Consider the following 144,179-nt stretch of genomic DNA (forward strand, 5'->3'; position numbering starts at 1 on the left):
AGTAAGGAAGCGCAGAAGTCTACTACATAAAAAGTGTGATATGGTTTATACATTATTTTTTTAATTGTGAAATGTTTTTGGGTACCTGCAAAATATTTTACTATTTTGAATCAGGACTATATTATATATTGGTCCTTTAAAATGGGTGTGGCTTAAAGAGCTACCAAGTTGCCTCGCTAACCATGAACTTGCAGCACAGAACATCCCCAAAGGAGAAGTGTGAAGTCTGAATCACATATACACTGATGCAACCACTGTCCACCATAATGCTAGCTGCACACCAACCTCTATCTGATGGGATAATGCTTCATTAATATTATCCAGTACACTAAAGATGAGGATAATACTTCATTATTAATATCCTATGGCTCCAGACAAAATATTTGTTCAAGGAATCAGCGGCTCCTAAAAGGGAAAAAACAGGTGCCAAATAATAATATACAAAATAATAAACATTGCAACACTCACCTCAGGTCATCTGATATTTAGGACAGGGGTTCTCAACTGGTTCTGACCCATGGACTACCGGCCCAGCTTGTGTCCGTTTGTGTCTATGCATGTGTGTGTGAGTGTGTGGGGTTCGCTATTTTCAACAAGTTAATGCTTATTGTTAAAGGTTACACTGTCACATTGTTCCCGCGATACTTGTGTTTTGTGATAGCGGGTCTGATAGTGTTCAGAGTACCGACGTGTCCGTGAGGGAAACAAGGTTCGACTAGTTCGTGGGTTCAAGTTCTCCGTCATCACGACGGATTTCCGTCATTTGAATTTGTTTGGGGGAAAAAATCCGTCAAATCATAATAATAAACCACACACGCGCGCGTGCTATCTGTTATGAGGCCGAAATATGATCAGGGTTGCAAACTTTTGAAGATCGCTTGGAGTGAGATTTGAACCGGGGGGTGGTGGGGAGCGTAAACGGAACTTGGTGTTTGGTGTGCGCGGCGTCAGGATGGGCCTTTAGCCTTAGTTAAACGCAGCTATGGATAAAGGTATTTGCCAAAAGGCTAGCTTTAGGATAGGATAACTGCGTATAGTACGTTATTTACGTACAGTATGTACGTATGTTCCGATTTACACCGAAAATCGATGTACGACGGATCGACGTCGTAACCTGGGGACCGCCTGTATTTCAGACATCAGAAGAGCTTCAGAGGTAGATACAAGATAAATTCAGTATTTTATCTTTATTCTGATAAAAGTTTAGTTTTTATCAGAAATATAAGAAAGTGGTTTTTTTGAGCCGGTACAGGTGGTCAGACGATCTGATTCATCATGGCCGCCTTATGGCGTAAAGCAGGGGTGCCCACAGTTTTCAGCTTGCGAGCTACTTATAAGATGACCAAGTCAGAAAGATCTACCGGGGTGGCGGCGAACGTAATTTGTTGAGCGGGGGGGGGGGTGGCGAACGTAATTTGTTGAGCGGGGGGGGTGGGGGGTGGCGAACGTTATTTGTTGAGTGGATTGCAGATTGGCTACCGTGAATGTCAATCAAAATACAACCGTCAGTGCAGATGTGCGATTCATCTACTACTATTTTATGTGACGCGATCTACGGTCGACCGGTCGATCGCGATCGACGTAATGAGCACCCCTGGCGTAAAGTGTAATACATGAGCAAAAGCACAAAATACATGTCCTAATAATCCAACACAAAATATTTAGTAAATATTTTATATATTAAAAATAACTATAATCATAATACTTGTAATTCTTTAAAACTTTATTTGCACAATTTCTTTGAGTTGTCTGGTATCCTATTTTACTAACAGTAATGAATAAATAATCAATCATGCCTGTTTTTAACATATTGTGTCTAACTGTGTTAAAATATTTTTTTTATTTCACCATAATGATTACCTAAATTATTTGTTAAGTAATTTAAAGATTAATTACTAAATATTCAAAATATGGTACACTTCCACCCCCCACCCCTACCGCTCAGAAAAATTTCAGCCTCAGGAATTTTTGCCACTATCACCCCTGTGATAGGCAGACACGTCCATGTGGTTTGGGCGATAATGTAGCCTATCGGCTAACTTTAAAATACAAATGCAGTTTTATCACCTGTTGCCACTGGCGAGTAAATTAATTACAATACTGGCAAACAAATGTTTGGTCGACCAATATTTTAGTCGCAGTCTGGAGCCCTGTATCCACTACATTAAAGATGAGGATAATACTTCAGTGTTAATATCCACTAGCAAACAATTAGTAGCAAATAGCACACACCAGCCAACTGGACACATTTTAGTAGCTTAGTAGCCTACTTACATAATCAAAGAGGGCAGTAACGTTTTCACATGTTAATACATTTTAATGTAATGTTTTATGCATCCAGTATGAGGATATGAGAATTTTTGCTAATCAGTAAATACAGGGGTTGGACAATGAAACTGAAAACCTGTCATTTTAGTGTGGGAGATTTCATGGGTAAATTGGACCAGTCTGGTGGCCAATCTTCATTAATTGCACATTGCACACAAGGTTCAATTAGCAGGGTAAGAGCAGTTCTGCTCAAAATATTGCAGTGCACACAACATTATGGGTGACATACCAGAGTTCAAAAGAGGATAAATTGTTGGTGCACGTCTTGCTGGTGCATCTGTGACCAAGATAGTAAGTGTTTGTGATGTATCAAGAGTCACGGTACCCAGGGTAATGTTAGCATACCACCAAGAAGGACGGACCACATCCAACAGGATTAACTGTGGACGCAAGAGGAAGCTGTCTGAAGGATGTTCGGGTGCTAACCCGGACTGTATCCAAAAAACATAAAACCACGGCTGCCCAAATCACAGCAGAATTAAATGTGCACCTCAACTCTCCTGTTTCCACCAAAACTGTCCATCAGGAGCTCCACAGGGTCAATATACACGTCCAGGGTGCTATAGCCAAACCTTTGGTCACTCGTGCCAATGCCAAACGTCGGTTTGGAGCAAGGAGCGCACATTTTGGGCTGTGTACAATGTGAAACATGTATTGTTCTCTGATGAGTCCACCTTTACTGTTTTCCCCACATCTGGGAGAGTTACGGTGTGGAGAAGGCCTAAAGAAGCGAACCACCCAGACTGTTGACCAGAGTGAATCACGGGGGTGGATCAGTGATGGTTTGGGCTGCCACATCATGACATTCCCTTGGCCCAATACTTGTGCTAGATGGACGCGTCACTGCCAAGAACTACCGAACCATTCTGGAGGACCATGTGCATCCAATGGTTCAAACATTGCATCCTGAAGGTGGTGTCGTGTATCAGGATGACAATGTACCAATACACACAGCAAGACTGGTGAAAGATTGGTTTGATGAACATGAAAGTTAAGTTGAACATCTCCCATGACCTGCACAGTCACCAGATCTAAATATTATTGAGCCACTTTGGGGTGTTTTGGGGGAGCGAGTCAGGAAACATTTTCCTCCACCAGCATCACGTAGTGACCTGGCCACTGTCCTGCAAGAAGAATGGCTTAAAATCTCTCTGACCACTGTGCAGGATGTGTCAAGATTCCCAAGACGAACTGATGCTGTATTGTCTGCGAAAGGAGGCCATACACTATACTAATACATTATTGTGGTCTAAAACCAGGTGTTTCAGTTTCATTGTCCAACCCCTGTATATCAGCAATGGTAAATATTTGAAGATACCATTTTGTGTCCAGGTGCCAGAATCAAGCCTTGGGACAAACTCATCAGCATCCAAACATTAACTACAAAGATGACACTTTATTTAATTTTTGTCAGAAGTCTTTCACAGAAACAGTAAAATGTCTTCATCGGGGAAACAGGTTCCACACACAGGCATGCGTGTCACTGCACAGTCACACTGACACCAACCCTGTCGGCTATCCGAAATGGTACGTCTGGTGAGACAATGGGTCCAGGAATACAAACGTGACATACAGTGTGTTGGGCGTGTCTCACCACTGGTTTACTACTTAATTACTGAACACAGAGAAGATATATGTAGCAGCTTTGTCTTTCTCGTTCCTCACGTTCAATCCCAGAACATCAGGGCTATGTAAGTGCATTGACGATGATGCAAGAGGCATGAAGGCTCCACCATCTTCACTGATATACCCTTCAGCTCTTAATAATAATATATCACTGATATACCCTTCAGCTCTTAATAATAATATATCACTGATATACCCTTCAGCTCTTAATAATAATATATCACTGATATACCCTTCAGCTCTTAAATGTCCATCCCATTATAATTAATTAAGTCAAAGACATTTTGTGTGTCATCTGAAAAATACACTAAGCTTAATATGAGGTTGTCACATGGATGAACTAATTAAGTTTTTTTTTACTTGTAGACATGGTGCATGCACATATAGGTAGTTGGGTAGTTGACAAGTGCACATTCTACAATGTGTTTATATAATTAATTATATATATATATATATATATATATATATATATATATATATATATATATATATATATATATATATAGTGTGAATTGTGTGTCTAGCGTATTGGAAGCAGGTTTCCTAATTGCACAGGCCCTTTGAGCCTTGTAACTTAACCTTCTGGAGCTGTATTACTATATGTGAGTATGTGGCACAGGGCAGCAACGATATGCTATAGTGTAACACTGAAATTGGTTTAATGTGGAGGGTCTTCCCTGATGTACGTTTATAGACCTTGCTGTACTGTGTTGCAGACGAGCACACCCATGGACTGATAACACCGAGTTTGCAATGATTGTATGGTGTAGTATTTACCACACAGCAAGTCATAATCATTTACAGCCTTAGAGAGAGTTCACAGGTCTAGACAGTAATCAGTCATGAAGTACAAAAGAATTAGATTATGTAACAAAATTATTTTAAAAAAATTATAATGAAGTGTTACAGTTGATAGGACTATATTATCTGGCCTGACAAAAGTTTGAACACTGGAACACTTGATCCCTTAATCAGAACTGTTTGTCCATATAATCAAATAAAATTTGTTAAAATATTGAAAATAATTGATTTTAAATACTTTAAAAATTCTGCTGTTCTTCCAACCCCCCTCCCCCCCCCCCCCCCCCCAAAAAAACAACAAAAAAGCATCCATCTATTTCACATTTCACAGCAGGACAAACAAATTATTGAAAAAGTAAAAAGCTGTTTTTACTATGACAGGTGTGCCCTTATTTATCTATAGTAAAAAGTAAAAATAAAAAAAAATCAATATGTAATATGTACATTTCATTTACCTAGGAGAGGGAATACAGAGACTCTGCATAAGTCTCATATAGTACTGGGTGTCCCAACACAGAGAAAAAGGGGAGAAAGGTGTTTACCAGCGATCATACTACCATGCGCTCCCCCCTTTTCTCTCTCTCTCTCTCTCTCTCTCACACACACACACAGAAAGAGGAAAAAAGTGTTTTCCAGTAACACAGAAAGAACACACTATTCACACCCCATCTTTTCTCTCTTTCTCTCTCTCTCGCTCTCTCTTTCACACACACACACACACACACACACACACACACACACACACACACACACACACACACACACAGGATCATGGTTCCCCAGTTGTTTGTTTTGCACACAGACAGCAGTCAGGGTGTATCAGTGCTGTGACTAACACTGAAAGGACCCAGCTATAAACACAGCTTGTATCTTTCACACTCCTCTTAAACTGATCTATATATACTCCCTTATCAGTTTACCTTATCTGGTGCAGAATCTAGACCTATGGGACATCAAGCCCATCACAGATCTATATATAGCTAATCACAGTATGTTATTCATCTCCCTAGGAATCTTTATTGGGAGCCCATTGACCAAAGGAGCCCCTTTCAGCATCAGCGTGGCAATAACCACACTTCATCTTTACGTCACGCTGTCTCACACAGAACGAGGAGTCACCCTCTCTGTGCAATTCTCAGATACACTGCACACTCTTTGTTTGATTTAGACAGCAATGGGATTGGTACAGAGAGCTGTGTGTGATGGCGGGCATCTGACCCAGATTAAAAAATCCCTTCCCACTATTCTCACATGAACTTGTAGCAGTTTTGGTGTGCACTCTAGTAATATCTAGTCCCTCTAAGCTAGGTAGGCTGTGCCAGAGCGTTGCCAGGCTTAACTGTTTGACCCTTGGGAAGAGAGCATTTCCCTAAATAAAGGACTTTGGTTAAGGGGTTTCAAATCTATGTCCATCAACAATACACATGGAGAGTAGCAGGTGTTAGTAAAACTGAAACGTTTGAAATCCAGGGTCCCGCAAAGGAAGGTTTTGTTGAGGTGTGGCAGGTTCCAGAGCCTTGCACTGCAGTGTAAGTAGAAGACAAACGTACACACACACATACACACACACACACACACACTCATAGGCCATAGGGGCCTAGCAAAGGTTTTCCTTTATTTACCCTGAATTTCAGCTGGAAGAAACACACCTGAAGCAACTGGGGTCTGTCTCACCTGAACTAACCTGTATTTTCAATGAGATAATGATATTTAGGACTATCCAAAAACTCATCCAAACAAAAATTCTTCCAAATGCACAACCACAGAACAAGATAGTCCAAATATCACTTTAGGCCAGGGATGATGAATTCCCGAAAACTGAATCGAAACGTCTCAAGCATTTGCTTGCTCAGCATACCTTAATAAGGGAATCACTGAAACAAATCTGTATTTTGTCTAATACTACGTCATCACTGCAACCAACCATTGATCGGTGTATTTATTCATTTTTTTGCAATGCTGCCGTTTCGATTAAAGCAACTCACAAGGTCAAACATCACACATGCAGACATGTCAAGAGTCCTCACTCATTTCAGTCACACTGCAGTGCTTGGGGTCATTGCCACCAAAGGTAGAATCGTTAGTCCCATCAGAGCCTTCACGCCAGGACCCCTTGTCCTTCATCCTCATTTCAGTCTCCTCGTTGTCTTCCTCAGTCCCCCTTTACCACAACTGTCTTCCAGTGTATGTGGGAGGAGCGGAGGGGACCTACAGAGAAATGAGAAGTGTGAACATCATTACACCCCACAGCTCTCTTGCTCAGTTCATGGCAATGGATCGTCTCTGCAGCACTGCTGAGGAAAAACACTGGCGCAAATTCATTGTAAATTCAAAGCCTGTTGTAAATGGAGCATTCGGTAGTGACAGAACACGCCTGGAACCACACAACACTCAGACTGGGATCTGCAGGCCTCATTTCGGACTGGTGAGTGAACTTCCTCGCTTCATAATTTCGTACTGGGGACAGTGGGATATGCAGTGCCAGCCGTGGAGTTTAGATGCCGGTACTTGTCATTCTGGGTAGCACTGTTGTGTTTTCATATGAAATGTATCTGCAGTAGGGATGGGGAGATTCACAGATTCACATCGGTGATTCGGCACACATGTCTGCGATTCGACTGCACCGGTAGATTCAACGTGCATCGGGTTTAATTTGCGGGAGAATTTACGGTGCATCTCTTCTAGCCTTTTTGTATTGGCAAATACCATGGTTAAATCGGGTGTTTTGTTTTCCAGTATCTATTCCTTATTCTAACGTATTTACAGAGGCAACATATTTTTAATTTTTATTGATTTGTTTTTTTTTTCGAGGCAACATAAATGCACCATCGTGTCCTCAGGTACTGATGCAAACACGCAGACGTACACAACAAAGATGGAGGGAAACGAGAGCATTAGCAAATACAAAGATATTTAATGCACCAAAAAATACACACAAATCAAATGTGTGGCAATATTTCGGGTTTTTTAAGCGAGGTGGTCAACTTGACAAGACGCACGCAATCTGCCAACAATGCCGTGGGGCTATCAAATACGTTAGTAGCACAACGAACCTGGCGACACACATGAAAAGACGGCACGGTGTGGACATCTCTGCGGCCGCTACACCCTCGTAAGTCTAGCAGACAGTAGTGTTGCAGATCATCACTATGTTAATACAGTACTTTAAAAAACTGTTCATCTTATGTTTTAAATGTTTTGTACAAATATAGATGGAGAAAATAACTGAATGATTCACTTGAATAAATTAATGATCTGTCTGAATATACTGAATTATGCATTTTTTATATTATGTATTGGTTTTGCTCCATTGAAAACAACCAGGGGTGAGTTTCCCGAAGTACTTCTTAACCTCATACGTTTCATACGAGGTTACGAAGCGCTATGAACGTTTCGGGAAACCCACCCCAATTGTTAGAGAGTAAAGTAGAATTGTGCTATTGAGTTAAGAAAACTGATGGGTTAGGCCAATACATCCTCAAACTTCAACTAACTGTATCGAATGATCATTTATCAAACCGAATCTTCATATAATAAGTCATATCGTTATCAAATCATTTTGAATCGCATCATATCGTGAACAGGAGTGATTTGTATCGCATCGTATTGACAAGGGGTTTCAGAGTATCGCAGTTATATCGTTTCGGTGACAGTGTATCGAGATGTGTATCGAATCTACCTTAGTGGTGAAGATATACATCCTTAATCTGCAGTGCTTCAGCATAAACTCTGAATGTGAAGTGGCGTCCCTGCATCACGTTGACAGGTGGGAGAACCCCGGAACTCAACCGCCTCAGAACTTGACATATTCGGAGTTTGACGCAAAATTTAGTTGCCATTTTTATTCCATGGGTTTTAAACCATTTTGAGGCTGTGCTCCAAGCTTTTGCTGTATTTTTGTACTGTTTTAGACAAGTTTTAGACTAGTCCCAAGAAAGACATAGCACAAAAACAGAAGAGGAAAACGGTAAGAACAACAATAGAGTTGAAAAAGGTGATCACAGAGAAGTATTGGAATTCAACTTGAAGTTTGAGAATGGATTAATCTGTTTTCAGTTATTTCTGAAAATTGATTCGGAATTAGCGTCGAGTTCCGGGGTTCTACTGTAATCAGGCTTGTGCTTAAGTACACAGACCTTTAGTACAGAGATCTAATCACAGTGCAGCTTTGAGCTAATGTGGGTGTTTCTAATCTGTTCAACCAGCACACACTGCAGACGCATGCAGTCTTCACCAGGTAGCTCAGTGTCTCGTTGAGCTGAAATGCTACTGTGGCTTTAGTTGAATGCAATCTGACTGTCTCCAAACGTTGCTCTGCACCGTTGACAGGCTTTAGTTATATTTATGTGGCCCCTTGGAAGGAATCACTAAAGCGAGAGGAGAAATTTAAAGTCCAGTAGAGAGATTATGACAGTTTACATACATCACAGCTCTCTCCACACATTGAAGTCACTGAACTATACTAACATACTAACATGCCCAGAGCCACACTTTTGAGTCAGACATTTCACTGTAAAGCAGTCTCTGTGTAAGTCTTGTTTTAAATTAACTTCTTTCTTCTTGATTTGATGAGTTTGGGTAAGGATCAGTGTTAAGGAACAGTTACTCATATTCTAGCAGTGGAATTGTCAAGGAGATATCCAAGGAGATACCCAAGGTGACACACTCACCGCTCCTCCGTTTAGTATCATGGTCATCTCAGTGGGCTGGTAGACGTTACTGCGGAAAGGGGCGCTTGGTCTGGTTCCTGTGCTGCCATTATGATGACCCCCACTTCTCAGCCCTAAAGGTCAGAAGACATGTTAGCTCCTTTGGTCTCCCCAGAACAAGCACAAATGATTAGAATGATCTACTTTTAGGTTGTTTTTTAAATGTTTATTATTATTATTATTCCAGTGACATATACCTGCTGCATTTTCATCAAATCCATACCCCTGATTCTCTACAAACTGCCTGTGTGACAGGGGGATGTCTTCATCGAAGCTGGTCTCTCTCATGCGCGTCGAGTTCTGTGATGTGTCGAAGTAGTCTGGTGCGGACGGCTGAACTGGGGGTCGTAGGCAGACATGGGTCTCAGGTGCAGCGTGACAGAGTAGCAGTACCCAGCCCTGTGCCACCAGGGCCACGGCCAGCACAGGGTCGTCCCAGTCTGGAGCTTTTCCCAGCTTCTCGTTTCCATAGACGTAGAATCCGATCCACGCGGCCCAGAGCAGAAAGGACAGCAGGCAGGAGACCAGAAGCCACACGGCGTTACAGCGCCACGGCTGGGTTTTGCCGCACACTGCCAGTACTGCTGCCACCAGGGCGGCGATCAAGAGCACTAGCACGTAGGTGCAGGCCAAGGCGAAGTCCAGCGGCTCATACTGGCAGGCCTGGTGACCCTGTCGTAGCACTGTTAAGAGCAACCACTCGGCTGCCACTATACCCTGGACCGCGGCCAACCCCAGCACCAGCCCAGAGAGGGCACATCCGCTCGGGCTCCGTCTCTCCCTACCCAGCCGCCGCAGACGGACACCCTGCACCAGCAGGCAGGAGAAGCACAGGGAGAACAGCGCCCCCCAGAGGGCACGGCGGACCACGCACAGGCTCTGGTTCTGCTCAATGAGGTAGGCAAAACTCAGGCCGAAGAGACCCACGATGCCCACGAGCAGCAAGAGGACGGGGCCCACGCCGCTGCGCTTCTCCGCCTCGGTCACGGAGCGCAGGCGACACAGCAGCACCAGAGCCAGAAGAATGGCGGCCAGGGCACCGGCAGCCGCCAGGCCCTCCACCACCACGCCCCACACGGCCTCCAGGTCACACAGCAGGGTGTAGGGACGGCTCAGCCCGAATCCACAGCCCCACGGCGCCGCCGGCTCTTTGTCCTGAGCAAAACCCGATTCCAAGACAGGGAGGAGGAAGACCAGCACAGGGAAGAATGCCATCTGATAGAAAGAAAGGAAAGACACTAAATAAACGGGTGCAAAAACTAAAAACAATCACCAATCCAACACACGGGATGCTCTGTAATCTCAATCTCAACAGCCATTGATAAAATCTTAAGGCAAAGTGATCATGGCAGAAAGACATGTACAGATTACAGAAGCTAACCGATGACATTTACACTCGATCCTGTGCCAGGCACGGCATGAGTTCTTTATGCTCACTGATATATATCTGCTGGATTTGTGGTCTCTTAGAGTAACTGGAATTAAGGCAATGTATCTCTCACATATAATGTGTGTGCTGTCAGGCAGGGAAATCTAAATCTCTTCAATGCATAGTAAAGCAGAGACTATGACAAAGTGCTCCTAACTCTCTTAAGGAGCCCAGACCTCAGGTGGAATGCACCTCACGCACATTTTACATAATAAAACGTAATAAATACATAATAAAACACAAAATAAAACTGCACCAATAAAAAGGTTCTAACAAAATATACAGCACTTAAAACCTGAAAATGTCTTTGTGTTTGTAGGTGCATGCAGTAGGATATATATCTGTGATTTATATGTTTTAATATAGATTCTTCCTCAAACCACACACACAAAACACATGCACTCTCTCACACAGATAAAATGATGCAGGACACAGATAAACAAATGAGTTTCGCATATACATCGAGACATCAAGTGCTTAGTATATTAGCATGTTAATTCGATAATAGGTATTTAGAGGTTAATGTTTTATCCTGCAGTGATACAAATAAAGTTAGATTTGTACATGGGGGAGAGCATTGGAGACGAAGCACAGGATATAAATATCTGTAGTTGGAGTGAAGCATGAAATTGGAAATTGCTAGTGAATGTTGGTAAAACTACAGGTCCCACAGTGTACTGCATTAACTATGCTGAACTATGCACCCCGAAAGCAAAAGTATAGTTCATTTTATAGAATGAACTTTTCCATATGAGAATGATATTACATTTTGAACGAAAAAGTTCAAATCCATAGAATTGGGTGAGAACTTTGGTTTTGATTGTGATTTCTAGTCTGATTTCTATCTGCTTTGCTATGATTAAGCAGATAAATATGACACCCTATGAGAACATGAAAGTGAGTTTATGAGAGCAGGGGAGAGAGATGACTCACAGCAGGATTGCATGGTTACTGACTTAGAAACGGTTCTGAGCAAAGTGATAAACTTGGCGGCAACTAAGGTGACAGGAGAAGGAAAGAGGTTGCAGGTGTGGATGGAAAAATATCAGTGAGAGGACTGAGGCTCCATCAAGGCCAGGAGGTCCAGTACACGAGCCCTGCGTTGAACAACACGCAAACTTTCCAGTTCAAACCAGGCGACTGAAGCCCAACAGCAGTTCACGGGACATCACAGAACTCCAGTACAAGAAGATTAAATGGACGTTAGTTAGAGGAATAGTGGAGAGCAACAGCTGGTGAAAGAAAAGGAATCTGGGCGGAGGGTAAAGGTGAGATGGACAAGGCGAAGCAGACAAGAGAGGTTTGGAGTGTTAGTGATGATGTGGAAGGTACGGTGGCCTGTAGGAAAGGAAGAGCTGAGAGTCAGATGAAAAGCTCAGGTAGTTATTTAGGCATCTCTATTCCTAAAGAGCAGGGGGCATCTCTATTCCTAAAGAGCAGGGGGCATCTCTATTCCTAAAGAGCAGGGGGCATCTCTATTCCTAAAGAGCAGGGGGCATCTCTATTCCTAAAGAGCAGGGGGTATCTCTATTCCTAAAGAGCAGGGGGCATCTCTATTCCTAAAGAGCAGGGGGCATCTCTATTCCTAAAGAGCAGGGGGCATCTCTATTCCTAAAGAGCAGGGGGCATCTCTATTCCTAAAGAGAAGGATTCTGTGGGTATAGAGCAGCTTTGACCTGTAAGTCTTCTTAAAGATTTTCTTTAGTGTGATTGTGTGGAGTCAGGCTGCATATTTCAAAAGGAATAACACACATATCAGTACAACAGGCAGGGACTTCTGCAGGTTTTTTGGAGCAAAGCATTATGATTTGACATCAGATTATGCAAGCAGAGAAAGACGGTAGAGGTACATGTGGTTTTCCTACATTTAGCTTATGCCTTTAGTTCATGACTTGAGCTGGAATCTGGTATACAGCACTAGTTGACTGTGCTATTTCATTGATAGCATTAATGGTTTTAACTGAGGTGTTAATTTGGGCTCTAAATGGGCTGTAGTTGGGGCCCTACCTGGATCCCAACATTTAGGGCATACATGGTTGACACAACAATGTCTTCTGTTAATTGTGAAAGGAAACGTGGAAAAATCTGATATCTTCTATTCTGAAGAAGTCAGTTAAGTTTATAGATAGATGTTATGGTTCAGCATTAAATGATAAACAGCAAGTTGTGGGTCTGAAGACAGAACTGGCAAAGACTATTAATAGCACTGAGAAATCATGTTTACCAAGTAAATTGAAATGATGGTACCACCGGTTTGGCTTGCTGCTTCGTATTACATGGCCACTGATGGTTTTTGAGGCCACGATTTCCAAAGTAGATGTTGGAGAACATTTAATAGAAGACTATAAGAAAGGGGCTGGAGTGCCGTGGTGTTTAGGCAGTGTGGCATGGCGAGGTGGTTTGGAGCTACCTGTGACTAGTTTGGTTGAGTAATTACAATTTGCTAAGCTGAGCTGCAAGGTTATTTTGTTATGGTCTAAGGGTGCGCGGATAAACGTGGTGGTGCCAGTCACAGAAGCAGGCAGAAGACAGGTGGCGGTGCGGTTAGCCAAGAGCTTGTTACAGCTCAGGGACATGACTGGCCAATTGCAACACAGAAAAGCAGGCCTTGGGTCAGCAGAGTCATGGGAAGCGTTTAGTAAGACCTCATTGCCAGAGAGAAGGCGAACAGGCCAATGGCTAGATTTATTTGCGAACAGGAAGAGGAAGCATGGTAGACAATGGCAGTGTCACAAGGAAAACAAAGATAGTGGCTTCACTGGGACGATCTAGAGAAGTGCTGAGAGCTTGTAGCAATTGGACAGTGGGTAGGTGAGACATCGGATGCTTAGGATATTAGTAGGGGTGACCTGCAATAGTCGCTGATTGTCACGTAGGGCTACGCCCCCTCTCCTAGCTGTCACTCCAGTCTCCCTGTTCCTCATGTCTGAGTAGTTTCCTTGCCTGTTAGTCCCGCCCTGTCATTATTGTTATCACCTGTCCCTAGTTTAGTTCTGTGTATAATAGTCCCGGTGTCTCCCATGTCCGTATCGGTCTTTTTGTTCCAACCTGTTCGTTGCCTTTGCGCCTGTTCGTAAGTTCGCTCTTTTGTGTTTCCCGTATTCCGTGAGTTTTGCCTGTTCTTCCCTAGTTTACCTGCCTTGTCGTTTCCCTTGTTCGTATCATGCCTTTGTACATTTCGTGTATGGACCGCCCCCCCGATACGACCTGCGCCTGTTATTACCACTCTGCTTTTGGAATTCCCTGTAATAAATCTCGCTCTCCTCAGCGTTTGTGTCCGCCTCCCTGTTCTGCCTCGCGCAGATCGTTACACTGATTCGACTATAGTCGACTATACCCCCTAGTCGACTATGAACGTCATAGTTGAATGTACCATTCTAACTGCATGGGGGTGCCCAAGGATGCAGCTAAGCATTAGTTGTTACATGAAATGTCTTTGTTTTCGTTATATATAGCCTTTTGTCAAATAAAATCATCCTAATTTCTGTTAATAAATATTTTAAAATAATGTTTGCGCATTAATAGGCATCTTCCTTACTTCACATTAATAAATCACACCCTGCTGTTGCACAATCCAAACGAGCGGAGCTGAACACGCTACAGAATACGCGCAGCATCTGCCGAGATAATGACTACTAAAAAACTTTGCACGACAACAACCAACATGGCATACCATTTAAAACGCGTAAGACGGAAAAAAAAGTCTGCCGTTTCAGTCGTGTCGTCTCGTCGCGGTGCGTCTCGGCAAGTAGGCCTATAAACATTTTTTGTTGTTGTTTGCTTTTAAACCCCATTACTTAAACCTTTCCTTGTATTTTTTTGCTGTTGTGTGGCAATTTTTTTTATATTTTCAGGTAGGCATATTTTATTTAATTAAAATATTTTTGACATTTTGCACAGTGCCTGTCTGACAGTTCGATATGCGCAATGCGCACTGACGGTTAACGTTCTCTAACGTTTCATAAAAAAATAAATAAGTAAATAAATAAAAGCTGAATAAAGCCAACCTACCGTGTTTATTCAATTATCTGAGTGTTTTAGGTTTTTACTTTGAAGAGGAAAAAAGTGCTGAATGAGAACGGAATCCCGTTTAAGGTGATCTAAAAATTAAAATAATAAACCCGATTCGACTATTAGTCGACTAAAGGGAAAAGCTGACGAATCAGATTCGACTATGAAAATCCTTAGTTGAATACACCCCTAGATATTAGCATGTTTATTTGATAATATGGTTTTGAAGATGAACATTTTGTCTTAGCAGTGATACGAATGACGCAGTGAGGTTTATCTATGAGGGTCAGTTTATCGGACAGCAAACTCAGACTATAAATATTGGTAGAAGGGGTGAAGCGCCAGACTGAAAATTGCTAGCAGATGCAGGTAAAAAACTACAGGTACCACAGGGCATTGCATTACACTACGCTGAGGTTAGACATGGTGCTGTACTCTGAAAGTAAATGGATTTATTGTATAGTAAATGGATTTATTGTATAGAGTAAAAAATTCTATTTGAGGATGCAGTAGATGAAGGTTTGGAAAGGAAGAAGATGAAGTTCACAGATTTGGCAGCTCAGGTGAGAGAACAGGGGTGGCAGGAACATATGAGACCTGTACGAGGTTGGTGTTAGGTTGGTGTTAGGTTGGTGTTAGGTTGGTGTTAGGTTGGTGTTAGGTTGGTGTTAGGTTGGTGTTAGGTTGGTGTTAGGTTGGTGTTAGGTTGGTGTTAGGTTGGTGTTAGGTTGGTGTTAGGTTGGTGTTAGGTTGGTGTTAGGTTGGTGTTAGGTTGGTGTTAGGGGATGTGTAGCTGCCTGTTAAATATTTGCTTGTGGAGTTTGTTTTAAGATGCTGTAAAGAAATAACAGAAAGAGTATTCAGAAGTATCTGAAAGGTGATTATGGATGCGGAGAGCACAAACTCTCTTAGCTGAAGCACACGGGGAAGCGTGCAGGTGTGTGGGCTGACGTGTCACGTCTGTGTAATGTGGTAGATCTAGATTAAACTGGTGGCACTGAGGATGCGTTAATGGTGCCAGTGGGGATGGGGATGGTAGTCACCAGTAAGGATAGTTGGGTTTCTGTTTAAAGAGTTGTGGCTTGAAGGGGAGTGTGGCTAACACACCAGAACTCACTGCTGAGTCTTGGAGAGGTGTTCCACGCAAAGGGAGGTGGCTACATGATCACTCCTGTGAACAGATTATGATGTTGTTGCTTCTGATATGAAATGAGTGGGTTGGGCCCTGTGTGAAGCACTGATGTTTCGGCCTGGGATATTTGACATCCTGTGTATAATTACAAATACCAATGCTTTTTTCTGTCAGTGCCTCAACCTGGACATTAGTCTTTCCACTGTCATTACTGTCAGTGTGTGTGTATGTATGTGTGTGATCATGAAACGCCTAACACTAAAATATCACTGTGTGGTTGGATGATTCGTATCCAGGCTTTACTGAAACAAACAAACAATACATCTTGTAGCCCAGAGATCAATTTACTTGACATGAAAATAATATAGTTCAAGTCTAACAACATTCATCTGAAGATGACTTCTGATTTTCCCAAAATACATCTCTGCAGATTACAACTCTGATTCCCCTGCATTACGATGGTTAATGAAAAAGCACCACTCCTTAGGGTCATGTCATATATATAGCATGAAGAGCATATACCACAAAGTACTATAAAGAAAACAAAGAAAAGTTTATTTGTTTTTACAAACAAATTATAGACGGAATAACAGAATGAATGAGGCATTTGCAAACCTGTTAAAGCACAGATTCAGGTTCAGTGGATGGATTAGACACCGCTGTCTCTCATTGGTCACTTAATTAGTCATAGATGTCTTCTAGGTGCTTTGTAGAGGCACACAGTAACACTCTGTAGCCCATCTGTTGGCATGTACAATTCATCAGCCCCCCTTTAGGCCATCACTGGTCTATTCACGCTCACACTCCAGCCTTCAACACTACTCTGCTTCTGACCACTGGAACACTATTGACCGGATATTGCTTGAGCCATTCTCAACACAGCATTAACACTGACGTGATAGTGGCACAGAAGTGGGCGTTGAGCTGGAAAGTTGAGCTGGAAAGACAGAGCAATGTTGCACGGGTTGTCACTACGGGGTTGAGAGTGGGACACCACTCCAAAATATCTAGTCAAACAGGACACACCCCTGTGGTCAGAGGATAGAGGATAGCTCTTCATAACACATTTTACATGTCAACAAATGTGCTATAAACTCAACTGTACTCCTACAATGGGTTTATAATTAGTGGAGTTTTTTAATAAAGTTGCAGGCGAGGGTATATTTATGTAGTTCACGAATGACACCTGACACCTTTACTTCCTCAAAAAGGAATGGCTTGTTCTAACAGTGCTGTGGGATTATGGGTAAGGGTTCAAAATTAGACATGGCCTTTAAGCTAAAGCTGAGCCACACTGCTTTTGACTTCACTCTGTGATCCGGTTTCAAACACAGGCTATTCTATATGCATGACAGGCAACACGCCAAATATTCAAGGGGCCATCGTATAGATGGAGAGGTGATGGAGACAGACCTTCGTCTGTCAGGTGATGACTGATAGGTGAGTCTGGTCTCTTGGTTTAGAATACTACATCATGGTGTGAAGCAAGGGTCATAACTGCAAGGCCCTTCAGCAGTCATTTATACAGAAATCCATGCAGCAACACTAATGAAGTCTGTTCTTTTAGCAGAAGGAAATTCTCATTCATGCCACATTCACCCTATAGGTAAGTTTCCTTAATCCAATTTGCTGCCCAAAGCCAATTTGTCTGTTTGCTCATTCCCAATATATGTTAAATTTGTCCTACGTCTCACATTAGACTGAACTGATCATGTATCTGAACTGATCATGTATCTGAACTGATCTGCATGTACAGAGGAACAGCTCAGATGCAGCATAAACAATTGACCAAAGGGACCATGTTAACGAGGCCGCCTTAAACCCAACAAACCCGAGAGTTTAAGGATGGTTCTCTGTGGAGTCATGGTGGCTACTTCACCTCAATGAGGACGAAACATTTCTATATGTGTCTGTTATAGTTCATCTCTGCTAGAGTGAAGCTGTCAAGCTGGGCTGTCATATGAATCACATGTAATCTGATGTGACCATTCACACAGCGGTCACATGCATGAATCAGTTTTGTATTGGACTACAGTACCACATATGAAAATGTCCCAAAATGGAATAGAAATGTCAGATGTAAGGTGTTTTTGTTGTTGTTTATTGCACTGCCATATAAAAACAAATGTAAGACAGGTCTTCACTTTAGAGTTCAGGGCAGGTGCTCAGATATGCTACTATTGATACTACAGAGATCACGTGGGACCTTCTTCATCTGGAAAGTTGGTAATCCAGTAGTTTACCTTTCAGGTATTTGTAGACCAATATTAGTGTAATCGACTTGCTAAGCCCACTCCCTCATTATGTTTGGTTTTACTGGATATGCCTTCATGAAATTTGGGGCTGATTAGTTCCAGCTGAATACATTTTGGTACCATCATTTTAATAGAGTTGTTGTGCCCTACAATGATTAATGTATGATTTGCTTAGTGTAATATACCAGAGCTATACAGCTGTTTCATAAGTGCTTTAAATGTATGTGTTACCTGAACATGCATATGCAAACTTCTTTATTTCTTTACCTAAGACAGAAAAGGTCCATTGTGACTTTATTAATACAATATAAATAGATTACCTGCACAGACTGATACCTTACAATCCACAGCCCACTCCAAAGATCCTTTCCTCAGATTGCAGAGAAATAACTAAAGGTTCTATTACTAAATTATTACCCCTATTCCTGTGTACTATGAATCCAACTTCACATTTCATGTTGCATTTTTTGTACGCCTTCTATGGCAACAGTGTTACGAGCTGCATGTCACAAGGTTGCATTAAAAGCCTCAGTCAGTAATTTTACTGTGTGAGTCACCCAAAGAGGGGGTGACTGGGGGCATTACTTTCACACACCACTCTAGTGCCCTGCTCCCATAATGTTGTGCTCTGGCAGAGGCCATGATTGCCATGGTAACGTTAGAAAAGAGCGGAGGAGATGGGGCCCCGGGGTGTGTGTGTGTGTGTGGGGGGGGGGGGGGGGGGTGGTGTCGGGTGGGGGGTGTGGGGTGTGGGTGTCGGGTGGGGGTGTGGGGCTTGCTCATGTTCTGTACATCAGCAGCTCTCTCCCATACCCATAACCCCCTTTCCCTCTTAAATGGGGTCTTTTGGGCACAAAGAAATGCTGCAAAACAACTATCACACAAGCTTTAAACTGTGCCATGCTAAATTAAATAGATTCAGAAGCACTACAGGGGATCAATAAGCTCTACCTCTTCTTCAACACCTGCCAGTCTCATTCATTCACTTCTTACACGCTTTCACTCACAGTGGCACAAAGTACTGCAGTAGAGTCCCATTAAGGTTGGGTGTTGGAGTGGTTCTGGAAACCGAGAGTAATAAGAGGAAGGCTCCATTTTGCTTGATGAGGGGTGACAGTGCAAGACACTCTTCCCGTGTCTCTCACCCCCACTGTTATTCTAGCACTCCTTTTAGAATAATTGCGCATTCCCCTTTTCTGCCTGTGTTCCTCCTTGCCTTGCTGAGACGCTGGTCACACTGGCACACTGGATGATGTCTTCTCCCTCTCTCCCCTTGCCCATTCACACACCTTACGCTCCACCCCAACCCCCCCACTATCTCACTGTTTCTCACATGTTTCTCAACTCTTTCTCTCTTATCTAACAGCCAAAGATCCAGCGCTGGCCAGTTTGTCAAGGCCAGAGCAGAGACCTGCTCCCTTAAGGAAGGGTGCGAGTTAGAGGAGCTTTATTCATCTCTCCTCTTCCTCTTTCTCCATCCTACACGGCCAGCATACAGTTTTATGGAGTAAATTATTTTCCTTTAAGTTGGATAATATCTAACATCATGCATAATAGCTATGATGTTAGACCAACTACTGCTACAGGCCTGTGTACTAAACAGCATGTGTATGTTCCTGTGCTAAATTCAGTGACATATTAAACTAATCAGCTGTCTTTGAAATCCAAATACCTTTTCATTCTTTTCCATTCATAAAATAAATGTAAATAAATGTATTGTTAGTAGTATTATTTTTCACTTTAAAGAATGTCTCTTTACCCAATATTTTTGTAATACATATGCTGCACCTTCCAACGCTAGTAACCCTTAAAATCACAAAACCCACACTTCACACTGCAAATTGGAATATTATGCCACACTGCAGAAGTACGTATGAAGTGTGGTGTATATAGACAAGGGAATGTAGCCATCTGAAAAAAAAAAACGATCAAGATAGGCATTATGGTCTACCAAACAACAGAGTTATTCAGAACTGTCTTTTTTTAACTGTTTTTTGTCTACTCTCACAGTTAGAGGCATTTATATGAAAAATCTATAAGACTGCCACATACAATCTATCTTCAGCAGCTTTGACTGAAATGGGGGTCAGAGAGAGACTGAGCAGGACAAATAACGACTCCCACGTGGCCATTTAAGCTCTGGTCTGGTAGTGCAGCTATTCTCTCTGCATCTCAAGGAATCTCTGCTCCTAGTAATTAGAGCTCATTAACATGTGACTAGTCTCAAACTGTGATCATATGCTAAGCGCCTTGGCAATTAGCAGCCAGAATTCTCTTCCATAGCTATGAATTTGATCTAGAGTACACATAGAAGAGGAATCTCTTCAAAATGACATACAGTATTAGGAAATATTATAGTGTTTCAGTTTCATGGAATTATTCATAAAGCACTTTGTATTACTGTTAATGTAAAAATCCAAAATCAAATGCAAAATGCCAAATCACTATGACTCATATTTATCTATTATATATATCTTCTTCTAATGGTAATGTCTGAGTATATCAATATGATACAATTAATGTAGCTCCATCTTACCCAAAGAGATGTGTAATTTACCACAAATTATGTGTTGCTTCCTGTGTAAACATATATTGGTGTTGAATCTTATGCTTGAAATCCAGTGCCTGTCGACACCTAACTCTAAATTAGACCACATGTCCCTTTATCTCACACCTTTTCTCCTACGTCTGTTCATATTAATCTGTATCAGTTTAAATAAATAATTTTCTATAAAGTTATAAAATCTTTTGCAGTCTATAAAATTTTCTACAAAAACATAATTTGGTTAAACGTCCTCACAAAAATGGCTAAACAGTTAAGTTACACACGATCATTTATTTAGCATGGGCAAGTGTGTTAACAGCGTTTCAAATGGGATCTTGACTACGGATTGTGCACTTGTTAAAGTAATAGAGTGGTAGAGTGAAAAGTAAAGTGGTAGAGTTGTGTTCTATGCCTGGAGGGGTGCATTATATGCCTGAATAGAAGATAAAGGTGTGTTTTGTAGAGATGAATAAATGAATGAATCAGTCACTGGAATGTTGCTTCCAGATTTGACAGCCGACAGAACAAACCAAACTTTACACATGCAAATATTTTAGCCTAATACCCACATACGTCCACATACGTCCACATACACACATACGTCCACATACGTCCACATACCCACATACGTCCACATACCCACATACGTCCACATACGTCCACATACGTCCACATACCCACATACGTCCACATACCCACATACGTCCACATACGTCCACATACCCACATACGTCCACATACGCCCACATACCCACATACGTCCACATACCCACATACGTCCACATACGTCCACATACCCACATACGTCCACATACCCACATACGTCCACATACGTCCACATACCCACATACATCCACATACCCACATACGTCCACATACGTCCACATACCCACATACGTCCACATACGCCCACATACCCACATACGCCCACATACCCACATACGTCCACATACGTCCACATACGTCCACATACGTCCACATACCCACATACGTCCACATACGTCCACATACCCACATACGTCCACATACGTCCACATACCCACATACGTCCACATACGTCCACATACCCACATACGTCCACATACGTCCACATACCCACATACGTCCACATATGTCCACATACCCACATACGTCCACATACCCACATACTATGTAATGATCACCCTTGACTTCAAAGGGATCATCTATATGATGTAAATGTATTAAAATCATAACCGTAACCCCTGACGTGGCCCCAGGGCCAAGACTGCTGGATGGACGCGCGTGCTACATTCTCAATTCTCACGGCCTGACAGGATTTAATAACATATTTAACAATATATTTCAACATTTTAAATCACAATTAAAAATTCACACAGTTAAGCTGTTATAGGGTGAGTAGTCGTCCGGTTTTAGGCCGGACATTCTGGGTTTTGAGTTCCTTGTCCTCCATCCGGCACCTGAACGGAACCCTATCTGTCATTTTTCTGGAGTGAACTGATAGTTGTTTGGCATTGATCATTATGCCACTGGATCACATACAAGTCAAAGCAAATTCCTCTCATCGCTTCAACACATCGCCTCGTTGCTAACCTAAAGAAAGTCCACGCTGTAAATGCTCAGATACGATGTTTGCAACGTGGTAAAAACACCAAAAATATAAAATCATAACCCCACTCTCCAGGTAACAGTGGTCAGACATCTTTTCCCTTCGAAGAAAGACGAAAGCTTAATTTCATGGCTTCTGTAATACACTAAACACAGCACACACTTTAATACTGTAAGTAAATGCTGTTTGTTGAGTAAAACACAGATTTATATTAGAGAATCCGTCAAATCGGTCAATTCTGTTATGTAGCTAACATGGACAGATGATGGTTGTAGTGTGTAGTGTGATGTCCCTGTCCCCCGTATGTCCTCCTACTGGGGGTGTGAGTGTCTCCTTTAGGGGTTAGTGGCCACCCAGTCACGATTCATCAACTGTATTCTCTATATGCATACTGTTGACTAATAAAGGTCAATGTATGTAAGTTGCTTGCACGTTTTGCCTGGATATGATTTAACTATAGCCATATCTCAGCAGTCCGACATTTTGCCTTCGGAAAATTGCTATTATGGAAATCGTACAAGACCTTTTTGTTAGAGAATATTCAAATAAATAGGTTAACAAGCAAGTAAAGGCAGTTAGATTAAACAATACAGTACATTTTGCCTAAGAAAATCAAATTAATGCATGCATTAACAAATCAGCAAGCCACACTAATATACAGGAAAATGATCAAACCTTGTAGAATAAACCTGCACACGACTGCGGTGTTCACGTCTCACGCGTTTTTGAGGGTCGATGTAGAAATGTCACATTTCGGTTTATTCCCTCGGTGAGTTTGGCGATCCGGTCCACACGTCGCAGCAGCCCGAATAATATCAGATCCGAATAAATGACACTGGTTTAGATGTTGGACCTCGACGGAGATTTACCGTTTTAACGTAGTTTAAGAAGTCCGGTGAGATTCTTATTCGTAGTGGTAGAAAAATGTTTTACTCGATGTTTTCCCCAAAATCCTTTGTTCAGTGATGCATTCTTTCAACAACACCGTCTTGACAAAAAATAATGAGGAAATACATCAAGAATTCCAAATAAGTGGAAAAATCTGTGATTTATTCCGTTTGGGTGACTGGAACCGTGTCGCACACACCGCATTATTCGTGCACGATAACAAGGTGCTCCGTGTTAACACGGTTTGGGATCAGACCTGACAGCAAAGAAATCTTCTTTTCTTCTTTTTTTCTGGATAAACACTCGCTGACTTGGGGGTACAGAGGTCAATATTTGACCACAACGTTTCCAAAGATACTGTAAGATACTCAGTTGTGTCTATTGTCCTCTTGACGAGATGAGATTGATTCGTACTGAACCGCTCTGTCTTCTACATTAGCAACAGGACCACGTCAACCAGCTCGTGGCATTGTCCTGTAACACCACTTATACTGTAAACACCGACGAGGACGTTACTCTAATGTTACTCTAATGTTACTCTAATGTAGCCCGACGCTTTGTTGTTACTCTCATGCTTTCATCTGGTTCAGCACGCGCGTCCTCAGCTGTTCGTTTCGATCAGCCCGGAGAGGCGCGCGCTGAGTGACAGTGGCCCCGCCCCGAGTTTAGTGCATCTGAATACTTGTGTTTTGTAAACGTTTTCATAACTTTGTGTAGCTCAGTGTGCGGAGCCCACATGGAAGCTCTTATAAATACTAGGGTTAGCTTAATTTGACTTAATTAGTAAATCATTTGATTAATTATGTATACAGGCTTTAATTACAGTCACAATCCCATGATCAATCCAGTGTTTTATATGATGAGTATTATTGATGTTGTTATTGTTACTAATGTTATTGGACTAATGCTTATTCTAGTGGACCCCCTAAATTAGTTTGAGACTCCCCTCTACTTCTTAGGATCTACGTTTGATTTAGATTCTACAGTCTGTCACATTAAAAAAAAGATGAATCCATCGGTGAAAGATGACAATACTATATCCTTGACAATACTACGCACCATGTAACATTAACAAAAATTTGCATAACTTATCTCTGCCAGCTACCCACCCCTCAAATGAAGATTTTTCGAGAGTGTGACAGTGTAGAGATTTGCAGGGGGTTTGGGGAGTAGGCAAGATCTGATCCCCAGGTAGACAGACACAGACTGACTGGGGAGACGGCTGGCTAGAAGGGGCATTTAGAATGTGATTTTACAGGGTGGGATTGTACAGTGTAATCCACCCAAACTCTTCCAATATGACTCAATTCAGTGGTTAGAAGAGAAGAGGTCTTCTACCCTTCTTCCTGAACCTATGGAATGTTTAATGAAGTATGACTCGATGACCAAACAATCAATCAACATATTGGTGCATCAATAAATTGATAAATAACATCCTACATAACCTACTTGTTCCAGCTTTTCCCTGTATATTGACATACTGTTAGCATACTGCAGTTGAACAGTTCCAGCACTGTGTCAGATAACATTTCATGTTCTTCACGGTGTTCTGCATTAGAGCTGCAGTAATGTCTTAGATCCTTCTGTGTCCAGTCCTGTCTTTGCTTACAGAACAGTGAGTCTAACACCCAGATGCCTGTGGAAAGGTTTTCTACCGCACTGTCCTCACTGTGTCTGATCATGCTTAGCGGTGGAATTCGCAGTGCTAAATCAAAGCATGGCAGGCAGGGTTTCCCCCACATGCAGGCTGTATTTATAGCAGCAATGACTCTTCGTTGTATAATACCTCATAGCACTGTACACAGTGTACACTGTATCACATATGATATCAGCTAAATTTAGTCATTTTTTATTTGGACAAGCACAAATCAAAAACAAAATATGCTGACTACATGTTTTATGTCCAGAACTTTGTCACATCATCTGAAATACCTGTCATATACAAATACACACCTACAAATGTTGAGCTAGTCGAACACATCACATCTCACCTTTTAAAACGTTTATTAATTACCTGTGTTCCACAGAGATCTCACTTGCGTTCACTTTATTGTCAGTATTTTCTTATGAGCTCAGCTATTGTGAGCCCCCCCCCCCCCCCAACGCACGCTGTGTGCATCCATGAAGGTGAACTACATCAAAATGCAGCGTGGAAATGGTCTTATTTTAAGACAGCTATGTTGTTTGTGTGTGTGTGTGTGTGTGTGTGTGTGTGTGTGTGGGTGGTTGGGGGTTGTGGTTATGACTTTTCTAAGGCACATCAACTAATATGTATCGCCTTACAGGCATTCACCCCATTGTCCTCCATCTCTTCTTCTTCGTGTCTGCGGGGCCCTTAAGGCTCAGTCCTGTCCTGTCTTACTCCATCGCCTGCTGATCCTGGCATAGATCTTGGAGACCTGTTCACTACCTTCTGAACATGGCCTCTAGCATGTATGCATCTCTAGCATCTTCTTCCACGCACACACACACACACACACACACACACACACACACACACACACACACACACACACACACACACACACACACACACACACACACACACCAACAACCAAACTATTCTAGACAAATAACTTGAAATAGCCAAGCCAAATAAGTTAACCCTAACTCCTCCTACATTTTCTCAGATAAAAATGTTTGCAGCTCACTCTGAGGTTAGAATGGAATTTGTTAAAAGAGAATGTCATTAATTTCACCTATCATATACTTTTATGTTATGTTTATGTAAACAATAGAATTTTGTCATTTCTAAAATGAGGCTCTCACTTCATAACCTAACAGGAAGGAATAACTATTCCAGGATACAGGTGGAGACTGAATTGGAGAATAAAAGATCTAAATTTAAACAGTAACACCCAAATCTATAAACATGACTGGAATTGAAAATTGAGCATTATTTAAACTTACATTTATTTTGGATTATGAAAACAATGGAGCATTATTTACATTTATATGTATAATAATAAAGCATGAAATGTTTTAAATGTTTTTGAGGTATCTGATCTCCCTTAAGTACTGACTATAGTTACATAATTACATCACCATCACCTGTTCTGTATTTAGTCTTTCTCTCTTCTGATCTGCTGAGCTGAAATGTAGTAATTATAGAAGCCGGTGTAGAGGAGACCTTCACATTCCTCTTTGTTGAAAACATCTGCTGCTAGTGACCGTGAACTTTTCTGTTTTTGACTTCAAATGCAGCACTTTTGAATTAATGAAATGATTTGTAATCAGTTGTGTTTTGTTTAATGTTAATGTTACAACTTAATGTCTCAGCTTAGTAAAGTTTTTATTTATTTTTTACTTTTTCCATAAATGCAGCATTTGAAGGTTTCATTTCCAGCAATGCTGTCATATTTCTGTTTTGTGTATTTGTGTTGCTCCATCATGTGAGGTTGGTTTCATCTTTTGTTTACTTCCCAGTTGCTCTTCTGTAGTGAGACTGTGGGCATCCATATTTCTGAATGTTGGACTGCGTGTCAAATCCAGAAGGAACAGTGACACTGCTTCTTCCTGTCCCGGTCTGACCAATGACGACAGAGTGTTATTCAGAGGGGATGTGAGGTGATCACTCAGTATTGTATTGTGTTTGTTTCCGGATGGGGAGACGGTGGTGGTGTTGGGAGGTGCAGTTCAACCTTTCTGTAGGTTTCCAAGGCCTTTGGCTAATACATATCACAACTACATCTGGAGAACATAAACACAACACACTTAGCTGTGTTGATCTGTGTATGGTCTTCATACACATATGAAAACATATGCAGAGAGAGAGAGAGAGAGAGAGAGAGAAAAGAAAGAGATAAAGGCAGAGACAAAGTGGCTCTAGGTTGCAGAAAAACTAGAGCACCAGAACAATGATTCAAATGTCCACAGCCTGCACAATTACCCAACAGAGTGGAAACTCACATCGTGCACTAATCTACGGAGGGCTTCACTCCACCCTCACACTGGGTCGGCCCTGTTATAGAGTGCAGTGAAGATTGCACTGGGTACGCTGGTGAAGTAGAGGTAAAAGATGCTTTAGGGAATGTATGATTGCAGCACAGAAAACACATACATATAATACACATGTAGTATTGTAACTTGTAAAATGCTTTCTCGTGTCTATCTATAAAATGGCTAAAGGAGATTTTTCTGAGGAGATTAGATGTAAGATGATCCACTTGCGAATACACAAGACAATGGGAAAGTCAAAGCAAATAAGTGACAAAAGACAAACCAGGACAAAGGTTACTTCCAGAGGTTTGTAGACTAGTTAGGACACAAACATGATTGGAGCTTTGTGAATTTGTTTTGCCAACTTCAATGTATTTAAAGTAGATTAAACTGAAATAGAGGTCATGTATTGTGTCAAACACATACAGTACCAAAACACATAACTTGTTTTATTTGTAGTCTTCCATTTCGAGGGACAAATGACATAAATTAACACAATCCTCAGTGATTGATGCCATTTTGTTTTGAACCACATTAATCCACTACACTGTTGCAGAGGGGGTTGGAGACATTAATGTGGGTCTGAGCAATGATAATGCTTCTGTACACTTTTGTATTTATCAGACAACTGAGCCAGTTTCACCGACACCCATACACCCCCTGGTGCTTCCTTTTCTCTGTTAGTGGTTAATGTTTTTCTCATTTGTTATAAGATTCCAGACATTTAGCTTACGTTTTAGCATACCGTAACCTGGCCTTTCAGTTCTTGATGCATTTTCTGAATAACTGACAGTTTTGCTTGGTCAGGCGATCTTCCATTTTTACTAAGATCACTGGTGATATCGGCTTGTTTTTGGGGTGTTGACATTTCATGTTGAGAGACACCATCAAGCGGATTCAGATACAACTGCTTCTACAGTCTGATTTACATCATGTGTTTTGCCTTCCTTTTTATTCAGGAACTGTCTAGACAATATAACCGGTAATGTAAGAAACCAGCCAACAAACCAGAGATGTATGGTCTCCTGAAGAGGGAGGACTGTGTGTAAAAATTTTGGATTCACATAAAGTTCACCAGTACAGATACAAACTGAAAGTTAAAACTGATGTTTTACACTCTAAACTCATGGTCATTGATTTATTTCATATCCAGTACACTGGTGAAAATGACCCTCGGTGTTCAATAGCCAGTGGTGGCTTAACACTCTCAAAGCAGCTATTGAGAAACCCACTAGAACTTATTCATGGTAGCTGCACTTCCCGTAGTGCTACGGCACATTAAGTCTCCTCATGTCTCCTCCACATATATCAAGCCCTGGGAGGCTCGTCTCCAGGCAGGCGGGTAAACAGAGGTGGCAGGGCCAAGCTCCCCGGCCAGGCGAAGGAAGGAAGAGGAACTATGGAGATTCATCTCTATTGGGCACCACAAAAAAAGGATCGGAGAGATTATTGGAGACCAGGAGAGGTCTCCTAGGAGGATACCATGGGAACAGAAATGCAAGGGCCAAACAGCTAGAGCGCTGACCATCGGACAATGTGTGAACAGGTCTGGACGCTGACTTTGCTTTTGTTTTTGTTTTTTTATCTTTCATGTCAGTTACTGTGGCCCAACCTCAACTGTGTGGCAGTTACCAAAGAAACCAGAAAATAGGGAACTACAGTCAGGAGCCTTAAAGTTTAGAAATACACCTTTAGGCTCTGAGGATCATGCTGTAAATATCTGTTATGTAATTAAGGAGTCATAAACCCATTTTGGGGCCATCACAGCATGCTATGATAATTTGCACTTAAAATCCACTTTGCAAATGGTGACCACAGGTTAATACCTTGTAAAGTTAATAACTTTACAAATGTTGCAAGATGAATGTCAGTTTTGAGCATTACCCTTACTAATGTAAGCATATATGGTTTTTCATTCCTTTGCCAAACAAAGAAATCTAAGTAATATTTATACGTGTGAATGCATGGGGAGCACACACAGTTATTACACATTTCCAGGTGATTGTTTTTATTGGTTAGTTTCAGTCAAGTGTGCAATCATAATATAATATATTAATGTGCCAAAAGGACACTGTCAGACTGCAGTTCAATAATATATTATAATTTGAGCTGTACAGTACAGCACTCATGCATGTCTATCTGAAGTGGGTCACTGGTCCTAGGATAACAGTGATCAACACATGTATTGTATTAGGAGCCCCATACAATCCTGTTACAAGTCTTTTAGAATGCATAAATGTGTCTCAGAATGGGACTGTCCTGCACAGAGTTGATACTATCCTGCACAGATGTGTTGGAATTATTGTGGAAAAAGGAAAACACATAGTGGTAATATCTGGTATAATGGATCATTTAAAAGGTTATGATGGTAAAAGCCATGCTGTTATTCTAGTAAATCTATTACATTTGAATGCCTACCAATATTAGAGATTATTATGAAGGAAAGGGCGCCACCTTATGGAGAAATCTCTAAAGCACACATATCAAAACAAAACATTATACTGAAGGTGGATTTAAGACAATCTGATGTGCTTGAATACACTTGGATTAAAACACTGATTAAAATGGGGAAAAAACAGTACATAGTAGGTCACTGGAAAACAGAAAACAGAATATGCCAGTTTGGTTATGACAAATGAGCAAACAATGAGGTTACCATTTAACCTCTTGTAGAGTCCATGAGAGGCTTCAGCCAGGGAAGGAACCGAGAGACCTTCTGGAGGACGTAGCCGTTCTTGCAGTCCATACCTTCATAGTGGCTCACCACGCCCGTGAGGAAGAACACCTCTCGGTATAAGGTGAGAACAGGACTGCCAGAGCTAAAGACGCAGTCTGCCTTGACTCGTGGCTGGGTGCACGCCATCTTGTTTGTAACCTTGACATCAGAACATTGTTTCATGTAGATACACACTAATTGCCAACCATGGAAAAAACGGTGTATAGCTACTTCATGGTCCTGACGTATTGCTACATGATCTAGATCTACTGACCTGGCCAGAGTGGTGTTCCACACACGTGGACAGGCTGCTGTAGGAGAGGTGATTCAGCAGAAGGTTCCCCTGGAACTCAGCTGTGTCTTTCCAGCCGGTAACGACGGCCGTGTACTTTCCCGACATCAGCACGCTGTCTGCGAAGTCTCGTTCAGGCAGACAGACTGGCAACACAGTCTTCTTGAAGATGATCTTGTCTCTCAGCTCCACCACAGCGAGGTCATTGTCTGGTTTACCTTCCACATAAAGCGGATGCACGTGGACCTGCTTCACGTAGAGGGTCTGTTCTCCAGACTCGTACGATGGGAACCTCTTGCCTGCAGGTGCAATAGAATGTCAACAACATTCCATTTGGAAGAGAGGCTAACAACACGAAAAATTTAAAATCACGTATCTAAATTTAGGTGCTGAGGGAAAACAAACAGGCATTCTGAAACTGTTAAGTGTTACGAAATAAGAAAACGGACAGCTAGGAGCAGCTCTGACCTGCACTGATTTTCCTTTTCAAAACATGTGCAGTAAACGTAAACACTCACCCACTGCCACCTGAAAGTCACTGTGCTTGTTGGCACACTGCGCGGTGGTCAGAACCAGGTTGTGTCTAAGGATGACGCCACTGCAAAAGCCCTTGGAGCTGGTACCACGGAGCAAGGCCTTAAAAAGCGACAGTTAAGTAATGACACAGAGGTGGCAGCGTGGTACCGTATTGGTACCGTATTTTCGTACGGGACATGGACGGGTGTGCGGAGAACTCTACCTGCCACGGACACTCTTCAGCGTTGCAGTTCAGTCCTTGGTAGTCCGACTGTGTGTTGCTGGACTGTCTCTTGTCCCACTGGCTCAGACTGCTCACTTTCCCACAAGGGTGTTGCACTGGGAACATTTTAAACACAACGCACCTTTTATGCTCAAAACGTAGTGAAGTTGTCCACGTGAAGTTGTCGCCCTTGGCTTGCTCACTGGGGGCTAGGACTCGGCACTTGTAAAGCTGCTTTGTGACAACAACTGTTGTAAAAAGCGCTATATAAATAAAATTTGATTTATTGATTGACATAGAAAAAAAAATACACTGACTTTCCACTGAAGAATTATTGCTACGTGCTTTGCTCCTTTTTTTTAAACAATATCTCAACAATATCATTTTAACAATGAACAACTAAAGCCACACCAAATGGACATTTAGCATGACTCAGCTATTAAGCTAAAACCTTTTTTTTTTTCTTCATGTGGCAGTATCTTGTGGAATATCATCTTAAATAATAAAACATTAAAAACACGTGCAATACGTAGAATAAACACATGACATATACCAGTAAGCAAAAGCGGCTCTCACCAGCAGGAACACACTTCACGTTCTCCTGCAACTTCCAGCCGTCTGCACATGAGCACTGATAGGAGTGGTAGCCTGGCTTACAGAACTGGGTGCAGTTGGACTTGTCTATGACACACACTGTCCGATCTGAGTGAGAGACACGCCACAGAGAAGCAGGTCAAACAAACGATATTCACAAAAGCTGCTCACAAGAGGAATAGAGGCTCTCAAGGGCACAAAAAGAAATGTTGTAGTTTTTATGGGTCTGAGATGAGTCCACGGTTCCTCTGCCCCATACCTGTCTCACAGTGGACTCCTGAAAACCCCGACTTGCAAATGCAGTCATAACCACCAACGCTGTCCGAGCACATGCCTCCATTTTGACAGGGCTGGTCAACGCATTGATCTCCATCTACAAAATGGTTGGAGACACAAGAGAAAATAAACCTTCCGTTCTGGACTAGTGAGGATGAAGAAACTGAGCAAACATGTGGTTGGTTGTACAAGTCAGAAGAATCCTTCTGTGTTTTTTTCAACTTACATCTAACACAGTCAAATGACACTATGTACAACACTGTCTACTTACCAATGTACACGGACCAGAAGATATCCTTAAGGAAAAGGAAAACAGAGTGTATATATAATTGCATATCATTATATATATATATAGCATACCAACTCTTCAGTTCATCCCCAGAAGTATTTTAAAACAGCCTGCATCAAACATTCTGCTGATTTCTAATGGAATCAGGAAGGTGCGATCGATCAGAGACTCACAGTGCGGTAAGTGTCCTGAAACACCTCGCGCGCTTCCTCGTAACTGCACACCTCCTGAATACACTCTCTCTCCAGGCTGGGAGGGAGGCCGGCCTCTTCGTTTCCTTCGTTAGCTCTCTTTGGACGGCTAATGACCTGACTCGCCTCCTTCGGGTGGAGGAACACCGGGCCTGCAGGGTGGGGAGCAGGGTGGGGTTAATTCTTCACCACATCTACATCTGAAGCATCTCATTGGCTGATGCACAGTCACCTGTCTTTGATCAGTGCAGTTCTTCCTTAGCTTTCACACACACACACACACACACACACACACACACACACACACACACACACACACACACACACACACACACACACACACACACACACACAGCAGCCTGTGCTGAAATGTTACTGCAACACACTGTGGTAGTGGTGGGACAGACGCTTTAGGAACGACCCCAAAATAAACTCCAGTTTCATAGAGCATTAACCAGCATACCTGAGTAACCAAAACAACTGTACTGTAGAACATAACTTTAATACCCTCTTATAATTACTGTTGTACTGGACTGTGGGATCTACAGTCATAAAACCTTAAAAAAAGCTCTAACAGAAAGTATATGAACAAGAGAACAGCGCAGAAGCTCACAGTCAGTGTTTAAAGCTGTTACATCTCAGGGCCCCAGATCAATGGAAACTCCCCCCTTAATCCCAGATGAACATGCTCTACCTCTCCTGGTGTCCAGGTCAGCAGTCACACAGCCCAGCAGGAGGGCGGGCAGAAACGCTGCACGCAGACACACCATTGCAGTGAAGGCCTCTGGTTCTGAGGGCACCATGGGTATGGATCAGTGACTCTGGTATGGATACTCTTGTTACTCAGGTTCAAAGTTCATCCCCAGAAGCTGTTTATCATGAAGTAAGCACCCTTTGACACTGCCAATATTGATCCTTCCCTTAAACTGCGCTCGAGCCCATTTTGGAACATGTGATATCGAAAAAGGAAAATGTTGATGCATAATTCACATTCTGTTCATTTTACAGTCACCCAGCACAAAAGAACTGCGCATTTATGCAACCGTATATGGATGTTTATGTGGGTATCACAAGCGCCTTTGTTACACTGCCCCCTTGTGGACGGCTGCCCGTGCAATAACGGCGTAAATAAACAATAATCGGGTTAAAAAGAAGCGTGGCATAAAAAACAAAAACAAAACTAATCAAAACACGTATGAATACCACAATAATATTTTATACAAATATATATTATATGTATATATGTATACCTTGGTTGGTTGTTGGTTTTAGCCTAAAGCCATACATCAGCCTACAGTAGCTACAATGTTGGCTACTACGTATGTTACTCTTATTTTCATGCACTTTAAAAATTCTCCAACTTATCTGTTCGCTATTCAACTACCAACAAGCCCATGATGCTGTTTACACCAGTGACAACCTTATGGTTCCGCTACAACGCCTTAATCTAGTCTGTAAAATATTAAATGACATGTTGGCTTACCGTGGTAGGGAGCAGGTGCCTTATGACAGGTTCCTTTAAACAATTATGAATTTTAAATAATCAGTTTAGACGGTTCTGGTTCCCAGTACAATGAATCACCCGTAGAAAGGTCATCTATTTATCAAACACCCATTCCAAGCCGTGAATATCGTTTACCTCTCTAGACATCGCGTTGTCCTCCTAGTGAATGTAATACTTCTTATAACCGCACGAGGGCGCACGAGCTTGTGCAGACGGTCACTCTATCGCCAGGTGATGTTTGGATAAAATCCATTAGTTTCGTCGAGAAGCCTCTCCGTTCGTGTTTTAAAAGTCCTATCATGATTTTCTGTGTGATATTTATGACCTACCTATAGGATTTTAAAAAACCAACACCATATACTGGAAACAGCTGAAGGTTGTTCTTGAAAAGGAAGGAAAAAAAATGCATCTTCTTAATCTGATCAATAATGCTTAAATAATGTCGAAATAATGAAAAATACCATAACAATTCTATTGATGATATGATGCTTGTTTAATATACTTAAATATTATGATTATTTATCCTTCAAGACATCTCAACCCTAAATTGTAGTTATTTTGTTAGAATATATGTTATGGAGTTTAAATGAGCTATATTATATGCATCTGTCTTATGCATTGGTCTTGAATCTTTTTTCAAATTATTTATGTAAGCAAAATCAGAAAAAAATATTATTTAATATGACATCAATATCACATCAATCTCACCTGGTGAACAGTTTCATCAAAGCCCACTCATATCTATACAAAATCCTGTGCAGTGTGTGTTTAGTGTAACGACACCTCTAATCAATGGAGAACTAAATGGAAGGAAAGCCAGACAATAAAGAAGCAGTGTTCAAACTGGATGCAGATCTTGTCCCCAAAGTCATGGCCAAAAGTTTTGAGAATTATACAAATATTAATTTTTACAAAGTCTACTGCTTCAGTTTTTATAATGGCAATTTGCATATACTTCAGAATGTTATAAAGAGTGATCAGCTTAACAGCAATTAATTGCAAAGTCAATATTTGCCTAGAAAATGAACTTTATCCCCCAAAACAAATTTCAACTTCATTGCAGCCCTGCCTTAAAAGGACCAGCTAACATCAGTGCAGCAGTGCAGAGCTTGCACAGGAATGGCAGCAGGCAGGTGTGAGTGCATCTGCACGCACTGTGAGGCGGAGACTCTTGGAGCAAGGCCTGGTCTAAAGGAGGTCAGCAAAGAAGCCACTTCTCTCCAGAAAAAACATCAGGGACAGACTGATATTCTGCAAAAGGTACAGGGAGTGGACTGCTGAGGACTGGGGTAAAGTCATTTTCTCTGATGAATCCCCTTTCCGATAGTTTGGGACATCTGGAAAACAGCTTGTTCGGAGAAGACGAGGTGAGCGCTACCACCAGTCTTGTCTCATGCCAACTGTAAAGCATCCTGAAACCATTCAAGTGTGGGGTTGCTTCTCAGCCAAGGGAATCGGCTCTCTCACAGTCTTGCCTAAAAACACAGCCATGAATAAAGAATGGTACCAGAATGTCCTCCGACAGCAACTTCTCCCAACCATCCAAGAGCAGTTTGGTGATCAACAATGCCTTTTCCAGCATGATGGAGCATCTTGCCATAAAGCAAAGGTGAAAACTAAGGGCGTACTCACACTAGGCTCTGTGATCCGGGCCCGGGCACGGTTCCCTGCCGAAGCACGGTTCGTTTGGCTAGTGTGATCGCTCCAACCGTGCCCGAGCCCGGATCAGTTAACCGTGCCCGGGCCCGCTTGAAGAGGTGGGCCAGGGCACGATTCATGTGGACTCGGGCTCGGTTGGCTTCTAGTGTGAGCGCTATCCGTGCCCGGGCCCGCTTGGTGCCTCGTGTGATTGGTTCATTTCGCTGGAACTCAAACATGACATCAGTGATGCGACGCTCACGTTAAACAGTCATAGCGGCAAAGCGATTAGCAGACAATCGTTGTGTTAAATTATCGATAAATCTGTGATTGCACCGTGTTTCTGCACTCCCAAAACGACTCCAAAAATACAATAAAAAGAGAATCGTGAACTCCATAGTGTTGTGTGAGCGCGCTTTTTTTCCAAATAAAGCGGCGTTGTGGTGACGTAAGCGTGCTCGGGCCGGGTTGATGAAGCCAGTGTGAGTGCAGGCCAGAGGGGGAGTGGGGAGGGGGGATAACCGGGCCCCAGCACGGAACCAGCAAACCGTGCCTAGTGTGAGTACAGGGAACAAAACAGAGATTTTGGGTCCATGGCCTGGAAACTCCCCAGATCTAAATCCCATTGAGAACTTGTGGTCAATCATCAAGAGACGGGTGGACAAACAAAAACCTACACATTCTGACAAAATGCAAGCATTGATTGTGCAAGAATGGACCGCTATCAGTCAGGATTTGGTCCAGAAGTTGATTGAGAGCATGCCACGGAGAATTGCAGAGGTCCTGAAGAAGGGTCAACACTGCAAATATTGACTTGCTGCATTAACTCATTCTAACTGTCAATAAAAGCTTTTATTACTCATAATATGATTACAATTATATTTCTGTATGTGATAAAAACATCTGACAAACACACATAAAAAACAGAGGGCAGCAGATCATGTGAAAATATAATATTTGTGTCATTCTCAAAACTTTTGGCCATGACTGTAAATACATGAACACAGTAGTTCCTTCCAGAGAGTTTTTCCAGTCTCTTTAACTTTTTGAGCTGTCTTATTTACCTTTTAGCTCATTTCTATACTTTTTGAGCTGTTCCACCTTTTTTTATTTGGTTTTTCTTACCATATCAGTCATCCCTCTACAAAAGATTAATACTGTGCTATAGTTTATGATGTAAAATAGACAGCCCAGCATGTGCACTCAGTTAGTGCTGATTAGCCCAAAGGATCTTGGGAAGTGGAGTTCTCAGGGCTAAGAACATTTGCTATACTAGTATGCAGAGGTGTCAATTCCAGGTTCAGAAAGATTTTGCTCAGGCTTCCTGGATTGTGTTGATTCCACTAATTTTTACCTGGATTGCACTAATTAGCAAATCTAGCAAGCTTGAGCAAAATCCTGGTGAGGACTTCTACTTTCTGAACCTGGAATTGACATCTCTGCTAGTATGCCACCTAGACCCCCTGCTGGTTGCTGGCAGCACAGGTTGGGTCTATACAGCCATTTCACCAACAGTTATAGTATAGTTTAATAGTATAATAGTTTAATAATTTTGTTCTTCCTTAAATATTTACATTTATTAATGATCACATTATGCACAGTATGCTCACAAAGCCACACTACAGTGTTCCAGATCCAGAAACATACCAAAATGGCCACTGCTAGGTAAAGCTCCTGCACTGTAAGGTAGTATCTAAGAGAGGGTCAGAGTCAAATTCTTCAGTTTGTCTTTTATACCATGAACAGGGTTAAACTACAGTGAGCCATGAAAGAATTGATCTGAGATATAAACAAGCTAGCACTTCTAACATCTATGGCCTGTCAGGATCCATTATAACTGCTCAGGACTAAATACATCAGGGTAACTGGAAAGGTGGGTGAGGTCATTGTAGGGGTCAGAGTTTTGGGTCAGTTCTATTATTTCAGGATCAATTCAAGAGGTCAATTCAATTCACCAGGCAAAATACATTACTTATTTAAAAAATCTGCCTTAAATCAGCAAATGTCAAGCGCCAGCTAAGTAAAACCTATGTACCATTTACAATTGTGATATCTCTTTATCTGGATAAAATGGTTACACAGCAGAGAATGTGAAATGAAATGGAGCTGTGCTCACCCTCAGAAAAGAAAGAGGACAAGTACATTATTTCTTCACACCACCCCATTTATTAGACATTTATTCATTCGAAGCACCCAGTCAGTACAGTGTGGAAGTATTCTGTCAAATCCTATTGTGGCAAGGCATTCTGGGATGTAACAGACTTTCACTGGGTTTCATTGGAGCTTCGTGTACTACATTGCCCGTGTTACTAATGTTACAACATGGTGAACGTTTGCAAATGGAGGCAATAGTTTGGGCCTCTCTGTCAGACTTTACTCAAAGTTGCAACAGTACAATGCAGTTTGTACATCAATAGCAGGGTAGTCACAATTATTGGCCAACAACAATTTTGATATGTTTCTTAAATTGATTAAACACCACCACCGATGCATATATTTAACTTGTATTGTTACCTGTAGGCCCTAGGGGACTTCCTGTTTGTCTGACAGGGCACAAGTATGATGTATGAGAGAGAAAGAGGTGCATGCTGGGTAGAGGTTGGTTCAGAGTAAGTTGCTGCCACGTGTGGGGAGTTGACCCTGCTGTAGGGGTCCTGTTCATTCTTTCATCACCCGATCTGTCAGATTGCCAGCCGGCCACAGACATTCTCAGCTGGATAGACGGCTTTGAATCTGTGGCCATTTGGAGTTTTATTCGTATGTGTGAAAGGGAAGTAGATGTGCACAATTTGTTTGAATTCTACAAACAGTGACTGCAGTTAACAGAGATGCAGTTAATAGAAATTTGGACTACACAGATGTCAGATCTTTTGGGTGTGAACACTGGGTTGGACCATGCCATGGCTGTCAGTAATGTAGTTTCAGTATGAAGATGTCCAGCTTCTGAGTAGGTTTGGATAAACTCTTAATATTTCTGCATGAAGTGAAATCACAATTTTCAGTCATGATCTGAATTTAAACTTTTTAGTAAAAATTTACAGAGTATAAATGTATTTTGGCCAGGGTGTTATATTAGTAGAATAAGTAAACTCGACAAGGAGGTAAATCTCTATGAGCAGAGCTGGTGTGGACTTATGTTAAATCAGTGGTTCTCAAAGTGGGGGGCGCGCCCCCTAGGTGGGGCACGGAGCTATTGCAGGGGGGGGGGGGGGGCGGAGCTTGAAAGTAAAACGTGCACATGTGTCAATTTAGGGATGCACCGATTCCGATATTAATATCTGAAAAAATTCTAGATCGGGTATCGGGGACAATGTGACCGATCCATAAAAACAGATCTATTCAGTCTAATTCTATGCTTGTAACGCTTTTCGGAGTTAGTTCAACCTTAAATATCCACTCTGTCCCGGATAGAAGTGAACTTGGACAGTTAACAGGCGAAAAAAAAAGATGAAACACGAAGCACACAGAGGAGAGGTGAATCACTGACTCGTACTCGCACTGGTGGTATTCCACTTAGTCCGTTTATTTGCTGGTTGTCCAAAATAAACCTGGGCTCCAGCAATACTTCACTGTTCATACATGAACTGGTGAGTTGTCCAAAGCTCATTGAATGCGTTACTTACAGAAATAAATTAAATAGCAGTGGTCTGACTCGGTTTACGGCAGAAAGCTAAAAAAACAATATTCCATACGCGCGCTCAACTCGCTCCCTTAAAGAGACAGTACACATATTTCTGGCCGTTACATGCTTTGTGCTCTGCGTGATGTCTGCGCTTGCAAACTAGCCGCATATGTATTGCTGTTTCTCTTATTTCATCTCCTTATTTATTTTAAATTATATTTAGAATTCTTGAACCATTTAAAAGGTTTCTTGCAGTTTATTTTTTTCATGTTTGACCAAAGTTGTGAACCTATTGTTTTTATAAGTTTCAGGTTCTTTGGTATTATTTATTTTACATTCAATGTTATATTCATAATTGCACTGACTGAACAAATGCAAGTTGTGTTGTTTTTACATGTTTTATGTGTGTTTAAGTGTGCTATACTGGTGCAGAGTTTTCAATAAACTTGTAATTCAGTATGTCTGTGTTTTAAAAAAAAATGCTTTAAGTCGATTCAGCACAGTTTTACTCTATCAGATCGGTATCGGCAGAGGCGGTCTTTGCATAGAGGCGTGGCTAGGCAACTGCCTTGGGCCCCTCCCACTGCAGCTCACTGTAAAGGTCCCCTGATTAGCAGACTTATTTCTCGAATATTAATGTTGATGGGCCCCATAGCAAAATTCGCCTTGAGCCCCCAAATTGCTAAGTCTGCCACTGGGTATCGGATCAGTATCGGCCGATACGAAGCCTCAGATATCTGAATCGGTATCGGAAGTGAAAAACGTGAATCGGTGCATCCCTAGTCAATATGGAGGGGGAGGGGGGGGGCGCAAAAATATTCTCATCTACTATACTAAAGGGGGGCACGGCAGAAAAAGTTTGGGAACCACTGTGTTAAATAATGAATCAAGTAGTCACTACTGATTCATTAATTTCAATTAATTTAATTAGTTAAATAAGCACTTCTCATGCAAACATTTCAAGAGTTTAGGTAAATTAGTATCATTACACTGATCTTTCTTATTTAAGAAATTTTTATAAGGCAAAATAATTCCACATGCCATATTCCATAGCTACATTGACATAAATAGATGAAATTACATGAACAATCATCTTCATTAAAAATAATAAAAGGATCTTTAATATAGAAAAAATGTCCCATACCGGAGAAAATGATGTTCACAGATATATAATTGGTACACATATCAAATGTCTTCAACATTAAAGAGCTCATATGACGTCTTTAGCAGTGATAGTTTATATACAATGTTATATGTTTGAAAGTCAAAACATACAAAGAGAGTAACATAAACTACATCACCTGTCAGCTACATCATCATTTGAAGGGATGGAGATGGAGAATTTGGAGCCAGTGTGCATGGCCAACTTCCCTGCTTGCCTCCATATGAAATCTAAAGCACTACGTTGGTGGAGGCAAACCTGTGGCATTATTCATCTGCACCGTCATTTCTATCTCATTCCTCTTGTCTGCTGGCAAGGTTGGCCACACACAGCAGTTTTATGATGGCTTGCGTAATCATTTGTTAAAGGCTAGTGGAAAACCTTTCATGTGATTATAGATTACAGATTATTGATTCGTCTACCAGAGTGAAGAGACTGATATTGACTATACGCATCATGGCTGAGTGTCTATTGGTGGAAATCATACTGTGTGTGCACACTGTGATTGTAGATGTCCAGACTGTCTCACAATTATTGGGGGGACGGGTTAGAGCTCCAGAGTGGCAGCTGTCCTTTACTCAACATAATCAGACTGGAAAACCTGCTGCTGCCTTTCAAGACTAAAGTATACTGACATATAACGACAGACGGAAAATTTATAATAAAACCTCTAGTTTCAGCTCTTAAGTAAGCGGTCTAGGTCATCCAAGAAGAAACACGTCAAAAGAGGCATACCATCAAGTTCAAAATATTTCATATTGACAGTATCTCCACCATAAACATATTCTACACTTTCTTTTGTATAAATACCTACATTTGTTTCTAGTTTGCTCGGATCACCTGCTAAAACAGAAGGGAAAAAGTCGTTGCTCAAAAGTAAGTCATAGTCATTCGGGTATCGTGGTTCAAGCACCTTTGGCTAATAATTTGTAGCGTTTAAATTTCATTAGTGTGGATGTATATGATTTAGGTGATTTAGTCAGTCTTAGCGATGGAGTAAGAGTAATAAAACCTGGACATACGTTTTTAAACTTTACAAAAAACAGCAAAAGCCTTGGCTAAGACTGCAAATTTATAACACATTATAATCACCTCATACAGGCAGCTGGCTACAGTGAGAGAGACTGGCTATGTGTTTCCTTGCACACAATAATGTTTGCTGTGACAGTTTGTAACACACCTAGCTAGGTATGGTGTGCTTTGTTTAGCACAGGAAGCTCCCTAATCTCAAAGTGTATCCTGGGGACTTTTAACCCGGCCCATTACTCAGTCTAGGAATTTGCCTGCACTACACCTCCAGATCACTTTCAGCACTTCTAAAACTATCACGACTTCTACTGTTTCAGTTTACCGTCCTCATAATTGATTGTTTCTTAAAATACTTTTAAACTTAAAAATAGTTCTTTATAGTTCTTTAAAATATTACACTGATATTTTAGAACAAAGACAGTGTCATCGACATTTGATTGGTCCTCAAAGACACATGTATTCATAAATACATGGAAAAAAGCAATAAAGAAAATGATATATTTGTATATATCCTTACATTCAAAGTTCATGGGAAATGGCTTTAAAATGACACAATGTGTGTATAAGAGTTGTTTAAGTCTAATACAGCAATCATTGTGTCATGGTGGTTAAGGATCTATGCACTCTGGTCATTCTTTGTCATGTACAGTGAGTAAAGGTTCTGTGTGCAAATAAGTCTTTTTCAATTATACTTATAATTATGATCATAAGATTTGTTTGTCAAATCTGACATTCTTAAATGAGCACATTGAACATGGCCATTTCAGTTTCATAACAAAGCTGTTGCAGAAAGAAGCAGTTAAACACACATGCCAAAGAGTCATTACAGTTGACTAAATTCACTGGTGGGTGTTCACTAGACTGCCAGTCTATTATATTGACAGGCAGCAGAAGAAATATTACAATGTAACTTTGGTTGGCTGCCTTTGCTTACTGATGATGTCAGAATTAACTGCCATCAGGTACATACCTGATATATACCGGAAACCTTGTCTTAAAAATTAAGTTAATCTTATAGCCCTAAATAAGTTTTTTTGTTTCTTTATATATTTAACCATAACCTAAACAGTCATTTAATAGCACATTCATATGTAAGACAACAAATACACACAAAATGTTGCGCATTTCATATTTGATACTTGGGTAATATCCATCAACAAGTTATTATATATTTGTTGTTTTTTGGAAAGAAAGAAAAGAATAGAAACGTGTTCACCTCAGACCACTGAACTCTTCAGTCCTGCGAGGTCTATGAGTTCACCTCAGAGACGGAGACAGGCACAACACACTTTGCCTTCAAGGTTGCAAAGGCTGTGATGTATATGTGTACGTAGAAAAGAGATTCTACATGCACATAATACCTGAGGCTCACCTCTAAACTTCATTTTTTGCAAAAGCCATAGAATTATGGTACGTGGCACCAGATCACATACTTTTAAAATGGAAAACAATTAAAATACCAAGTGGTTGTTGCACCAATACATCAAAAAGTGTCAGTGTGTTTGTTTCAAATCACGAGGCCTCTACATAAGTATAAATACATTCATTTTGCATTAATACTGGCAATAAAAATCAATATCTAACAAAAGGCCTTGTATCTGTGATGGAGAATTATTTAAAATACTGAATAATGAATATCCATATTGGCTAGAATACCAATCTGAAACATCTTTAAGAACTCTTAAAACAAAGTTCTATTCTAAAGGTTCAGTTCTAAAGGTTCAGTTCTAAAGGTTGTTTTTCAGATGAATCACATATAACACATCAAAGAGAATAGTGCTTGAACACCAAGTCCATCAGTCAGTGTGTCTTCTGATTCAGTTTCACATCGGGACATTCAACAGTTTACTAAATTTTTTGAAGCTGAATCCTTTTTTTTGCATTAATATCCTGCTGGCATGTTTACTGTAAGTGACAGCTTCATCAAAAGTTATTAAACCCATTTTTGAGTTCAACAATTAAAAGTGCTGTGGATCAAACCTCAACCCTCTCTCAATAGCCATTTTAAAGCCATCTTTTCTAAACCAGTCATACTTTAGGCCTGTTTGACATGCTCCTTTGCTGACTTGAGCTGTTTGGACAAACCGTTAAGTGCAGCTTTTTCAGTAGCTACCGTCTGTGCTCAGGATGATATGCAGACTGGTTTGCCATTCTTATCGTACTGGTACACAAGCATCTTTATGCAGTGGGAGTTGGCTGGGGAGATCCAGGGGCTACTGGTAATGGAGAAGTTGTGGCTGGCGTAGAAGGGAGGCGGCTGCTTCTTACAGCGGAAAAAGGACTTGAGCACGGTGGCCGCCATGACCCGGAAGCGCTTGCTGATGAAGCAGTACAGGAAGAAGTTGACGCCGGTGTTGAGCAGCGCCAGCATGTTGGCCACGTCGGTGACGAGGTGGAGCGCCCGGGCGGGTCCGGGCTGGGTCGGCTGCGCCGTGTACAGGTGGTAGAGGATCATGACGGTGCGGGGGGCCCAGAGCACGGCGAAGACGGAGGTGATGACCAGCAGGATGGCGGTGGTCTTCCCCGTGGAGTAACCGCGCAGACGGAAGCAGCTGCGTCTGCGACGGAGCTTGCGCACGATGACGGTGTTGAGCGAGAAGAAGACGGAGCAGGGCAGGAGGTAGACCGTGGCGCAGTGGGCCCACACCAGGACGTGCTGCCCCGCGTTACCCCCGCCCCCTCCGCTCGCCCCGGGGAGGCCGTGCCACAGGTCGGGCCACCAGTAGTACGGGGCGCTGGAGAGCAGGCAGCCCGTGTAGACGGCCAGGATGACGCGGCGGGTGCGAGCGGGGTAGGAGACGCTGTGGTAGCGCAGAGGGTGACACACCGCGATGTAGCGGTCTACCGTCAGGGGAACCGTGATCCAGATGGAGGTGTGGATGGAGGAGAACTCCAGTACTTGCACCGTCTTGTTCAGGGAGGGTGGCAGAGGCGTCCCGAGGATGAAGTCCTCCAGGAGGAAGTCCACAAACACGATCAGCAGGAGGACCAGGATGTCGGCCACCGCCAGAGCCAGGAGATAGTTGTAGGACGACTTCTGACGGCGTAGCACCAACTGGGACAGGATGATGACGGTGAGGATGTTTGCTGGGGAGGACGAAAGAAAGAAATAAACACAGGAGGATCATGGGAGAATGTTGACGTGAGCGGCAGCAGAAATGAAAGGGCTGAGAGGAAGAGAGAGATTGAGAATAAGTCACCATTATTCTGAGAAAAGGGTGGAGTTGATTATGACTAACTGAATGTAAAGTTACTGAATAACTAGTAGTGTTTTTAACCACTGGACAACTACAGTTTGGTGAAAAAAACACTGGACAAAGGTTGTCCATTGAATACATTTAAACTTCATATCACAGGAAACCCAATACCCAGAAGCACACATACATGAGTAGGTGCCCCTATCATAATAAATATCCATTGAGGAATATTAGAATGAATAGCATTATTGCATTATAGAGGTTATCAGAAGGGTTTCTATGCAAAAACATATGAGTACATTGAAGTGACAAATGCAGTTTTGCTTGTCTTTAATTGAACACTTACAGTTTTAGCTACAAGTAAAGAAACCTCCACAAATCTTTCAGTAGAATTAATGCAACATAATGTAAAGGTAAAAAGTAAGTCTGCAGAAAGGAAGCGACCAGACTTCCACAGAGGGACGGTGTGTGAAGTTATGCACCATATGTTGTTAACATGTAACAAAACAAACGGTTTGTGATTTCTGACCGTTTCTGGTTCACCTTCCGGCAGGAGGTGCAGAGGCCCTTCCATCCCACCGCCTGTGGGCTTCACGCCTCCCCACCTCCCTCCACCTCCCTCCACCTGTGCTCCTGCCCCTGGCTTTCTCCCACTTGTTATTTCGAATACACGTGAACACACAGCGGCGACTGGGGAACAATGGGCTGCTCGCAAGGATGGTTACCGCAATCTCCCGGAGCTGTGTCAGTGTGGCCCAGAAAATCAGACAGAGCGTGACCCTCCCTCACCCCCCCTCACCCCTCCCACTGTCAGCTCAGACCTGCACAGCTCGGAAGACCACATGTGTAGGAGACAGAAACAACAATCAGAGTGAGCCGTACTGGGGGAAAGAGAGCACGGGCTAAATGGGACCAGCATTATTTCAGCTAAGCTACCTGCCACTGGCACAGTGGGGAATTTTGTACCCAGATGGTATGATTACTAACAGAAAAAAAACCCTTCTGCTTCAGGCAAAGTTGAGTTTTCTCTTGCTTCATAAAATATTCTATCAAACTTGCATCAAGATAGATTGTAAAAAAAAAATCATTAGGGTTAATTTTTTATTATTGTCAGTTCTCCTGCCCACAAATCTTCAAATCAATGTTTTTTTATTTAATGAATTACTCATCGAAACATATTTGTAAATCATAATCAATGTGTCATGAAATATATGTCAGCTTCAAGTCATGATAATATACCTAAATATATATAAATAATATATGTGTCTCTCACATATGTGTCGCAGCCCCTCAGGAATATTCACCACTTTTGTAATAATCTCCATGTTCGGTATTATCAAACTGAACGTCGGTAAACTGAACAGAAATGCCCAAAAAACATCAAAGCAGTTCGCATGAGTCTGTGTTTGTCTACAATTCTGAACTGAATCGAGGTGACGTCCCTCTGTTCCCTGGTCAACTCATTGGATAATAGATATGAAATTAGATTAAATATGACAGCAGGGAGTCTGGAGCGTTACACTTCACAGCACCAGTGTGTCAGCTGATCAGAAATTACAAAGCACGCTCCAGATAAAGACTCACAGTGCCAGCCATGCCAAACACACACGTTTATATAAGCAGACATTCAAATGCACACAGAATGAAGTGCAGAGAGGAATATACAGAGATGACACTGTATATCCTGTCGGACACAATCATAAACGAAACAGGGATGTGCTTTGTACGGTGTTTGTAATGGGCTGTGTTCTTTCTCATATCATTCAGTGGCAAAAACACACAAATAAAGCTCAGAAATGATACAGAATACTCTGCCCTCCAGAGATTCTCATTCAGTCTGTGTGCATCTGTCACAAACACCTTGTGTTTGTGGAATAACACAGGGTGTTTGCTACAGGGTCTCTAAGAGACTAAGAGACAGCACCAAAGGTGCAGAAGTGCATGAATGCTAAAGTATATGTTAACACGTAACAGAATCACACAGCAGTTTTTCACAGAAACAAAAAAAGGTTCTATGAACCAAATAGCTTTTTCATGGACGAATTTCTACTTTGCTGGTTTTATGTTGCAGATTTGGTAAATGTTCTATGAAAAACTCCACATACAATCTCCCATAAAACAGAGCTTACTCACTCTGCTCATTTAGAAAAACGCTAGTGCGAAAAATGGTTAACTGAGTTCATTCCAATTACCACAATAATGTCTAAGGTGTAAAAACGAAACAGCACTTTGTTCACACACCAATTAGGACTTAGGGATGAGTAATAGGGCCACAGTGATTATATGAAGATCTGGAAGAGGAAGATCTAAGCACCAGTGATCTCAGCAGAGAGGTCAGACAGGAAGAGGAAGACAGCTGGTGGTAATAAGGGTGCTGTGATTCGCCATGACAACTCACCAAGGATAGCTAGGCAACAAGAACAACCAAATGTGCGACTGTTCACTGAGCCACCAGGATTTCAGCCAATCAGGGAAGTATTGTACTTTATACATGGTATTATATATTCTTGTGAACCGGACGTTGAGTTTGAGTCCACAACTAAACAGAGGCAAATGGTGGCTATTCTGAGAGCAAGTCACCACACTGATAAGCATGATAACAGCTAACAGTACAATCTGCTTACAGAAGAGAACTTTTGGAGACCGGGGCAAATTTTAAAGAATCATTCAAATTAGTACTGAAACCACTGATGCAAAAATGCAAGAACGGAGCAAGTCATCCATGTTAGTTAGAAAGGAACTTGTGAATGTGAAGGATTAGTGCTTGAAATATGTATGTATGGCTAGTGATGTAGAGTCCTGCACCAACGGACCCGTGCAGGACTCTAGAGTGATGTATTTCAGCACTATATACTTCTTTACACCCTATGTGTTACATTTATAGAGCTTTGGTAATGCTTTACTGTGTAAAGTGTTTCTAACACATCTGTATAGAGAATATTTCAAATTGAGGCTGGAGAGAATCTTCATGAGTACATCTTCAAGGTCAATGCAGAAGGAGGAGGAGAAGTCAGTACGTTACTAGACAGCACGTTACTAGACAGCATGCAGGGTGTGTCACGATGTACCACCACCAGTAATCACCGTATGCTCCACTACATTTTGGTCCTTTGTCATCTGTAATTTACACATCAGTTTACAGTATATATGCTACGGTCAAAAAATGAAACAAAATCTAGTCTCTATCCAATCTCCCACTCAATGTTTTTCACCAAGGATCGCTCTGTCTGACCAGGTGAGCTTGCCTAGTGCTTGGGTACCTTTTTGCAAATTCCAATCAGGTTCTAACATTTTAGTGAGAAATGGCTTCTGTCTGCCTTTAACAAGACCTGGATGGCAGATGGCAGCATTGACGGTGGTCCTTCAGTAAGGGTTTCCCATCTCCACAGTGGAACTGTGGATGGGGCCACTGAGTTCATGTTCATCTGTCAGACCAAGGTCCTTTGTCTCCATATACTCAATTGACCTCATTGGACAGATCTAGAAAGACAGTTGATTGTTCCCAACTTCTTTGACTGAATAATCATGCAGACAGCTGTGTTCCTGGGCACGTTCACCGCCACAGTGATATTGGTGTATCTTTCACCAGACCCCCGCCGCAGGTCTGTGGAACTGAGAGGCTGACCTTAGTGAGGTTGACCTTAGTCTCACTCTTGAGGCTTAATCTTCACCCTGACATACACCATCAACTGCAAGACCTTAAATAGTAAAAATGTAAATGTGCCATAATTGTCAATTGTGATTTTTTCACCGTTATTGAAATTTGTTCTCCACTTTTTACCCATCTGTGCAGTTAGAACACACACACACACACACACACACACACACACACACACACACACACACACACACACACACACACACACACACACACACACACACACACACACACTAGTGATTACTAGGGGGCTGTGGATCACACGTGCCCAGAGCGGTGGGCACCCCTAGCCCGGCACCCGGGGAGCAGTTGGGGTTAGGTGCCTTGCTCAAGGACATGTGTGTGCATGTACTAATTATGTCCAGTCATATCATTTAGGTACAGGTGGACTCCATTGATGTTGGAGGACTCTTTCAACTCCACTGGTAGAAGTTGGATACACAAGAGCTCATTTGCAAGTGTCATTATTAAGGGTATGAATACTTATGTAAATGTGATATTTTCAAAAAACATTTTTTTTTACAAACTAAAATCATTGTGGAGTACTGTAAGACTGAACATAAAAAAATCCATTGCAAGATTCATGTAAAACATACTAAAGCATTTGAAAAGTTTTTTGAATTTTGGATTTATATTCTGATTCTGATGTTCTAATATAAATAATAATCATCCAGTTTTATTGTAGAATATTTAACCTCTCTATGCGGAGATCCCTACCTAGTGAGACGCTGATATACACTGTGCTCCTGCCTTTGAATGTGTAATGTAACATTCTAACCATGTGTATCAAAGTGTGTCTCTAAGCCTCAGCTGTTGAGAGCCCCTGGCTACATCAGAATGACAATGCATTACAATGTATTAACAATGCATTACAATGTATTAACAATGCATTACAATGCATTACAATGTATTAACAATGCATTACAATGCATTACAATGCATTAACAATGCATGTTGCCTGATTCTTTACTTTCCCTTCTCTTTGTCCTACACATTTATACTTCTATCTTTCTTAGGTTTTGTTTTTCCTTGATTTACTCTTCACGACTCTCCTCTCCGCTCAGCTTCTGTATCAAATCTGTCCTTCCACCCCTTCTTTATCTATCTTTCTTTCCTGCAAGCTCCATCTGTTTCTCTGGGCTCTCTCTCTCTCTCTTTTCACACCCCATCACTTTTCTTTTGTAATACTCTTGTTCACATCTTTATTTCCTTTCCCTCTTTCCTTTTGTCCTCTACTCCGCACACTCCTCGAGCAGACGGGGCTATTTCAGAGAGAGCGTGTTTTCTAGCTTTCTCCCTCTCTCAACATTATTCCAGCCCTGATTCCCTGCTGTGACTTTGCTTATTTAGACCAACCAAAGTGGCCCACAATAGGGCTGCAGTTTGCCTGGTGTCTGGCAGGCCTCTCCTGCATGGCCCGTTCATTTTAATTGACTCATCTTTGCCAGTGCCTGAAAATGAGAGCCACCCATTTCTATCACGTTGCTTTGCTTTCGTGAGCTCGTGTTTCTGTGTCCGCATGTTATGCAGGATCACAGGTGTGCATGCATATGAATTATGAATTTAGATTCCAAATGAGAGAATCAGGTGTATAGAGGTAAAAAAAATAATTTCAATGGGTTTTGTGACTGTGTGTGTTGGGGGTGGCGTAAACTGTGTACATAAACTGAGAAAAGGTTGGTTGCATAACCTAATACAACAGACTCCCATGAGGCATAAAAATACTGCACGCATTTAGAAAGACATTAGAGTCAGCTGGCGGCTGAACTGAGCAATGAAGCAGATTATTACTAAGGACGTTTTCTCAAGAAAGACAGAAAAGCCTAACATCATGCAGGTAGTCATTATACAGGTCAAACCTGAAATCTCAGCATTCACATATCAACCACTGTTCTATTATATATGTTCACCGCTCATTCGTGTTCTTTAATGTTTAATAAGAATATTGCCAGCAGCATCAGTGATTGCTTTACCCTGCAGCCACTGTAATATTTCACATAGTACTAATTGATTCTAGAACAAAGTGGAGTATATTTGTGGGTGTTTCTGCATTTTCCGATAACAGTTTCAAGGGAACATTGTGTAAAATGCTAGTATTGTTTGTACAACAAAAACTTGAGCTTTGTATTAAGCAACCAACGTTTAAATAGAAAAAGAAAGAAAATACATATAAAACCATCTGGATTTGCTGATCTATCTAAGGACTGTGTGGGTTTGGTCCTAATATTCTAATAAGCACACTTGATTGGCACGCGTCTGTGCAAGAATCCCATCCTGCTGCATCAGTCAAGTAGAACTAGAACAGGAGTGAGTGGGTCACTAGGGGCTGTTCGTCTTCACGTGTGTGAACCCAGAACTAGAACAGGAGTGAGTGGGTCACTAGGGGCTGTTCGTCTTCACGTGTGTGAACCCAGAACTAGAACAGGAGTGAGTGGGTCACTAGGGGCTGTTCGTCTTCACGTGTGTGAACCCAGAACTAGAACAGGAGTGAGTGGGTCACTAGGGGCTGTTCGTCTTCACGTGTGTGAACCCAGAACTAGAACAGGAGTGAGTGGGTCACTAGGGGCTGTTCGTCTTCACGTGTGTGAACCCAGAACTAGAACAGGAGTGAGTGGGTCACTAGGGGCTGTTCGTCTTCACGTGTGTGAACCCAGAACTAGAACAGGAGTGAGTGGGGCACTAGGGGCTGTTCGTCTTCACGTGTGTGAACCCAGAACTAGAACAGGAGTGAGTGGGTCACTAGGGGCTGTTCGTCTTCACGTGTGTGAACCCAGAACTAGAAGAGGAGTGAGTGGGGCACTAGGGGCTGTTCGTCTTCACGTGTGTGAACCCAGAACTAGAACAGGAGTGAGTGGGTCACTAGGGGCTGTTCGTCTTCACGTGTGTGAACCCAGAACTAGAACAGGAGTGAGTGGGTCACTAGGGGCTGTTCGTCTTCACGTGTGAACCCAGAACTAGAACAGGAGTGAGTGGGTCACTAGGGGCTGTTCGTCTTCACGTGTGTGAACCCAGAACTAGAACAGGAGTGAGTGGGTCACTAGGGGCTGTTCGTCTTCACGTGTGTGAACCCAGAACTAGAACAGGAGTGAGTGGGTCACTAGGGGCTGTTCGTCTTCACGTGTGTGAACCCAGAACTAGAACAGGAGTGAGTGGGTCACTAGGGGCTGTTCGTCTTCACGTGTGTGAACCCAGAACTAGAACAGGAGTGAGTGGGTCACTAGGGGCTGTTCGTCTTCACGTGTGTGAACCCAGAACTAGAACAGGAGTGAGTGGGTCACTAGGGGCTGTTCGTCTTCACGTGTGTGAACCCAGAACTAGAAGAGGAGTGAGTGGGGCACTAGGGGCTGTTCGTCTTCACGTGTGTGAACCCAGAACTAGAAGAGGAGTGAGTGGGTCACTAGGGGCTGTTCGTCTTCACGTGTGTGAACCCAGAACTAGAACAGGAGTGAGTGGGTCACTAGGGGCTGTTCGTCTTCACGTGTGTGAACCCAGAACTAGAACAGGAGTGAGTGGGTCACTAGGGGCTGTTCGTCTTCACGTGTGTGAACCCAGAACTAGAACAGGAGTGAGTGGGTCACTAGGGGCTGTTCGTCTTCACGTGTGTGAACCCAGAACTAGAACAGGAGTGAGTGGGTCACTAGGGGCTGTTCGTCTTCACGTGTGTGAACCCAGAACTAGAACAGGAGTGAGTGGGGCACTAGGGGCTGTTCGTCTTCACGTGTGTGAACCCAGAACTAGAAGAGGAGTGAGTGGGTCACTAGGGGCTGTTCGTCTTCACGTGTGAACCCAGCACTAGAACAGGAGTGAGTGGGTCACTAGGGGCTGTTCGTCTTCACGTGTGTGAACCCAGAACTAGAACAGGAGTGAGTGGGTCACTAGGGGCTGTTCGTCTTCACGTGTGAACCCAGAACTAGAACAGGAGTGAGTGGGTCACTAGGGGCTGTTCGTCTTCACGTGTGTGAACCCAGAACTAGAACAGGAGTGAGTGGGGCACTAGGGGCTGTTCGTCTTCACGTGTGTGAACCCAGAACTAGAACAGGAGTGAGTGGGTCACTAGGGGCTGTTCGTCTTCACGTGTGTGAACCCAGAACTAGAACAGGAGTGAGTGGGTCACTAGGGGCTGTTCGTCTTCACGTGTGTGAACCCAGAACTAGAACAGGAGTGAGTGGGTCACTAGGGGCTGTTCGTCTTCACGTGTGTGAACCCAGAACTAGAACAGGAGTGAGTGGGTCACTAGGGGCTGTTCGTCTTCACGTGTGTGAACCCAGAACTAGAACAGGAGTGAGTGGGTCACTAGGGGCTGTTCGTCTTCACGTGTGTGAACCCAGAACTAGAACAGGAGTGAGTGGGTCACTAGGGGCTGTTCGTCTTCACGTGTGAACCCAGAACTAGAACAGGAGTGAGTGGGTCACTAGGGGCTGTTCGTCTTCACGTGTGTGAACCCAGAACTAGAACAGGAGTGAGTGGGTCACTAGGGGCTGTTCGTCTTCACGTGTGTGAACCCAGAACTAGAACAGGAGTGAGTGGGTCACTAGGGGCTGTTCGTCTTCACGTGTGTGAACCCAGAACTAGAACAGGAGTGAGTGGGTCACTAGGGGCTGTTCGTCTTCACGTGTGTGAACCCAGAACTAGAACAGGAGTGAGTGGGTCACTAGGGGCTGTTCGTCTTCACGTGTGTGAACCCAGAACTAGAACAGGAGTGAGTGGGTCACTAGGGGCTGTTCGTCTTCACGTTTGTGAACCCAGAACTAGAACAGGAGTGAGTGGGGCACTAGGGGCTGTTCGTCTTCACGTGTGTGAACCCAGAACTAGAAGAGGAGTGAGTGGGTCACTAGGGGCTGTTCGTCTTCACGTGTGTGAACCCAGCACTAGAACAGGAGTGAGTGGGGCACTAGGGGCTGTTCGTCTTCACGTGTGAACCCAGAACTAGAACAGGAGTGAGTGGGGCACTAGGGGCTGTTCGTCTTCACGTGTGAACCCAGAACTAGAACAGGAGTGAGTGGGTCACCAGGGGCTGTTCGTCTTCACGTGTGTGAACCCTGCAGTGCTGAGTTGGGGACTTGCTGGTTTGCTTTCACCTGCTCAGACATGAAAAGGCAACTCAAGAGAGAAAGCAGTTTTGATAAGTAACATCTGACTTGGGACTGCCGAGGATGGAGATTTATCTCAGAGGAACACCACACCACCGACCCATGACCCATGATATAGCATACGAGCTTGAATAGTCTGCTTCATTCACTGGACATAAACTGAATTTTAGCAAAAGTGAATGCAAGAGTGAATGTTTCTCACTTCTTAGCAAAGGAAATAAGGCCAGTTGTCCATGTCCTTAAACAGGTTTTCAATATTTGATATTAATATTGTAGACTCCCTTTCCAATGCTTCATATAAAGAATTTTGATAACTCAGATCAGATCTGTGATATCTGATCTCAATAGATGGTCCTATCTGCCTCTACCAATGGCAGTAAAAACTTTGAATACGAATATACTTCTGAGATTTTTTAATATTTACCAAATGTCTCCCACTCTTCTTGTCCAACATATCAGTAGATAAGGCCACATTACATCTACAGTATATAGAAAGGAAATCCCCAAAGAGTTTTGAAAGTGACCTACTCTTGTGCTTATGCAATAATGTGTGTGACAGAATTGATTTGTACACAGCCAGATAAAAGGTAAATGTCCTAATACTGCAGACACCTGCTATCACTGTGCAATATATCAATTTTAACACATGTTCTGGATATGTTGTAAATTAGCAAATGTTTGGTCCAATTTGCACCCTTATTTCATTTAGCCATTTTTTGTGTGGAACTAGATTGTCTCCAAATGACATGAGAAATCTGAATGTGAAAATTTTAATTCATATCTAACAGCTCCTATGTGAATATTCTTATCTGGGAGTTTACACAGTGCAGAAGGTTTTCACATGCTTAAATAAAAACAAACTACCTGTCCATCATTCCTTTGAGAAATCCTTTCAGTCTGGAAACTTTTGAGAACCTTAAAGACTTCTTCAAGTTGAGTTGCAAAAACCATCAAGTACTACAAGGATTTTTTTCAACAACCCAGACCCCTCCAGGCTGTGTAAAAGCTGTTTGACAAATAAGTAGAGTGCCGACCCAAATGCCTTGACCTTCACGCTCACCTTAAATTGAAGAAAAATCATCCACATAGTGCTCTGGATCGGTGGGAACGTATTTGAGAGTGTGGGAACAGCATCCTGAATTCACAACTATTTGCATAATTAAACTGTGTGAAAAGGTATGAGTAGTTAAGACTAAAGTTGGGCATCACTTTTGTATTTTCTTTATTTGTGTGTAGGCCTATTATTTTATGCCTGCAGAAATCACATGTACTGAATTGTACAAATCTCACTGAAATAATAAAAGTTCAATAAGCAGATTATAAATGAATAAATGATAAATATTTGTGTGAGCCAATAGTGACAGTTTTATGATTATGTAATATTTATCTACATCTACATAATGTTGGAGTTTTTGTAGAAATGTTTGGATTATCCAAAGCACCTAACAATAAAATGTGCTGTATTAAAGATGATAATCTAACATAATTTTCAAAGTTGAACTCAAATTTTCAAACTCACCTTTGAACTTTCAGAGTACTGAATCAGTGGGACTACAATACAGAAACACATCTCAGGCTAGATAGCTATAGTTTCTAGTTAGCCATAGATTCTAGTTAGCCATAGATTCTAGTTAGCTATAGTTTAATCATAGCTTCCAGCATTTTGCAAAGCACATTTGTAGGACCAAAATTCTACTATGCAAACATGATTGTTGTAAATATTGTTAACTTGTACTAGTTATGCTCTCTTAGCCTGGGGCAAGTGCAGTCAAATTAGTTTAGGCTGGATTATGTCTCTCCTGTTTAATTATTTATTTACTTGGTTAATTTATTTTTAATTGCCTGGAAGATCTATTTTCAAAATCCAACACAGAAGGGTAATGAGTCTCTCATGAATAAACTACACTGGATCATGTGTAATCACCTTAATAATGTTGATCAAAAACATGACTGTGTTGTGCCATTGAAATAATAAGTAGATTTCACACTGTTAAAATAAACATTTGTAGTGGAACCAAAATCCACATTCACATTTTCAAAACACGTACTGTGTCTCCTACCTCACCCTGGCAATATGTTAATCAGAAACACATAGTGTAGCTCAACACTGAACCTCTTCAAACTACAACTGATTGCAGCTGATCTCAGCAGGTATATCTCATTTTTGCAGTTTGTCTTTGTTTTGTTGATAGGCCTTCTGTTCTTTTAATAACTGCTGATGGAATTTGGGTCTTTTTTTCTTTGATTGCTTCAGAAATTACTAATCTTCTGTTAACAATTACACAAAGAAAGAGTTGTCAACTGCGAGAACACTTTGCAAAAATGATTTTTACAAGTGTTTAAATGTCATCCCAGACAGCTGCCCAGAACCTTACAACTCTTCTCTTACAACAAATCATCTAATCTTTTACATGAGATTACAACATCTGAGGTCTCTCTTAATAAATTTAATGAATGCATATTTGAATGATGGGAAAAGGTATATTTCACTTGTGCAACAAATGTGAGAAAAGCTAAACAGTTTAAGAACTTGTAAATTGATCAGTCACACAAAAATGATGTCTAGTTATTTCTCAGGAGATTTGAATGGAATGGGTGAGAAAAAGCCCTTAATCTCAAGAGTTTTGGGCTCAGAGCTACAGTATGTACTGATGCGGGATCAAAGCTGCATTAGACTTTTACCATGCAGAGGGTTCAAGATTTAATGATAACGATAAAATTTACATTTTGTAGACTACTAGTAATTAAATGAAATATTAAGCAAACCAGCTTAACATTTAAGACTGCCATTGTGCCAGTTGTCCACTCACACAGCAGATACATAAACACAAAACACATGAATGCATGAACACAGGATGAACACAGGACGCATGAACACAGAACACATGAGCACAGGCCACAGAACACAGGACACAGAACACAGGTATCAAGAGCAGCTTCAGGGGCTGGTGTGGGTGGATTCTCTTGTTTCCTTCTGATCTGCAGGTTGGCTCTGTAAAAGCTGTACATCAGAGTGGAGACCAGCATACAGCAAGAATGTCAAGGAAAGCCCAAGGGGAAGCTGCGAATAAAACCCCATTGACAGCCCCTTACGTGACCCGTGGCCCCCGGCTCTGTGTGCTGACTAATGAGCTGATGGAGCGGAGGGTGGTGGGAGATTCTGAAGGTATTCCTGGTCTCAGGGGCACGTGGTGGTGGAGGTGTTTGGTACCGACCCCATCCCTAAAGCATGTCCTTTCTGATTTCCTGTGGGACAGCTGATACTGTCACTTGCTAGAAGAAGGAAATCCCCCGGACGACGGCGAGCACACCGGATCAGTCAGAACCACAGCCGGAACCATCTTTCATCGAGGATTTCGCAGAACCAAGACCTGTTCAAAGCTGACGAGCGGTGATCTACTGTCCCTGCTCCTGTGTGTTCTGTCTCTTGGCTCCCCCGTCCTGTGCCACAGAGCCTCTGATCGTCTGCTAAAGGCTGTGTCTGTCTTCTGCATGGCTGGCCCTGCCAGCTGCCCGTATCTAAGCCAGGGTGCACTTCCTGCACTGCACAGTATGGGCTCGCGTGTAGGGGTTGTGTTATGGCTGGACTGGAACTCTGCTGTTGTGGGACTATTTCAGGCATCACTTGTTCCTTGCCTCTCACAACTGATCCCAGCCACCACGCACACACCTGCTGTTGCATCGGCGTGAGAGTCTTCTGGAAACTGCGAAGTGGAAGGAGCAGAGAGGCAGAGCTGCTTCTGCGCCACCCATAAATTGATTTTTCTTCCTGATTGCAGAGAAACCAGAATAGCAGGGAATTTAAAATGTACCCTTAAAGACAGTGTTTGTGAACTTTACCCTTAGAAAGAATGATCGTTTATTTTGATCTTGGCCATTTTTTTGTTGTATTATGTTTTTCAAAATGCACACACTGTAACTATTCTAACATATAAATAGCTAACAGGTCATGAAAATTAAAAGTTTTTTCATGGGTCTTCAAAACTGCAGTCACATCCTGTTATCATTCTTTCAAGGAGCTGCTCTTATTTTCCTACTAGAAAATGAGAGAGAAAAAACAGAAAGTTTCTATTCTCTCCATCTGGAGGAAATTGGATTGGAGCTGCATATCTGAGGGTGACCTCGTAATGATCATAACCAAGGATTTGGTGCATGAAAGAGGAGAGGAATTCAATGGAAAAAGGAGAGATGGAAGAGGTGATGGAGGGGGGTGATGGAGGGGGGTGATGGAGGGGGGTGATGGAGGGGTCTGTGGGGTTAGGAGGGGTTGGTGGGGAATGCGAATGTGTGAGGTGGGGGTGAGGTAGGAAGGGTTGGTGGGATGTGAAGGTGAGGGAGGGGGCATGTAGGAGGGGTTGGTGGGGTGGGGGGGGCCATGTAGGAGGGGTTGGTGGGGTGGGGGGGCCATGTAGGAGGGGTTGGTGGTGTGGGGGGGCCATGTAGGAGGGGTTGGTGGGGTGGGGGGGGCCATGTAGGAGGGGTTGGTGGTGTGGGGGGGCCATGTAGGAGGGGTTGGTGGGGTGGGGGGGCCATGTAGGAGGGGTTGGTGGGGTGGGGGGGCCATGTAGGAGGGGTTGGTGGTGTGGGGGGGCCATGTAGGAGGGGTTGGTGGGGTGGGGGGGGCCATGTAGGAGGGGTTGGTGGTGTGGGGGGGCCATGTAGGAGGGGTTGGTGGGGTGGGGGGGCCATGTAGGAGGGGTTGGTGGGGTGGGGGGGCCATGTAGGAGGGGTTGGTGGGGTCTGGGTGTTTAGAATTTCAAAGGTAACTTTAAAGGTCACAGCCTCTTGTGCTGTGATTGGCATTATTTCTCCTTAGTCTTCACAGAGAGACAGAAACTCTGACTCAGAAACACAACTCATGCACATGGATCGACTCTAACATGGCGGAAATGAAGAAGTACAGAGTGTAAATGTTATCGATTCATTTTGGTTGAGAGGGAGATCATTCTATGTCCAAGCCGACTTATTCAAAATAAAAAAACTAATGAAAGTCATACACACACACACACACACACACACACACACAAACAGATACATGCGCACACATGTGAACAGTAAGCCTTGGTTGGGGGACATCAGATCAATGAACTAAATGAAAAATCAATGAGCCCATCTCTTCATTAAGTGGTGTGTGACACCCGGGTAGCATTGGGCTGTAGAAAGGGGCATTAATGTGGATGTGTGACCTTCTATCAGGGCCAGTCACTGAGGAGCCCCTCCTTGAATACTCCTCTCTCTCTAGCCTTGACATAACGTCCACCATCCATACAGCCGATGAAATCAGATTCTTCCAGCTACATTTGGAGACATTTATCTATATGTTTTTATCGGCCATAGCCACATTATAGCTAGTACAAAAAAGGGTCTGCCTCTAAGCAATGCTTTTACAAAGTGAATGCAGTAAACCATTGATGAAACAGATCAAAATATTTATCACCTAATTGTGATTCTTTCAGTTATTATCAAATTACATCTTTCAGTGGTTTGCTTCATACTTCACGTGCTCTACTACATACAGAAAAAAGCACAATATATATTTTATATATCTTTATATATCTTTTAGCCCTGTAACTGTAATTAGTGGACAGGCTTTTGTGTGACTTGAATCACACGGATGCTATCAGATGTAAATGTAATGTCTGCCTCCTGCTTTCTCACTCTCCCTCTGAACCTCCACAGCCAAACACAACATGGCCGTGTGATGTGCTAGCCTATTACGAGTGAACGATTAATTAAAAAGGTGGCAATTCGTTTTAGCTGTGTCGCCTGCTTCCTCTCTCTGAGCTCAGAGGTGTCACTTCACTGAAGCTATTATTAATCCCGCTCTGCGTTTCCTCATCTTTCTCCTTTTACCATCTCCTCCACACACAGACCATGAGATGATACATCCTTATATGGGCATTGTGGCATGATGATAATTATGTAATATTTATATTTACATGTACCTTAGCTTAGCTTTCAATAGCCAGGCAAAATTGTGCCAGTATTCTCAGAAAGCATCGGCACAATGTTAATATCCAAAACAGTTGTCAAGTAATTGATAATCTAAGATGAAACAAAGTGCCCGGCTACCAAAATATTCAAATATGCAAATGATTAACCAGGACAGCTGGGTATTTTGTATGGGCCAAATGAATCGAGAGTACACGCATTTAAATATTCTTCAAAGCAAGAGCGAGGCATTGCAGGTCAACAAAGTAACAGCCATGGCACTGAAGTGTTAAAGGATAGGATTAAGGGCTTTGCAATATCTTGCCTCGCTTTAATTCAGAAACACTAATCAGAATGCAGGAGCTACCACACTTCCTTTACTCAATTCATAACCAAAACTCTGCACCCTATATTGCTGTCAATGCAATTTTGAAAAAATATGTTTTTGGAAAAGGAGGTGTAGAACCATATGTGTGTTCACTGCGTCCTGTACAGGATTATATTTGTTTATCTATTGTCTGTCTATGTCTATACAGATATAATCATTAATACATTTGTGATTGAACTACTATGTATCAATATGAAAAGCAATACTTAGTACAGAAACAGTTTTGAAAGACTCTGTCTCTAGTGCAGGTATACGGTACAATGTTAAAGCAGCCAGACACACAGTCCCGCTGGGGTTCTTCACATAAGATTGATGTGACACATATGCAGGATTTCTCCAAAGTACACACACAAAATATACGACGTGCTTAATAATGCAATAATGTGTAATTACTCTACCATACAATCTATTAAATAAAAAATGCTATATATCTAAAATATATCTAACATCTAATTTATGCTAATGCAGACAGGTGTCTGATGCATTGATAATCACAACCATTTGTCTCTCACACTGAATTGACAATTAGGATGCAATCTAAGTGCCAGATTGTACTTCACTACACAGCATGCTGGCTCAGTTAACATTTTTTTCCTGTTCATTTTTTAAGATCAATTTGACATTTAAACCTTGAAACCAACGTCCACAAAAAACTACTATTATATGGAGCGTAGCAAACATGTCACAGAAGACAGAAGAGGTCAAGAACTGAGACAAACTGACAATTACTGTACTGTAGAGGGACGATACTGTAGAAACACAATACTGTACGGGGACATTTCTGTACTGCAGAGAGGAGCTATTATGCATAAGTGATGGTGATGGATTTATGGCCATATCACAAAGAACACGAAGACGTGTGAATTAGGTAGCTCGGTTCCTGCCTCAAGGGCATGTCTTCTGACCTGTCCCTCCTGACCTGTCCCTCCTGATCTGTCCCTCCTGACTTGTCCCTCCTGATCTGTCCCTCCTGATCTGTCCCTCCTGACCTGTCCCTCCTGACCTGTCCCTCCTGACTTGTCCCTCCTGATCTGTCCCTCCTGATCTGTCCCTCCTGACCTGTCCCTCCTGACCTGTCCCTCCTGATCTGTCCCTCCTGATCTGTCCCTCCACGAGCGGTTGTCCCTCTCTCCTCTTCCCCTAGTCCAGACTATGCCGTACTGAGTATGAGTGATACTGAATGTTCAAATAAATCTCTTTGTAGGTGACACATAAAGAAATGGTCCGTCACTGACTGACAGAACCTGAGTAAAAGTTTCTGCCAGAGGTCGGTCACTCACACTCAAAGCTATTTGTCGGCTTCATAAATAATACCTATAGGTAGGGGTCAATCTCAGCAACACAACCACACATTGAAGTTATTACACTATTGATGAAAGGAAAACTCCAACCACCAATGCTCTTCAAAAAGACAAATGTGCTGTAATCATACACAAACAGATGCATAATACATATTACAAGGTCACCATAAATGATCAACAGTGGATCTACAATCAGTAACAGTCTTAGCAAAGCAACATGCAGTGCACACACAAACACACACACATCTCCATATGTGTCCAGAAGCAATCAAGCACAAACACAGACACCAGCACTCCCCAGTGGGAATCTTACCGGGCAGGCCGAGACAGAGCAAGGTGCTGTAGTAGATAATGGGCAGGGGTCCTAGAGGGCAGCCCCGGGGGCTGTCGGGCTGCGGCAGCTCCGGGCTCCAGGCGCTGGCGTTGGGGGAGAGTGCGGGGAAGATGTGGCTGTGCTCCATGGCCTCACCGCCTTCCTCCAGCAGCTGAGAGTAGAAGCATGCGCACACAATGGCCGGGCTGCAGGACACGAGGAGAGAGGTTTCTGCCCTTGGCTGCCAGTCGACATGAAGGTGTGTGAGGGAAGACAGGAACGGTGAGAGAGCGCGGGTGAGTGTGTGTGTGTGTGTGTGTGTGTTTGAAGGAGAGACAGACTGATGCACGGATACAAATGATGGTGGTGATATGTATGAGTGTTGGGGGGAATGGGAGAGAAAGAGAGAGAGAGAGAGAGAGAGAGAGAGAGAGAGAGAGAGAGAGAGAGAGAGAGAGGAGAGAATGTGTGTAGGATGTGTGTGTGTACGAGGGAAGCTGAGAGGGTGTGTGAGGAGAGGTGGATGTAAAGGTAAAGAGTGGAGGAGGAAAAAGGCTGGATGTGTGTGAGCGAGTGAAAATGGCAAGATGGATAAAAGAGAGAGAAAGAGAGAGAGAGGGAGGAAAGGGGGAGGGGAGGGAGAGAGGGAGGAGAGAGAAAAGAGAGAGAGGGAAGAGGGAGAGAGATAGAGAAAGAGAAAGGGAGAGAGAGGAGAGAGAGAGAGAGAGAGAGAGAGAGAGAGAGAGAGAGAGAGAGAGAGAGAGAGAGAGAACAAGGAATAGAGGGAGAGAAGCCAGAGTGCTTGTGAGATATGAGTGCAACTAGGTGAAGAGGCAGGGCAAAAAGAGAGGGAGGGAGTGAAATAAATGAGCTTGTGAGACAGCAAGTGAGTACTGACACTAGCATGAGGTGAGTCAGTGGGATTGAAGAGCACAGCCTCACTGACATCTAGACGGCTTCATCAGCAAAGCATTCAGCATGTGCACACATGGAATAGTGTGTTTGATGCTGAAGGATTTATTTTAATGCAAAGCCAACAAATGGTTGTAAATTGCTTGCATATAACGCTTCTTAATTACACCTTTATAATTAAAAGATGAGATTCCATTTGATGTTTTTAATGTGGTCTCTATGTAGGGATACTCTAGGTAAATACTTCATTTTATATAAGTTCTGTAGCTCCTTAGTATCAAGGAAAACGCACGCCTCGTTCATTTGGCTGAAAATAATGATGCCGGCATGTTTTAGATGGATTACCCTACTGTAACCACAACATGAGAGACCAAAACTATAAAGTGGAATGGTAATTACCCATGAAGACTCAAATATTCATCACACACAGCAGTGGTGATGAAAGAACACCAATGAGGAGAAAGCAGTGAGACAGCAGGAATGAATCTAAAGAAAGTGAAAAAAAAATCCTCAGTGTTAATTATCTTGAAAGATGATTTTGAATATAATTGTAAACTGCTCGTTTGATGAATACTGTAGAGTCCGACTATGTAAATGTACATGTCTGTGGTTACATGGTTAGCCAAAGGAGAAATTAGTTGAACCCAGCACAGCATGTATCACAAAGCAACAAATACCAAGTTCTTCTGAGTTCTTTTATCATTATGAAATGAGAGAGAGAGAGAGAGAGAGAGAGAGAGAGAGAGAGAGAGAGAGAGAGAGAGAGAGAGAGAGAGAGAGAGAGAGAGAGAGAGAGCATACCTCAACAGACCAGCAAATCGTCGTACAAAGCTTAATAAACAACAATTATAAATGTGAAAACCTTTTGGTGCCTGTGTAGCTATATTAGTGTAACTACTGTTTTCTGTGATGTTACATACTACTTACTACTACAGTCAACAGCAAAATGTATGTATATTTTGTAACCAGGCCTATCAAACACTTTTTAATAATGACACTAGATCAAATACATAGCCACTAAGCTGTAAACATATACCAAGCAGGCAGGGTACAGTCTCTCCAGTTTAATTCCAAATCAAGGTGGCTAGCCCTTCCAAAAAAGTACACGGTCCATTTTCTTGTTTTGTTTTGTTTGTTTCTTATATTAATTTTAATTGCTTAATAATATTGCTCAAATTATTTTAGGTTAATGTTTCAGTACATTTGGAAGTGACTGTAAGACATCATGATAATTATGACGAGTACGAGTGGAAATACACTAATTAGGATTTGAGTATGCAAAATGTGGAATGGGTATTGCGATCTTATCCCACAATAACACAGACTGCTATTGACTTATGGAAGCGTTCCAGTCATTTAGAGGGAACCAGTGCAGTCAGCAGCGTAGCGGCTATGCGCATACACTTCACGTCGAGAGAGGACAGTTGTGCCCGTGGGCGAGACGCTCACCCTTTACTGCCCTGGGCACAACGGCAGCGCTCGCTAAAGCTGTGCGGCACCAGCTTGGGCACTGCTAGGTGGCAAAATTACACATTTCCATTGTAAAACAGTTCTATAAAATAGAGTTTAACACAGTGGAGGGTTTTATTAATCAGACTGCTGCACGGTGCTGTAGTGTTGTGGATTGTAAAGGTAAGACTGATATAATCAAGCACAGATTTGTATGTAGGACAAAGGTGACTGCATGATGTTTTGGACTGTCTTTCTGCTTCCTGCTCACTGAGACACGTCTTGCATTTCCTCTTGTCTCCTCCCAATGTGCTACATTGCAAGAAGATAGATGTAGCTTGCACAAACTGGTAGCTGCTAAAAAAACCAAACAGGTCTGTCAAACAGTATGAGGGTTGTGTCATTAAAATGATCTGGCCAAAAATGTAAGTTAATAAGAGAGTTGCTTACGTAAGAGAACCAGAGACATTCAGTGTTGAGAGGCTGTTGGCATGACTTCACTTCTTCATTTTATAAATAGTTGAATGTTATAATGCGTATTTAAGCTTAAATGTTGAATTATTAGAGCGTAGTTGCCCTGCTGTCTGTTTAACAGACAGACCTGCTTGTGTCCCTTCACTGCTCAGCCATTTGTGGGAGGCTGTTAGGTCAGGGGGACATAATTGGACAGTTAGCACTCTTCTCAACGAGGGCTCAGCTGTCCTATTGCATAAGCAGTACTTCAGAAAGACATGAAGGCTGACTTCACGTCTTGAAGAATGGCTGGCCACAGCGCAGGATGGGGGCTAACATACCACAGCGGGAATATGCAAAACGAAGGTAAAACAAACAAACAAACAAAAACAGTAAATTAAAAAAATCAGACCCGTGTGGCTTTGTCTACTGCAGTTACTGTCACGTGCTTCCCCCTGTCAGTCATGTCTTTTGTTTTGTTCTCTGTGTGTTTGAGTGTCTTTTATTTTGAAATTCCTAGTTGTCTCTGTTTTCACACCCCTGCCTAGTTCTCCACCCCTCGTTATTGCTTTCAGGTGTGTCTTGTTGGGTTCCTTGTTTAGTTAGTGTATTTAAGTCCTGTGTTTGGTCTCTAGTGTTGTTGGTTATTGTAAGTCGTAAGTACTGGTTTTTGTTGATGCTGTTTTGTAATTCATGCTCCTTCTGTCGTTGATGTTTAGACTTTCATGTCACCTCTGTTCTTTGTGTTGAGTTCTGTCGTTTACATGTTAGTTATTTTATTAAAACTCCTTAAATCTGCATCTGTGTCCTACTGCTCAGCTAAATCGTTACAGTTACAGTGCACTTATGGCGCATTTCCACTAGGGCCTGCTTGGCGCGGTACGGTTCGATACGGATCGATTCGCAACAGAACGGTACGGTCGCGTTATGTTTCCATTACAATGGTGGACCAACACAATGTGGGTGGAGTCGCTGTTGGCGCGCGGGTTGTAGTGTCGTGACATCATTTGTATGCCACCACAACACCGGTCGATGCCCCTTAACACATACCATTATAGTATCTTATTTATCTTTATTATTGTATGTGGTTGCTCTAATTATTGATAATAATTTGGTATTACTCAAACAGGCTGAACACACCCTGCATAAAAAGCATCAGTCATACAATCAAATGAAATCAAACATTATTATGAAATATAGATATTTAAAGTACAACATATGTAAATAATATAGTTATAGTTAAAAAAGTGCAAAAAGCAAATTACCTAAAAATAACGTATAGCTTTATATGAAATAAATATTTATAGTACTACAAGCAACATTTTGTGTGCTTTTACTGGCGTCTGTCTCGCATGGTGTTCACAAGTTCGCCAAGCACCCCGAGGAAAGCCCGGTTGAAGGAAACATTTTCCGCCAACTCCGCTCGCCTCGTCAGTGGAAGGGGAATCTTGAACGTAAAAAATAACAAATATTAAACACAAGCATTCCCGTGAAAGCAACAACAATATAGCGTAACTGCACAAAATGTGTAGCACGTCATCGCTGCTCGTGCTTTGTTTATGGCTACAGCTAACTAGCAACTAGCAAGGCTAAGAGCTAGCTATTGTACAGTAGTGACTGTGGTGGTAACATTAACTACAAACACAGCTCTAAATTCCTGCGTTTACAATAGATGCGTTCATATTACGTTCATATTACATCTTTTACGAGCCTAGTAGTAAAACTGAAATCACAATACACTCACCATTCTCCGTGGCCTCCAGCACCGACATTGCCGTGTCTGTCCAGCAGGTTTTCTCTTCCGTTACTGGCTGGCCGGTGACCGTATATGACATCCATTTGCTGGAACCATTTCCAGTCTTTGCGGTTTGCTCCGCTGCGTCCGTTATGGTCCTTCACCGCCCGGTAATCGCGTTAAGCTTTTTTAGCTTGGACCGACCGGCACTGCTGAACGGACCGCTGGTAGCCATGAGTGGCCATTAGCGCGCAAACCTCGCTAAAAACCTTTACATTTCTAGTGGCCCCATCCAGTTCGCCCTGGATTTTTTGATTGCTGATTATTAACAGAAAGGTTTGTACCTCGGCGTTTGACCAGGGAACAGACTTCGCTCCTTGGGTTTTAAAAATGGCTGAGGAGTCCATAGCGGAGGAGTCGCTCTCCTGACGCAACCTGTGACGACACTCCCTGGCCAATCAGTGTCATGCTGTTCCTCCACGTCACAGAACTGTACCGCTTCGGAATGGTTAGAACCTCGAGCGAGTCGGTACGAAAATAGTACCCAAAGGGGCCGGCTCACAGGGTACTGGTACTAATGGAAACACTCACAAACCATCGCGAATCGAACCGTACCGCGCCAAGCAGGCCCTAGTGGAAATGCGCCATTAGTGCATCGTAGACGATCACATTTAATAGCCCCGCCTCCCATAAAAATTCTATTTACATTAAACACAAAAGATAATATTACGTGTCTCCACAAAGACATGTTACCAGCCATAACTAGTTACGAAATAGTAACAGTGAAATAAAGAAACAGCACAACTCGATGGCTAGTTAACAATATGCATGCACGTAAGAATCGCACGTGGGTGGATGTCCCTGCCTCTTCCTGCCATTGTGCAGAAGGCTGCAGTGAACGGACGTGTTTTGTACCCTGTCATTGAAAATAAACATCCGACAAAGACTCTGAACTTGCATTGGTGTCTGTGATGAGTAAGGCACTGCTGCCTACGAATATTTTAAATTCGATTTTAAAAGCAACTTGTTAAAAAAAAAACAACCGGATACTCGAATGTGAAAAGTTGGGGGGAAAAGAAGCAGCACTACCGTGTCTGTCTCACGAGATCTCGCGTGGCCAGTCCACTGAATGCATTGTTGACGGACAGGAGACACACGCCGTCACTTTCGATAATTAAAAATTATAAATAGGTCACGTTGAGGCGAGCGAGTAATAACAGCTGTATGCAAACCATTGACTGAGCTTACAACTTGGCGAGAGTCATTTGCACTCCATGCAGTTTTGGTCAGTAGACAGCAAAATTGTGGAACTTCACGATTAAGTTGTATTCAAGCTATGTAAGGTACTATTCCAGCCCTATGTGATTTACATTTTTTTAACAAAAGTATAGGCTACTATACTGACTTAGATATTGAAGGCTAGAGACTACAAATCTCCAGTGGTTTGATTATTACATACAAAATCATATTAAAGTTAAAAGATGTGGTTATGTTGAAACAAATATACCCATATATGTTTTGCAGTGTTGTTATATACATAATGGGTAAGAAATTTGAATGGCTTGAACTCATGTGCTTTATTAGAGAGAATAAATGAACTATATTTCTGATAAATTTTGGCAGCTCTAACAAGCACTACATCTTAAGCTGACAACATAGCAATAGGTGAGACATAGACTGAGATGGAGTCACCTGTCCTAGCTACACCTACATACCTGTCTTGGCAGCGGCCCCTGTTGGTGGCCAACATACCGTCCCGTCCTCTGGACATGGCAGACATCCTGCTTGCTCCACAGGAAAGTAGAACTGATCTCTGCTCCTCTCTCAGCCACAGGAAGGGTGTAGGCACCGCCTGGCCCTGTTCTAATCTCTATCGTTCCTTGCAGCACTAGGCAGTGCTGTCATCCTCTACCACGGCACGCACAAGGTCTGGAGGAGACCTGAGACAGCACACTGTCCCGTCCCTGTGGGTGCCAGCCCAGGATTGCTCTGCCTCCGTGACCTCACCCGCCCAGGCACCCAGTCCTAGGACAGGGTCACAGGGGGAAGGTGAGCATCACATGATAGGAAGACCCAGGCAGAAGGGCGGTCCATTTGTCTGATGGGGTCAGTGGAAAGTAATCACAAGTATTAATAAAATCTGTTCCTGTGGCACTACCTCTGTAGACTCTCTGCTTCCTCTGTAGGCCGTCCACCATGTTTGAAATGTACTCTGAAGGTTGCAACTGAGATCTAATACACTTCCCACTTTAGGGTGGTTGCTATATCCATTTATTAGGAGAGCCAGATGCATCTGATTTGGGGAGGGTCTTAGATTAAGGGTCTCCTGGAGCACCATCACCAGAGCCATTCATTCCTGGACTTGTGAGCATCAGTAAGGTTGTTTAAGTTCTAAATTTTCATTTTGTTATGCATGACATAATCTCCGACATTTCATTCACACTGGTCTCCAAGGGTTTACTGGCAGAAATGCAAATACAAATATGTATGACAAACTGTCTGCCATTTTCCCAAAACACCAATGAACCGAACAAAATAGAATAGCTATCAACCAGCCATAATTTCCATACTTCTCATCTTGAGCTGCAAACCAATGCAGACCTCATAACTATCTACACCTCCTTCTTTAAACATTGAATTGCTTAACTAAATTACTTGCACTGTGTTTGTGCACACCAGACTCCACACAATAGAGCACTTAAATCGTACATTCTGCTGATGATGACTTGGAACACACTTTACACACTCGTGAAGTGGCCAATCTGCAGCACACACACCTCTGTGTTCAGTGTGAGAGGTGGCCTTTGTCACACACACACACTCAGAAAAAAATGCCACTAAGACATTAGTCTTCTTGCCTCTCTTGTTATTTATTGCTATAATGTCCCGCTCTACGTCTGTCATCTCTTTTCATCTTCTTTCTCAGTATCTCCTTCACAGACACAAATCAGAAGCTGTCCAATCACAGTCTAGACAGACAGCCCCATCCATCTTTACTAATAGCATAGTACAGCAGAAAAGACCAGGAACTGAGCACACCAGCACATCTTCTCCACAAACACACTCAAGGCACTGCACACATTCTGTAGAACTTATTCTGAGGGGTTTTAATCTGTAGCAATCATACTACAAAAATATTAACCAAGGACATACCACCATAGCAGTGTACAAAGACGTACATTGATGATGGGAAATTGATGATGAGCATTGCATTTAATGTAGTTGGTAACTCATTAAGGCACAGGAGATAAATGCTATATTAGGGACGTTTTTGTGTTCTAAGACCAGCATGCAAAGTTTTTTTTGTGGACCAGAAATGGACATTATTATGCTACACAAAACATAGTAAATCTGATCAAATCAAATAGCTTTTATTTTCACATCACAAGATACATGGGGGTGAAAAACTTAAGTGTAAGGGTCATAGTGTAGTTAACACACAACACAGTATACTTAATATACAAGAAATATGCAAAAGAAATATACAAGGGTGTGAAATATGTGAAACGCTATGCACAAAATACTGTAGACGTGACAGTGGAAACTCTACAATAGATGGTACTATCCTTTCACTCAACTGCAACAAAGTGGCTTTGAAATTGTTACGATTTTCCTATTTCCAAGAGTAGCTCATATATATGGTTCTGTTGTTCCATGGAGCCTCTCCACCCTGACCCAGAGATTGCTCGCTGTTTTGGAAGAACTCCAAATGACAGCCAGTAGGGTGCTGGTGAATGTGTTGGCAAACTGTTGTCATCTCTGGAGGTTGATTGAGAGAGTTTGTCATTTGTTCAAAGGACAAAAGAGATGTCATCCAGAGTGCCCCTTTTTTAACACCATGGTCTGCTATTTGCCCAGACGGTTTGCTGTCTGTTTTCAGGCACTGGGCAAAACAAAATTAACACAACCACCCAAATGCTGACCCTGCAGCAGATGACTGTCATACTTAATAACTAGCTGCATAGGTTAGTATAGATTCTATTTTGAATATGTGTCCTAAATGATAGCGTGGGGTTTGAGGAATGGAACATATAGGACTGCAGTGACTTGGTCAGCATCAGGAGTTTGACTAGTCTGATTGTAAACATCAAGGGGTCTGAAATAGACAACTCTGTCTCAACAAATCAGTACTTCTGTTTTCAGAATGAAGAAAAAATAGATTATTGGTCATGCACGCTAATATATTTTCAACACAATATTTCATTTTGTTGAATCTGGTTCTAGACTAATCATCAGCATAAAGTAATTCTGTGAGATTCTTGCAGAGGTGGGGACTCGAGTCACATGACTTGGACTCGAGTCAGACTCGAGTCATTAATATTAAGACTTTTGACTTGACTTGAAAAAATATTCAGAGACTTAGACTTGACTTGGACTTTTACACCAATAACTTGGGACTTGAATTGGACTTGAACCTGTTTACTTGCAAAGACTTGATTTTTTTAACCCCAAATCAAAATTTTAAAACGCATATTAATATTTATAAAGTGCGCCCCATTAATTTCATTTCCGTCCTTCTGACGCAGACCGGTGTTACACCAGATTCTGTGACCGTCGAGTTTTGTGACCACAGGGGGCGCTATTTCACAGTTTCTGTTCAGAGACACAAACGCTTTACGAATGCTACGTAAACTACGCTGATACACTTTCTTTACTCGTTTTGTTGGTGTCCACGAGCCAAAATATGACATGTTTATATTTACATTTTATCGTCTCTTAATTACGTAAACAAGATTTACCATTCCCTCACCATTGCAGCCAACAAAGAAATCATGAATGGGATGTACAGGTGAGCCTTTTTAACTGGGGTCACCAATTCTGACGGCAGCCATCAGAATATGTGACCCCACTGAATCTCCAGGTAACAATAGTACACCGTGAGCCCACAATAACAGAAAACAATGAAAAAATAACCCTAACCTTTTATTAGTCTATATTTAAACATTTTATCCAAATGTTTAGAATAAGCATTCGTAATGACAGCATCTTGCTTACGATGAAGCTTGCTATTTTCGTGTAAAATAATGTAACGAAACATTCTTCTTTAAGTACATTTATGTAATTAGGAGAAGATAAAATGTAAATGATCTGTCATTTTTTGGCTGGCGGACACCAACAAAACGAGTAAAGAAATGCATCAGCGTAGCATTCGTAAAAAGTGTTGGTGCCTGTAAAAAAAAAAGACTCGAAAGGACTTGAAATTCCAAGTTTCAGACTTGGGACTTGACTTGACGGTTGCCTGTCTTGACTCGAGACTTGACTTGAGTTGACTGTCTTTGCTTGAGACTTGACTCGGGACTTGAGGATAAAGACTTGGACTTACTTGAGACTTGCAAAACACTGACTTGGTCCCACCTCTGGATTCTTGGAATGTATGTTATTCTGATTTTGAGTCATGTGGGCTGAATTTAAAGGTGCAAAATGACGATGTCAAGGACAAAGACTTGCAGGACAGGATGGTGTGCTCTATTAGGTTCTCTGCTTTCCTTAAACCTGGAGACACGAAATATATGTAATATATGGCATTAGACAATTGAAAAATGCAATATAATTTTGAGGTAAAAAATTATATATGAGTTATATGAGGTAATGTTATATGAGGTAATGACCAAATTCTGTGTCCAGACGAGACGGAAATAAACCTCCTTTGTTTCATTACAGGCCTGCAGACCTGATGAACAAAACAATGTTCAAAAGTTTTTTGCGTTTTTACTGTGCCAGGTTCAGCACATTCAAGCAATTTTACTCAACAAGATGGAGATCATAGTGTTGTAGGCAATAATGTTTTGGCAATGTAGTACTGTTTGTGTGCAATATCTAAAAAGGGCTGCTTTGGTATGCAGCTCAGGCACTGGTGTTATAGGCTACTAGGTTTAGAAGATTAGTGCTGTCCTCCAGTTCAGATGCACCAAAATCTCAATTCCTGTCTTCCAGTGTGCAATTATTGCACACTGTTGTTTATTTATTATTACTGTTTTACATTTGTAATGTACTTCTTGTGCAAAGCCAAAGTACTGAGATCATCCAGAAGACCCACCAGAGAATTCAGAATTTGACTGCAATGTCCCCGCTAAACAATGGTTGAGACATGTCTGAACATGTCCCCGCTGTCCATGTATAGGTGATAGAAATAGAATAAGTCTTGGCTTGTTTATTTAGATACTGTCTAATTACCCAGACACTAGTGGGAGGAGGTGGGGTGGTGGCTGAATTAGACTGTGTCATAAAGATTCTGAACTCATGGGAACTGGTGTATGTCTCGCCTATATTCCATTTCACACCCTCCAGTAATGTTTTATTTAATGGGCCTAGATTTAATCTTCTCATCTCTTGCCTGTTCTTCAGGAACGTATTTGAGACAATTGGAAGGCGGAGTAGAGCATGTGAACTCTTTCACCCCTCTCTCCAAATCAAACAACTGATTTACCCAGCATGCCAAACAAACACAACCATCATTAATGCCTGCAATCCATTATTAATACAGCTTGTCACTCTACGCTTAGTTGATAGATAGAGTAGGCAAAGGACAAGATCCCTACCACTGGCCCCCTAGCTCTCATTCACTCATCACCTTAGCTGTCATTCACTCATCACCCTAGCTCTCATTCACTCATCACTACAGCTCTCACTCACTCATCACTACAGCTCTCACTCACTCATCTCATTCACTCATCACCCTAGCTCTCATTCACTCATCACCCTAGTTCTCATTCACTCATCACTACAGCTCTCACTCACTCATCACTACAGCTCTCACTCACTCATCACCCCTAGCTCTCATTCACTCATCACCCTAGCTCTCATTCACTCATCACCCTAGCTCTCATTCACTCATCACCCTAGCTCTCATTCACTCATCACTACAGCTCTCACTCACTCATCACCCCTAGCTCTCATTCACTCATCATCCTAGCTCTCATTCACTCATCACCCCTAGCTCTCATTCACTCATCACCCTAGCTCTCATTCACTCATCACCCTAGCTCTCACTCACTCATCACCCCTAGCTCTCATTCACTCATCACCCTAGCTCTCATTCACTCATCACCCCTAGCTCTCATTCACTCATCACTACAGCTCTCACTCACTCATCACCCCTAGCTCTCATTCACTCATCACCCTAGCTCTCATTCACTCATCACCCTAGCTCTCATTCACTCATCACTACAGCTCTCACTCACTCATCACCCCTAGCTCTCATTCACTCATCACCCCTAGCTCTCATTCACTCATCACACTAGCTCTCATTCACTCATCACCCTAGCTCTCATTCACTCATCACCCCTAGCTCTCATTCACTCATCACCCTAGCTCTCATTCACTCATCACACTAGCTCTCATTCACTCATCACCCTAGCTCTCATTTACTCATCACACTAGCTCTCATTCACTCATCACCCTAGCTCTCATTCACTCATTACCCTAGCTCTCATTCACTCATCACCCTAGCTCTCATTCACTCATCACCCTAGCTCTCATTCACTCATCACCCCTAGCTCTCATTCACTCATCACTACAGCTCTCATTCACTCATCACTACAGCTCTCACTCACTCATCACCCCTAGCTCTCATTCACTCATCACCCCTAGCTCTCATTCACTCATCACCCTAGCTCTCATTCACTCATCACCCCTAGCTCTCATTCACTCATCACCCTAGCTCTCATTCACTCATCACCCCAAGCTCTCATTCACTCATCACCCTAGCTCTCATTCACTCATCACCCTAGCTCTCATTCACTCATCACTACAGCTCTCACTCACTCATCACCCCTAGCTCTCATTCACTCATCACTACAGCTTTCATCCACTCATCACCCTAGCTCTCATTCACTCATCACCCTAGCTTTCATTCACTCATCCCCCAGCTTTCATTCACTCATCACCCTAGCTTTCATTCACTCATCACTACAGCTCTCACTCACTCATCACCCCTAGCTCTCATTCACTCATCACCCTAGCTCTCATTCACTCATCACCCTAGCTCTCATTTATTCATCACACTAGCTCTCATTCACTCATCACACTAGTTCTTACTCACTCATCACTACAGCTCTCATTCACTCATCCCCCAGCTTCCATTCACTCATCACCCTTGGGGACCAACAATATACATGTTAAGGTCACATTTGGTACTGTATTACACATGCAGGTTTTGAGGAAACCATAATTATGTATGTTAGTTGATGCTCCTACATTCTTGCCTGCACCCATAAGGGAAGTGTGGTATGTCCTCTGTACTGCGTTAGAATCCCTATCCTGAAAGGATTATGATGGGGTAGCACCATGCAAAAGACTCTTACTATGCTGAACATTAAAGTATTTATAGCTAAATTTGTCTGCATGGTTTTACTCCTCCATGAGAAAAGTAGATGGTGAAGGTTTTCTTTCCCTCTTTTCATAGTCTCTCTATCTCAAGTGTCAGATATGTCTGAGGGAACACAGGAACCAGAGCATTGATGTTGCACCCAATAGTCAAATGTCTGAATTCGTGAGTGAGAAATTTATTAATAAAAAGTGAGTCTATGATATTACTGTAAATTCCTTAAAATTTTTGGTTTTGAAGCTTTGAATGTTCATGCCTTCAAAACTGAAATTTCATTTTAACTTTATGTTGGAACTTCAAACTTCATGTTGTAAGATAAGTTAAACCTTCTCAAAAGGAAAATAAAGATATGCTTTTCTTGTCACGGTGAGGCGGCCCCCTACCGGCCGTCTCTGTCCACAGCGGCTGTTGTTGTTATTGTCTGGTGACGTCATGTGCGTCCCTCAGGTGGGCGGAGCCCGTGATCCGTCTCACCTGAGGGTCGTTTGTTTGCCTATATATGTCTTGTCTTTGTACCAGTTGACCGCTGGTCATTATATCCTTAATTTGGAGATAGTGCACGGGTTTTAGGTTTGCACACTTTCTATTAAACCATCATTTTTCCCTGAGACTTGGCGTGATCGCTTCCTTTTCGTTGCTCACCCCCGCCCGTCACATTTCTAAAACATTGGTCTGGTCATTTGAAACCTCCTGACTTCAAAACAAATATTTTCTATGCCTCATTTTTACATTTACTAGCAAAATATTAGCATTTCTAATGAGGTTAGCCATGTCACAATACTGATCACATGACAGTGCTGTACAGTAAGAAAAGTGCTCTAAGACCGGGTTCTGTGTGTGTGTGTGTGTGTGTGTGTGTGTGTGTGTGTGTGTGTGTGTGTGTGTGTGTTCTCTATAGCCTCAGGGCTATGTGAGAGCATGAGAAAAGACCTGCCACTCTCCCCTGTTTACAGTAATCAATGTGTGTCACAGAGTAATATTTTATTAAACATTATATGGCCTCCTTCCCTGACCCTACATTAGTTCACTTACCGTTAGGAAATGATTGAAGCAGAAAAGCTAAATACCATCTTCACCTCTCCTGAAGATCAAACATTTGCAAAGCATGCAATTGAAATTATATATATATAAAGAAAACAGTATATGATGGATAACCATTACAGCCTGGCGTTTACATCGTAGGAAAGATACTGAAAATTACATTACAATTAATACATTTTCATCATGAGATTAACATTTATGGCATTTGGCAGACACCCTTATCCAGAGCGACTTACATTTTTATCTCATTTTTATACAAGTGAGCAATTGAGGTTTAAGGGCCTTGCTCAGGGGCACCTCAGTCATGGTCTCAGGTCTGGGAATCGAACCCACGATTAATTTTATTCAAAGCAGTTGTTACCCCATGATTTCAACTTAATGCACAGAGAGAGATGTCTATATATTGTTTTTACATATTTTATGTAACAATCTGCGAAATGATTTCCTACAGTTTGGGTCCTGCCATTCTCTTGCTTTAAACAAGTCAATAATAGAAACAGCAATAAATAAAGAGTCAGTAAATGTATTTGTTAATTATCAATCACCTGTTTCACATTATTGTCACGTAGGGCTACGCCCCCCTCTCCTAGCTGTCGCTCCGGTTTCCCTGTTCCTCATGTCTGTGTTGTTTCCTGCTCCTTGATCCCGCCCAGCTTGTCTGTCTCCATGGTTTCCCCTCATCTGCCACGCCCGTGTTGTCATTGTCTTCACCTGTGTCTAGTCCAGTTCAGTGTATTTATAGTCCCTGTGTCTCCCATGTCATTGTCAGATATTTTGTTCATTCCTGTTCATTGTGATTGATGCCGTTCGTGAGTTTGCTCTTTGTGTTTTCTGTCATCCGTGTGTTTTGCTTGTCCTTCATTATTTAGCCTGCCTTGTTGTTTCGGTGCTGTTAGTATGCCTGATATGACCCCTGCTAGCTATTATGACTCTGCTTATGGAATTCCGTTTAATAAATCTCGCTCTCCTCAGCGTTTGTGTCCGCCTCCGTGCTCTGCATCACGCAGTTCGTTACAATTATCAAAGAGATTATGTTAGTTTTGTTTTTTTTTACCAGTGAAATAATGAGTACATCACTGGTCATTTGTAATTTATTTGTTATTTTGTCTATTTAGATTTGTCATGTTGTACAATTCACACCTGATTTATTGTTAAGCAGTTGATAAATCAATGATTCATTATTGATTAACAAATTGATTAATTGATTACTGAGTGGCACAGATGGGTCTCCATAGCTTTCTCTCACTATTTGCTAATTCCTTGACAGCAGGTCTACAGGAGCAGCAGCTGTTCTCAGCTAGCTTACTTCATTTGTGCACATGCCGAAAACCGGCCGTTCCTTTAAGTATCCTACTTCAACTCTTATTATGTACACAGTGATTTTACTTAGATGCACTTTTACGGCAGTAAATACATACCTAATGTTTTTGTTTGTTTACAGCATGAGGCTTGAGTCGTATAGGAAGTAATTTGTACAAGATGAGTCTAGATTGCCCAAGATTAACCAAAACCTATTCAAGCTACACACAAGAGAACATGTCAGTATGACTGCATATCCTGTGCCCTTTTCCCATTATAGTATTAGGCGCGTGGGTTATAAGAGAACATGTTCCAGTGTATCCAACACCTACTATAAATCATCAAAGAGGAGCTGAGATGCATTATGAGTTCTCACTGCTATTGTACTCAAATACATAGAGAAGTAGAAATTGCTTAAAGAATCAAAATCTCCCCATCAGGTAATATTATTTTCTTCTTTTATTGTCATCAAAAATTCCAACTCCATCAAAACAACAACAATAAAGTCATTTAAAAGTAAAAGTAAACATATGTTTATGGTAAATAAGATAAAAGTATTCCATGGGAACTTAAACTTCCATGCATTTATAGCCAGCATGACCCAGATTTATTTAAGCTCTGACTACTGCCTTCTGGCATCACTGGAGTTGGGTAGGTTATGAAGAAAATCAATAAAAAATGTACTTCCACCAGCACTTCATCTTCAACAAGATCTACTGCAGAGCAGAGCATTAAATCTGAATATTTCCACAAAGTGCCGTAGCTTCGGTGAGCTCTCACTAATGCCAAAACATTCTGCACCTGTCTGGGAAGTGAGCAGCCAATCTGACAGGAGTTGGTTGGCCATACTGCACAAAGGGCCTCATGGCTTACTTTTTTGTACTAGATTATAGATACAATTTAAATAGGTAATCAGTCATTTATAATGCTCAGCATTTTTTAAATAACACTCCCAACCAGAGGTGTGTAATCCAGGTTCAGAAAGTAAAAGTCCTCACCAGGATTTTACTCAAGCTTGCTAGATTTTCTAATTAGTGCAGTCCAGGTAAAATTAATGGAATCAACACAATCCAGGAAGCCTGAGCAAAATCCTGGTGAGGACTTTTACTTTCTGAACCTGGATTACACACCTCTGCTCCCAACCCTCTAGTTTTACAATATGTCATCACCCTAGTTAGGAATACAAACGATTATTTATCTATGGTTAAATGACATTAGAGAAACAAAACTAAATTACACAAAACAAAAATAAAAATGAAACACCATCAGCAAAAAAAAAAAAGATATCAGAAAATTAGCATTCATACATTGGTCCGAGTGATTCACTTTCAATCAGCCCTTTATCCTCCTGAAAGTTTGCCAGGGCAGATCAATAGAGCTCAGAGTGATGAATTAGAAAACAATAGTGCTTCAGTGTTAATGATGCGCAACTTGTTCAACTCTTATAGCTCCTGTTGGATTATGTTTGCTTTTGTAACTTTTCAGTTGATAATAACTAGAACAAGAGAGTGAGGGCGGTAGAGAGACGACGTTTTAATCTAAAGGCATTGAAAGTTAATTAACTGCTGGTGGATGGAGGATTCTTTTTCTTTTGACTTCATTAATTCCTCTGTGACATCCAGGCTGTATGAGAAGGCTGTGTGTTTAAATCTTAAAAACGACTTGAACTTCAAAGTTAGACTCCGAGAGCACTGAACCCGTTGAACCTTTCTCTAAAAAATGGGCACCACAGCAAAAGTGGCAAATATTGATGATTTTGATTAATTATTTCTGTGGAAACACATTTGTTCCTTTTGTTATTTTGGTTTAGTTCCATCTGTTTTTTGTTTATCTTTTATCGTGGGTAATTTTGTTAGGGTTGTGCATACACATTTGGTTACACGCCTGTTCTCAACAGGTCAGTGTAGCACACATATGTACAGAGCAGTTCATAATAATTTGGACATTAGGACAAAACTTGCTTTTGATTATGAAAGTAAAGTGAATGCTGCAGATTGTTTCTTCATTACAAATGTAGTTCTTTATGTGTGTGTGTGTAAGTGGATATGTGTGTATTATATACTCCCCTAACAACACTTCAGGATAATCACTTGACACTTTAACACATGGCAGTCTACAGTTTACCTGCTTACCATCTATTGACTGGCGATAGATGGCTTGCAGTAGATGGTATTTAGATTTTTTTGTTGATAGAGTTTGCCTATCTCAGTTTAGATAGAGAGATAGATTGATTATATGACAACTAATGTATGTGAAAGCATTAATTCAGGGTTCCTGGCACTGCATTTTAGAGATCTTTATTTTTCCTTCAGTTCTCCCCAGAAACATTTTATTTTGGGGGGGGGCAAGTTTCTGTGCATTTCTGATCATCACCCCCCGCCAACCCCCCTTAGTGGTCAGTGAGACACATTACATGTTGAGTACATTATACATAAATGTTGAATATATTACATGTACACATTCAATATATTACACGTACACGTTGAATATATTACACGTACACGTTGAATATATTACACGTACACGTTGAGTATATTACACGTACACATTCAATATATTACACGTACACGTTGAATATATTACACGTACACGTTGAGTATATTACATGTACACATTCAATATATTACACGTACACGTTGAATATATTACATGTACACGTTGAGTACATTACATGTACACATTCAATATATTACACGTACACATTGAATATATTACACGTACACGTTGAGTATATTACATGTACACATTCAATATATTACACGTACACGTTGAATATATTACACGTACACGTTGAGTATATTACACGTACACATTCAATATATTACACGTACACGTTGAATATATTACACGTACATGTTGAGTATATTACACGTACACGTTGAATATATTACATGTACACGTTGAGTATATTACACGTACACGTTGAGTATATTACATGTACTTCCCCCATTTGAGCCAGTCACACAACCCACAGATACCCTGGACATGAGACACTATCAAGTGGGCCCCCGCCTGTTCCACATGGGGCTGGATGCCCTCAAAAACATCCCCATCCCTGCACCGTACCCCCATCTGGCAAACAGTGTTGCCATAGTTACATTGAAACAGTAATCCGACTACTGACTACTGACTACTTCTTTAAAAAGTAACTCAGTTAAGTTACTGACTACTTGCTTTTAAAAGTAACTAAGTTAGATTACTTTTAGTTACTTTCAGCAGAGGCTGATCCCCCGCCCCTATAACAGGAAAATGACTACCAGTTCTGCCAATACTCACTTTATTGACATGTATTTTAACCGGAACATCAAAAATGACACTGGCATTTGTAAACTTTTTCTTGAAATAGGCTTACATGTTTTTAAAATAAATAAATAAGACAGTCTTTCTGTTCAACTCCGCCCACTTACAGGGTTGCCAACTCTCACGCATTGAGACACACGCATTTGACTGTCTTCACACGCTTACACGCCACACTTCCGATATCTCACGCCGAAAAAAAATCTAGTTTATTTACCTCTGATCCACATCTATGATTCAATAACTTACTAGTTCGATCTGGCGCCAACCACCGGTGATCGATCGATCGCGATATAATACTGAATTTAGTCCATTTTACACCCCGCCCGGTAACAATTTACGTTCGCCGCCAAGCCCCGGTTTTTTTTCAGGTTTGACGTTGTGTTTTTGAAAGTAGACAGCACTCTGTCGCCAGGACAGAGTGTACAACGGACCTTAATGTTGTCTTCCTTAGCCGAAATAAAATAAAAATAATGCCTGTATTTCCAGCTGCTAAAGGCGAACCTCTCCTTCCATCTGACTTTGGCGCCGCAGAGCAGAGATGACGTAACCGCGTAAGAAACGTGTAGCCAAAAAATAAGAATGAATAAATATAACCTACGTTCCCCCGAAATGCAGAAATAGTAACGCACGATGTTTTAGATAAGTAACTTTAATCTGACTACTAGTTTTTAAATAGTAGTTGCGTTATACTACTCGTGACTGAAAAAACTAGTCCGACTACAGTAACGCGTTACCGGCATCACTGCTGGCAAATGTCTCCTACACAGTCCTGCACAGCTCTCTGCACATGCCATCAACCTTAGAGAGGGAGCTGTCCCTGTCCCCGTGTCCCCGTGGTGGTGCAGGATATATCAGCTGTCCCAGGAGGAAGAGTGAGTGATCCTTCCAGGAGGCCCTATCCCGGGGTTACATCTACCCCTCCTCCTCCTCGCCTGTCTCAGCCATCGTCGTCTTCATTTAGAAGGATGGTGGGCTAAGGCCATATGTGGGTTATAGAGGGCTGAGCGCACTGGTAATTTTGCACAGTGCATATAACCTCATTAGAATCAAAGAGGGCAACTGCCTTAAGCACAGCCTCTGGATATTATGAGTGCCTGGTTCTCCTATATCACCTAGACACAGCACCCTTTATATTCCAAGCGTACGTTAATGAGGTCATAAGGGAGTTCCTGGGCAGATCCATCGCTTACATCAATGGCACTCTTGTCCACTCGCTCGCCTACGACCGACATGTGGCAAGTCCTCAGTGGTTTCCTACGCAATAGTTGATACTGCAGGACAGGAAGTTACATCATCAGTGAGGACATGTGCACATACACTTTTGCAAGGTGGAAGCAGTGACTGGATGTGGCCCAAACCCTGGATGTGCCGTGAAGTACAGTGGTTCCTGGAGTTCACCAGTTTCTATCAGCAAGTCATGAGGTTCTTCAGCACCCAGATTTGCAGATTTGTGTGTGTGTGTGTGTGGGGGGGGGGGGGGGTGTTGGAGAAGTGTCTTTTACTTGTGAAAGCTAATGCCAGCTGAACATACTTTGGAGTAGGTGACCGTGAGCTGCTGGCCATGATGCTGGCATTCGAAGAATGAAGCCATTAGCTTCAGCAAGTTCACAGTGATCACTGACCTCTAAACCACTGACCACTGATCTCTAGCCAGACTTTGGTGGTTGGTGTTCTTCTCCCGGTTTGATTTTCAGATCACCTACATGCTGAGATGGAAGAACACAAAGGCAGACACACTCTCCCCTCTGTACAGTGACAAGACCCAGCAGCCAAGCTCCAGTCTGCTGGGACCTGGACCGAGACATTGTGACAGCCAACCCCAATATGCACTGCCCACTGAAACAGCTTTAGGTCCCTCCATGATGGGGAGACGTCCTTATCCAGAGCAACTTACATTTTTATCTCATTTTTATACAAGTGAGCAATTGAGGGTTAAGGGCCTTGCTCAGGGGCACCTCCGTCATGGCCTCAGGTCTGGGAATCAAACCCACGACCCTCTGGTCACAAGACCAGTTCCCTAACCACCAGGCCATGACTGCCCCATCTGACTGCCCACATCTTCCAACAGGTCAGGCTGCCAGAGGACATTGTGTCTGACCGGGAAGAGGGTCCAGTTCACATCACAGATATGACGTGAACTGTTGGGAAATGTCAGCACAACAAACTTCAATGCACAGCTTTATCACGCCAGCCTGCTGTCTGGATGTGGTAACAGAGCAGTGAGCACTTTGGGGAAGAGACACACCACAAAACCGTGATCTGCCATTGCTGCATACAAACAAATGGTTGTTGAGCCCAGAGAGAAGGTGTGGGTAGCTACAAGAGATGGCTGGATGGGGCGAAAAGGCTAGCTGCCCCCAAGCACAGCGATCATTACACCATCATCTGCCATATAAACAAGGTGACCCTATGGGGTTGGCTTGCAAGGAAGAAGCCATGTATCTTCGGCCTGCCATGTGAGTGCCCTTCTTGACTCGTGGACGGGAGGAACGGCCCAGAGGGGTGCTGGTGGAGGGGAGGAACGGCCCAGAGGGGTGCTGGTGGCCAATATTTTGGATCTCAACCTGCCTAGTGGCCTCCTTCCATCACAAGTACCCGTCCAAGACGAGTTTAGCTTCTCGCTAACAAGGCCAATCCTGCGTACAATGGCCTGCTTGCTCAGTGCTCATTCAAATCAAATCAAATCAAATTTATTTATATTATACTTTTTTACAACAGTTGTTGTCACAAAGCAGCTTTACAAGTGTCTGAGTCCAATTCAGACCCCCACCAATGCCCAGCCAATCCCCGTCACCTGATTATTAATCCTGTGCATGTGCGTGTAGTTTCTTTTCCCCACTACCTAAGCCCACAGGTTCTGCCTTGGTCATCATGTGTCAGTGCTGTTTTGCCACTTCAAGGAAAACTGCTGGTTCGTCGCTAGGAGAGTTACTGCCTGTTCGTTGCTAGGAGAGTTACTGCCTGTTTGTCGCTAGGAGAGTTACTGCCTGTTCGTTGCTAGGAGAGTTACTGCCTGTTTGTCGCTAGGAGAGTTACTGCCTGTTTGTTGCTAGGAGAGTTACTGCCTGTTTGTCGCTAGGAGAGTTACTGCCTGTTTGTTGCTAGGAGAGTTACTGCCTGTTCGTTGCTAGGAGAGTTACTGTCTGTTTGTCGCTAGGAGAGTTACTGCCTGTTTGTTGCTAGGAGAGTTACTGCCTGTTCGTTGCTAGGAGAGTTACTGCCTGTTTGTCGCTAGGAGAGTTACTGCCTGTTTGTTGCTAGGAGAGTTACTGCCTGTTTGTCGCTAGGAGAGTTACTGCCTGTTTGTTGCTAGGAGAGTTACTGCCTGTTTGTCGCTAGGAGAGTTACTGCAGCTTTACTTTGTTGCTCTGGTTTTGTTTCCCCCTTTTGCTCACTGCTGTGCAACCTACATTGCTATGGAGAATAAAGACGCCCGGCAACCGCACACACGTTTTGCTCCCTGCCGCCGTTACTATGAGTAACCTTGTTCAGTATTCCAATCTGCTGTTGAGACACATGTTTAATTTATTTATTCATTCATTTACTCATTCATTCATTTACAATTACTTGATTTGCTTATTTTATGTTTTGTGATTAACATGCATGATCACCCATGTGTTCTGACATTAGTATTCAACATCGTGTATTTCTCTGTGGATGTGTGAAAACATTTTACGTGTGTGTGTGTACTTTACAGTCTGAATGGACCCACATGTGACCACCAGGTCTTGCGTATGAAAGGATTATTCTAAAGGTCACAGCCCCCATGTGTGTAGATGCCCAGGTTGAAATAGTGAGATTTTATGTGCCCTGTTTCATGTCCACCAGGGGGCTCCCTTTGAGATGTGGCTCCTTCTGGGATGATGCAAGGATCCAGTGACACAGATCTTTGAGGGATGAAATGACAAGCCCTGATTATGGAGTGATTATATCTGACATAGGCCAGGCTTGAAAGACATTTGTTCTCTGACACCCTGTGGATGACTCTGAGGTCTGGCTTGACATCAAAAGTAAAGAGGGAAGAGAAAGGGAGGGAGGGAACAGGGGATTTCCCTCCCAACAGATAGGCCTTATTTCCTCATCTCCCCTCTGTCTTTTCAAGGCTACAACAAACCAAGCATTTGTTAGATCCTAATATTTAGCATTGAAATGGCGCCTTTGAATAACTAGCAGAACTGATGCTCAGCGGTGAAGCCTTGATCTAATCATTTGTAGGGATCCTGTCAGTCCTTAGAATCGTAATTTTTGCTATCTATTTTGCCATCCATTTAGCCTTAGTCTTGGTCTTGTAGTAAGACTTTAAGCTTATGTTTAGTCATTGGTAAACTATTTCATCTTTATGTCCAGGTGCATACTTTTTTCAAAAACAATGTCCCACTGCGAGGTTTTATTCAATGTAAAAACATGTTTACATTTTCAAGCTAATAAACATGCCTGTTGACTTGATAATATCAGCTTGTGTTTGCAGGGCTAGAGCGTGGTGTTCCTTCTTCACACTGGGCAAAGCAGAGCCTGCTGGATTATAAATAAATACAGTAGTCCTCCTTACCAGTCCTCCTTACTTTACATCACCCGAGCCACTTAGCCAAACTATCTCCAGCATAGCCACTAACCAACATTGGTAAAAAAAAAACATTAATTCATGAATGTAATCTGCCTGAATAACTATTTGTGTGATTACTAGGAGATCAATGTTCAGTATTTGTATACACAAACATGAGAGGCATTGTAACATCTGGACTCAACCTGTGAGCAACGTCTTGTCTACTCCTGCCTGTTAGGACGTCTAGTAGAAATGTTCCTGACCTTATGCTGTTTATCTGCAAACACATGGACGCAGACACAAAGCAGATAACCCATAATTGACATCATTGTGTGTAATTGCATTATGTGTGCATGCAAATCCTTTCAGGGTGGAGCTGTGCTCGTACTGATGACAGATATGGATCACTGAATAATCCACATAAAATGTGAATGGGAACATTCAAGACTACATCTGGTTTAAGAAATGTAATGTAAATGTATCCTTTAATACAGCACAGCTAGTGGTTGTCCTTAAACTCATGATAGCTGTAAAGAGTCGTTTTAATATTCAAATGAGCATTACATCGATTACAAATCTGGATGTTGTAACCCACAATTCTACAGTGATGCCAGTTGTCATACTGTTGGCTGACCCTTTACATCGCCCTGAACCATCTGACATCAGCTATCATTGAGCCACCGCTTACAAAATACTGAGATAAGTTCCATGTGTTGTGGTCCATTCATTGTATATGTCTGGGATTGCCACCTTTGAAGTGACTAACACCTCCTCCTAGCACCTATGGTTTTGATGATTCTCTGATCCACCCAAATGTCATTCACAGTCGTACCTTTTGAAGGGCATTCTCAGTAATCCATTCACGTGGAAAGTGAGTTGTAGGTACTAAGCATTTCATTGGCTGGCCAACACCCACTTGTTTCAGGGGCTTATTTGCAGGACATAAGACTTGGTGACACAGGTTAGGCAGAACTATCTAGTGACAGAGCCCTCTCAACCATTCAGACTCCACTATATTCACTTCCACAATAACATTTTTCAGTAGCCAATCATGTCAAGCCACATTTCAGAGCAACAATATAAATTTGGAAATAAAATGTCCATATATAGGCTGAGAGTTTTATCATTGTCATGCATTTGATGAAAGGGAGATTGAAAAACACAAGCGTTTTTATGTGTTTATTTTTAATAGCATATTGGTGCTGTTGTTGCTTTCATTAATAATTTTTTCCATTAATACTTGTTTGTTGTTTATTTATTTATTTTATGAATCGGGCTGGTATATGATGGTTACTATGGCATTCATTTGTACCTCGAAGACTAAGCACCCACTGTCAGTAATCACATAGTTGTTCGTTTAAATGTGTACCTTAAAAGAACTGTATTAGTAAAGGTAATTAGTAATTAGTAAAGTAATATTCAAAGGCATCAAAGCCTTTGTCATGTTTGAAAGCTCACAGACTCCATTGTTTCGGCTGCTGTGATTAGCTTGTTGAAAAGTCTGCTGTGATGGAGATCAGTCAATAAAGCTTTATTAATTTGAATTGGATGAGCGGCTTGTTCTTATGGACACGGGACGTGCCGGTCTCGCACTCCTTTGCATGAAGTCGATTGCTTGCGGCCTGAGGAACGCTGTTTCACTCTTCTGCAATAGCCATGCTAATCTGGTGGGTAGTTGTGGGTTCAGCGCTTCAAAGACTCTTAGTGGGTTAGTGGCAAGAACGTGTGGTTGACCAATGTTTTTTTTCCCCCAGTGGCTAATGCCAGTGCTGCAAGATAGGATCAAAACAGGAACATGTTTTTGTGTATTTCTATGCTAAAACCTCTCCTAAAAGCCCTTAAATTATCCAGCACATGTCCACCATGGAGCAGAGGACACTGCAGGTCATCTGCCCCCTCAGGCTCTGCAGTTCTGAGGTTTTCTGTCTCCCACACCCTGCCTCCCATCTCAAGACACGGTTGACTCCTGCAGCCTGGCCCTGCCTCACTGGTTTCATAGTGTTTGAGTCTACAGAATCCAATACCACATCCCTCTTTCCTATGTGCTAATCTAATCTCTCTGATTAATTACCAATTGTAATTGTTCTGAGCAAGACCAATAGTTAGTGCTTTTCTCTTTCATTCTCCCTCTCTCTCAGTCTCTTGCTCTACCTCCTGCTGTTCTGTCACTGATATCTTCATTATTCTCCATATACTGAACATTGTAAAGATGTAAAGTATATTGAACATTTAAATTGCCAGTAATGCATGCTTTCTTGTAAACAATAATGATGTTATACATGTGTGATGAGGAGAGAGGGCGTTGGCTAAATGAGGAGAGTAGTGCGCATGCGGGTTTGGCTTAATTGGGCAAGGACATTTTGTGTAATGATTGGTTGCCTTATTTAAACGCTTTGGTCATCGGAGCGCGTGAGATACTGAATCTTTTGCGCGCACTGGGTGGTGGAAATTGCCACAGGTGTCAAATAACTGTTGGGAAACCCTGAGATTACCACAGTAAGCGTTTTGGGCGTTGTTTTTTTTAGTTGGATCAAATGTTTCGCTTAAAGTGGGTTAAAGGTGTTGAAGTGGAGATGTGCCCTTTGCAATGAATTGTGGGTGAGGCTTAAGCCCCGAGCGCGAGGCTACCGACGTAAAGTGTAAAGTTTTCTAATTACCTCAGGAGCGAGCATGAGCGAGCGGATATTGGTACTCAAACGGGAAACCTTTGAGGAGTAAGAACTGTTCCTAACACTCGCTTGAGTGTTTCATGATCGTGATTTTAATGAGAAGTGGATCGACTTGTGTTTATCTTTGCACAGAGGGCTGGAGTCACGTTTTTATTCCCACCGCGTCTTTTGTTTTCTGGTGTAGCGGGACAATGAGCGCTGGTGCAAATCCGCCCCCTACACATGAAACTGAAAACACGGGTTGGTGCTGGTCAGTTTCGATTCGTGTTTTATTACAGTTGTTAAGAGAGGAAATCCCACACCCATACTCTGGTGGTCTCGCTTTTAAAGAAACGGGGTGAGGCTTTCAACACCTGCGTCATACTAGCAATTCTTTAATGGTCCAACACAGAATTGATTTTTTACTTGTTCAACAGTGTTTGCTTGTAGATGTTGCTGTTTTGGCACAATCTATGTTACTGACTACTGTTTCTTACACTAAAAGGCAGGAACCTCTTCTTTACACTTTCGCTAAAAGGCGAGACATGAGAAGGCTTCGTGTTCTTGTGCCCAGACGTGTGCTGCAAGTTGTGGCTTACAAGTGGCGTATTATCGCCCTCTATTGTTCAGAGGGAACACAAAATGGCAGATTAAAAAAGTTTACATACAGCAATTTTACAACACATCTTCACCAATTTCAAACAAGGAAAATTGGTGTTATTAAACAATAATGCTAACGATATTTCAAGCTGAACTGTCTGTCTGAATTGGTGATTTGAGGTTACTATCATGGACCTTTTTCTGTAGGCTAGATGTGAATAAATGGCTCATAGACATGAGAAAGAGCCTTATTTGTGCTTGAACTTCAGAAATGCTTGGGAAAACATAGTTGGGTGTGGACACTGCTGGAGTATGTTGGGAATTATATTTTAATTCTTTAATATTTCGACTAGCATTCCAAATCATACCGCACCTCTATTTTCAGTATCTCTATTCTGTATTACCTGTACTTTTTCACTTTATTATTGTATTATTGCACTACTTCCACACATTATTGCACATTGTTTCCACTACCAATTTTGGCTGCTGTAAAATGTACCTTGTTACTGGAATTCAGGAATTTCCCTCTGGGATCAATAAAGTATCTATCTATCTATCTATTACAGTATTAGTCAAATTGCTTATTATCAAAAGTTTCTTACAGACACTCTAAAATAGCCAACAAGCCATATTCTAAGTTGCAACAACAGGATTCTTCATTGCATTTGCAAACCGAGTTGACATTTGGAAACATTGGCTGGAACATTGCTTTTAGTTCGAGGGAAGTGTATCTGACGTCTGTGGCCCCGAGGTGTGAGGAGAACTACTATAGTAAGTTCGAAGAAAGTAGAATGACCTCATCTATTGTGTTGAGATAGTGGGTTTTTGCTTATCAGTAACATTAGCAACAACAACATCAAGTTTACTGGTAAGCACAATATAAAGCTAGATATGAATGCTGCATAAGGTGTATTAAGCTACAAAAGTATATGCATATTCATTTTGGGGGGGCATTACAAGAGTTAAGCAGCATATTAGTGTGGTCTCTGCAAAAGACAAACAGGAGGCTCCACAGAATTTTAACACCTCTGCAAGTCAAAGCATATGTTTTAAGTTGAAAACAAGTCATCAGCTTCTGCGAGACTTGCAAAACAGTAAAAGGCCAGATCAAGCGCATGGGGGGGGGGGGGGGGGGGGGGACCTTCACTACTGAAAAAGCTATTTGATTCCAATAGCATTGACCAGGCAACTGTTAAAGTTGCATCCACACTACTGCCCATCACTGGCTGATAAGTGGCAGTTTCTCTCCTTCGAGACAGTGTGCCATCTCTGCTGTGCCACGTAGCATGTGGCTACAACATCATTTGTGCAAACATCATTTGAGCACAACTTGAGCATAGAGGAGGATGTCAACATTAGTGGCCCATGAGTCACTTAAAGGTTCTCAAACATTTACCTTCACAGTCCACAATGGAAGGCATTAAGCTTTAGAACATTGCTGACTGCACTCGCTGACCGTACACCTGTTAAGTGTGCGCTGTCTGACATGCTGGGCAGCAGATATGGCCTGATCATGCTGTCTGACGTATTTATTATGTCCTCATATTTCAATGGGCAGATAGGAAATTTGCCTGTGTACAGGGTACAGTTGGAAGCATCACAGGCAGAAATGCTATTGTACAAATGCACTGTGCAATGTGTAGTGTTATATATTCCATTAGCAAGACCTGTCAAAGTACATTGTAGCCAGGTATTCATATTTTGATTTGGTAATTTAATAATGTGTTGGTTAATCAATAGCATTTCAGTGGACTGTGAGGTTAATAAAAATGAATGAACAGAAAACACAGGTCTCAAAAACTTGTAAACAAAAATAAAAAATGAAACCATAATCATATTTACAACATAATGTAAAACGTCACATGAAAATATATAAAGCTGAATTTATTTAGAAGTTAATTAAATTCAAGGTGGTAAAAATGATTTTCTACAAATTTGTAAAAGATTTTATTATTTTAAATCAATGTATTCATGTAGTGTATTATCATAAGGCTCATGAAGAGGTTAATGCTTCTAATATAAAATAAATGATGCATTCAAATGTATCTAAGCCATGAAATATTTGCAAATATTAATTCTAATAAGAAGAAAGGAAGAAAAGCAAATCACTATTATAGAAAGCAAATGAAATATGCTTATTGGATGGCAACGAAAAAGCAAAGACTATTGCAGAAAGGGAATTACTGCAAGAGTCTTGCAGGAAGCATTGTTCACGAGGTTCACATTCGTTTATAGATGTAAACAACGTTGTTGCACGTTGGGCAGCGATGCTCTACATCCTTACACGAATCCACACAGAATGGGATTAGACAACATGGCCAACACCTGCACAAGAGACGAACAACAAGGAAGATTAAAACCCTGTCGGCTCCTTGGTGTTTTGATTTCATTATATCTGTTTTTAATGCATATTTGTATTAGGGTGTGTGCAGCCAATGCGTTGCATGGATTCCTACCCAACGATGGCCAGACCACCACATATGAGCCATGTTAGGAGCCCATTGTTGTGGTCTGTCTTTGTGATGACGTCCTGTTGACAGTGAGGACATCTAGTCTGTCCAGGCACGTCACGCAGGTTAGGAACCACCACCACTGTTGTTACAGCTGAAATACACAAAAATTAGTGCATGAGTATCTCTCTTAGTACATACATATGCACACAAATGCATACCTGTGCACAAATGCGTATGTGGCCTTTTAAACATGTTAAGCTATATTATAAAAGATAGTTCTGTAATTGAATACTATAAGTAGTCTTTATAGTCAACATCTTCCCAATAATACTATTATTTTTGTGAATATTATTACATGATCTTGTGTCATTTACAAAATGCAAAGTAATTTTCACCTGAAGCTAGTATTTTCATCAAATTAACAGACTGCAATGTGACATTTGCTGAAATTAGACATGAGCCTTAATGCAAGGATCTAAGATCTAGATCTAAGATCATAAATCTAAATGCCTTGCCTGACCTCTCTGTCCCCTATACATCCATATACCACCCCCACCCCCACCTTGTGTAATGTGGGAGGAGAAAAGAGCAAAATACACATTGTGAAGTCACGGAAATATGTTGCAAAAGTACAAGTGTGTTGTAGTGCGTCTACTGAAACTTCCAGTTAAATTTGCACATTCTTTTACGTTCCCAAATGTGCCAATTGTGAGGTTAAACTGCAGTTTCAAGGACATTGTGAAAAGTATTCAAATTGTTTCAGGCCTTCCCAACTCATTTTAATGTTAGGCCCTGAAAAAGCTCAGAAACATCAGTGAGACTTGTTTATCAATGCAGTATGGCCCTTGTGATTATATGTGTCATTAAGAATCAATAATCAATAAGAATCTAAAATAAACTGGATGGAAACAACAGAGTCCTCATAAAGAAGGTCACTGGTTGCATGATTAAGAGAAGTTACACGTGGCACTCTTCTGTTCATGTAAAGTGTTAGAGTTCCTTTGGATCTTCTGGAACTTTATACCTTCACCATATTTTACAAAACATTTCATAAATTGGCAGCGTCAGATGATGAAAAATGGCCGTGGCTAGATTATACTTCATTTCTAGACTTGTTTTACTATGATATATAAAATATCTCTGTATATTAAGCATATTGGCTTATGAGCTATTCTGAGTCAATAACATCACAAGCATGACATTTTTATAATTTCTACTGAATGGAAAAATGTTGATAAAGTCAGTTACAACAGACAATAATTTCAGTAAATATCCTGCTCTTAGTAAAGAATTGAAAACACTGACCTATGCTATTGAGTATAATAAAAGAGCAACCCATTGATGCTCAGTGTATATTTCTTTTTATATTTACAGTAGTAGTTCAGGGTAATTGAAACACAATGAAACCATTTCCTGTGAAATATAATTTGTTTTGTTGCTGATCATCCGTTCTTTAGGTGTTTATGTTAGAGGGAGCGAGTGATGGAGTGATGGGCGGGGAGCTCAACCAATCAACACTGAGAACGGGACATACGGGACATTAGGAGAAAGGACATTCAGGTATGGAACTCTGATAAATCTAATCAATGAAGTACTAATCAATGAAGATCTAGTCAATGATTAAATTGGCTGTATATAAAATACACTAACTAACTGAAACAGAATTAAAGCCTTGGTGTTACTTTTTAAATGGCTTGGTTTTTGGCAAGACTTACTGGCAGCTACAGGAACTTCTCCAGGATGTACAACAGGAGTGGGACCTTCAGAATAAATAAATACATTTGAAAATAGCAGTCAGAAATTTAAACCACGTTTTTTTAATCAGTGTGCTATGATAAAGAGCCTTGTTTCCTTGGAAAGGTTTGGCATTTGACCTTGGACTATTTTATGTCCTTGTTATTGGACTTTGCAAATGATTACACCCACTTCCCAAGTCTTTGGTGTGGTAAATTTAGTTCCCAGTGACAGATTCAAACATAGCAACCATGTAATTAATCTTAAATAAATTTTAGAGTACAGTGGATAATATGAGGACTGATATCTGAAATACATGTTTATAGTTAACATTTTGGGCAGCACTTCACACCTAACAAGAACAGTTTTTTTTGATGTTGTTTGTTTTGGCTTACGCCTTTGTTTGCCGGCCGGTTTTTAACAATGTTATGATAACATAATCTATTAGTTATGTCAGCCTGAGTGCTATATAGTATATATAATGTTGGTATTGGTTAGTTTCCGTGTAAATGGACGACTGGAAGTTCGTCGACTTGCAAGACGACTTGCTTATAGTGTTAAAATCATTGCAAAGTGTTCCTGTTTTGATTGTTTTTGAATGATGTACCTCACCTTGATACATTGCTGGATTGCCTGGTTGAGGCACAGGTCCCGGGTATGCAGGGATCCCAGCAGGAGGGTACTGGCCTGGGGGATAACCAGGCTGGCCCCCGGGGGGTACCCCTCCATAATTCCCTGGAGGTCCTGGGTAAGGTGGTGCAGCTTCACCTGCCTTGTCCATGTTAACTGGCTGAAACGAGATAAACACATAGAGGTGATGACAGATTGCTGTAAATGATTTTCAGTACATTGTATTTTTAGGTTTTATCATAATACAGTAAGGGGGGAAGTGACTTGTATGAGTAATTGTCTTTTGTTTATAGATGAGGAACTCCAGTTAACATTTAAAAGCAGAAACAATCAAATAGTCCAGTTTCATTCTGTTTATACAGGGGTTATGATGTTTCGTGGTTACGACACATCTCCCATTTAATGTATAAAGCCTTGTTTCGACCTAAGTGGTTTTGCGTCGTAAACATTGTAACGCCGTAACGCCATAATGCGAACTTCATGTTTGGTGTGTGCGGTGGAAGAATACATGGTTACGCAGCTTAGGACCGAGGAGGACGGTGTCACCCCAGTCGCATTGTACATCATTTTAGCTTGCTTGCTAGGTGTTAGGATAGGATAAGTGCTTACAGTATGTTATTTACGTACAGTATGTACGTATGTTCCGACTTACACCGAAAATCGGTCTACGATGCGACGTAAGAACGGATCAACGTCGTAAGTCGGCAAACACGGCCCAAGGAATGCGAGTTATGGAGAGAGCATCAGCGATGTCTTTATTCAACTCCCTACAAGCAGGTGTCAGTTGCCCCTTCCCTGGTGTTCCCATGGCGAGGCTTAGCCATGTGTCCCTTTGTTTTGGTTCTGTTCTTGTTCCTCCCCTTGTTTTTGTTTCACCTGTGATTGTTCTGTTGGCCTGCCCTTGTGTACCCAGCGACAGGTATTTCCTGTTGGTGTTCTGTGTATTTATAGACTTTGTTTCTGCGTTACCTTTGTTGGTTATTGTCAGCATCACTCTCACTGTCAAAATATCACGTTACCTTGTACTCTGTGTTTCCATGATGCATCTTTTGGTTAGTTTTTTGGTTTAATTTTTGTACTCATTTCCTGCATTGGTTTGCTTTCATGTTCCTTGTGTTTCATGGTTGCTTTAATTAGCCTATGCTACTATGCTAGCTTCCCAGTTTGTTTCTGTTATTTACTTTGTTGTTGTGCCTCCTTGCATGCACATCCTGCTTCTTGCTGTGTCACTGCATTAGCGTTACAGAATAAGCAAGCGACCAAACATGCAGCCGGTGGACTTTGCCGAGACAGGGGTGGAAGTGTCTGTTTACCCGTCCGTGCTCAACCATACAGAGGCCAAGCACTAGATCATGCAGCTAGTGGAGCATCAGGTTGCAAACACTTTAGACTGAATGTCCAAACAGGACCAGTCTGTGGGCTGTGGGCTGTGGGATTGCCAGCGTTCCTGCGTTCCTGTGGACGTGGCTGTTCTGCTGGAGATTACGGAGGCGTGGAACCAGACCCCGTCCTGCTTGGTCATGATGATGAACGTTTTTCCTCAGAACTTAGTAGTCTCGCTGCGTCCTGCCGAGGGCACTGTCGCTGCCGCTTGGCTGCTCTTCTCGTCTGTACCAGGGTGGATGTCTGTGGGTGTGATGATGGCTGCCTCTGCGGGTGGGGGAGGAACCTCCCGGCCCCCCCAGCATGGAAGATGCTTCCCAGCGGTTTTCCCGCTGCTTCTCAGAGGGGTTCTCAGGCCGTGCCACGCCAGAGGGAAATCCTCAGGTACAGTGGGGAAAATAAGTATTTAGTCAGTCACCAATTGTGCAAGTTCTCCCACTTAAAAAGATGAGAGAGGCCGGTAATTGACATCATAGGTAGACCTCAACTATGAGAGACAAAATGTGAAAAGAAATTGAGGAAATCATTTTGTCTGACTTTTAAAGAATTTATTTGCAAATAATGGTGGAAAATAAGTATTTGGTCAATAACAAAAGTTCATCTCAATACTTTGTTGTATATCCTCTGTTGGCAATGACAGAGGTCAAACGTTTTCTGTAAGTCTTCACAAGGTTGGCACACACTGTTGCTGGTATGTTGGCCCATTCCTCCATGCAGATCTCCTCTAGAGCAGTGATGTTTTGGGGCTGTCGGCGGGCAACACGGACTTTTAACTCCCTCCAAAGGTTTTCGATGGGGTTGAGATCGGGAGACTGGCTAGGCCACTCCAGGACTTTGAAATGTTTCTTACGAAGCCACTCCTTTGTTGCCCTGGCAGTGTGCTTGGGATCATTGTCATGCTGAAAGACCCAGCCACGTTTCCTCTTCATTGCCCTTGCTGATGGAAGGAGTTTTGCACCCAAAATCTCACAATACATGGCCCCATTCATTCTTTCATGTACACGGACCAGTCGTCCTGGTCCCTTTGCAGAGAAACAGCCCCAAAGCATGATGTTGCCACCCCCATGCTTCACAGTTGGTATGGTGTTCTTTGGATGCAACTCAGCATTCACTGTCCTCCAAAAATGACGAGTTGTGTTTTTACCAAATAGTTCTACTTTGGTTTCATCTGACCATATGACATTCTCCCAATACTCTTCTGGAACATCCAAATGCTCTCTAGCAAACTTCAGACGTGCCTGGATATGGACTGGCTTAAGCAGGGGGACACGTCTGGCACTGCAAGATCTGAGTCCCTGGCGTCGTAGTGTGTTGCTGATGGTAGCCTTTGTAACGTTGGTCCCAGCTTTCTGCAGGTCATTCACTAGATCCCCCCCTTGTGGTTCTGGGATTTTTCCTCACCGTTCTTGTGATCATTTTGTCCCCACGTGCTGAGATCTTGCGTGGAGCCCCAGATCAAGGGAGATTAGTAGTGGTCTTGTAGGTCTTCCATTTTCTGATTATTGCTCCCACAGTAGATTTCTTCACACCAAGCTGCTTGCCTATTGCAGATTCAGTCTTCCCAGCCTGGTGCAGGTCTACAATTCGGTTTCTGGTGTCCTCCGACAGCTCTTTCGTCTTCACCATAGTGAAGTTTGGAGTGTGACTGTTTGAGGTTGTGGGCAGGTGTCTTTTATACTGTTAACGACTTCAAACAGGTGCCATTAATACAGGTAATGAGTGGGGGAAAGAGGAGCCTCTTAAAAAAGAAGTTACAGGTCTGTGACAGCCAGAAATCTTGCTTGTTTGTAGGTGACCAAATACTTATTTTCCACCATTATTTGCAAATAAATTCTTTAAAAGTCAGACAAAATGATTTTCTCAATTTTTTTTTCACATTTTGTCTCTCATAGTTGAGGTCTACCTATGATGTCAATTACTGGCCTCTCTCATCTTTTTAAGTGGGAGAACTTGCACAATTGGTGACTGACTAAATACTTATTTTCCCCACTGTATCTGTCTCCCCAGAGGATCCTGGTTCTGAGAGCACAGCATCTGACATGCTCGAGGTCACAGGACGGCAATGTCTCAGGAATGTGGGGAGCGCGCTGCTTCCACTGCACCCAAACTGCACCAAGTCTGGACCTGTGAGATACACCGGTGCCTGTTGCCGTTATGCCTCAGGAGCTCTTGGAGCCGTTGACAGACACACCCCATGTCTCCTGTCTCCTGTGGTGGCACACCACAGGTCTCTGGGTGCTGCTCCTTCAGCCTTCACTCCTACTCCTCAGGCCACTACATCAGCCTTCCTGATGCTTCCTGAGATTCCTGTAGCCACTCCAACAGCCTTCCTGATGGTCCCTGTGACTCCTGTGGTAATCTCACTAGACTCTTTGTGATTTTCCAGGTCTCACTAGACCCTGTGATTTTCCAGGTCTCCTTCCTGGTACCTTTCGTTGTGTCTATCCCTGTGCCTGTTATTGCTACCTTTTCAGTCCCTATGTCTACCTTTGTGACCTATGACTCTTTCTTCCTGTGCCAATGTCTGTTGTCCTTCAGTTCCTCATCCAATTCTCTGTGGTCCAACATGACATTCCCTGTCCACCAGTGTCCTGTCTTATATCCCTGTCCTCCTACTAGGCCCTGTTCATGTCATGTGCCTCATTCTGTTTAAAGGTTGTGCTGACCAACATGCACCTCTCTGTTTATGTTTTCAAGTTCCTTCTTCCTCCAAGGTCTGCCACCCAAAAACAAACACGTTTTGCATTTAAATGAGTGCATTGGTAAATGTCTGTGTGCCTGTGTGTTTGCATGTAAGATTTAGGAATAAATATTTGTTTAGTTGCAAATTTTCTATAAGCTATGCAGGCCACTGTAAAACCAAAAACAGGTGATATTCAAAGCCAAATGGGAAGTTCCCAAAGAGGCAAAATCCAGATCTTGATCTGTCCATTTTAGCACCATGGGATTCATTATCACAGGTTATAAAAATGCAAAGATTTTTACAAAGAATATTTACAAATTCTTTCACAAAGTATCCAATGCTGTTTTGCTTTTCTGGGCTTTGCTTTACTTGTTGTTATATATTACATGCTTGATCATATAACTGTTGACACACAGGATGTAGGTCAACCTCTTCACAGCTTAGTGGTACTGTAGGCTGATGCCATTGTAAATCTTTTGCTTTTAATGTTTGTACATTTGAAATACAACCAAAATTTTAACTATTGTTTTATTATTTGTTTGCCTTCTGTAGCCAGGTCTGATGTTCCTTTTTAAAGCAACCAGAAAAATAGGATGTGTTCAGTTTTCTCTAGATAACAATAGGCAGTACTTCACCAGAACAGAAGTGTAAGCATATCAAAACCTTACAATAATTATATAATTAATAATAGTAAAAAAAAAAGACATTTCACTTAAAGAAAATACTGGGAAATCATTGTCAAACCTTTCATATCCAGTTATTCTGTTTATAAAGTTTATGAAGTTATGATCCAGCAATTAAAGTGTTAGCAGAAAGGGGAAAGACCAGTAACTTATCTCATTGCTTAATACACATGGAAAATTGTGCAGGTCTAAAAGTCACTGTAAGAGCGGTGTCTCTAACGTAAGTGCCTAAAGAATATTTAGTCACATGGAAGTTTAATGAAAATCTAAACAGAACCATGTAGATGAAAGGTTTTGTTTCTGAAAAATCCCTATAGTAATCTTGATGGTGATTCAACCAATGTTCAAGGTCTTCTTCTTAGGTAGGGAAACATGTGGACCAAGCCAGACTTAATGATGTGTTGTTGTAGTAGATATCAGTGAATTAATTCTGCCAAACTGTGCAGCATCTTGCCCCATGTCAGCACTATTGTGCTTTATCAGCAGCATACCTCCTCACTCAAATCTCTCATCACTCTACCACAATCTTTCATACCACCACAATTGCCCATTGTTCACAACTCAGGAATTATATTTCCGGCTTGGTCATTTAATAGTTTTTCTGCTCCAGCTTGAAATGGATTATCATAAGAATGTTTTATATATCAATACTTCAATAGTTCTGTTAAACCAAAAGAGATTTTAGAAGTTGTTATTAGCACAGAGGAACAGAGGTTACAGAAAATGGATTGCAAATGAAAGAAATTCAACACTGTTCAGTCTAGGCGTGGGTGTTTCTCAAAGATCAGAGCACGTGCACGTAATAGAACCTTTGCACAAATGACAACGATCCCTATCGGCAGGCAGAAGCATCCCTTACAGCTGCCATCATGTAAAAGAAAAAAGACATGTGGTGCCTTCTGAAGTTTGCTAATGACTACCTGGAAGTTGCACGTCACTAATGACTACTGGAGTAACGAAAGTTTATGTTTCTGGTAAATGTAAGTAGCATTATATTCACAAACACAAACAAGTTCCCAAAGAGGTCAAAAAGAAAGAAAAAAAAATTCTGCTGCATTACAAAATCGACCAAAAAGAAAGTGCGTCACATGGAGGAGAAAATAATTCAGAAGGGAGGAATTCAGGAGGGAGGAATTCAGGAGAGATGAATTCAGAAGGGAGGTCAGTGGCCAGTTGCCAATTGACCTGGAGTATACAGGAAATTCCAGCTAGAAATGACCTGAAGCTAACTGGAAATCCAAGCAGGAAATTCCAGAATTATATATAAACGGAAACAATTCTGTAAAGAGGAATGTGCCAAATACATTTTAACTGCTGCGTAGAACGGATCAGCAGTAGACGTTTGTTGTTCTTTGAAGTTACATTCAATAAAGAAAATAACACTTTAAACACAAGGGTTTCCATTTTTCCACCATTTTTTCAATACCTTCATTGATAAAAGAAAGGTATGTCAATGTAAAATGTGATGTATATCACTAGCTCTTGGACATAGATGCTTATATTCATTTAACAGTGTAGCCTAATCAGGCTGTGACAGTCATAGTTGAGTCACACTTGAGACTTGAGTTTTTTAGCATGTTCGCGAAAATGTCATTACCATCACTGATCTGAATTAACGGACCAATATCTGTGGTGCAATGACATGGAAATGATGGAGGGGAGGGTGAGAGTGATGGAAAGAAAGAGAAGACAACACCCATTACAGTATAGTACACAAGGTTTCCAAAGAAAGAAGATAAAGACTATAGGTGCTTATGCTTTATCGTGTCCTCCTCTCTTGAAAGGACAACTTTTGAATGTCCTAGTTTTACTACAGCAGAGTTTGTCCATCTTTAGTTAGACTCAGACTTCATTAAACAAAAAGATTGCAGACAAAGTTCGGTTTAGATAATCACCTTTATCTGCCACTATTTAAATCAGTTATCTTTTATATGTTTCTGTACTCTGAACAGAAATGGTCTCCAAATTGTCGTGTGTTTCTGTCTTTCCTAGGCATTTTGTTTTCTTCTTGTTCTATGTCAACTCTGAAGGATTATTGGCAAGCTAAGTAAATTAGATTTGTATGACTCTGCATTCACTCACAATTGCGCACACACACACACACACACACATACACACACACACACACACACACACACACACACACACACACACACACACACACACACACTATGGGAGTTCATGAGAAGATTCTGTAAGCTTATATTCACAGAATTTGCTTGACAATAACTTATTAGTTCGGTCATTAGGAATTATTCTATGATTACCACTTGTGTGGCTGAACAATGCTAATGCCTTCCAAGAAATTTGTATGTAAGCAACATTAATGGCTTGAAGATTAAAAGTTTTGATTCAATATAATAGAACTATTATATATATCTATAGTTGATTGTCTCCATCTTGTCTATGTCTGTTTGATGTGAAACAAGCCTATTTTGGTTTGCCTGTTACACTATACAGCTGGACAAACAAATATGACGATATCTCCATTTTTATCTTTCTACCGCTATTTACAACCCACAAAAATACTGTTTGGTTAGAAATCTGCTTACCTCAGGGGAAGAACGGTGAATTTTGATCTGGTACTCCAAGAGAACACGACAGCAAAGTAGCTCTGCACTGTACAATTAAACCAGGAAGTACACAGTACCACAGTGAATTCTTGTTTCTCTGCAGATGAAAAATGATCAAACAAACCAAAAAGTGACCACACAATAATAAATGATATACCAAGAACCAGCAAAAATAGGAACGTGTGGTATAAACTATTCAGGAATAATTATGTCAACGTACGACAACGTTATCTCAAATAAGGCTCTTTCAGCTATCAGCTGGTTTCTGTGACAGTCCAGTCACAGTCCGGTCCTGTACTGAAGCTGTTCACGAGCACTCCCTCCCTGTGAGCCCTGCCCACCCCAACCCCCCTCCCCCTCCCAGCATCTGTTCTCCATCACAGCCTCTGTTTACCAGAGTCTGTAAACCAAGCCTGTGTTGCGAAATCTCTTATAAACTTCAGTTATGGGACAGTGATTCGTATGTTGCCCTGGACTGTTTCCAGTTTCTGATTTTTCCTCTCACGTCTGCCTGTCTTGTGTCTTTGTGAGAGTCTGCCTGTCTCTTGTACTCATGTGTGTTTGTGTTTATCAACCCAGGACTGACTGACTTCGATTCCTATCTGTCCCAAAAAACAAGTCAGCTATTTCTGTCCAGCCTTGTGTGTCAGTTTTCATGTGCAGTCCCTGAGAAAAACAAAAACAACAAAATAAACAACAATAATATAAACACAGAAGCAGATACAATACAGGATACCATAAAATCACACATCAAATTCTACTCCAGACCCTGGACAAATGCCTCCCGATGGACACCCCGCCCCATCACTAATGCACACACATTAACTCACATTCACAATAATGCTCACTTTCCACACGGCCACATGGCCCACACGTTAAGACTCGCCCCTGCATTCCACCCCCACTCCCCACTAATGCATACAAACACACCCCCACTTAGTGCTCAGCCTTTTCACGTTTATTTGCATTGCAAGGTGTGGTAGGTTCTTTTCCAATGTTGTAACATCTAGATGAAACTAGTGTTTTCATGCTTTAGCATATCATTTAAAAGCTCTTATGAGAATAAATGAGCACACTCAAAAAACAAAACAAGGTATATATACCTATATATGCTAAAGCATGAAAACACTATATATATATTGTGCACTTATAATTACAGACATAAGACACTGTAAAATTCCATTCACATGTAAGAACCTGACTGTGTGAATAGTTGATTTATCTACCTTTAATCTAGTTTCACTACCCCTATGGCAGAACGGCTTGAAATGACTTCAACTGTAACTTTATACCAGTAAAAACTGGCAGAGACAGAGAGTGGGAGGCGTTAAATTGCTTTAATGGGCTAACGGGAAACCCAGTGTTCATGGAGCATAAGAAGGTTGTATTACATCAAATTGTTCAATGTATTTTATGAAGATTAAAATACAGATTATTTACATACCCATCAGTTTGTAGCACAGCAGCTACAAACTGATATATTCCACTTCAGGCAATATACTTAATATATAAATATACTCTATGGCAGAAACAGCACTGGAGATCCAGAAAGGAACACAGTGTCAATAAAACTTCACATTACCATAAAGATTAACCCTTAGTTACTGCATGGAATTAGATACTGTAAGGAATTGACCTTTTGTGATTGTACAAAATCACAAATAAGTTGTAAATGTTTTCATTAGCAGTTGCGTAAGCGGACTGAGGCGATCTAGGTTTAACTGGCCATACCGGTTCTGCAGGTTCAAGGTAAAAATACACAACTGTTCTACAAAAGGAATATATAAACAAAAAGCCCATCCTTGACACACCAGTGCTAAGCACTGGGGACTCTGTAACATATCTGTTTTGTTGTTGACAGAGTTCCTTGTCACATTCAATAAATTATGCACACTGATCAGTGATCATTATGGACAAATAAAGACAAGGCCTAATATTAAGCTAAATTCACATGTTAGAGGAGTGTAGTATAGTATAGTACAGCATAGTACTATATACACTGTAACGGGGTGACAGAAGCAGCAGATGACGAGGATGGTGCCGTGTTTTCTTTAATGTCCGTTTCCATGCTCAAGGTGCACAGCACACACTCAGGATTAAAGAAAAGAGGACAGGGCGTAAAGCGCACGCGTCACTCTAGATGAGCGACTGTGCAGGAACGCGGCAGAAGACGCCACACGCAGCCTCACTACCGACAGGCACAAGGAATACACACCACCACCCTGCAGGACCTGTGGGTTTGTAAAGAGTGAGAGAAAATTGGAGACAGGTGTGTGTGATAATCAGTAGGCGGGGTTTGTGACCGAGGGAGTGAACGGGAGGTGGAGTGCCCTGAAGTGGGCATCTCCCCTGTGGAGCTGGACCGGCCTACCATGACATAAGCTGAATCCTGCACTAGAATTCAATGCAGTGCGTTCTGCTCGGTGTATCTGTTAAGTCATCTTCAACTTGCACTTTACATATATTTCACACAAGCTTACATATCCACAAATGGCTTTTCATTCTACAGATACACGAGCAAATACAGTAGCAATATCCTCATACAATTTCTCTAAATTACAGGGCAGAATAACAGTACCTGCCCAAATCCAATCGTGACGCTTCAAATAAAATCCTTTCATGAAATTCATATTAATATAAATTTAATTACTTTCTAAATTATCGATTAATTGACAGTAAAGATGCTAAGCTGTGTTTATCTTTTTGTGGTCCTTTACATAGGAGTATAAATGAGATTTCAAACGTCTGTGTAAGCAGAGTGAAACACATGGCCAACCACAACACTAGCAGCAGCACATCCAGTTCCTGCACCAGTTCAATTAACAAATACAGTAGCGCCCTCTACTGGATTGAATTTGCATACTGAAATTTTAAAAACCTGATTTTGTCACTAGTTCCACTTTAGGTCAGATAAGTCCAATAACATCATTTTAGCCATTTTAGCTTAGCCATTGCTGTCTTTGAACAGTGCTGCTGTATTGAAAAGACTCTCTCCGCTGCTGTGGCTCTATGGAGTGTATGATGAACAATATAAATGTAAAAACCCTTAATGACAACCTTCTGGAGAAAGAAGAGTATCAAAAAATTGAGGTTAGGTAATTGGCTTTCCCAAAATTCTCTCTGTGTGTATATGTGTCTGCATATCTCTGAGTGTCTGAGTGTGTGTGCATGAATGTGTGCTTGTATGTCCAGTGGTGGATGGTGCTCTGTCACTAGGGTCTGTCCTCTCTCCCCTTCCTGCACCCCATTCAGTCCCCCAGGGGGCAGTAGCTTCCGGTAGAGAGTACACTGCTGCTTCTTACCGGTGCGTAATTGGTAGTAAGACTGGCACCTGTGTTAAATCAATTGTAAAGCAACCTTGGGTATCATGGTGCTATTAAGGCGCTATATAAATCGAACATTCATTCATTCATTAAACTGACACCGATCAGATTTGTAAGGGCTGTGTGGACCCATAAATCTAATCTATAAACAACAGTTTTGTTTTGCTCTGGCTATGACCACATAATCAGACTCAAGTGACTTAAATCTTATTTTTTGCCTTAATGTGACCGAGATCAGAATTTTTTTCTGTGTACAAAGAAATGTAATATTTTCAATATTTCAGATTTGAGTAACTTTTGTATGTGGTCCTAGATCATATCCTTATCTGTTTCATGGTCATGTGACATGAATAGGAATGGTCAGGTCAGAAGTCATGTCACTTTGATCTGTTGCCATCAGTGCAGCAAATTGCCAGTGAAGGACAGCAACAGAGTTATCAACAGCATTGTCAATGGAAAATAACACAATCTAGTCCACTGGCTTTATTGTCATTGTTATGTAGACATGATGAACAGTTCCTTCAGAACAAAATGCTAGTGAGTCCTCATTAAGATCATTAACATCACTTCATATCCTCAAATCACTGCAAAGCTCCCACAGCCACGACTCTAGTGAAATGCTGCCGGGCTCTTTACACAACTATTGCATTACGGTGGAGCCATTCACTTCCTCTTAGGATAACAGACCATGATTTACAATACAACCATAAATGAACAGATCACCCAAATCTGCTAAGTGTTCCCACCATGCTCATATCTGTCTGGCTCCATTTTTTTAAATAAATAAATGCCAAGGGTATTGATATGTTCCAACACTAATTTACATGTTCCAACACATTTTTAATGACGCAATAATACACGAGAGGGAGTGCTATAACGGGTAATATCGGCACTGCTGTGCTGCGGTCGTAGGCACGAGGCCGCAGGCCGAGTGCCGTAGATCAGCACAGCAGTGCCGATATTACCCGTTATAGCACGAACCTCGAGTGTATTATTGCGATTATACCACAGTTCCATTATCGCTGTTTATTGAAAGATTTTGAGTAAAAGAGGATGAGAAAATACGACCTGTTTGGTAAAATACTCCGCCAGTTAAAATAGTTCCATTCAATGGCTCGCTGCTAAACTTACACAACACTGGAATAGCCTTACCCAATAAATATTATAGAGGTAAATATACACAAAAACAACTATTGATAAAGTTGAATTTATTAAAAATAAAGTACAACAATTATTGTCCATCCACGGCTGATCGGATGTTCGTTCAGGTATCTGTTCAGTCCAGCTCTTAAACCAACGAAGCTGCTGATGCTATATAACTCTCCCTTCACGTTTCTGACGGATCCATAAAAACGGCGTAAAAGCTGATTCATTTCATTTTTGTTGATAATACTAAAATCGACTGCAATGTCATTGCTTTTTAACCAGGATGTAAATATATTAAGAGCCCAGGACGTTTGTTTTACGGTATTAACTTCGTTTCTCTGAATTTCCAGCTCATCCAAATCATTGTTTGTAAGCGTGACAAACCTTGGCTCATTGGAGGAATCAGGCTGGTCATTTATAGCTTCATCCTCCAGTTTCAGATCGAAACAAATGCTTTCGAAGCCAATAGATTTAACGAACTCCCTGTAATTCATTTTGATAATGTTGCTGCTTGTTTGTAGTTGCGCTGTTTGGCTTGTAAACGCTGCTTCGTTGCTAGGTTACCTGTTTGTGGCGGAGTAATACATGGAGAGCTTCGGTTACAGTGCTATAACGTGTAATATCGGCACTCCTAGATCGCCTCTCAGCCAATCACATTGTAGGGTCGGAACTAACTGTGGTATAGACTTTATTTATATCTATGTTTAAGTATTTCATATTACAAAGCTAGTTATAAAATAAAGTGGAATGTCTTTGTCATTGTACAAGGACAATAACTTTTCCTTATCGGATTCTATATATATCCAAAACTACAAATTAATCTATTTTCAGTTGTAGCAAAATATGTGTCATTCTAACCAGTGAATATGTATATGGTTTACTTTTAAAACATAGTAAAGAGTAAGTAGCCCATTTGACAGTAGTACACATTATACAATTTTAGTTGTATGATTATTTTTGATTAAACCATTAGATTAACACACGCTGGTATGTTATACATTTTGTATGCTAGTTATTAGTATGCTAGTTGTTAGTATTCTAGTTTTTAGTATGCTAGTCAACCTGTTTGGTTTGCAGGTTATTCAGCTTATACCTGAACCATAGGTCTTAGAAGTGATAACACTTGTGATAACAGCTTCTGCAAAGAACATTGAGTTGTTTAAATCAAGTCAAACTGCCTTCAGAGCATTGATAGAGAGGCATCATACCAGAGGGCAGTCATGGCCTGGCGGTTAGGGATTTGGTCTTGTGACCGGAGGGTCGTGGGTTTGATTCCCAGACCTAAGGCCATGACTGAGGTGCCCTTGAGCAAGGCACCTAACCCCAACTGCTCCCCGGGCGCCGGGCTAGGGCTGCCCACCGCTCTGGGCACGTGTGATCCACAGCCCCCTAGTAATCACTAGTGTCTGTGTGTTCTGACTGCACAGATGGGTTAAAAGCGGAGGACAAATTTTGATTGGGGTGTAAAAATCACAATTGACAAAATATGGCACATTTACATTTTTACATTTTACCACTTCAGCACTTTTTCCTGCCGAACAGTACATATGATATTTTTGTCATGCAGAAGTAAATATATAAAATGTTTTTAAAAGTGTTTTATTAAAATAAAGTATGGTTGTACTGTCACATTGTGAGGGAGTCAGGGCACTGAGATGACACTAGAGTAATACACATATGAATGAAGACCGAGTAATGGAAGGAGAAGCGTACAAGGACCGACAATGACGTAGACTAACACACACACTTAAATACATGAACATCAACAACACACGTTCAACACAACCTTAACAAGACAAGCAACAGTTTTCCTATTCACCATTAGAATTACACTACTTTACCTTTGCACTACAGGATCAGTTACATAGTTTCACGGATTATAACTCTTGAAGCATGTCTTGAAGCTGTGTGTGAAACGTGCTACACAGGTAAACATGCTTTGCTGTGCAGCTGCAACATTAGCTATTTTCAGTATTGTACAAGGTTTCTGTAGATGCTCTCAGTGTTTCCAACACACTGTGTATCATTACCAATAAAATATGTGCTAATGGCTTTATTGCTGGGGAGAGGGCTACTGGGTGGCTGGCAAACATTTTCAGAACTTTAGTCCTTTTAGTGCCAAGCATTTTATTGGGGATTGCTTAAATTGATAGTAAACATATCTCCCTGGATTTAAAGCTAAAACTTGCTAATCACTTTCCTATTGCATCTTTCTTGAATTCCTTGCTTTTGAACATCATTCCTGCTGTGCAAGATCAACTTTGACTGTACAGGTCCTTCTAAAAAAAATAGCATATTGTGATAAAGCTCATTATTTTCTGTAATGTGCTGATAAACATTAGACTTTCATATATTTTAGATTCATTACACACAACTGAAGTAGTTCAAGCCTTTTATTGTTTTAATATTAATGATTTTGGCAAAAAGGTAAAGCAAAACCAAAACATTTGTTTGTGGTTCAAAAGTGGCTTGACCTGGGGAATGCGGCACCTGTAGCCCATTTCCTGCACACGTCTGTGCACGGTGGCTCTGGATGTTTCTACTCCAGACTCAGTCCACTGCTTCCTTGGTCCCCCAAGGTCTGGAATCAGCCCTTCTCCACAATCTTCCTCAGGGTCCGCTCACCTCTTCTCCTTGTGCAGCGTTTTCAGCCACACTTCTTCCTTCCCACAGACTTCCCACTGAGGTGCCTTGATACTGCACTCTGGGAACAGCCTATTCCTTCAGAAATGTCTTTCTGTGTTTTACCCTCTTGCTTGAGGGTGTCAGTGATGGCCTTCTAGACAGCAGTCAGGTCGGCAGTCCTACCCATGATGGTGGTTTTGAGTAACAAACCAGGCTGGGAGTTTTTAAAAGCCTCAGGAATCTTTTGCAGGTGTTTAGAGTTAATTCATTGATTCAGATGATTAGGTAATTGATTAGGTAATGATTAGGTTAGCTAATTTAGAGAACCTTTTCATGATATGCTAATTTTGTGAGGTTTTCATGAGCTGTATGCCAAAATCATCAGTATTAAAACAATAAAAGACCTGAAATATTTCAGTTGGTGTGCAATGAATCTAAAATATATGAAAGTTAAATGTTTTATCATGACATTATGGAAAATAATGAACTTTATCACAATATGCAAATTTTTTTAGAAGGACCTGTACATTGAATCAAATGGACATGCTTAGGTCACCCACAAAGCCATTAAGAATGCCTTTGGCATTATAGAAAAAACATAAGTAGGTTATTTATATTTTTACTGTCATAGCATGCAACACATAGTATGCATGTTTGAGTGCATAAATGTAAAGCATCTCGTGACCCTCACTTGTATAACTCACTCATGTGAGCATTGTCACATGTTTCATATTACCTCTACTATCTTTAAGTCTTTATATTCTTCATCGTGCCATCAGTTTTATTTGTGGTAGAGCTGATGCCCTGTTAGCTTGTAAAGATGGATTAAATAAGATAAGTTCCACCTTTAACACATGCAATTAAACGATTTTGGTAAATGTTGACTTTTAACTGATGTTTTTGGGTTGAAATTAGGTGGACTACTATATAACATGACCCGCACTGTAACTCAAGAGAAAAATACACATAAATGTAAGTAATGAATGTGTTATTGAAACGGTAAAAATGATCTTAACATTTTAAATATTTTATTTCTAGTATTACCTCTATGCATTTTTAAAAATACCAAGTAAAAAACTAGTTATTTTTATACATTCTTTATAGGAAAGATTAAATACATCATACATAGCAAAACTGCCATACGCTCTTGCTAAGAACCTAAGATGAAAATTGAAAAGCACACATTGTCCAAGGGATCAGTTAGATAGAAATGATACTGATGAAATGAAAAATCTGAAAATATGCAAAGTAATTTCTATCAGTAATTCTAAGTTCCCCATTGAGGATTTTGTTAACCTATTGGGGGACATTTTTGTTTTTAATAAAAAACATGAGGCAGTCATTGTGCCTGGTGGTTAGGGAACCGGTCTTGTGACCGGAGGGTCGTGGGTTTGATTCCCAGGCCCTAGGCCATGACTGAATTGCCCTTGAGCAAGGCAGTTAACCCCAATTGCTCCCCAGGTGCCGGGCTAGGGCTGCCCACCGCTCTGGGCACGTGTGATCCACAGCCCCCTAGTAATCACTAGTGTGTGTGTGTGTAGTCACTGCACAGATGAGTAAATGTGGAGGACTAATTCTGAGTGGGGTGAAAATCACAATTGGCAATATGGCAACTAAAAAAAAGGATTACAAATTACAAATGTATGTCTTTGAATGCTGAATAGTCTTTTTTAAATTGCCTTCTGCATTGCATTGTATTCTCTGAGCCACCTCAAAAAGTCATAAATGAGGGTGATATGTGCTGGGGACAGGGAGTGGCACGAGAATGTTCTAGAATCTAATCCACTGTTTCCATTATTACTCAAATAAACAAATATATATCATTTTCAGCATATGGGTACAAGTGAGAAAGACTAGATGCAAAAAATTATCCTAAAACCTAATAAATGCATAAAAATCATCACTACTCTGTAAAAAGCAATCTGGTTGGAATCACAGGTAAGGTCTACCTGCATGGTGTTTCCACCTGACGCACCTCCGACGGTGCCAACGGGGTACACTGTAAAAAACAGAACTTAAAATTGCTCACCTTACTATGATTTTTAGTTTAGCTGAGCCAAAAATAATTAATTGCACCATAAACTATAACAAAGTAATTGGATCAGCTTACTTTATTGAGTTTCTTGTTAAAAGTTGATCTGACCTTACAACCTGCATTGTCAAAACATACAAATTGTAGTTGAACCCTAGTTAAGGCCAGGCCAACTCCTCTGCGCATGCTCAATTTGATTCCTTAGTTGAGAACGGGGCGGGGTTTGCGATTTCTGCCAGAATTTGACTCCGGACAACTTGAAATGGATTTCACCTGCAGCAAGCAGCGACCTACGCTACTCTGAACTGAATATTAACGTCCAAATGTGTTTTGTCATTTGTCTTATATGACCCAACTTCAGTTAGCTATTGTTAGTATTGAATTTAGAGATATATGTACATGTGAAATACATACCAGTCAAGTTTTGTATTTAATAATACGAGACATTTCCCGTATCTGACGTAATCGCGTATCGCGTAATTTGCATAATCGGTTATTTGCATATAGCTGCAATCGAGGCTGTAGGAGAGACGAAAACATCTTTGGAGTGGCAAAAAGTGAAGAAAAAACACCCCAAATATGTTTTTAACTACAAATGTGACTAAACCCGCGAGTTTTCAATTGTTATTTTTTAAAAAGCATTCATGTGCCGCGCCAAACAAGAAGCCTCTCGCTGCAGCCTGCCCACATCCAACTCCACCCTCTTCTCAAGTCCGAAGCCACGCCCATGTTACGTTCGAAACTCGGACTGTTTTTGCTCCCAGTAAACAGAACTTCCAGAACTTCCAGATTTTAATTAGTTTTAATCAGATGCCAAGAAAAACACTCACATGTTATTGACCAAAATGTATGTCTTTATTATCCCACATGAATAATTTAAGTCTTAGTACAATCTTTTTAGATTTTTCTTGAATAGTTTAATTGTCAGTTCTGAATATGTACAGGACATACAAATGATTGAAATTACATTACTCTCTTACCCAAAGGTACAGCAATAAAATAAATATTAATGTAGCAGCAGTGGTTGTAAAGTGGTTGTAAACCAGAGAGTTTTACATCCACCAAGTTTTTGCGCATTTTGAAAATGCCCACGAACAAAGCTGGATGGAAAAAGACCAAAATTCGAAAAAAGCCCCAAATATCCCAAAAGATTTTTACGCTAGGAGGAGGTGGAAAAGTCGCATCGCCAAAATTCGAAAAAACTGGATGGAAAAGGGTTTTTCGCATAAACGATGACGTATCATGCCTCAAGTCATGTGGTTCTGTACATGATCGCGATGTAAAGATGGCAAATGCATGCAAAAACAGTTCTGGAGAGAGCAAAAATTGAATTTAACTTCTCCATGTATAGAAAAGAAAAAGAAAAAAATGTTTCAAAACCTCAACGTGCAAAAATGCGTAACTGCCAGATGGACGTAAAACCACTATTGTTTGGCGTCCTCTCACGTGATCTAAAGTTTATTCGCATAACTGTAATGAATGGAAACAAGGCCTAATTCGCATTTTTTTCTGCCGAAACTTGGAAATTGCGCATTATTTTTTCGAAAGGTTTGGATGGAAACCCGGCGGATCGCACACAAAACGCAACGCTTAGGAAAAAAAAAAAAAAAAATGTCAAAATAACAAGCCAATTCGTATATATATAAATTACTTTTAAATTATTTACGTGTGTTTTACAAGTGTTTTAAGTGCAGAAGTGCATTTTAAGTGCATTTTCAAGTACTTTAGCCTAAATTCCAGCACTTTTCAAATCTGAAACACAATGCAACATTAAAATTGGTCAGGTAAATGTTCCTTCCCCTGTTTTTGAGGGGTGTTTCTTACTACCACGTAGCCTATCGTTTCAGGAGGACCCTGCACAGAATGTGACGCGCGCGAGGTGTGCGGAGTCGCGCGCCACGGTCACTCACGAAAGTAGCTTTATAGGGGAAAGGCATCGCTAAAAAGGAGAGCTCTTATGTGATTTAGGAAAGTGGATCTTGTGTTTAAAAATGTATTTTATAGAATTATTTGTTCAATTAATTGGTTCAACGCAGACAGATTTCTTCATAAACAGTAAACATTACCATTTTAGTTGTGTACTTATAGTAGCAGAGTTGCCAACTCTCACGCATTGAGCGTGAGACACACGCATTTGACCGTCTTCACACGCTGTCACGCTACACATCCGATTTCTCATGCCGAAAAAAATCTAGTTTATTTACCTCTGATCTACATCTATGATTCAATGAGTTACTAGTTCGCTCTGCCGCCAACCACCGGCGAGCGATCTATCGCGATATAATACTTTATTTGTGTCCATTTTACATCCCCCCCGTCAACATTTTACGTTCGCCACCCAATAAATAAAAATAATGAATAACATACGTGGAACGATACACAAAGTAAATGAGGTATATGTAAATTAAGCGCAACAACGTGTCTCTTGAACACTTGTGAGGTATTATGCATATTTTCAAGTGCCACAGTTATTCTCGAATGGAGAAGTAGTGGGTTGGCGCACGAGAGCGCATTAGAGGGTGGAGTTGGATGTGGGCGGGGTTGGATGTCCAACTCCGCCTTCCTACAGGCTGCAGCGAGACATACTTGCGCCAAACAGTATCACTAGCCTCGCGAGAACTGCCACCTGCAGTAGTCTGGGTAGCAGTTCTCGCGAGGCTAGTGACAGAATTCTGTTTGGAGCGGCACATGAATGCTTTAAAAAAATAACAATTGAAAACTGAAAATACGGGAAAATACTGGAAAATAAAAATACGGGATGACGCCGGGACGGAGCGGTAAAATACGGGACTTTCCCGGCCAAAACGGGACACTTGACAGGTATGGAAATATACATTATCTGAACAAGATAATGTAGCGTTGGGATGACGTCATTACCCATGAGACCTTGCGGCTCCGGCCCTGTTATGCATATTATGTGGTGTTTGTGTCTGTATAGTGTTATATATTATTGATTATTAATTGTGTGTTATTAGTTATGTCACCCCAGTCCATTTTTTAATGTACATGTGCATTATCCGAGAATTCTGTTCGCCACCTATACCTACCCTGAGCCAGAGCTATCTTGCAACTGGACAGGATATGTTGTAGGCTTGGGTTTGGGGCATTGCAGAGCTGGCAGCTTTCCTCTGATCCATACCACTGGCTCAGATTGCTTGGACTAGGGAGGGTGTCATACGTGGCCCGAATGAGGAAACTAAGCCTTGCCTGCGGCATCTTCCACAGGTCGGACCACTTGATGTTCCTCCTTCCCAAGTTGTCCATCGCCCTTGCTGTGACTGGCTGAGTGCCTTGATCTTGTATTGCTCTTCCTTGTGCCTGACCACCTCCTCAATCACCAACTCTTTCTTCTCCTTTTTTGTGGCCTTGGACCAAAACTTGGGGGCTGTTCACCACCCCAAGCATGCTCTCTCTGACTGTGCTCTGCCTACCACTTCCTTATGCACTAGTCTGCTAATGGCTGAAAAATCGCTAATAAAATAAAATCGGTCTCCGTCGCTGAGTCGCCAGCATCGCGTTGCGTGGGGGCGTGTCCAACATCACGCCGGCATGCAGCACGTGACAGATATGCAAATCACGTTTTTAAAGCAGGACACAGTATTTATTTATTTTAATCTATTGATTACAGGACACACGATTATAAAGGAGTGCGTGTATAAAACATAGTGTGTGTATAAAACACATATAGTATATAAACCTAAAATGTTTATGTAATTTTTTTACATTTTACCCCAGACTCGAAGATCAAACAGGAATAAAAAAAAATCATAACCAATAATAGGGTCTATGCTAATTTATTGCAGATGTTTTTTAACAAATGAACAGTATTCCCTCCAAAAATAAACCTTTTGTACTGTAAATAAACAGGGACACATCGTAAAGTGCGGGACATCCTGAGACAGCCACTATCAATCTCTCCTCCATTTTGCAATCGGAACAAATAATCAGTAGGAACCAAAGTCAGAGGTGCGGTTTCGGAGGAGGGTGCAAACATACTTTCTGATTGGTAGTCGCCGCCGCGCGTCACTGCTCATTTGCATAAAGTTGAGCCGAGCTCAACTTGCTCGATTCGCTCACTTCGCTTTGCGTTGCTCACGGTCACGTCGCGTTGCTGGGTGTCGCTCACTCTCCTTGAAAATGAATGACTTCTGGTCGCCGTGTCGCTCTCGTCGCTTTCGGTGTGAACACACAGTAACATGAGCCTGGTCTTCTCTGGTAGAGGTCTGCGCGGGACTGCTTTTTAAATCCCGCTCCCGCTTGTTTTAGACCCGCTCCCGCTCGCTCCCGCCAAAAAATCGCTTGTTTTAATCCCGCTCCCGCCCGCACCTGCTTGTTTTAATCCCGCTCCCGCCCGCACCGGCCAAAAAATCGCTTGTTTTAATCCCGCACCCGCCCACCACATACACATTTCTGTCGCCCCCGCCCGCAATCCTAATACGAATTGAATTAATTAGATTTAGTACTTGAAATTTTCTTATGTATTTATATTAAAACAGCAATATAGCGATTGATCGCGCTGTCCCATTTCTTATCACAGTCCAAACACATCCCGTTAGGTGACGTACACCAACACTTTCTGACATGTATCACAACAAGCCGATTTCCATCTCCATTAATTAATCCATTAATGGAATATGACTTCCATACATCAGACTTTCCTGTAGTTGGCTTAATTGTGGTGTATTCGCCTGTTTTAATAGAATTTTCCACAGCTGAAACTGGTTGACCGTCTACAGCAGGGGTCGGCAACCTATGGCCTGCGTGCCACCATTGGCACACTGAGGCATAGTCACTGGCACGCGACACGCTGGACCAGCATCAGCAAAAATATATATTTTAATATAATTTATTATTTTAATGGATTATACTTTCGCGAGTGACCATAGCGCGCGACTCCGCACGCACACCTCGCGCGAACGGCGGAGGCGTTTAAACTTGGCGATCGATCGCGATATAATACTTTTTGTGTCGATTTACACCTCCCCCCCCCCCCTCCTCGGTCAACAATTTAAACTCGCCGCCATAGTGGCACACTCATTGACTGGACATGTTAAAGTTGGCACTCCATGTCTCAAAGGTTGCCGACCCCTGGTCTACAGTCTCTGCCATGTCTGTATCAAAATGACAAAATGACGCACACTTCATGTTCACGTGATCAGTTGCTTAGCCAATATTTTGAATTAGTTTATTGCTTACTTACTGAATGATTAGTTGTTTTCGTCCTGTTCCTTATGCATGGAAATCATTGCGTTGTTATTATTATAATTTTCTAGACTATTAATTTGCGGGATTTTTCTACATGTATATGTGGTCCCGCTCCCGCATCGCCTGGACTAATTCAACTCCCGCTCCCGCCAATAACAATTAAATTCTGTCCCGCGCCGCAAGATATTTTGTCGGGTCCCACGGGACCCGCGGGATTACCGCGGGAGTGCAGACCTCTATTCTCTGGGCCTTCTCTTCTCTAGGCCTTGTCTGTAGCCTAGGTTAATTGACTTCAGTGGCAGCTGCAGTATGGTCTTCCCAAACAGGCCGATGCTGGAGAAGCTCCGAGGTAGTCCAAGCGTGAACTGATAGCACCAGACTTTGAGCTTCCCTGGGAGGTGACACTTATCAATTCTCTCCAGCCCATTCGTTAGCTGCTGCATAATGGTGGCAGCCATATGAGTATCAGACAACTCAGCTGTATACAGTCTTCCCAGGCTTCGGACTGGTTGTTCAGCCAAGAGTGGAATCTTTTCTCCATCCACTGTGAAAGAGATGAGGTCATTCCTGGCTCCCTTCCAAATCGACAGACTGCGGAACTTTGAAGGTTTGATCCTCATTCTTGCCCATATGAGGAGTTCTTCGAACTTACTTAGGAGTCTGGCAGTACATGCCGCTGTTTGCAGTAGGCTTGTTACATTATCCATGTAACTCCTCAGGGCTGGTAGTCATCCTGACTGTGTTCTTATTCCTCATCCCATTGTCCTACTGCCAATCAGAATCACCTTGAAGGCGTAAAGATGATGGGAGAGATTGCACAGCCCATTGCAATGCCTTATTCAAGCTGTTGCCAGCTGGTGGTATTGGCCTGTGTGGCATAGCAAACTTGCAAGCTCCTGAAATTGTTGGATACCAGTTTCTGGATGCAAGTTGGAATGTAGAAAAACTCCAAGGCAAAAGTGATGAGCTGATGGGGGACCGAACCATACGCATTTTCCAGATCCAGCTAGACAACATGTAGATCTGACTTCTCACGCTTGGCTGACTGAATCTGGTTCCAAATCATGGTTGAATGCTCCCCACAGCCTGGGAATCCTGGAATGCCAGCCTTTTGGCAGCTGGTGTCAATGTAGCTGTTTTCTAGGAAATAGCTGGTCACTCTCTTCGCCACTACTGAAAAGAAAATCTTCCCTTCCACATTCAATAAGGCAATTCCTCTGAACTGGTTGATCTTACAGGAATCCAGTTCTTTTGGGATGAAGATTGTAATTGCCTTGGTCCACTCAGATGAGATGGCTTGAGTGTTCCGGGCGGCTCTCATCAACCTCCAAAGGAGCTTCAGTACCATCGGGCAACTCTTGTATACCCTGTCAGGCATGCCATTCAGGCCAGGAGCTGACGCAGATCTTGCTTTGTCCACCACCTACCTAATCTCTATCCACCTTGGTGGTGTTGTATCGAACTGAGATTCAGGCTCAGCAGGGCGGGGTACATATCCTGGTGAATCAAGAGGGATATTCCTCTCAGGATCACCTAGCTGGCTTTTCAGGTGTTCTTCAAGCTCCTGTATTGAGGTTTCCAGCTTCCCTGTCTTTTTTTCTTCAAGGAGGCTCCTGGCAAATTTGAAGGAGTCCTGGAAGAACTTTGCCCTCTCTTTCTCCTTCCTGCTTCTCCGTCTTTGAATCTGCTCTGCCCTCCGCAAATTTGCAAGCCTCCCTCTGATCTGGACACAGAGTGCTTTAAGTCCTTCCTTCTCATTTTCTTCAGCCTTCCTCCAAGCCTTCCTGAGGGACCTCCTCTCCTTCACAAGGTTGTATATCTCCTTCTCCCGTCTCCCCGGTTCCCTGACCGTATTCTTCCTCTGCACTATTTCCCCAAACCTCGCCTTACACTCTTCATATATGATGTTGCCAAAGAGGTTCAGCTTGGTCAATATGTTGCCCTGCAGTGACTTCAAGATGGCATGTAGATCATGGTCAAGACTTCTCCATGCCTCTTTGCCATTGGCTTTGGGCCACTTCACTTTGGGTTGTCGAGTAGGAACCTTCCCCCTTGCTCTTGCTGGGGGTTCGCTGCAAGGGGTGGCCTGATGATGCTCATTATGGGGGGTAGGCTCCGGATATTGCTGGAGCTCCTGCTGCTGGTGAAGTTGCTCTTCTTCCTTCTGGCCATCTGCAATGTTGGAAACAGCAGCACTGTGGTGCTCAACCGGGCTCTGTCTCCTGCTTGTCTGATATGCCAGGGCAGTGCAAGATTGCATCTGGCTTGCTCCACCACACTTCCCTTGATCCCTTGATCGATCCGCAGGCCCCTATAAGTCGTCACCTTAGACCACCCGCAGCTACATTTCCTCAGGGTCCTTTGCTCATTGTTATTTGTCATTCCAGGTCGTACCATGTTGTCTGTCCAACTTGGTCCATCTTCCATCCCGCCTCTCGGTGGACCTTCGGGCTGTCTTTCTTTCCTTATGCTTGTAGTTTGTTAGGCTGCCCAGAGTCAACTTGACAAGGACTTTTGGAGTGGGTAACCAGCCTGTCCACGCCTGCTGCAGTCTTTCCTGCTGTCAGCCAGTTTTCCCTGACCGCACTCCAGTCTTTCCTGGATGCCAACTGCCCTGTTCGCAGTAATCACTGGTAATCCAGCAAAACTAGTTGGAAGCACAGCTAAGGTCTACCTGCATGGCGTTTCCTGACGCACCTCCGACGGTGCCAACGGGGTAACTGCAGGGTCATCAGCCGGGAGCCACCCTTCATTGATGTTGATGAGTGTATGTGAATGTTAATGTGTAAATTTGAAAATGAGAAAGAAATTGTGCAACTTATTCTTATTATCCCCTGCTGCTGCAGAGACAATGATTCATGCCTTTGTTATATCTAGGATTGACTACTGTAACGCTGTGTTGTATGGTCTCCCTTCCCAGGTTCTTAATAGGTTACAGTATGTACAAAATTCAGCTGCAAGTGTCTTTACTAGAACCAGATTTTGGGAGCATATGAGCCCTGCTTTGAGAGATCTACATTGGCTTCCAGTGCACCACCGGGTCCAGTTTAAGCTGTTGGTGCTGGTGTTTAAATCTCTGTGTGGCCTTGCTCCATATTACCTCAGTAGCCTCCTTGAGCTATACTGTCCATCACACTCTCTTCGTTCCTCAGATTTAATCCTGCTCAAAGTTCCCCCCTCTTAGCTGCATACTGTTGGTGATAGGGCCTTTAGTGTTGCTGGACCAAAATTATGGAATCTCTTGCCCTGTGAGCTACGTGCCTGTTCGACGTTAGCCATTTTTAAAGCTAGGCTAAAAACTCACATGTTTCAGCTGGCTTAAATTTTTTTAAATGTGCCATATTTTGTCAATTGTGATTTTTACACCACAATGTGCAGTTAGAACACACACACACTAGTGATTACTAGGGGGCTATGGATCACACGTGCCCAGAGCGGTGGGCAGCCCTAGCCCGGTGCCCAGGGAGCAGTTGGGGTTAGGTGCCTTGCTCAAAGGCACCTCAGTCATGGCCTCAGGTCTGGGAATCGAACCCACGACCCTCCGGTCACAAGACCAGTTCCCTAACCACCAGGCCATGACTGCCCCATGGCTGCTTAAGGGTGAGAGACTATTTTTTTTAGTTTTACTTTATTTTTATGTATTTATTATTTTATTTTATTTAAGTTTTTGCTTTGTTCCAAGATTCATACATGTGTATAATTTCAGTACTTCACCTCTTGTTGTCTTTGCTTTTAAGAAAGGAACTGGCCCTCATTAACCCTCATACAAAAAGTTGCCCTAAACATGACATGGTATTTGCATAGATTTGACAATATTATTGCTATTATAATATCGAATGATTTAATAAGGTAATTTAGTCAAGACGCTTTTGGGGGAAACTGTAGAAAAGAACTACAGTGCTCACTAGCGCCACATACTGGAAGCAGCTTTTCTGTGGAACTCTTTTTATTAAATAAATAGCTTCTTGTGATACCGAAATTTCTGACATAAGACTGATGCATTCATGTGTGTGTGTGTGTGTGTGTGTGTGTGTGTGTGTGTGTGTGTGTGTGTGTGTGTGTGTGTGTGTGTGTGTGTGTGTGTGAACATTGATTTATTAATTTATTTGATTAGTCTGTTTGATTTCCAAAATCTTTTAATGTAACATATATAAAAAAGTTCAAGGATCAGTCTGTGCCACACGTAGTGCAGCTCTGGATACACCTCGGGTCTCTCTAAACCGAAACCTCCCTGGATACAAAACTCCACGACAGGAACTATGTCATAACAGTCAAGATAAATACCGCACGGACCCTCCGACTTCTGCGGGTAAACGTCTCAACCTGTGTGTCTGAACGGAGGGAGCCGTGCACTGCAGCTCTTCAGCTCAATGATCTGGATGCACAAACGGATTTACTTTGCGCAACGAAATGCGAATGCACTCAAACATGATATTCGAACATGATATCTGATGTCTGACATTTATCAGATATTAGGGTAGAATGACAAGTCTTATAAGTGCGGTTTTGCTCGTGTAAAGTATTTTTCGTGTCGCGCGCACCCATTTTCAAGATAACCAGCATAGGTAACATGATGCGCTCACACTCCGAAGTTCTGTGAAGTCGCAGTAAAACGTTGTGCCAAAATCTCACATTTTTTTCCCTCCCTGGAATTCCGGAGAACCCGAAAGGAACGTAAACTGCATGTCAGTCGCCATCTGAAATAACAAACGCTTCCGATCCTTGCTTAGGGACCCAAAACATCACCCAGAGTACCATGGACAGCGATATAGGTACGTATTCTTGTCATTAATATACAATTACTAATATACTAAATGTATCGATTTATCTGTTCTGTGATATTGACTGTTATTAGTTAACTTTTTGTGTGTATGATTTCCTATGCCCGAAGCTCACTATAGCCAAAAAGTTCGTTCAATTGAGAAAAATGTATTACCTTTTCAATCACAAACAATTTTTGTGGGAAAATGTTCTCCTGACTATCATCACTGAACCGATGAGTGCTCAAATGAACGATTCACGTGGAGCTAGTTACTGTGTGTCTAAAGTTTCACACGTTCTGAATATCTTCGCTTACAGTTTAACTGCAGACGGATGAAGACGCTCGTAGCATTAAAACGCATAGCTAATATGAGTAAACATATATTACTGCTCAGTAGATACATAACATGGGACATAATTTATTAGAAACAATTTTAGTCCTGTAACGGAGGAATTTTATGCAGTGTTTAAACAACAACTTTTTGGGTGTCTTCGTTGTGCTCGCAGTTTTGGCGAAGTAAAACCTTACTTAAGGCTTCTTATAGTTAAACATTCACTAAATATCATGTACATTTAAGAGGTTTCTATGAACTAGGCTCCGTTTGCAAGGAACTGTTTTGACTCACAACAATGCCATCGTTAGCTCAGTGTTTTGATTTGTGGTTCACAGAATTTCAACGTCACGCAGTATATTTGTACAATAGCTGTTGCCCTGTTCTCTGCATGCCTCATCTCCAGGGAGAAAAGGCACTAAGTGAAGGTCACATAAACGCGTATTGAAACTGCACTGGGGGATGGTTGTCCTGCAAAACTGGAAAACCAGCCGTGGGAGACATGCAATAATCCTACTGATTCATCATATTACTTTAGTGCTGTAGCTTTCATGCAACTTTGGGGGCGACATTGCTCACTCCAGTCAGCCTAACACAGCAGGAATTATTGCGCGTGTGTGTGTGTGTGTGTGTGTGCGTGCAGAGCCGGAGTGGCTAATCGGGAGATTCGGGAGGATTCCTGATGGGCCGGCTCATGTCAATCTCTAGTTTGGGCCGATTGGGAGGGAAAAATTATTTTGGGCCGGATTTGGGCATGAAACTCCCGGACTGAAAAAGTGGCCCACTGTGTGTGTGTGTGTGTGTGTGTGTGTGTGTGCTTGTATAATATATGTATGTATGTATGTGTATGTGTGTGTGTGTGTGTGTGTGTGTGTGTGTGTGTGTGTGTGTGTGTGTGTGTGTGTGTGTGTGTATGTATGTATATATATATTCTAAAATAGAAATATTAAATTGTATTTCTCACATTTTTTATTAGTCATATTTTTGTATTAGTTCACACTATTTATTATTTCATTTTCAGCCACTTGTTTGAAGATGCGTTGATCACCGTGAGAGGATTCTGTTCTTCTACGTTTCAAATTTCTTCAAAGATGGAGGCCCAGCAGAACGCATCTTTTCCTGTTTATGTAAACAATTCTTCATTCTCTGACCAAAAAGGACCTGATAACTCAACCACAGTGCCTGACAGTACAAGTATTGTGGCTGTAATTTACCTCGTTGTATTTGTACTGGGCTTAATGGGAAATACACTTGCAATCTTTGTGGTGTTGAGATACGCTAAGATGAAGACAGTCACCAATATGTACATCCTCAACTTGGCCGTGGCTGATGAGCTGTACATCCTCGGTCTCCCCTTCCTCACCACCCACAACGTGCTGTCCTACTGGCCCTTTGGCTCCTTCCTGTGTCGTGTTGTTATGTGGGCAGACACCATCAGTCAGTTCACTAGCACCTTCTGTCTGACAGTCATGAGTATCGATCGCTATATGGCTGTGGTCCATCCTATACGCAGTGCAAAATGGAGGCGACCGAGCATAGCCAAAGTCATCAACTGTATGGTATGGGCTGTCGCTTGTATTTTGGCACTGCCAGTGATAATTTACTCAGATGTTCAACCTGATTTCAACACCTGCAACATGAGCTGGCCAGAACCTCGCAACGTGTGGTCAGCCGCCTTCATACTGTACACTACCATCTTGGGCTTCTTCTGTCCTTTACTGATCATATGCATATGCTACCTCCTCATCGTTGTGAAGGTGAAGTCAGCAGGAGCCCGAGCAGGGCTCACGAACCGGCGTAGGTCGGAGAGGAAGGTGACACGCATGGTGGTGATCATCGTGGTCGTGTTTGTGCTCTGCTGGCTTCCGTTCTTCATCCTCAATATTGTCAATCTCATCGTCATCCTCCCAGAAAACAGCCTCATGACCGGTGTCTACTTCCTCACTGTTATCCTATCCTATGTAAACAGCTGTGCCAACCCTGTCCTCTATGGCTTCCTGTCAGACAATTTTAAACAGAGCTTTCGGAAAGTCCTCTGTGTCCATAAAGCCAATGGGATTGGAGATAGCAATCCAGGACGGGTACGTGTTGAGAGTGCCAGTCAAAACGACCCCTTCTTCTCTCCGAGGAGCACAGATTACAATATCCGTGTCGAGAACCATCAAGTAAGTTGTTTACATTTGTCAGTACAATTTACAAGTTTTTTAAGGCACAATCGGAGATGTTGGAAACATACTTTATCCTCTTTATGATGCATTACCATCCAAACATACATGTACTGTATGTTGAAACCTCAAGAGGGTCTTTTAGTTTAAATGCTTCCATTTTGTTTCATTACATTGTCATAAAATACCAGCAGATATATTAGCAGATTATCTGTCTTGAATAACTAAAAATGAAGCTCAAAGTAATTGTCACCTATTACCCTGAATTCTAGCCAACAGGTAGATGGCAAATGAAAATGTTTAATAGCATAACCATATGCAGGAGGCTGTAGGAGGTTGAGAACAAATTGTCCTACAGACAGTGCAAACAGAGGTCAGCAGTGCTTCTGTTCTGTTCTTAATCTCATCTGTAAAATTTAACTGATTTATTGAGGTGTGTGTGTGTGTGTGTGTGTGTGTGTGTGTGTGTGTGTGTGTGTGTGCGCGTGTGTGTGTGTGTTAAGACAGACACAGTTACAGAGAGAATAAAAGAGGAAAACACTGCTTGAGATGTTTGTGTGATGTTCAATAACTGATAGTCTAGTTAAGTGTCTGATACCTTCTGAGAGCATGAAAATGTCTGTAATGATGATACTAAAAAAAGAAAACAAATCTCAGTGCATGTCCTCTACATATTGAAATTATTTATTTATTTACTTATTAATAAATTAATAATAGGTTGCACGTTTTGCACTGTAGAAACTATTCCATAACAAACAATTTTTTGATTACAAATTAGGCATTGCAGAGAGCAGGACACCGATCATTACCAGCTATGAATGGTAGATTAACCAGGGACCTCCCATTTACAATACTGTTCTCTTCGCACACACAAACCTGAATCAGTGCTGGTGTTAGTTTGATACAGTAATTGCAATCACCTGCAATTAGCATCACATTTCAGCTTACTGCCAAGTTTGGACTGATACTGGACTGAATTTTAACTATGGAGAGAGAAGTTTGCAAAAAATGGAGGCTTAAAGTATCTATTTATTTGTTTGACAGGTCCACTCTCTGCACATTTAAAGTCTACCGTTTTTTTGCAGAATATTCAGATGGAGCCCAGCGGTAATACCAAAACGGAGCTTTTGACTTCTGTGATTGGTCAGTCCACAGTATGAGTTTTCCACCTTGCCACAGAGCCAAACTGGAAAAGGATATTGAAATACTGACAACATTACAAGTCAAGAACACAAGCATATTTTTTTCATAAAGTGACAGACTGCTCCCTTGTTAATTGACTTAGGGTCCATAGAGCACAGCCGTTTTCCTTTCTATGTACATTCTGACGGACTGATGGGGATATGGAAAATGACCCTGTGCTGGAAATGAGAACACATTATGACTCCAAACACACTGTTTAGGTCTGACCCAGTTAATGGGTATGGGAACTTTGGGAAGTTGTACAACTCTTGTATGACCTCTGACCTCAGGCTTGAGCCTTTTGAGACTGGTAGAAGAGGAAATTCTTCTGGCATGCTGTGTGTAGAGATGGAATGTCAAAATGAATGAAGTGCAGCTACAGTATGTATGGTTGGCTATACTAGCAATCTCACGAACTCTAAAAGCATGTTAAGTGTCTCAATTGAGTATTAAATAGCTCTTCTGAAATATCAGATGGGTATAAGCTGAGACAATAAAGGAAATACATTATATACAAAAATTGGGCTAGTCTTTTACAAAAGCTAAAACAGCTAAAACAACAGTTTTATTTATTAATAGCAGATTGTCTTTATTTGTAAATGCATGTGGTTGTAATAAAAAAGTATCCAGAATGTTTCTTAGTTAAGACTGATGCATAACATGCCTAATTTCATATCAGAACAAAGCTAAGTGTTCACTAAAAGACTGTACAGGCAACAGTTAATGCATATGAAAAGAAGTTGATCATTTGGTGTGGTGTGATACATTTCGTATTTGTATCATTTGCAACACAGGCTGCCGAAAGGGGGTGTTTTTGGTTGTTGATTAACTGTTTAATGATGAAAGTAGTCTTTTACTGTTTCATCTGTTGTGTGTCCAAAACTCTGACATATTTGTTGTAGCAATTTACCAAGAAATAAAAGTTTCTGCTTGTGTTAAATGATACAACATTAGATATAAAAATGCCTAAGTTCTATTGGTTGTTTGGATGACACTAAAAATTAACTAGTTCAGACTGCCAGTCATGGTCATACATGGTCTCAATAGTAGTTTACTTAGGAATTTTTCTCAGTCTATGCAAATCCTTTTAGCTGTTGGATAATAATTATCTACATTTATTTTATGAACATTTTTTACCACAAAACAATATTACTAAAATGTATTTGCAGTCTTAATTGAGGCAACATTTGTCATCTATGTAGTGCTATGTGATACATGATAAACACACACAAATAAAGCTTAACTAAGAAGAGAGTTGTTTACATAAACCAATTGAGTTATCAATCCTAATTTGCTTTTGTTGTACACATAACATCAGAATGGTTGTTTCTTTTTTAGTGGACATGGCTGGCATGTAGAGTTGGCTGGACAAACCAGTTATCCAGGCTGTTTCAGCACAGTGAGCACAGAAAACCACCTGCTAGCTGAGAATGACACCAATGTGGTCACACACCTTTTTTGAAGCACACAAGTACATAAAAAGGGACTGCAAGAAAACTGTTATGGATAATTTATCACTGTAAGGTCATTGTCATTGAACTAGATATGGTCCGCTTAAACATGACCAATTTTGAATCTTCATGGGGATGTAAATTGAAAACTGTAAAACTGAAAAATTATTTAAAGACAAAATGAAATTAACTACTACTACTAATAATAATAATGAATGATAAAATAGCCATTTGAAGACACAGAGGTTAAAGTTAAAAGCTAATTTATGGATATCACAGTACTCTGTTCTGCCTTGTGAAACTACTTTTCTCTGCTGCCCCTATAGCTGAGTTGTTTACTGAAAACCTGTTTCCTCGGGTGCTGAACGCTGCAGGTGCCTGGGTGGAAATACAGTGTACCCATGTCCACACAGTGTAGTCCAGGGTCTTGCATGCTAAATTACTCTGGCTGGTGCTGATCTTCAAGGTCATACGGTCAAACAGGATTAGGAGCGAATAAAACACTTTTTAAAAGGTGTTAAACCAATACAAAAACCCGTTCCACAGTTCTGTGTCAGTTATTCCTGTTTCGTTTATTTTGAGGTAACTTGGAAAACTTACACACACACACACACACACACACACACACACATATATATAAATAAGAGCACATCCTTATTGTTTTATAGTGTATGGTAATATTGGAAGGCCATGCTTCAGGTGTTCCTTTATATGTTAAAAAACTCCTACAAATGCATTGATGCATGAATGTTTACTCTCCTATAGCCTTAAATAAAGGTTAATACATATAAATGAGTGGGGTAAGAGTGACTGAACTATTTACATTCCCTTCAAACATTTTATGCTATAGGCAGAACAACTTTAAAAGATCCAGTTTGGACTACTGCATTAAACATGTTGGCTATTCCCATGGGTGTGATGTCTTAATTTAAATGTAATTTCCAAACAGCTTCAACATGAAGCTTGATTAAAAAAATAAACTTCTTTGAAATCACTTTGTCATCATGGAACAAAATCTGCTTTACATTTTCCTTTAGGGGTGTTCAGATTGTAGCATGTAAGGACCCTGGTGAGATGATACCGGGAACAGAACACAGATCTCTCCCAGTTGCAGGTCTTCAAGTACTCAGCGTGGGAGAATTGAAATGGCGTTGTCCTCCACTTACGTTTCCAACGTCATTAAATGGGTGTTTTGACCTAATCGTAGCGATAATGAAAACCCAAGGCTAACCACTTTCATTTCACCAACAGGCTCTGCTTTTCCTGGAATGACTGGTCATCTTGAAAGGAAGATTAACGTAATAAGTAATCAGAGATCACGCTGTCTAAACTCTATTGATGCAAGGATTTGAGATGGGCATGTAATTCTGTATGCCTGTCAGTAAAGCCCTTTACATTCTCTTGAATTCACATGAATGGTTGCAGGCCGTAGGAGATCAAGCCAGTGACAGGACCGAGTGTAGGACTTTCATGCAGGGTCACAATCTGGCTCACTACAGATTAGGAATGCTACGGTACACCCAACTACATGGGCGTCACCATAAAAGTTAAATCAAAGGTAACAGAAGTGGCGAATGCTGCTTTTGAGCTCATGAGAAAGGATATTGGCTTTTTAGAAAAAAGAAAAAAAAATGTGCCTTGCGATGTTCAAAAATCCCTGTTTAGCCCTACTAACTTTTCTCGTTCGGTGCTAGGTATCACACTTGTATAGTAAAAAGGTTCTAATTGATCCCTGATCCCTGAGTCAGTGAACCTCATATGAAAGTTCCCAACTCTGGGATTTCTGAACTGGGCAGCAGGTATCACATTGCAGGTACTTCCAGGAAGCCCATTTCCCTTTACAGAGCCCATGTATGGGTGGTTCTGTTTAAATTTTATATGGAGTATAGAAATTATGTTTATGTATTCTAGTTAGTGCACTAATACAAAGGGTTAAAGTCCTATAAAGCAGCCTAGTTAATATTAGCATTCAAAGCACAGTGAGTCACTCTACATGGCATCTGTAATAGTGTAAGTGCGAATGACCTCTTTAAAGAACATACTGTGAATTTCCACTGTTCAGAATTATACAAAATGGACATTGTGCAATTATGACTGGGTGTTATCAAAAGCTTAGTTTTCAGTTTGTTACAGGATAACCTGTAGATCAAAACTTTAACCACAAAATTAATTGATGTGTGTTGCTGGACAAGTGAATTTCCTCTTGGGGATTAATAAAGTATCATCTAATCTAATCTAAAAAGCAAATGTATTTTCTTCAATCTAATATAGGGAGTGGGAGTGGCTGAGAGCGTGTGTGTGAGGGAGTGGGAGTGGCTGAGAGCGTGTGTGTGAGGGAGTGGGAGTGGCTGAGAGCGTGTGTGTGAGGGAGTGGGAGTGGCTGAGGGCGTGTACGTAAGGGAGTGGGAGTGGCTGAGGGCGTGTACGTGAGGGAGTGGGAGGGGTTGAGGGCGTGTAAGTGAGGGAGTGGGAGTGGTTGAGGGCGTGTATGTGAGGGAGTGGGAGTGGTTGAGGGCGTGTACGTGAGGGAGTGGGAGTGGTTGAGGGCGTGTATGTGAGGGAGTGGGAGTGGTTGAGGGCGTGTAAGTGAGGGAGTGGGAGTGGTTGAGGGTGTGTATGTGAGGGAGTGGGAGTGGTTGAGGGCGTGTACGTAAGGGAGTGGGAGTGGCTGAGGGCGTGTATGTGAGGGAGTGGTTGAGGGCATGTATGTGAGGAAGTGGGAGTGGCTGAGGGCGTGTACGTGAGGGAGTGGGAGTGGTTGAGGGCGTGTATGTGAGGGAGTGGGAGTGGTTGAGGGCGTGTACGTGAGGGAGTGGGAGTGGTTGAGGGCGTGTATGTGAGGGAGTGGGAGTGGCTGAGGGCGTATACGTGAGGGAGTGGGAGTGGTTGAGGGTGTGTATGTGAGGGAGTGGGAGTGGTTGAGGGCGTATACGTGAGGGAGTGGGAGTGGTTGAGGGCGTATACGTGAGGGAGTGGGAGTGGTTGAGGGCGTATACGTGAGGGAGTGGGAGTGGTTGAGGGCGTATACGTGAGGGAGTGGGAGTGGTTGAGGGCGTGTACGTGAGGGAGTGGGAGTGGTTGAGGGCGTGTATGTGAGGGAGTGGGAGTGGCTGAGGGCGTATACGTGAGGGAGTGGGAGTGGTTGAGGGTGTGTATGTGTGGGAGTGGTTGAGGGCGTGTACGTGAGGGAGTGGGAGTGGCTGAGGGCGTATACGTGAGGGAGTGGGAGTGGTTGAGGGCGTATACGTGAGGGAGTGGGAGTGGTTGAGGGCGTATACGTGAGGGAGTGGGAGTGGTTGAGGGCGTGTACGTGAGGGAGTGGGAGTGGTTGAGGGCGTGTATGTGAGGGAGTGGGAGTGGCTGAGGGCGTATACGTGAGGGAGTGGGAGTGGTTGAGGGTGTGTATGTGAGGGAGTGGGAGTGGTTGAGGGCGTGTATGTGAGGGAGTGGGAGTGGTTGAGGGCGTGTATGTGAGGGAGTGGGAGTGGTTGAGGGCGTGTACGTGAGGGAGTGGGAGTGGCTGAGGGCGTGTACGTGAGGGAGTGGGAGTGGTTGAGGGCGTGTATGTGAGGGAGTGAGAGTGGTTGAGGGCGTATACGTGAGGGAGTGGGAGTGGTTGAGGGCGTATACGTGAGGGAGTGGGAGTGGCTGAGGGCGTATACGTGAGGGAGTGGGAGTGGCTGAGGGCGTATACGTGAGGGAGTGGGAGTGGCTGAGGGCGTGTACGTGAGGGAGTGGGAGTGCACTGTAAAAAATCTTTGTTTGCTTATGTTCTGTGAATATAAAAATTTATGTGGGCAAAGCATGAAACATAAAAATAGTTACTCCAAAAACAAAAAACGAGTTGTGCCATCAGCTGCTGCATTTTTACCATTCAACTTAATATTTTGTGTTCAGTGAATGAGCATTATGGTTCTCAGTCAACATGTCAAGTCCAAAGTAAAAAACTGTGTTGGGTGAGCAATAGTGGTAGTGGTGAAACTAATGCGCATGCTCAAGAGAAGATTTTCTTGGCGCCTTCTGCACCAAAACTAAAATGAAGACCCAGCGTTTCACCATTCATCTAGAGGACTTCAAACGTTCACTGAGTGAAGTTAATGTGGATCTTTACTAAGCTAACACAACTAACTTGGTGGTGTTTGTTGAGTTTGAATTTTGAACTAGGTCATATTTCAACATATTTTCCAAACGTATAGTTATCAAAACTAGAGCTAAGCCAACAAGTTGTTTTTCAGTGTTTAACTTTGCTATGAGTTTAGTAATGTTAGTGTTAATACTGTTGTGGTTGGCAAGGACAAGCTACCGATTAACGGTTAATTAACCGTCACGCGTTAACTGTCCGTTTGGAATTTAACTACCTCACATCGGCAAACTGTTAGCATGCAGACTAACGTTAGCTACCTAGCTAGCTAGATCTGCGTAGTAATTAAGCATTTGCTGAAGCCCAATCGATTTCTAATTAAGTACTTTTATAGATACTTTTTCCAACCACATAGGCCCACAGGTCAGTTCTCCCGTTTCCCTGGATGTGTGTTGTATGCGTGTTAGTGTCCCCCCTCCCTTAGAACCAGTGTGGTTTTGCCGTTATCGTATTGCTAATAAATTAGCATTGAGCTAACGTTGGTGTCATGGCTCATTATTGTCTTCCTGACTCGACGACGTTTCAATTTTTATTACATTTATAAAGCAGCTCTCATATGCCTGTTTGGTAATATTTTATATTTACTTTTTGACATTTTTTTGAATTTTTTTCATAAAGCATAAAATATATAGTTCAGGCAACTTGGATACTAATGAATAATTACCTGAACTAAACAATTGTAGCTGGAACAACATAAAACATTTTGTTGGACTCACTAGGTGTATTTGGTTAATATATAACATTTTGTTGGCTCAACTTATTTTCTTTAATTAGACTGAATTCTGTAGTTGTCAGCAGAACTTAAAATTTGCAATTTGCAGAGCTTAAATTAGACCAACTAAAAACATTAGGTGCAACGGGTCACTAAGATTTTTTTAGTTGGTGAGACTTGAAATTTTTTACAGTGTGGTTGAGGGCGTATACGTGAGGGAGTGGGAGTGGCTGAGGGCGTGTACGTGAGGGAGTGGGAGTGGCTGAGGGCGTGTACGTGAGGGAGTGGGAGTGGCTGAGGGCGTGTACGTGAGGGAGTGGGAGTGGGATCTACCTGGAGCGCTGGGGCCGCCTCACCGTGACACTTAGTTCATTGGGGGGGGGGGGGGGGGGGGGGGGGGGGTGATAAGGAGTTTCCTGGGTTTCTTTTTCATATGTGTCATGTTTCATACATGTTAATATAAACATTTAAAATACTTTGTAAATACATTTTAAAAGGAGCATACTAAGAACACTTTTACTGTTTACTGTTCAGAATTATATGAAAATATGACATTCTCATCCAAGCCTCAGTTTAAACAACAAAGCTGCAGTATAAACAAAAACACAACTTATCTGAGGTTTTTGTTACAGTAGACAGTAAGGAAAACCCCTATAGGAGGCAGTGGCATTAGACTGGCTACAATGACAACTCACATGCTGCACATCTGAACGATTAGCCCATAAATAGTCTATGTTGCAAGCTTTATAAGCTCAAGAGAAAATTCAAGCTTTCTGCATACTGGAATCTGTATGTTACGGTACATACCTTTCTACATTGCTATTATTACAGCCTATTTCACAGCCTCTAGATAATGGATTTGACATTAATAATTTAAATAATAATAGACCTGGGGCAGTCATGGCCTGGTGGTTAGGCAACTGGTCTTGTGACCGGAGGGTCGTGGGTTCGATTCCCAGACCTGAGGCCATGACTGAGGTGCCCTTGAGCAAGGCACCTAACCCCAACTGCTCCCCGGGTGCCGGTCTAGGGCTGCCCACCGCTCTGGGCACGTGTGATCCACAGCCCCCTAGTAATCACTAGTGTGTGTTCTAACTGCACAGATGGGTTAAAAGCGGAGGACAAATTTCGATTGCAGTGTAAAAATCACAATTGACAAAATATGGCACATATACATTTACCTGAGATTCTAAATCCCAAAGCTTTCCTGTATAGCAAAAAAATTAATCTCCTCATCAATAAGCTGTTGCAGAGGTTTCTGTTAAGAGATTTACATCCTTTAAAAAGTTTAAATATGCAGCAACTTAACGTGTACTTCAAATTCATACACAAATGTTTTACTCTTTAAAAATCCTGCAGGGTTTTATTCTTTGTTCAGTGTTGTTTACTTTATATCAATGATGTTGCAAAACAAGTTGGTAATTGATTATTAATATACAAATAATAGTATGATGTATTCTGTATGTTATGCTTCCTGTGCATATATAGAACTATAAAAAATATAGTTTAGTGTTATACAAAACGTCGTGCCTCAGTTTTTAAGTACCCTCAAGACAATCATCTATGAGTATGAGTACTGTAAGTACACTGATATAACTAAAATATATTGAATGTTACAGTTAATCACCAGCTCACACTATAAATTCTTGGGAACTTTGAGCACAAACAATTGGCATTAACACAGAAGTGAAGCATATTTGTAAGCCCTGTTGAAATGCACCAATGGACAAATAGAATAGCATAAACTACACTTATAAAAATGTGCCCCAGACATACTTTAAAAAAACTAACATTCCCACACATGCATGTTCACACACACATACACTCCACACAAATACACACACTCACACATACACATAGGCATAAAACATCTTGTCTCTGTGCTAACTTAAATTCCAAAAGCCCAAAATGCACTGGCACTAGGGGAAAGATGGGAAATGAACATGTTTTGGAAGACAAGATGTCATACAGTAGATGGCACGCTAGTATAATGGTATATCTACAACATCTGCCATAATTCCAGGAGGTAAGTACTTTCGAGCTCCCTGTGAAAGCAAAGCTGGCGTTGTCGCTGTGTTTTTAAAATCCTGGCAGATCTAATTACAATAACTGGGGGGAAAAGGAGGAGGGAGAAACACAATGACAAAGGATTTACAAATATATAAGTTATGGAAACAGCAGCTTTTAGGGCAACACAGCTGGAAGAAAGCAGCTAACAGCCACATATTACTGATCTGCAGTGATCAGTAACCCTCTCATATGTGGAGAATATCTGTGTGTAGGTAATTGTGTGTTTCTACAAGCCACTGTTATTTTAACAGGGCAAAGAGCCTTTCACTTGCCTGATTTGATGTATGAATGAAAGAATGGGTCAAAGCTGCGTGACTTCCCACAGCCACATTCACAAACGTTAGATGCAGAACTGTTAGCGTAGTAGTCTTACAAAGTGTCTATTAGTGTTTGACTGACACTGACATTGTCTTGAGTGGTATAGTAATCTATTTGCCTAGCTAGAAGATTACGCTGAAATACTTGAAAGAAGACTGCACTATGGACAGAAGGAAAGTGTCAGAAAACATTGTCCCCTTTCTAGTTTAGTGTTAGTTTTCTTACATCAATCATTTTGTAACAATGCCTCTACTTTACATAAAAAAACTGCTGGTATAGCCAGCGTTGCCTCACAGGAACCCTGTTTCCATTAAAAAAGAGTAGTGCCCATCAAGAACATTGAGTAAAATGTGCCTGGTTATGCTTGGTCTTTTGTTCATATATTTAGAATATTGAAAATTTAAGAGATCACCATCAGTTTCAAGGTTCTGCAAGCGGCTGCCGTCATCAGCCAGAGAACGGTTGGATTTTAATGTATTTCGCAGGTGTGACGTAGAGGAGGCAGCAGAAGGCGTAGTTGGAGCAGGAAAGGCTTTAATGTCCACTGTGGTAAGCAAACATAAAACAGCTCCCAACAGACAAAAATGAGAAAGGTGCAAGAAGTGCTACAATATCGTCTGGGGCACCGTAGGGGTGCAAAACACAGTCACACACAAATGCACGGGCTGAGGAAGACAGTCTCTCTCACTTATGGCGCAAGGAATATTCAGCACTGAATGGCGGGACCTGCAGAGTTAAATAGGAGGTGAACAAATGAGGAACAGGTGCAGGTAATGACTGTCAATAATCGGGTGACTGTGATCGTGGAAGTGAGGGCGTGGCTGAGTGACGTGATTGACGGGAAAGGGGTGTATCCCCTGAGACCTAGGACCGGCCAGCTGTGACATCAGGATTTGCTTTCCAGATCATTATGTAATACTTTCAAAATAATTTTTAATTATGTGTGAAACCTGGAGCACCATCCAAATGTAACATTTACATGTGATGCCAGGAGGCACCATCTGTGATAGTGGCTTAATGATGGTCACAGGTTGGCTCTTAACAATAGGCACATACCAGGGGCTGAGGAGTACCAGGTTGTGGTCATATCTACCCAGAGGGGGGAACAGATGTATGCATCTTTAACATTGCAGTACAGCAGATCCAGTGTTTACTCCTCTCTGGTTGGACAGTCCACATACTGAAAAAAGTATTACATTATTATTGCATTACATTACATTATTACAGTAATGTTATATTAGAGTATATTACATTATTACAGTAATGTTATATTAGAGTATATTACATTACATTATTACAGTAATGTTATATTAGAGTATATTACATTATTACAGTAATGTTATATTAGAGTATATTACATTACATTATTACAGTAATGTTATTGAATTGAATTGAATCTCTTTATTCGCCAGGTATGTTACACATACAGGAATTTTTCTTGGTGGGAGCAAACATGTATGACATGTAACGACATGTAATGAACACAGACAATGAACAGGTATTTACAGTGAGATAGGACGATAAGATACAGGACAATAAATACGAGAGATACAGGTACTGTACGTGGTGATCGGGGGCTGGTGATGTGTGTATGGGTATACTGTACAGGTGGGTAAGAAGTAGTTTACACGATTATCTACATTATCTACATTATCTTATATTAGAGTATATTACATTATATTATTTTTATTATATTACATTATTATACAATTACATTGTAAGAGAAATTGCCTTGCAGAGTTTGACTTGTGAACAAAGGCTACACAGTGCTTCGTTTCAAATAGTGTGCAGAGTGCATTTTTCAAGTTCAGGCCTTTTCTTGCTGTTTAGGTCAGACAGTTGATCAGACCGTCATCACAGAGATGCAGACCTCTGGCAACTGCTGACTTGTCTAACCACAAATCTAAACAAGGATATTAGTTACCACTGTGGAATTTGTGGATTTATTTCTGAGTTCAGTTGTTATCTAGTAGCGGGAATCCACAATACCCAAGCCACAGCAAAACCCATAGCCCAAGAATTCCCAGGATCTACTAGACTGAATTGTCCTGGGAGTGAAGAGTGGTTCTCCGTAGTTGTATAATAGAACCTCTTCTGCCTACGACTTCCTGGAACGGCTGCATTTATTTAAAGTGATGAAAACATTCTTCTCCCAGAGGAATTATGCGTGTTCAAGGTCAGCAGCTCCATCCATCATCTTTCTCATTCTCAAATCACTCTTTCACCATTCTTTAGAAAATGGGTCTTTGCCCCTTAAACAAAGCAAGACGCTGTAGCCAGCAAATTGGCTGATTATGTGTAATGAATGACACTCAACCCCTATCCTCCATCGAAGCCACAGCGCCAACTAGAGGTGCCACGCCCCGCTCTCAATCACAAGAATATTAATCCCACTCACCTGCCTCTAGTTACTCACGCCCTCCCAGCCCTTTAAAGCCACACTCTTTCTACTTCCTCATTGCGGTACTATGCTGCGTACCCAGCGTTATATCTACTGTGTTGCCTGTTTACTGACCTCTGCTTCCCCTTTAGAGCACGTATCCAGCCTGCCGTAGGATCTGTGGCAGACCCAGCTCTCCTGGCCAGACTTTGGAATACACTTACTACACCGTCTGCTCGCCTCGTACAGATGGGTTTCAGTGCTTTCTGAGTAGCACTTGCACTACACTGCCGTTTGCGGTGGTCGTGTACAGAGAAATAAAAGCGGATCCTGGATCTTGCTGTGTTGCATCTTTCCTTGAGCGTTACATTATGGGAACAGGGCAGCACTGTTAAAGATAAAAGCAGCCATGGTTCCCCTACTCTGCCTCGCCCACAACCACGATCCCAGACTGCTTAACATGTGGACATATTGGGAAATATGTGCCTCCCAGACAAAACAGCAAAAATTAGGGATGCTGGATGCTCAATGAGTCTTGTTAAAAGTACCTGGTCCGGCCTGACCCCTGTTAATGTCACATCACATCTGACCACTAGGCAGAGCTATTCTGTAGGATCACAGTTGCTGATATCAGCAGGTGGTCAACATGCAACAGGCTGATCAGCATTCTTATCACTGGAGCTCACAGTAGTGTCTCTTTCCCACAGGTGCTTTCTGGGGCTCAGTCTGGCCCTGTCTTGGTGTTGTATTGGTGTCAAAAGGACTGTTCCAGGCAGCACAACCACTAGGCCTTGCCAAGTTTGCTGCCTATTTTAATCCAAATAGTACACCCCACCTGTTATTTGACACTAGAGGCTGTGGTGGTGTAGTGTAACCCCATTCTTACCCAGGACAAAACACTGTGGTAAGAACCATTCTGAGTTTAAGTGCTCCAGACTTTGGACAATGTGTTTGTTAGCACCTTGTGCTACATAAAACCACATCAATCATCACATCCCATTTATTGTAACTGTACTGTACCCCTCTTCCCCCCTGTCTGGCTGTGCTTGGTACGGTCCACTGTGTGCTGCTTTCCGTATGTTCGATGTTTCACCTGTCTCTAATTTTCCCCTCATTAGTGCATATATATACACCTGTATGTGTTAAGCTCCATTGTCGGGCTTTTTGGCTACTTGTGTAGCTGGCCACCATGTGTATTGTCAGTGTGTTTGTCTGTATGGTCGTACATGTTCATCGTTCGTTCCGCTCCCTCATTCACCGAGACACACATGTACTGCTCTGAACCCAGATGTTCCTTTGAGGAGCAAGGATAGTACTAACATCAGGTTGGTGTTATCAGCAGCACAACCACCATGCATTACCAAGTTTGCTAGGTAACATTATCTTTATCATCACTCTACTCTTCCTGGTCTCAAGAAATGGTCCTTGAAATTAAAGCATTAATACACATAAATAATCAGCTTTTAGGTATGTTTATGTGATTTACCTTTGAGAATCCCTTGCACCTTTCTGATCACTCACTTCACTATATGAGTAGTTTGTGCTCTCCGGCTATTAATTCAGAAATATTGGTTGAGAAAAAAGATGGCATTAAGACCCAGGTTGTTCTCAGGGGAGTAGGAGACCAGAGTAAACAAATTCCTATCAAACCTGTTGGGTTTGGCAGATTCTAGAGATGTCTGAACAATTGTCTCTCATTCATGGTTCATAATTCTTCAATCTTATCTTAATAATCATTGCTTAAATTCTGTGTAGAATTCCCCAATCAAAACTGATAATGACAACTGATTGTGATTTGATTTAAAGTGTAGTGGGAACTTCATTGCCATTTAATATAATTAACACATCATTTATCTAAAAAGATAGACCGAATAAGCCGTCTAACTGGTCTTGAGGCATTTGACTTCAACAGGATGTATGTGGACTCAAATGAATACAAATGACACAGGACTCAAATGAATAGTCCTTGTGAGATAAATCAATGATGTTCCTATAAAAAGCACCAATAATTAACAAAAACAAAATCAACATTCTATTTTCATCTCTTTTAATGTCTTTGGCCCCAATGCAAACAAACAATCATTTGTCCACTTCTTTAAAAGTCCTTTTCATTTATTTGTTTGAGAAGTTTTGGCTAAGATACAGTTACATATTGTTGCACAGTTTTGCTTTGTTTTTAAGTATCTGGTTTAATACACATTTAAACAAGGTGCCAGTTCTGTACTCCCTGTACTCCCTCCTAATTCTGCTAGACAAATCTATTTTAATCTATTTAGAGCTTTGTTTACTCAACATGGACATAAAGTCCAGATTTAACTCCTCAAGTGACAGAAGAAGGCTCTTGCCCTTTCTTGATATCATTGTTGTTAAGTTATAAGGGGGAAAATACACATTTTTCATACAGACAGTAATACCTGGTCACGGTTTCTCTCTCTAGAGTCCTGCAAGGCATGATCTTTGTTGCTCTAGTGTCTCTGCCCTGCCTCACGTTGACCTTTCACCTTTGTGTTTGATCATGTACACATATTTCACCTGTAAAAAGTCTTGATATAGATTTACTACTGTCCTAGCCGTGGTTAATGTGTTTGCCCTATTTTACCTTATTTTCCTGGTTCTTGTGTTCATGAATTTGACTATGATGTTGTTATTATTGCCTGCCTGCTATGACTGTGATTCTTGTATTTATGAAGGCACTCTCAATAATATGCATCCTGCCTTGTTGACTCTTTAGGGACAAATTACATTTGTACTTGTAGATAAACAGGGTTTGTGATGTACCAGGATCCCAAAACACCATAAATTTGTATGAGATGCCCTTAGGCATGTCTCTGCTTATAATGTACTGCACCATCTCCAAGTCAAAGCACTAACCTAACCTGGTTTTTACTTCATTCACTCAGGTTTGCCTCTGGTGCATGTATTCCAGAGAGTGGTTGTGCCACAATTCCTCAACATTATTAGAACTGATTATAGTAATACCAACCTCCACCTCAGGTTGACTAGGTGTTTATGCCAATATAAAGTAACATGCTGTAGACGGCAAGCTCTCACCTTTAGTACGCTTAGACAGCCCCCTCTTTTAAATAAAGGTAACTAGAGTTTAGTGATGATGAGTCCGTGTACTTATCTAGGCTGCTGTTGGTCAAATATGCTTTGGGCAACTACTAAGCTGTTTGGTATTGCTGTAACCTGCATTAATATGACCTTTGTAACCTAAATAACTTCTAATCTCATGTTTAAGTTATGGTATGGTGGGGGCATAACAGTCATTTATCCAGAAAGGTGTCAAAGGCCTTGGAGCTCTGTTCCTGTCATAGTAAATGTCTCTGCAAAACGAGTTTGGCTTGAATGTTTTAGACCGGCTTGCAACTCCCTATATGAGCATAAGACATCTTAATATTAGGGCTTTCAGGGACAAAAAATTAAGTTTTTAAAAATGTTTTCTGTATATCATCATTCACATTATTTCGTGATTAAATCTGTCCACAGAATCCAATCTTAGTAAAGCCTGTGGGAGGCTTTGGTGCCTTTTGGGATTACCTCTCAGCATTTTGTCGTCTAAATACACTATATTACCAAAAGTATTCGCTCACCCATCCAAATGATCAGGTGTTCCATAGTGCGAAGAGGTCACCAACTTTCTGCAGAGTCAATCACTACAGATATCAAATCTTCATGTGGCCTTCAGATTAGCTCAAGAACAGTGCGCAGAGAGCTTCATGGTATGGGTTCCCATGGTTGAGCAGCTGCATCCAAGCCATACATCACCATGTGCATTGCAGGATTATAGTGTGGGGTTTTTCAGGAGCTGGGCTTGGCCCCTTAGCTCCAGTGAAATAAACTCAAATGCTTCAACATACCAAGACATTTTGGACAATTCCATGTTCCCACCTTTGTAGGAACAGTTTGGAGCTGGCCCCTTCCTCTTCCAACATGACTGCACCAGTGCACAAAACAAGATCCATGAAGACATGGATGGCAGAGTCTGGTGTGGATGAACTTGACTGGCCTGCACAGAGTCCTGACCTCAACCCAATAGAACACCTTTGGGATGAATTAGAGTGGAGAGCCTTCTTGCCCAACATCAGTATGTGACCTCACAAATGTGCTTCTGGATGAATGGTCAAAAATCTCCTTAAACACACTCCTAAACCTTGTGGACAACCTTCCCAGAAGAGCTGAAGCTGTTCTAGCTGCAGAGGGTGGACCAACGTTATAATGAACCCTATGGATTAGGAATAGGATGTAACTTAATTAAGCTCTTATGTGAGTCAAGGAAAGTACACATGGTGGCCGGATACACAAGTAGCTAAAAAGCCCGACAATGGAGCTTAACACATACAGGTGTATATATATGCACTAATGAGGGGGAAATTAGAGACAGGTGAAACATCGAACATACGGAATACTTTTGGAAATATGGTGGATCTCAAGGTATTTCCTTCTCTATCCTCCCAGTTAATGAAATAGTGGAAGGAACTGTGACTCATGTGGGTGGACCCTCAAGCATACAGGAATTTCACTTAACCCAATTACCAGGGATCCTTTTGATGCGTTTTTTTTTGTTTGTTTGTTTGTTTTGTGGTTTATGAGTAAACAATTCTGGATGTAGACAAGATATTATTGTCAAAATATGATTTAGTTCAGTGACTTTTATCCCCAGACGTCAGGCTGTGGCCAAATTCCTAGTGAGCTATCAGTTAGTTCCACTTGAGTGAATAAACTTGCTAGCCCTTGACTCCTCCCCTCGGGCGTGTCTGTCTGGGCGGGTCTATTCTGCGTCCGCTTATATATATATATATATATATATATATATATATATATATATATATAATATAAATATATATATATATTTATATATAAATATACAGGGGCGGGTTTACGGGCGGGCAGCTGTTTGGCAGCTGGGCCCGCCTAATCACAAGCTCAGAATACAGTTTTCCGTGTGAAAATTAATGAAAATAAACTATAATTGCTGCAGGATGGCGCCTAGCGCATGAGTCATTTAATGACCATACACCCCGCCACCCCCTCCCCCGTCAACAAATTACGTTCGCCAAACCACCGAGTTGTGTGGAGTCGCGCGTTACGGTATAATCCATTAATATAATCATTTATATTCATTTATAATTTTTTTTGCTGATGCTGGTCCAACGTGCTGCGTGCCAGTGATTATGCCTCAGCGTGCCAACGGTGGCCCACGTGCCTTAGGTTACCGACCCCTGGTCTACATAAATATGGTTGAATCCTGACAAACACTGCCCTCTCTTATGATTATGTCCCCTGCACACTGCATAGATAATCAACACACACGCGCACACACACACACACACACACACCCAACCTATTGCTCCAACACTTCATGGTGATTACATTTCAGTGTTGTCTGTAGTGTACATTTCCATATATAGTGTAATTAAATAATGTCAACATTCATTTCGAGTTACAACATTTATCCTGGTTGTCATGAATTACTGTTGGACAGTGATGTATACTACTGCCCACTGATGTGGTAAGCCAGTGGCCACGACCCTGAACCCCCAGCATGCTCAGTTTTTAGGCTGTGACATTTCTAGAGCCCTATAATATAGCCATGCGCTACAGCTCAGCTACACGCTCATCAGCCTCACCTGTCTACAAACCACTGGCCATACCTCTCACTACCTGGACTCTTTATAAGACCCGCTCACAGTTTTGTGCCATGTCTCTTTTTAGGTATGTCTCCATGCCTTTTGTCCTTTGCCTACTTGACCTCGTTGCTATTCCTGTTTTTGACATTGGACTGTGTCTTTGCCTTCTGCCCCTTTCTGTCCTTATTAAACCCTCTTTGCCCCATTTTCAATTGGACTGCCTGGCCATTTTCCTGCCTGCTGTCTATTGAGGATGTTATATAAATCTGTATATTTACCTGCTCATGTTTCCTCTTGTCTGTAAAGTTTTACTCCACTGGAAGTAACGTCTTTTTTTCTTGTTTTGTCACACTGAAACTTTGAAATTCTCTATCATGAATAAGCTAATCTGCGAGTCTTTTTGCAGTTGCCATAGTTACATGAGAGGGATGGTTATTTGTGTCTCTCTAATTGCCTTCCATTTCACCTGTGATTATCCACCATTTGCTATAGCAAAAACATCTGGAAAAAACTCAGTTGGTACAATTTAATGGAGCTGAACTTTGGATATAAGTATAAATAACGTGGTACAACTGAGATACATCATCTCCTTAAAAACACATTTTAAAGGTGAAATGTAAAATATTGATTGGTCTACAAAAAAGTGTCCTGAATATCATTTAAAAATATATTTTCAAATATCAGCAAATTAAAGATGCTTTTTTAATAAGGTGTTCTCGAATCTGCCAATATAATTCAGGAAATAATGAATATATAATATGACTAATTAAATCCATTAGCAGATAAAGCCTAAACTAGTTCATAATACTGAAGATATGTATCAGATTATTGGCAACACTGGGCACAGACAACACTATGCAAATGCTGTCAGGTGTCATGACAACACTATGCAAATGCTATCAGGTGTCATGACAACACTATGCAAATGCTGTCAGGTGTCATCTCAAGCCATCAAAATAAATAAAAATGTCAAGAACTCTGTTCTGTAGATTAGTTCAGTATCTTAACCTCTAAACTTAACCTCTAAGAATGATTTAATATCTAAGGGAAAAATTAATCCCTTAAATGAATCATGTGCATTAAGTAAATATTAAACCTAGAATGAGTTTGTAATGAGTTTGTAATTCAGAGATTGGAGCTACCATTGTGCCCCTTTGATGTTGTTTATAGGAGTGATAAAAAAAACAATTATTATGAGATTTGTAATCTTTAATGAATGCAGACACATTTTCCATTTACATTAAAATATTGAATCACCGAATCATGTTTTGATACGTCATGAACTTCATGTATAAATTGTGTGTACATCAGAGCAGAGCAGAGGACTAAAATTATAATGAATGTTACACGGCTAAACCATGTAGCTGAACACAGATGTAGGGTGTGATTTGTGCAGCAGTGAACAGTGGTTGTCTGGTGATTGTTTCCATAGTCACAGCTAAATGACCTTTAGATCAGGCCTGTCTTATTTCATTAAACATTTACATCAGTATTATTCTTGTAGCAAGCTGTGAAGCAATACAAACATGTCTTTTTTTATTTATGACTCCAGTCTTTCTTGTTTGTATTTGCAATAGGATGTGATATTTGCCCCATGGGGTGATCACCCTATAATGTAAAACTGATCGATTATTCTGGTATGGTAACAAATCTAATGATCTTGGCCTCAGCATTGCATGTTACTCTTTCCAATATATATACACCAGATAAAATACAACCAAAACAAAATGTTTTGGTAATAACATGTTATTTTGAGTCTTTCGGTGGATAAACAAATTCAATTATGTTTTGAATCAGTTAGTCACCAAACCTCTTTGGTGTTGAAGGTTCTTCTCATTCCACTAACTCCAGTAAGAAGAGGAGGTCAAATGTTAATGTGTGGAACAAACACTGTGGTCCAAAGTGCCTCTATTTAATTATTCCTTTAAACAAAATATGAATAATCATTAACCTCAAAACCAGAGTATACTGAAAACCCCATATATTATACACCCGTTCTACAGATATACAGAGGTGTAATAAATGTGTGAAAAATGGTCACACACTATATATAGTGTGTAGTGTGGCACTTTAGACCTGTTGTTAATATATATATATATATATATATATATATATATATATATATATATATATATATATATATATATATATATATATATATTATACTAGCATGGTGTACCTAATAAAGTGGCCGGCGAATATATATATATATATATATATATATATATATATATATATATATATATATATATATATATATATATATAAACATAGAAACATAGTCGAGCCATAAACTAGTACAAACAAAACTTGAGATGAAATGAAACACTTCCATATACTAGAACAATAACCGTGACTAGAACAGACGTACCAAACGAGAAACCATGAACCTGAAGTACAATAACCAAGATCAGATTTCCACAATCAGCAATAACCAGCAACATACTAACACAAACACAGGGTATATAAGCACAGGAGATAATAAAGAGGCAAATTAGGAATAGTTGATGGTAATACAAGAGGCGGGGTTACAAATGAAACATGAAAACACGAACACATGGGTGAAGACAACAAAAGGCATGATTGACAGGTCAGGGCAGTATATTAGAATATATAGTATTATAGTATTTAATGTTGTTCAATTCAAAGAGCAACAAGTGTTTTGCACACTATTTGCGCATATTATTTTTCTCACCGCTAATGAGTGAAGAATACAAGTTTTATGGAGTAAACTGCATCGAAAGTGTAGGCAATGGCATTCATTGCAGTCATAAATGACACTACCACCAATTTATCCCAACTGCAGAAATGACAATCAATGGGGCGTGGGTTTTTTTCAAAAGCATAAAGTGGCCAGACAACCAGAGCAGTCATATACATCACGGCAGCCAGGATGTTGTACACAATAACTAGTTTATCAAAAGGCAATGGAAAGATTGACAGCAATCTCCCAATGGTGAGCAAGATGATGAGCAGTGCAAAGATGAAGCACAGTGAATAGACTGCTATACACCACTGCAGCCCTGGAAACCTGTTATAATTAGAAGGATCTAAAGAGGTGAATATTATACAAGCTACAAAGGTCTCCAGGATCTTCAGAAGACCAGAGAAGGTGGACAGGAAGCCACTGGTCTGCCCAGGTCTTTTGTATGCCAACCAGACCTCTACTGCATACAGGCCCAAACATATCCAAGACACCACAGAAGCACAAATCTCCTGAAGGCAGGTGGGGCAGGTGAAGATGACGGGATAGATGATGGAGGCAGCTAGCATCATGAGCGTGGCCAGCATGGCGAAGGCGGCGGTGAAGTCGTCCCAGGAGACTGGCACCTTGGCACTGAGTCTGGTGAACTCCAGGATGAGGATGAGGAGGGTCATGAAGCAGCAGAAGCACCAGGTGAACATGCACCAGGTCCAGTAGGAGGAGTTAGAATGGCCCACAGACGCCACCAGGCTAAAACAGACGCAAGTCAGGACAATTTCAAAAATTCGCACAATTCCAACTGGTGAAGTCAGAGATTTAATATCCACAGACACCATAGTAATAATTGAGTTTGGTGTTATCTGTGCAGATCCGTTCAATTCTTCAGTAATTAAAAAAATTGTCAGACATTCCAAAAATGTACAATCGTTCGTGTTGAGTCCTTTTCTGAATCAACCTTTGTAACTCCAGCGATTAGCTCTCTTTAGCACGTGTATGTGTTCCATGACCTCCAGCTCTTATAACCTGTCCTTCTCCCTCTATTTCCCTCTGTAGCGCTTGTTTAATACACAGTGGTAAATCGAAAATTTTGTTAAAATAGTTCCATGTTCCTCTCTCTAAGCAAAAATATGTCTTCCGTGTCAGCACAGAAAAACATCAGTGCATATAGATCTTATCAGCTCTACTTTATGATCTATTTCTAGTAGTTTATTGGTGGTTGATTCACTCTTATCAAATGAACTGGTTCCTTACACGCTGATGTCATGTACATAATGTACAGTATGTACAAAATGTGAACTAGAAATCTACCAGTCTTTGAGCTAGAATATTACCAGTCTTTGAGCTAGAATACTACCAGTCTTTGAGCTAGAATATTACCAGTCTTTGAGCTAGAATACTACCAGTCTTTGAGCTAGAATACTACCAGTCTTTGAGCTAGAATACTACTAGTCTTTGAGCTAGAATACTACCAGTCTTTGAGCTAGAATACTAGAATACTACCAGTATGAGCTAGAAGGCTAGAAGAATAAAGGAGAACATCAGGTTTCTTCCATCTTTTCAGTACTAATGGGTTGAAGGTAAAAGGGTCTCCTTCAGGATGTACTCCTTACTCCACTCATAATTAAACAATTAGAAAAACAAAGTCTAATAATTCTAACATTCCCCATCTTCTTTCTACTTGTATTTGTACCGTCAGTTATAAAGTACACTGCAAGCATGAAAACCTAACAGCATTGTGTTTCTACAGTGTTTGACTAAAACGATCATGGTTAACCTCTTTTTGTGAGAACGATAAACCTGACATCCGACAGATTTATTGCATGTGTTACGTACCCCCCATCACCGTGTGCTATATGTCACGCAGACCTCAAACGTACTATGCATGACATTCTGAATATTCTCAAACAATAACACGCAGGACTTGCTCGTGTTTTTCTCCCGTCGACTCTCCAGGCCTAAGGCACTTTCACTCGGCCATAAATCAACAGCCTGTGGGGTTTGTGGCCATGCACCTGCCTTCTCATATCATCATTGTCTCTCTCGTTCTGGGGTTTTCAGATAACGTTTGTGTATACATTGGCAATTTCTTTTTCTTGCAACCTTTAATGAAACTTCTCTACCTAATAGATAAACCAAAAGTAACTTATTAAAATGCAGCATATTTGTCACTTTTGTATTGAAGTTCATCAATTACCCACTTCAAAATAAAAGTTTAATTTGGTATGCTCAGGAAGGCTTTTATTTAATATGTTCTTAAATAAAGAATGTCATTAAGGCAGCGATTTATGTCAATAGAATCATTTATCACTTCATACACAGTAGGTAAAAACTGTTTCCAAAAGCAAATTGTAAACAATATTAATCAATTTTTTTTTA

General features: G+C 41.6%; 7 protein-coding genes and 1 long non-coding RNA gene across 11 annotated transcripts; 3 read left to right on the forward strand and 5 right to left on the reverse strand.

The window, feature by feature from the left end:
- Window positions 1-5,030: 5,030 nt before the first annotated feature.
- On the reverse strand, window positions 5,031-23,939 carry gprc5ba (G protein-coupled receptor, class C, group 5, member Ba). The gene is made up of 4 exons (XM_076988678.1): window positions 23,100-23,939; window positions 9,662-10,679; window positions 9,426-9,538; window positions 5,031-6,963 (listed from the first exon to the last, which is right to left on the reverse strand). Exons 2-4 carry the CDS (start codon window positions 10,677-10,679, stop codon window positions 6,919-6,921), a joined length of 1,176 nt encoding a protein of 391 aa, XP_076844793.1. The 5' UTR covers window positions 23,100-23,939; the 3' UTR covers window positions 5,031-6,918.
- On the forward strand, window positions 17,337-19,876 carry LOC143489567 (uncharacterized). The gene is made up of 3 exons (XR_013124712.1): window positions 17,337-17,476; window positions 17,604-17,642; window positions 19,658-19,876. It is a non-coding gene; the product is annotated as an uncharacterized LOC143489567 (long non-coding RNA).
- Window positions 23,940-28,265: 4,326 nt separating the features above from the next.
- proza (protein Z, vitamin K-dependent plasma glycoprotein a) lies at window positions 28,266-34,014 on the reverse strand. Its single transcript, XM_076988714.1, has 10 exons — window positions 33,832-34,014; window positions 33,043-33,138; window positions 32,331-32,500; window positions 32,140-32,164; window positions 31,852-31,965; window positions 31,575-31,700; window positions 30,999-31,114; window positions 30,778-30,895; window positions 30,242-30,558; window positions 28,266-30,126 (listed from the first exon to the last, which is right to left on the reverse strand). The coding sequence occupies exons 2-10, from the start codon at window positions 33,116-33,118 to the stop codon at window positions 29,911-29,913; spliced, it is 1,278 nt and encodes a 425-aa protein (XP_076844829.1). The 5' UTR covers window positions 33,119-33,138; window positions 33,832-34,014; the 3' UTR covers window positions 28,266-29,910.
- A 4,695-nt stretch (window positions 34,015-38,709) lies between these two features.
- On the reverse strand, window positions 38,710-61,745 carry gpr139 (G protein-coupled receptor 139). The gene is made up of 2 exons (XM_076988597.1): window positions 61,182-61,745; window positions 38,710-44,390 (listed from the first exon to the last, which is right to left on the reverse strand). Exons 1-2 carry the CDS (start codon window positions 61,327-61,329, stop codon window positions 43,426-43,428), a joined length of 1,113 nt encoding a protein of 370 aa, XP_076844712.1. The 5' UTR covers window positions 61,330-61,745; the 3' UTR covers window positions 38,710-43,425.
- A 27,611-nt stretch (window positions 61,746-89,356) lies between these two features.
- Window positions 89,357-92,455, reverse strand: LOC143489516 (LITAF domain-containing protein-like). 2 transcript variants are annotated; one of them, XM_076988600.1, is made up of 4 exons: window positions 92,287-92,455; window positions 91,656-91,700; window positions 89,944-90,091; window positions 89,357-89,812 (listed from the first exon to the last, which is right to left on the reverse strand). In XM_076988600.1, the coding sequence occupies exons 1-4, from the start codon at window positions 92,453-92,455 to the stop codon at window positions 89,707-89,709; spliced, it is 468 nt and encodes a 155-aa protein (XP_076844715.1). In that variant the 3' UTR covers window positions 89,357-89,706. The 2 variants fall into 2 exon arrangements, with proteins under 2 accessions (XP_076844715.1, XP_076844716.1); XM_076988601.1 differs by lacking the exon at window positions 91,656-91,700.
- A 4-nt stretch (window positions 92,456-92,459) lies between these two features.
- On the forward strand, window positions 92,460-96,582 carry LOC143489515 (uncharacterized). The gene is made up of 2 exons (XM_076988599.1): window positions 92,460-94,071; window positions 95,695-96,582. The coding sequence occupies exons 1-2, from the start codon at window positions 93,699-93,701 to the stop codon at window positions 96,063-96,065; spliced, it is 744 nt and encodes a 247-aa protein (XP_076844714.1). The 5' UTR covers window positions 92,460-93,698; the 3' UTR covers window positions 96,066-96,582.
- A 21,618-nt stretch (window positions 96,583-118,200) lies between these two features.
- sstr5 (somatostatin receptor 5) lies at window positions 118,201-124,696 on the forward strand. Of its 3 annotated transcripts, XM_076988725.1 has the most exons (4): window positions 118,201-118,729; window positions 120,072-121,215; window positions 121,488-121,588; window positions 122,301-124,696. In XM_076988725.1, exons 2-3 carry the CDS (start codon window positions 120,142-120,144, stop codon window positions 121,545-121,547), a joined length of 1,134 nt encoding a protein of 377 aa, XP_076844840.1. In that variant the 5' UTR covers window positions 118,201-118,729; window positions 120,072-120,141; the 3' UTR covers window positions 121,548-121,588; window positions 122,301-124,696. The 3 variants fall into 3 exon arrangements, with proteins under 3 accessions (XP_076844840.1, XP_076844841.1, XP_076844839.1); XM_076988726.1 differs by lacking the exon at window positions 121,488-121,588 and having other exon boundaries at window positions 118,202-118,729; window positions 122,260-124,696; XM_076988724.1 differs by lacking the exon at window positions 121,488-121,588 and having other exon boundaries at window positions 118,204-118,729.
- A 17,100-nt stretch (window positions 124,697-141,796) lies between these two features.
- On the reverse strand, window positions 141,797-142,639 carry LOC143489513 (myeloid-associated differentiation marker homolog). The gene has a single exon (XM_076988596.1). The coding sequence runs from the start codon at window positions 142,637-142,639 to the stop codon at window positions 141,797-141,799; it is 843 nt and encodes a 280-aa protein (XP_076844711.1).
- Window positions 142,640-144,179: the final 1,540 nt, after the last annotated feature.

This window comes from Brachyhypopomus gauderio, unplaced genomic scaffold (assembly GCF_052324685.1).
Source record: "Brachyhypopomus gauderio isolate BG-103 unplaced genomic scaffold, BGAUD_0.2 sc63, whole genome shotgun sequence".
NCBI lineage: Eukaryota > Metazoa > Chordata > Actinopteri > Gymnotiformes > Hypopomidae > Brachyhypopomus > Brachyhypopomus gauderio.

Bases quoted from the DNA above. Each gene is read 5' to 3' on its own strand.
- gprc5ba (XM_076988678.1), bottom strand. From the start codon at position 10,679: ATGGCATTCTTCCCTGTGCTGGTCTTCCTCCTCCCTGTCTTGGAATCG. The intron at 9,539-9,661 runs GTATATGTCACT...TCTGACCTTTAG, and splicing joins ATTTGATGAAAATGCAGCAG to GGCTGAGAAGTGGGGGTCAT. The intron at 6,964-9,425 runs GTGAGTGTGTCA...ATTTCTCTGTAG, and splicing joins TGATACTAAACGGAGGAGCG to GTCCCCTCCGCTCCTCCCAC.
- proza (XM_076988714.1), bottom strand. From the start codon at position 33,118: ATGGTGTGTCTGCGTGCAGCGTTTCTGCCCGCCCTCCTGCTGGGCTGT. The intron at 32,165-32,330 runs GTGAGTCTCTGA...CTTTTCCTTAAG, and splicing joins TTCAGGACACTTACCGCACT to GATATCTTCTGGTCCGTGTA. The intron at 31,115-31,574 runs GTGAGAGCCGCT...AAATGTTCCCAG, and splicing joins CGTGAAGTGTGTTCCTGCTG to TGCAACACCCTTGTGGGAAA.
- gpr139 (XM_076988597.1), bottom strand. From the start codon at position 61,329: ATGGAGCACAGCCACATCTTCCCCGCACTCTCCCCCAACGCCAGCGCC. The intron at 44,391-61,181 runs GTAAGATTCCCA...CGTCCTCCCCAG, and splicing joins GCTCTGTCTCGGCCTGCCCG to CAAACATCCTCACCGTCATC.
- LOC143489516 (XM_076988600.1), bottom strand. From the start codon at position 92,455: ATGGACAAGGCAGGTGAAGCTGCACCACCTTACCCAGGACCTCCAGGG. The intron at 91,701-92,286 runs GTGAGGTACATC...TTTATTCTGAAG, and splicing joins CAATCCAGCAATGTATCAAG to GTCCCACTCCTGTTGTACAT. The intron at 90,092-91,655 runs GTAAGTCTTGCC...TGTGTATTTCAG, and splicing joins AGAAGTTCCTGTAGCTGCCA to CTGTAACAACAGTGGTGGTG.
- LOC143489515 (XM_076988599.1), top strand. From the start codon at position 93,699: ATGTCCAAACAGGACCAGTCTGTGGGCTGTGGGCTGTGGGATTGCCAG. The intron at 94,072-95,694 runs GTACAGTGGGGA...CTGTCTCCCCAG, and splicing joins CGCCAGAGGGAAATCCTCAG to AGGATCCTGGTTCTGAGAGC.
- sstr5 (XM_076988724.1), top strand. From the start codon at position 120,142: ATGGAGGCCCAGCAGAACGCATCTTTTCCTGTTTATGTAAACAATTCT. The intron at 121,216-122,300 runs GTAAGTTGTTTA...GTTTTTTTGCAG, and splicing joins TCCGTGTCGAGAACCATCAA to AATATTCAGATGGAGCCCAG.
- LOC143489513 (XM_076988596.1), bottom strand. From the start codon at position 142,639: ATGGTGTCTGTGGATATTAAATCTCTGACTTCACCAGTTGGAATTGTG.